This window comes from Neomonachus schauinslandi, chromosome 5 (assembly GCF_002201575.2).
Source record: "Neomonachus schauinslandi chromosome 5, ASM220157v2, whole genome shotgun sequence".
In the NCBI taxonomy this organism is placed as follows: Eukaryota; Metazoa; Chordata; class Mammalia; order Carnivora; family Phocidae; genus Neomonachus; species Neomonachus schauinslandi.
The window spans coordinates 65,175,288-65,315,214 of record NC_058407.1 but is presented as its reverse complement, the minus strand read 5'-3'; the positions used below and the strand labels follow the sequence as shown (position 1 = coordinate 65,315,214).

At 51.8% G+C, this 139,927-nt stretch overlaps 5 protein-coding genes across 9 annotated transcripts in view; 1 reads left to right on the top strand and 4 right to left on the bottom strand.

The window, feature by feature from the left end:
* RPAP3 (RNA polymerase II associated protein 3) overlaps window positions 1-31,536 on the bottom strand; it is a 39,619-nt gene extending 8,083 nt beyond the window's left edge. The window contains exons 1-12 of one of the 2 annotated variants that reach the window (XM_021704800.2): window positions 31,463-31,536; window positions 28,645-28,828; window positions 27,502-27,642; window positions 24,711-24,833; window positions 23,570-23,697; window positions 13,157-13,278; window positions 12,358-12,428; window positions 11,070-11,195; window positions 9,977-10,104; window positions 7,136-7,257; window positions 4,939-5,009; window positions 4,719-4,820 (exon numbers count right to left, since the gene is read on the bottom strand). In XM_021704800.2, the coding sequence (XP_021560475.1) occupies window positions 4,719-4,820; window positions 4,939-5,009; window positions 7,136-7,257; window positions 9,977-10,104; window positions 11,070-11,195; window positions 12,358-12,428; window positions 13,157-13,278; window positions 23,570-23,697; window positions 24,711-24,833; window positions 27,502-27,642; window positions 28,645-28,797 (1,287 nt within the window). In that variant the 5' untranslated portion in view covers window positions 28,798-28,828; window positions 31,463-31,536. The remainder of the gene's footprint in view (window positions 1-4,718; window positions 4,821-4,938; window positions 5,010-7,135; window positions 7,258-9,976; window positions 10,105-11,069; window positions 11,196-12,357; window positions 12,429-13,156; window positions 13,279-23,569; window positions 23,698-24,710; window positions 24,834-27,501; window positions 27,643-28,644; window positions 28,829-31,462) is intronic. The other variant, XM_044914871.1, reaches the window with a different exon arrangement.
* Window positions 31,537-37,261: 5,725 nt separating this feature from the next.
* On the bottom strand, window positions 37,262-54,099 carry ENDOU (endonuclease, poly(U) specific). 4 transcript variants are annotated; one of them, XM_021704833.2, is made up of 10 exons: window positions 53,939-54,099; window positions 49,062-49,184; window positions 46,724-46,795; window positions 46,116-46,250; window positions 45,485-45,656; window positions 44,878-45,077; window positions 42,524-42,637; window positions 41,779-41,885; window positions 40,876-41,018; window positions 37,262-40,185 (listed from the first exon to the last, which is right to left on the bottom strand). In XM_021704833.2, the coding sequence occupies exons 1-10, from the start codon at window positions 53,991-53,993 to the stop codon at window positions 40,065-40,067; spliced, it is 1,242 nt and encodes a 413-aa protein (XP_021560508.2). In that variant the 5' UTR covers window positions 53,994-54,099; the 3' UTR covers window positions 37,262-40,064. The 4 variants fall into 4 exon arrangements, with proteins under 4 accessions (XP_021560508.2, XP_044771367.1, XP_044771368.1 ...); XM_044915432.1 differs by having other exon boundaries at window positions 46,724-46,789; XM_044915433.1 differs by lacking the exon at window positions 49,062-49,184 and having other exon boundaries at window positions 46,724-46,789.
* An 11,757-nt stretch (window positions 54,100-65,856) lies between these two features.
* RAPGEF3 (Rap guanine nucleotide exchange factor 3) lies at window positions 65,857-86,827 on the bottom strand. The gene is given in 28 exon segments (XM_021704761.1): window positions 65,857-66,272; window positions 67,047-67,118; window positions 67,194-67,248; window positions 67,635-67,699; window positions 68,263-68,299; window positions 68,301-68,351; window positions 69,283-69,333; window positions 69,436-69,526; window positions 69,797-69,978; window positions 70,068-70,193; window positions 70,662-70,759; window positions 72,694-72,840; window positions 73,174-73,255; window positions 75,582-75,621; window positions 76,451-76,533; window positions 76,618-76,768; window positions 76,976-77,054; window positions 77,346-77,434; window positions 77,705-77,817; window positions 78,351-78,497; window positions 78,692-78,768; window positions 78,887-78,947; window positions 79,300-79,384; window positions 79,912-80,080; window positions 80,233-80,354; window positions 80,546-80,652; window positions 80,738-80,791; window positions 86,523-86,827. Coding segments are annotated over 28 exon segments (2,646 nt in total). The 5' UTR covers window positions 86,616-86,827; the 3' UTR covers window positions 65,857-66,153.
* Window positions 86,828-100,772: 13,945 nt separating this feature from the next.
* SLC48A1 (solute carrier family 48 member 1) lies at window positions 100,773-108,610 on the top strand. The gene is made up of 3 exons (XM_021704875.2): window positions 100,773-101,027; window positions 106,654-106,821; window positions 107,411-108,610. The coding sequence occupies exons 1-3, from the start codon at window positions 100,892-100,894 to the stop codon at window positions 107,545-107,547; spliced, it is 441 nt and encodes a 146-aa protein (XP_021560550.2). The 5' UTR covers window positions 100,773-100,891; the 3' UTR covers window positions 107,548-108,610.
* A 1,017-nt stretch (window positions 108,611-109,627) lies between these two features.
* HDAC7 (histone deacetylase 7) lies at window positions 109,628-129,636 on the bottom strand. Its single transcript, XM_021704876.2, has 24 exons — window positions 129,591-129,636; window positions 126,490-126,674; window positions 126,275-126,365; window positions 125,898-126,009; window positions 125,168-125,283; window positions 124,866-124,991; window positions 124,433-124,524; window positions 123,696-123,876; window positions 123,283-123,479; window positions 122,862-123,035; window positions 121,469-121,688; window positions 119,699-119,832; window positions 119,447-119,567; window positions 119,189-119,238; window positions 117,867-117,974; window positions 116,795-116,850; window positions 116,542-116,629; window positions 115,354-115,473; window positions 115,046-115,143; window positions 113,684-113,802; window positions 112,854-112,987; window positions 112,463-112,547; window positions 111,013-111,151; window positions 109,628-110,881 (listed from the first exon to the last, which is right to left on the bottom strand). Exons 2-24 carry the CDS (start codon window positions 126,625-126,627, stop codon window positions 110,836-110,838), a joined length of 2,745 nt encoding a protein of 914 aa, XP_021560551.1. The 5' UTR covers window positions 126,628-126,674; window positions 129,591-129,636; the 3' UTR covers window positions 109,628-110,835.
* Between the last annotated feature and the right edge of the window lie 10,291 nt (window positions 129,637-139,927).

The window sequence follows — 139,927 nt, the reverse complement described above, 5'->3', positions numbered from 1 at the left end:
CTACTTTCCCCAGGGGTCTGGCTGTCTCACAAATATGGACTGAGAAGGAAATTAATATTCATTTCACCTAAAACTGCCTTAGCATTAATGGATATCATTTCCCTTGATCGAAACTAATCTGTGAGTTATCCTCAAAGAGAAAAAGTAAGGATTACACAGGGATTAAGTAACTTGCCCAAGATTTCAAAGTTTATAAAGTGAGGCTCAAATCAACTCTTAAAAACATTACGCCAAACTGCATCTTCTATCTTTTAAATAACGCCCACGTTTTTATTATGAAGACCTATTACAAAAATAAACAGCAATTTTCCCCCTTGCTGCTAAGATACTGATTTTGTTTGTTTGGGATCATTTACAGAATGGTTTACCCCAGATCTTTCCTTTCACAGAGGTGTTTTGTTTTAAGATCTTGCCACAGAAGACTTAAATACATGTTGCATTTTCAAACTATTAACATAAGTTGATTTTTTTTTTTTTAAAGATTTTATTTATTTATTTGACAGAGAGACACAGCGAGAGAGAGAACACAAGCAGGGGCAGTCGGAGAGGGAGAAGCAGGCTTCCCACTGAGCAGGCAGCCCGATGCGGGGCTCGATCCCAGGACCCTGGGATCATGACCTGAGCCGAAGGCAGACGCTTAACGACTGAGCCACCCAGGCGCCCCAACATAAGTTGATTTTTAAGTGAGGGAGAAGAGAACCCAACAAATGTATAAACGCTCCTTATATACTGGCCATGGGACATCATATATACAGATACTTCATTTACCACATGGCCATGTTCTTATAATTATGGACAACAAAGTCTGACAAAGGCTTTTTTAAACCTTGTGAATTTTTTGTGAAAATGTCTTATAAAGATGCAAAAGTTTAACCATTTTTTAAACCACTTTTCATTAAACATTTAATCACCTTTATTGAAAAGAATAGTAGCACATTAACATAATGTATGAAAATGAATACAATGTACAGAAGCAACTAGATTTATGCCTGGTCATGAAACAAGTATTGTCTCAGAAAATCCAAGAATAAAGTCACAAGAACACGGAGGGGGGGGCCTCTGGCTGGCTCTCAGTAGAGCATGAGACTCCAGATCTCAGGGTCATGAGTTGGAGCCCCCATGTTGGGCATGGAGCCTACTTAATTAAAAAAACAAAAAAACAAAAAGAACATTAGAAAAGCATTTAACTAAGAAATTCTCTTACTAACCTGAAATTTGAACTCGACAAAACAAACTTTTTTTGCCTCACTTTCTTCCTTTGTAAAAGCAAGATAAAAATACCTGCTCTGACTTCCTTATAAAATTGTTAAGAATCTCAAAGCATCCACCATGCATAACAGTTACTTCCAGGAGGCAGGGAGAGGATCATGACCAGTGAGGGGCACACAGGGAGATTTTGGAGACTGAGACCTTTCAATTTTTGACCTAGTTGGTGATTTCATGGGTGTTCACTTTATAATTACTTTTTAAATCTTATTATTTTGTCTTGTGGACGCTTCTGTATATGTTAGGTTAATGTCAGAAATTACCAGTCATATATATATATATATATGAAGTTATAGACAATAACTTTAAAGATTCAGCACAAAACAAATTGCTAAATTCATGCCAGCTACTCTTTCTGTTCTAATATTGCAGGAAAAAAACTGGCTTTGTTGGATTTAATGAAAAATTGTATGGTATACCAAAAACAACGTGCAATGTATATTTTTAAAGACAATTTGCTTACACTAGAGTTTTGCCTTAGGTGATTTTTTTTTTTTTTTTTTTGAAAAGAGGTAGATATGGTACTGAGGGTCTTGCAATGCAAGGGTAAACCTGGCTGAGGACACTGTACCCATCCTCAAGTTTCTCAGGACACCCCTTATGATGGACTGTGTCATTTCCCCCACATGATGGAGCTGGAGAGCAGGGGTCTCCTGCAGAGAGGCAAAGAGGCTGTTTACAGAAAGGCAGACATGCACCACCTCCGTGGATGTGCACTATACAAAGACCACGTGCTGGGTTCTCTGAGCCATGAGGCATGCCTCTAACTTTTGTTCCCGCTGATTTGAGCCCCAAGCTGTCCACAACTGTTTGATGAGTTATGAAAACACCTGAACCAGGGCCCTGTGGTGTCTTCACCAAGTATAGGGGACAGGGCTCCCCCTTATCCTTGCGGATCACCTGAGCATGTGGGAAATCCTCCGCCAGTCAGGGACCTTAGAGTAGGGAAGAGTTTAAGGTGGTGGAGAAATGAGTGGAGGGTTTAATTCTGCACAGTCTATGCAAATGAAAATAAACCTCCATGCCTTCTAGAGCCTTTCTGAGATCCAGAAGCTGGCGCCGCTCCCCTGAGAACAGCAGCTCTGTCTCTACGAAGGGCACAGGGAAGGGCAAGGTAAATGCTGTGGCCATTCTCAGTTGTATCCCTTTTGCGAAACCATCTTACTGCACAGCGCTCTCTCCTGGCCTTACCTCTGTTTTGCGTGTTGGTGAGACGTCTGCGGTGTTACTTATTTTCAAAGTGCAAACTCTTAACCCAAAAGCCTACAGGTCTCTTTTTTTTTTTTTTAGATTTTATTTATTTGACAGAGAGAGACACAGTGAGAGAGGGAACACAAGCAAGGGGGAGTGGGAGAGGGAGAAGCAGGCCCCCCGCAGAGGAGAGAGCCTGATATGGGACTCGATCCCAGGACCCTGGGACCATGACCTGAGCCGAAGGCAGTTGCTTAACAACTGAGCCACCCAGGCGCCCAGCCTACAGGTCTCTTTTCAGCGTGTATCTTGGTTGTGCCTCCAAAAGCCAAAAGTATCTAAACACTGAGGACCTTAGGGCTTTGTGTGTTTCTGGGAGTAACAGGAAGAGGATGACACCACACTCCACACTGAAGCCTCCTGGCCCGGCTGACTCCTTCCAGAGCTCCTCTAGGTGGGATCATTGTTGTTTCCTCCTTTCCTATTGTTAGGCGATTAACCTGTTCAGAATGTCTGCGGTAATCCTCACAACTGGAAAACGTGAAATGCCATCCCTCCAACTTTACATTGTGTGCTTTGTGCAATTCTGAATGGTCTTAGATAAGGTCAGTTTCCTAACTCATCACTGCTCCATCGCTGGTGGTAAATGTGCCACACATAATCCCTCCAGTTGTACCCTGGGTAAGAATATTCTGAATTATGAGAGGTGACATATTTGTAGTAGAAAACGTACACCAGCAATGAAGTCATGAAGAGAGAAAAATCAGTTACTACTGCAGGGCCAGTTCCACACAAAGTCCTTCAGCTGTGTTCATATGAGCAGGTTCTGTTGTGTCCTGAGTCACTGGTTAGGACTCATTCTGCCTCTCATGATAAAGCATGGGAATTTCATACCAGAAATCAAAACACATTTGCATTAATTCTGTTTAGAATTTTTGCCTCCTTCTTCCACAGAACATAATTACTTTGTGTCTCATAGTGTCCTTAGAACTACCTATGAATTGATAAGATAAACATAGCTGAGCTTAGCTGACATTTATAAGGAACATGTTCCTCCCAGAAAACACCATCTCAGTTCCCCTCCAAGACTGCAGGCATCCCCATCTCCCAGAGGTCTCTGAGGCCACTGACAGAACTTCCAGAGAGAAGACCCCTTTGTCAGGGAGGGAAACAAAGGAAGGTGGTCATGGGCTGGCAGGCAGAACTCTTCCACAGGAGTGGAGAATGGGCTTTTTATTCTCACTCATTCTTCCTGTTCTCAATATCCGAAGAACCACCTCCTGCAGCCACGGAGGAGGGACGCAGGGTTATCCTGGACACAGACGCCTGCCTGTCTGGAGTACACGACTTTATTCGTTTGTAATTACTTCCGGTAATCCTCTAGGATGGAACCCCTTGCCGTTCCACACTGCAGACATGGGCAGTGACGTGTGGTGATAGTTATTTAACCTCCTGGCCTCTAGTCCCCCGAGCTGCAGGCGGCACCCAGTTGGAAGGGCCAGAGTTTTCTGGCGCTGATGCTGCCCTCCCTGGGAACCTGGTGATAGGAAAGGTAGCAGGTGCTGATGCCTGCTTTTCTGGGGTTCAGCTGTTGTTGGTATTGGCTCTTTTGTCTGTCATATCAACATAGCTTCCACTTCTGCTCTGCAAGTCAGTATGGCGACAAGAAGATCCTCTTCCTTACCAGGACCATCCTGCCCGTGCTACTCCACGGGCCCCCCTTTATCACTATCCATGGGCTATGAGCCACCTCCACCTCCTGCACCTCAGCGGCCCCAGGGACCACATGCACCACCCCCACCTGCATCAGCTGATAAATGATGTGAGCAGTGTGAGATGACTTGTAAAGCACGTTCATCTTTTGTTGTTGTTGAGATTAAGTGCTAATTTTAGATCTAACCCCATATGAGATGCAAGGCTATTATTATAATAAAATCATAATCCCAAATAAAAATGGTACTAGAAATTAAAAAATACTTAATTATTATAAAATGTAAAACTACCTAAAATTCCTTTAATATCAGAAAATATGTCAAAATATTTAAATTTATAGTGCTAAATTAAATCACTGAAAAAGTTTTCCCAGAATTCTAAACAGCTGAATTTTCCCCATTTTTATTATGTCAATAATTATCCTAAGAGTGCTTTTTAAAGATTCTAAGAGGAGTTTATTAACTCAACAGTTTGCTTCCAACTCTTATTAATACAACACTGATATTTAAAAAGGAAGGAAAAAAATGAAAGAAAAGTGCTTCACTTACAGTTGACCCAAGATGAGATGGATTATCAATAGGTTTTATCACATTTTGCCTTTGTGTAGAATCGAGAAAAACGTCATCCCAGTGTCCTTTCTCAATTAAATCCTTGAAAATAAATTTGTAAGCATGACTACCAAAATACATTCTCAAGTTAATTATGTAATAGATAATGTGTTTCTGTTTTAGAAAATAAGACCATATTTTGGTGAAAAGATTACATTACCTTTTTAATTTTGGAAAGTTCAGTTACTGCTTGCTTATTCCCAGGTTCCAAAAGTAAAACAGTTTCAAAATCTAAAGTGAATTTTTAAGAAACAGAATAAATTAGTGAAAATATTTACAGAGTTCAAGCCATGATACATTTAGTTAATAACCCATGTTTCTCTCTAGAAACTTTACTCAGGACGCTAGGAAACAGGTGAGCAATAATAAGAGCTAAACATCGACTAAGTGCTCCTCTAGTTACTTTATGTGAATTCTCGTGTCACCCTCATTACAATCCCACTTTCCAGATGTTACAACTGAGGCCTAGAGGTCATCTAACTTACCAAAGCTCATACTGTTAAAAAATGACAGGGTTACTCACCAAATGTAAGACAGAATCTAAGAGAATTCCATATAATGGAATATTATTCAGCCTTAAACCTTGAAGACATTATGCTAAGTTAAAGAAGCCAAACACAAAAGGACAAATACTGCATGATTCTACTTATATGGGTTACACCTACAATAGTCAAATTGAGACAGAAAGTACAGTGGTGGTTACCGGGGGCTGGAGAAGGGGGGAATGGGGAGTTCTTGTTAATGGGTAGATTTTCAGGATTGGATGATGAAAAAGTTCTGAAGATGTATGGTGGTGATGGTCGCACAACAGTGTGAATGTACTTAATGCCACTGAAATGTACACTTAAAAAATGGTTAAGATGGGGGCGCCTGGGTGGCTCAGTCGGTTAAGCAGCTGCCTTCGGCTCAGGTCATGATCTCAGGGTCCTGGGATCAAGCCCCACATGGGGCTCCCTGCTGAGCAGGGACTCTGCTTCTCCCTCTCCTCCCCACTTGTGCTCTCTCTCGCTATCTGTCCCTCTCTCTCAAATAAAGAAATAAAATCTTTAAAAAAAAAAAAAAAAGGTTAAGATGGCAAATTTTTATGTTATGTATATTTTACTATTTTTTTAAATGCATGAGCTTCAGCTGAAGCCAGGCTTAGAGAGAAACTGTCAGATTTAAATGTACATATCAGAAAAGGAGGAAGGCTTAAAATCAATTATCTAAGTATTGATGTCAAGATATCAGAAAAACATCAAATTAAACCTAAACAAAATTGGGGCGCTTGGGGGCTCAGGTCATGATCCTGGGATCCTGGGATCAAGCCCTTGTTGGGCTCCCTGCTCAGCGGGGAGTCTGCTTCTTCCTCTCCCTCTGCCCCCCACCCCCACTCATGCGCATGCGCGCGCGCTCTCTCTCTCAAATAAATAAAATCTTTTTTTTTTTAAGATTTTATTTATTTATTTTGACAGAGAGAGAGAGAGAGACAGTGAGAGAGGGAACACAAGCAGCGGGAGAGGGAGAAGCAGGCTTCCTGCTGAGCAGGGAGCCCGATGCGGGGCTCGATCCCAGGACCCAGGGATCATGACCTAAACCAAAGGCAGACGTTTAACAATTGAGCCACCCAATAAAATCTTTAAAACAAAATAAACCTCAACAAAATTGAAGGAAAGGAATAAAGAGCAGAAATAAATGAAACAGAAAACATCCACAATAAAACCAAGCTGGTTCTTCAAAAAGACTAATAGAACAAAACTTAAAAGATAGATCCTGGAAAAATAAAATAACTAGTAGCAACACTGCTACTAGTTATTTATAAAAAGGAGCATCACTGCAGATCTCACGTTATCCTCTAACCTTTAACGGCTGATTCCCTTTCTTTTTATTTTTGCCTTTTCCTTCTCACCTATAATTCAAATTATTCATTAACTTTGATTGGCAATTAGCCAGGTCAGAGTGTACACTATTAAAGTAAAAGATAATCTGGTCGGGCGCCTGGGTGGCTCAGTTGGTTAAGCGACTGCCTTCGGCTCAGGTCATGATCCTGGAGTCCCAGGATCAAGTCCTGCATTGGGCTCCCTGCTCGGCAGGGAGTCTGCTTCTCCCTCTGACCCTCCCCCCTCTCATGTGCTTGCTCTCTCTCAAATAAATAAATAAAATCTTTAAAAAAAAAAAAAAAAAAGATAATCTGGTCCAATATGGAAGTTGCATTCCTTCAAATCTGCAAACTATTCACGATCTGAACTGTGAAAGAAAATTTACTTCTCTAAGTTCTGTATCCTTGAACAACAGAAAAGCTACATAAATCTCTGCGTCTGTAACTTAAGAGTCTCATAAGGACAAGTGAGTGATAGCTGTTTTAAAAATAGTCGTACCTTGTTTGGCCTCATTTAACTTTCCCAAAAATGTTCTTGCCGTTCCTCTTCTGGCAAAAGCTTTAGAGTATGAGCCATCTAATAAAATAGCTTGTGTGCAGTCTTTTTCGGCTTCTTCATATCTATTTAATATGACAAAATTACCAACTGGAAAATGCAGCTTATAGATAAACTTCACATAAACGGAGTTTCTAACGTAAAACGCAGGCATATTATTTTAATTAAAAACTCCCAAATCTGTCTTTGAGGGGAAAGACTTTTTTTTTTTTTTAATTGTTCACTCTCACCAAATCTTGGAAACATCTAGGAAGGAGTGAAAAGGTACGAGGTTAAAAGAAAGTCAGGAAGAGTGTGCTGGAAGAATGTAAGAAATGATGGCAAAATACAAGCAGAGCAGACAAAAGAATACCACGTGCTGGCAGCCCACTTCCCCCTCAACTTTCAAAACACACAGGTACTACACTGACAATTAAAACTGGCATTAATTTTCTAATATTTACCCACCTAAGGATCACCTAAGGTATACATCACCTAAGGAAAACCAACCTACGCAAAACTTAGGACTCGTTATATGTGTGATGGCATATCATCTAACGTTTTCATAAATTCTACTCAACCATGCAACCAGCCATCAATTCAGTCAGACTGGGTAGTGCTCTAAAAAACAAAGTTAAAGAGAGCTAAAAAAAACAAAACAAAACAAAAACCAAACAAAAAAACTGAAGACCCTCCTATATGTCAAAATGACATTAATGAATTACTGTAAATTTATTTGGCATGATAATGGTATTACAGTTATGTACAAAAGATCCTTTAGGGATAAGATGTCATCATGTCCTAATTTGCTTTGTAACAATTCAGATGGGAAAAAAGCTAACTAAATATAATGACAAATGTATGGCTTGTTAAAACTAGATGATTTGGTACATGGGATTTATTATATTACTTTCATGAAAGCCATAAAAGTTTCATAATAAAAAATTCCAAAAAAAGAGACTCTCCCGTAATTACATTCTCCCCAAAGCCTAAAATGAATGCCATTCTACCCTCAAAACAAGACCTCATAAGAACAAATCAAAATTTCTAATGAAACACCTTTTAATTCTTTAATTCACTTTTCAATGAAATTATGTCTGTCTGTACAAGTGTGTGTGCCCACGCCCCACTAACAGATTTTCTATTTTGCTGATTGTATCATTCTCTCATTCCAGACACATGCATGCCCTCCTCCCCCCGCCCCAGTTTTCAGGGTAAAGTACTTTAAGGAGCACAAAGTCAAGGGCTTGCCTGACTCTCCAGCCTTATCTCTACCACTGTACCCTGTGTAACAGCCATAATATGGGCCACTTGCCCTTTCCAGAAGTTACATCAACTTTTCCACTCTTGTGCCTTTAAGCCTATACTGGGATACTCAACCTGTTTTTCACCTCACTTACTCTAACCAAAATAATGTATCTCTATTGTGTCTGTTAGTTTAAATGAGAATAAATATACAAACAAAATTTACTCCTGTGACAGGAGTTCCTAACCTGAGGGCCTTTGAGAGATCTGAAAAGTTGGATGGGAAAAATATTACTCCTTATTTTCACTAACTCTTAAATGGGATTTGGCTTTTCTATTATAACTGCAGACAAGAAAACCACAGTAGCAAAATCAATAGCTAGGACTTCGCCCCAATAAATATCATTGATATTTTCATATCACATTACAACTGTTACAGATATCTCAAAATATTATTTATGTTCACCACTATTTCAGAATTATAGTAGTAATTAAACCTGCTATTTGTTTGTATGTGATCACAGCATCCCGGTCTATAAATGCTCCTAGGACCTAACTGGCCAACTATTAGGCAACTAACTCTGCCCCTAGTAGTCATTCAGATACCAAAGAGCAAAGTCATAGGTCACCACACTGGTAACATAATCATCTGTGTTACTTTTCTTACTTCCTATCCACACTTATTAGTTCATCAGTATGTGGAAGAAGATGTCACAGATCAGCCCAAATTTAAATTTTTATATTATGTCTTCAAAGCAAATTTTTAGCTTTAAATCTACCTGTATTTTAAATGTAGCTTCTCATTTTGTTGTGTCAATAAAAAAGTATATATACCACTGTGTCACAAATTGTAGTATCTTAAAAACTATATTTCAATATAATTGGCTGCCTCTGTAGTCCCAAATGTATAATTATGCATTCAAAGATATCCTGAGAAAGGTTCCCCATGCAGCCAAATGAGTCCACGGCACCAAAAAAAGTTCAGAATCCCTATTCTAAGTATTCAGGGTTTTTTCTTAAATTCTGTCACTAGTATATAAAATATTATTACAAGAGATGTAAAGAACTGTGAGACAGTTTCTGCGAGCAGATATATCCAGCTGATTGTTCAACTTGGAACCCTTGAGTGCATCCAGAAACAGCTGTTAGTATATCACAGGAACAAGTCTTAGCTGTATATATAATCAATCAGCCGATCTCAATGGCAACAATTCTCTTTTGTTATGTATGGATGTGCATATATAAAACACTGCCAGATAAGAATTTGCCCAAAAGGTTCTGAGGTTAAAAATAATTTTTAAATCACTAATTCAGAGTAACATGCATTAAACAATTAATGAAATGTTAAATTGTGTAATGCCACACTATTACAAGTGGGAAAATAATAACAAGAGCTAACATTTACTGAATATGTACTGATACACACTCAGTTTCTCTCTCATTTAAATTTAATGCTCATGAGTAAATAAATTATATTTTAATTTATTATTTATCTAACATGTCAATTTATGGTAAATTTCATTTTCATCCTGAAAAGCATTAAATAGAACCAATACTTACTTCTGAATCCTCAGATAGGCCATCGCTCTGTTACCTGGAAGAAGGGCATTAGTGCCATCTGCTGCTATCCCCCGAGTATAGCATTCAATTGCTCTTTCGTATTTCCCCTCTTTGAAAAATCCATTCCCCTATCATTTTGGAGAGAAGTATAAAGAAGAATGACAAAATACGCAAAAAATTAGCTGAATTCAAATCTTAAGTAAACACTACAAGAATACTCATCAACACTGTATCAGTAATTAAAGTATATTTTAATGTTAAAAATTTAGTCCATGATACATGTTCTAGAATCTGTTAGTTTAGGTTGTTTTTTGTAATGGCATTATTCTCTTTTCAGTACTAAAAAGAAAAAAATGTATACTACTATACTACTTTGCACCATTAATCATTATTCTACTAATTAAATATTACACAAAGCTTAAATCTAAAAACATACTTCAATAAATAGAGGCCCAAATATTATACTCCTTAGTTGTATTGGAAGCTGTACAATAGAATTTCATTAACTCAAATAATTTTTGTGAAAGAACAGAGTACCAGAATTGTACAACTCATTCTTTGGTAATACTAACATGCCTAAACACAGGATAAATCAAACCATATTGGAATGTGTACCAGATTTCACTGTAATATTTATTTATAATCAGTCAGGTTTATCACAATCAATATCATTCCATAAGTATTTATCATTCCATAAGTATTTTTCCAAGAAAAGCTACAAATATGTTAAACTAAATCTCAACTCAGGATTTCTAAAGGAATTTTGACCAGAAAACAGTCCAGTGTGAATTAATGAAAAAAAATTCTATGTAAGAATGAATTGTAACTTATTTCTACATTAAATTTATAACCATCTATATGTAAATATGTTAAAATCCTCAAAAGTAACTTCTTCCCTAAAATATACTATTTTTTTAAATTATGTATTAAATCATCAATTACTCAAATTTTGAATTAGTAACCTCCAGGGGTTTTTTAGTATAATTTTCAGTTCCTACTGAAGAATCTTAGTATTAGAGAAGACAGAAAGAGACACAAGAAATGAAGAGTAAACTCAGCAAAACATATATGTGTTGAAATCCCTCTGGATTACCAGATCTTTCTCTGAAATGGCCTGCTGCTTATTCTTTTGCTCTTCAATTTGTTTTTTCTCTCCTTCAGTTGATTTAATCATTGTATCAGCTCCCTTTGGATATGAATTTTCTTTGGATGTTAAAGCCTAGGAGACACAGTAGTCAGCTAAAATAAAACAAGTAACGCAAGATACACATACATTTGACTTTAAAATACTAAATCATTCAAATGTATTAGAATTTCTGTCACATTTCAAATTAATATTGAAATAATAGTTTTTACGCTAATCAAAGTCTAATTCAAATTAAAAAACAAAATAGTGGATTTAATATACATCTTATTCCAATTAAAATAAGCCATATCCACTAATGGTAGTTGTTCATTTATTTATTCAAGAAATATTTATTGAATTTTTACACAGGCCAGGCACCATTCTAGTAACTATTTTCAAAAATAAACAGATAATTAAGACCACATCACCAAATTTCTCATATTTAATATTGAGTCATTACTTAATCTCAGACAAAATACAAAAATATGTAACATAATTCACCATTATAAGCGAGTTGATAAATTTATCAGCAGATTATGTGCAGTAAGTAATGGCAATATTTAAAAGCAGATCTTCCCCAAACATTGTCACTTTTTTCTCAAAGTTTCAACAGATGGCACAATACTTGTAACTGATTCAACAGCAACATGAAAGGAATATGTAACATCATTTGACAGCAAATTTTATAGCTAAGTAACAACTTTTTCTCACTGTTAAGTAATTAGTATTGCTTTTGCTAAAATATAAACTATGAGGATGGAGCAACTTAAAATTACAAAATCAAACTTACTTACTTTTACTTACAAAAGTAAAAGTTTGGTACAGAAATCAAAGCACAAGCCAAAAAAGAAAAATCAGTGGGATAAAGAGAAATAATTCTATCATCTGGGAAAAAATAAAGCAGCAGGAGTTCACAGACCTCAGATGACTTTTTTTTAAGACTTTAAGTAATCTCTACACCCAACGTGGGGCTCGAACTCACAACCCCAAGATCAAGAGTTGCATGTTCTACTGACTGAGCCAGCCACGTGCCCCTCAGATGACTTTTTTAAGATGATGACTCCTAAGGATCTTTAAATACCATTCATTCTACTTCCTCTGGCTTGCAAATCTGTTTAATAAAACTATACAGTACAAAGAACTAAAATTAGAAAAAATCTGTATTAAGTAATCTACAGTACAAAGACTATGCAAAAACTTTTACTTCATCAAATAAAGGTAAGTAATGCACTTAATTTAAGTAACTATGATTTACCTGATTAATTTTCCTGAGTTCATTCGTTGCTTCGAAGTTATTTGGTTCCAGTTCTAATACTTGTTCATAATCTGGGTAAGCGAGAAGATTAATATTTAAAAGATAGGATATTTTAAAAATTCTGTAAAACAATAATCATTTGCTACCTGTGACAAACAGGCAAGTGTCCTGCAGCAAAATTAAGAGAAATAAGAAATACTAACCAACAGCAGGCTACTGGACTTTCTCCATTCTCCCCCAGGACAAACAAAACCCTGACAGGATCCCACAACAAATCATGTTCTTCCACCAGCCCCAGGAAGGATACTTGCTATCATTAAGTTGTACATCATAAAACCAAGAAGCAGCAGAATCCCAGATTATCAACTTTATTTAGATTTTATAATTTACAGTACACAAACCTATTTTAGAGAACAATAAAAGGCTTAGATTTTACAAATTAAGAAAAACGTGTTAAGAACTTTATGTACAGTGCCTCTGCCTCAAATTATCCAACAAGGTGTTTTAATCCCTATTTTACAGGCAAGAAACTGAAAATCATAGGAGATCCTTCCATAACCTTCCCTTTGGTCACACAGCTAATACACGGTGGAGTAAGAATTTGAACCAAAGTGAAACTGGTGGCAAATAATGCATTCTTTCCCAAAGTATCAAGATACTTTTAAATAGCAAAAGTGAGCTTTATTAAAATACAGAAAGCTCTCTGAAGGTGAGAACGGTGATTGTCTAGTATTCTTTGTAAAGCATCTGTCAAATTAAACAAAGAATTTTTTAGATACTAGGGCCTGGAAAATAATACCTTTTTTGGCATCCTCTAATTTTTGCAAAGCAAATCGAGCAGCACCTCGTCTTGCATAAGCCTTTGTATAACTTCTATTCAAGGCAATTGCTAAATTACAATCAGACTCAGCAACAGCAAATCTGCAATTTAAAAAAATTAAGGTTAATAAAATTCATGTGTTAAACCAAAACTTCAAAATTTGTTTCTGAAACCCCCAAGAAGGGGATTTAGTTCCCAAAGGTGTGTTACCCACCTTCTTTTATTTACTTAAGGCTACTGAAAAACAGTAATTCGTGATGGTGAGATGTAAGTAATGTTCCCTTTAAAGCAAGGAACGAGAATGTCCACTATCACTGCTTTTTGTCATCATTGTACTAGAGGTCCTGACTAATGCAGTTTCATAAGGAAGAAAAACAGATAAAAAGACTGGAAAGGAAGGAATAACACTGACATTCTCAGATGATATGATGGTCTACCTAAAAAACTCAAAACCATCTAGAGACACTGTTAGAAATAGTGAAAGTTTGCCAGGTGGCTGCTTTACTAGAGATAAGCAACAAAAACAGAAATAAATCTAACAGAAGATATTTAAAGACCCATACACAGAAAATTTGAAGACCGTCTTCAAAAACATTAAAGACTTAAGTGGAGATACAGCATATTCATGATCTATAATAAGTCACAAAACGTAGCAATATAATTCTCCCCAAACTGAGCTCTGAATCCAAAGCAATTGTAATCAAAACCCCAACATAATTTTTCAAGGAATTTGACAAGATGATTCCAATATTTACACTGATAAGCAAAAGTCCAAGAATACCCAAGACATTCCTAAAAAATAAGGTAAAAAAACATGCCCAGTGTCAAATATCAAGACTTGTAATTATAATGCTATAGCAATTAAAGATAGTATGGAATGGGCAGAGGGATAAGCAACAGATCAATTGGAGAACAGAGTGATAAAAAAGAGATCAGCGCAAACTTGATATAGAACAATGGTGGCATTGCAAATCCATGGGAAAAGCATGGATATTCAATAAATAAGACTGGGGGGCCCCTGGGTGGCTCTGTCGTTAAGCATCTGCCTTTAGCTCAGGTCATGATCCCAGGATCCTGGGACCCCTGCTTGTGCTTTCTCTGTCTCTCTGTCTCTGACAAATAAATAAATAAAATCTTTTTTTTTTAAAGAAAAAAAAGGTATTTCTTGAATGTTAAAATTTTTAACTGTTAAATTATTATTTGGAAATATAAATTATATGGGTATCTGAGTTTTTACTATTTAAATGACATATTTAAGTCTTTGAAACTTATTAATATCTTGACAAATTACAATATTTACATTTTGTAATATACCTACAATTTAGTATGTGTAAGTTATGGAAAATAATTTTAAATAAACCCACATGCACCCACCATGCACTTAGGAAGTAGAACATTACTATTATTTTTGAAGCTACCTTGATACTCCTTTCCATATCCTGACCCTTGCTTCTCTCCCAGTTAGCCACTGTTTTAAGTTGCATATTATTCTTTTGGTTTAAAAAAATTCATCGTATATGTATATATTCCTATGTAGTATATTGTATGACTGCTTATTTTTGAGCTTTAGGAGTGTATTATACTGAATATAATTTTCTATGGCTTGCCTATTTCTCTGAATATTATATTGCTAGGATTTGTTCATGTTTTGCATGTAGCTGTAGATCTTTCATTTTCACTGTTATATGTAATTCTTTTCTAGGAATATACTATTCTGTATCCATTCTCCTGTTGGCTGGATTGTTGGTCTCCTTTCTTTCTTTCCTTCCTTTCCTTCCCCTTCTCCCCCTCCCCTCCTTTCTCCTAGGGACTCCCACCCTTCTTCTCTTCCTTATTTAAGGCAGTGATGGGGCGCCTGGGTGGCTCAGTCATTAAGCATCTGCCTTCGGCTCAGGTCATGGTCCCACGGTCCTGGGATCGAGCCCCACATCGGGCTCCATGCACGGCGGGAAGCCTGCTTCTCCCTCTCCCACTCCCCCTGCTTGTGTTCCCTCTCTCGCTGTGTCTCTGTCAAATAAATAAATAAAATCTATTTAAAAAAAAAAAAAGAAATGAGCTGTAAGAATTTACAGTTGAAAAGAAATGTAGTATGTGTTTAATCTTTCACAGATACTTTATTATGAAAGATTTTTTTAGTCAAATTTCTTTTATTAAGATAAGTTTTCTAGAGCAGTTTTAGGCTCATAGCAGTACTGAGGGGAAGGTACAGATATTTCTCATCTGTATACTCCCTGCCTCCACACATGCATAGTTACCATTATCAATATCCCACATGAGTGGTACATTTGTACAAGGGATGGACCCATACTGGCACATCATTATCACCCAAAGTCCATAGCTTACATTACAGTTTATTCTTGGTGTTGGATATTCTATGGGTTTGAGAAAGTATAAAATGGCATGTATCTATCATTACATTATTATAGAATGTTTTCATTGCCCTAAAAATCTGTCTATTCATTCCTCCACCACCCTCAACCCCTGACAACCACTCATCTTTTTACTGTCTCCACCATTTTGCCTTTTCCAGAATATCATAGAGTTGAAATCATGAAATCATACAGTATATAGATTTTTCAGATTAGCTTCCTTCACACAGATATATGCATCTAAGGGGGGAGCTAAGATGGCGGCACACTAGGAGGACCCCAGGCTTGCCTCATCCCTCCAACTCAGCTAGATAAATATCAAATCATTCTGAATAGCCAAGAAATCGACCTGAGGACTGAAAGAACAAACTATACAACTAGAGGGAGAGAAGAGGCCACATCGAGGAAGGTAGGAGGTGTAGAGATGTGGTTTGGGTGCTATGGAGCGGAGGGAGTCCTGATGGAGGAGAAAGGTCAGAGTAGAGTACTCGGGGATATGCACAAAGAGAGCACGACCCCAAAGCCACTGGCTTCGAAAACGAGAGGAGCTGATTTTCATGAGTTTTTGCAGCCAGCTGGGCTCAAAGCCTGGAGTTTTAGAGGTCGGGCTTGGCTGGGATAGAGCCCTGAGGGCGCTGCCCTACTCCTAGAAAGAAGACAGGCAAACTACCGGGGGCAGAAGGTACGATCTGAGGTTCACCTATGGCACATGGGGAGAGACCGTTTGTGCTTCTTGGAGCGCATACGAGAGGTGGCATTCACAGAGACGTCTCTCAAGGGACAAAAGAGCCAAGAGGCACCATTTTCCCCCTCCCCCAACCCTCAGCAGAGGCACAGAGACCCCTGCTGAGGGCGGCTAACCCGGACACTGGCTTGGCCGGCTTGGCTCCAAATCCCACGCCCCTGCGCTGACTACCCTTCTTGGTCAAAGCTGCATTCATCCCAGTGCAGCGAGACCCTCCCCCAGAAGACCAGCGCAGGCCCTTGCCACAGCATGTCCCTAAAGTTTGGAGTTTTAAAAGTCAGCAAGCTTGGCTGGGACAGAACGCAAAGTGCACTGCACTGCTCCAGGCAGGCGAGCAACCTGGAGACAGACAGCGGGAAAAGAGCGATCTGAAAAACGCCTGGCAAACTGTCTGCTCTTCTGGAAGTGCTTCCCTGAGAGCAGCAAGTACGGAGACCCCACTCCGGGGAAAAAGGAGCCATTTTCCTCCCCCGCACCCGGCCCCCCTTAGCATAAACCAACTTCAGTAAACAGCACAGCACCAATACTGGCTGCCTAACCTGCTTAACCCAAGCCCCAGCCCCCCGCGCTCCACCGGTACAGCTGCTCTCAGGCAAGCGTGCCCAAGTCCCAGCGCGGCAGACCCCATCCCCAGAAGACCAGCAGAAACCGCCACACGCACGTCTCCTGACCAGAGAGTTCCACAAGGCTTCAGTTCTAGTGGAAGTAGTAGCAGCAGGTCTCACTGAACAAGCAGACCAGAGCACACCTAATTAAAACTCACCACACTGTGGCCAAGGCTCAAACGCTGCCCACGGCAGGCAAGGAGAGCCCCTGCAGACGACTGACCTGAGGGACAGAGCAGCCGAACCACAGCAGCACAGTGCGCGCGGCACACACCAGACACTCCCCGAGCGCCCCGCCCTGGACACGATCTGACCTCTTCTCCATAAAGCCATTACTCTCAGGAGCAAGAAACAAAACAGGCTTTTCTAACACACGGAACACAGTGACTTAGACAAAATGCCAACACAGAGGAATTCATCCCAAAAGAGAATAAGAAAAGGTCATGGCCAGAGATTTCATTGAAAAAGATATATAAGTATCATGCCTGATGTAGAATATAAAGCAACAATCAAGGATACTTGCTGGGCTTGAGAAAAGTATAGAAGACATCAGGGAGACCCTTACCACAGAGATAAAAGAGTTAAAAAACAATCAGAATGAAAAATGCAATAACTGAGATTCGAAACAGACTGGATGTAATGACCCCAAAGATGGAAGAAGCAGAGGAACAAATAAGTGATACAGAAGAGAGAATAATGGAAAATAATGAAGCTGAACAAAAGAAAGAAAAATTATGGATCACAAGAATAGACTTAGGGAACTCAGTGACTCCATCACACATAATAACATTCGTATCATAGGAGTCCCAGATGAAGAAAAGAGAGAAAAGGAGGCAGAAGATTTGAGTAAATAATCACTGAAAACTTCCCTAATCTGGGGAAGGAAACAGACATCTGAATCCAGGAGGCACAGAGAACTCCCATCAAAATCAACAGAAACAGGCCAACACCAAGACATACTGTAGTTAAATTTGCAAAATATAGTGAGAAAGAAAAAATCCTAAAAGCAGCAAGACAAAAGCAGTCCCTAACTTACAAGGGAAGACCCGTAAGGCTAGCTGGAGATCTGTCCACAAAAACTTGGCAAGCCAGAAGGGAGTGGAATGATATATTCAACATGCTGAATGGGAAAAATATGCAGCCAAGAACATTCTATACAGCAAGGCTGTCATTCAAAATAGGAGAGATTAAAGAGCTTCCCAAACAAAAACTAAAGGAGTTCATGAGCACTAAACCAGCCCTGCAAGAGATATTAAAGGGGGCTCTTTGAGTGGGAAGGAAAAACCAAAAGTGACAAAGACTAAAAAGGAACAGAGAAAATCTCCAGAAACAACAAAAGAACAAGTAATACAATGACACTAAATTCATATCTATCAATAATTACTCTGAATGTAAATGGACTAAATGCTCCAATCAAAAGACATAAGGGTGTCAGAATGGATTAAAAAAACAGACCCGGGGCGCCTGGGTGGCTCAGTCGTTAAGCGTCTGCCTTCGGCTCAGGTCATGATTCCAGGGTCCTGGGATCGAGCCCCGCATCGGGCTCCCTGCTCGGCCAGGAGCCTGCTTCTCCCTCTCCCGCTCCCCCTGCTTGTGTTCCCCTCTCTCGCTGTGTCTCTCTCTGTCAAATAAATAAAATCTTTAAAAAAAAAAAAAAAAAAAAAACAGACCCATCTATATGCTGCTTACAAGAGATTCCTTTTAGACCTAAAGACACCTGCAGATTGAAAGTGAGGGGATGGAGAACCATCCATCATGCAAATGGAAGTCAAAAGAAAGCTGGAGTAGCAATACTTATATCGGACAAACTAGATTTTACACCAAAGACTGTAACAAGAGATGAAAAAGGGCACTATATCATAATAAAGTGGACTAACCAACAAGGAGATCTAACAATTGTAAATATTGATGGCCCCAACGTGGGAGCACCCAAATATATAAAATAATTAATAACATAAAGGAACTCAATAATAACACAATGACAGGAGGGGACTTTAACACCCCACTTACAGCAATGGACAGATCACCTAAGCAGAAAATCAACAAGGAAACAATGGCTTTTGAATGACACACTGGACCAGATGGACTTAACAGATATATGGAAAACATTTCATCCTAAAGCAGCAGAATACACATTATTTTCAAGGGCACATGGGACATTCTCCAGAACAGATCACATACTAGATCACAAATCAGGCCTCAACAAGTACAAAAAGACTGAGATCATACCATGCATAATTTCTGACCACAACACTATGGAACTTGAAGTCAACCACAAGAAAACATTTGGAAGGAGCACAAATACATGGAGGTTATAAACAACATCCTACTAAAGAATAAATGGATCAACCAGGAAATCACAGAAGAAATAAGAAAATACATGGAAACAAATGAAAATGAAAACATGACGGTCCAAAAGCTTTGGGATACAGTAAAAGCGGTCCTAAGAGAGAATTATACAGCAATACAGGCCCATCTTAAAAAGCAAGAAAAATCTCAAATATATAACCTAACCTTACACCTAGAAGGAGCTAGAAAAAGAACAACAAAGCTTAAAGCCAGCAGAAGAAGGGAAATAATAAAGATTAGAGCAGGAATAAATGATACAGAAATAAGAGTAACAAAAAACAGAACTGATGATCAATGAAACCAAGAGCTGGTTCTTTGAAAGAATTAATAAAATTGATAAACCCCTAGCCAGACTTACCAAAAAGAAAAGAGAAAGGACCCAAATAAATAAAATCACAAATGAGAGAGGAGACATTAACAACCAAGACCACAGAAATACAATTATAAGAGAATATTATGAAAAATTATATGCCAACAAATTTCCCAGGAACATATAAACTAACAAATGAAACAGGAAGAAACAAAAAATTTGAACAGACTGATAACCAGCAAAGAAACTGAATCAGTAATCAAAAATCTGCCAGAAAGCAAAAGTCCAGGACCAGATGGCTTCCCAGGGGAATTCTACCAAACACTTAAAGAATTAATACCTACTCTTCTCAAATTGTTCCAAAAAATAGAAATGGAAGGAAAACTTCCAAATTCAGTCTATGAAGCCAGCATTACCCTGATTCCAAAACCAGAGTCGACTAAAAAAGAGAACTACAAGCCAATAACCCTGAAGAACATGGATGCAAAAATTCTCAACAAAATACTAGCAAATCAAATCTAACAGTATATTAAAAGAATCACTCATCATGATCAAATGGGATTTATTCCTGGGCTGAAGGGTGATTCAATATTTGCAAATCAATCAACGTGATAACACCACAATAAAAGAAAGGATAAGAACCATATGATCCTCTCAACAGATGCAGAAAAAACATCTAACAAAATACAACATCCATTCATGATAAAACCCCTCAACAAAGTAGGAATAGGAGGAATATACCTCAACATTACAAAGGCCATACATGAAAAACCCACAACTAATACCATGCTCAATGGGGGAAAACTGAGAGCTTTTCCTCTACAGTCAGGAACAAGACAGGGATATTCACTCTCACCAGTTATTTAACATAGTATTAGTAGTCCTAGCCTCAACAATCGAGACAACAAAAAGAAATAAAAGGCATCCAAATCAGCAAGGAAGAAGTCAAACATTCACTTTTGCAGATGACATGATATTCTATATAGAAAACCTAAAAGACCACCAAAAATTGCTAGAATTGATACACAAATTCAGTAAAGTCACAGGATACAAAATCAATGTACAGAATACTGTTGCATTTCTATACACCAATAATGAAGCAGCAGAAAGAGAAATCAAGAAATTAACTGCACTTACAATTGCACCAAAAACCGTAAGATACCTAGCAATAAACCTAACCAAAGAGGTGAAAGATCTGTACTCTGAAAACTGTAGAACACTTACGAAAGAAATTGAAGAGGACACAAAGAAAGTGAAAAACATTCCATGCTCATGGATTAGAAAAACAAATACTGTTAAAATGTCTATACTACCCAAAGCAATCCACACATTTAATGCAATCCCTTAATAAGATCAAAATACCATCAGCATTTTTCACAGAGCTAAAACAATCCTAAAATCTGTGTGGAACCACAGAAGACCACGAACAGCCAAAGCAATGTTGAAAAAGAAAAGCAAAGCTAGAGGCATCACAATTCCAGACTGCAAACTATATTTCAAAGCTATAGTCATCAAGACAGTATGGTACTGGCATAAAAACAGACACACAGATCAATGGGACAGAACAGAAAACCCAGAAATGGATCCACAATTCTATGGTCAATTAATCTCTGACAAAGCAGGAAAGAATATGCAACAGAGAAAGACAGTCTCTTCAACAAATGGTGTTGGGAAAACTGGACAGTAACATGCAAAAATAAATGAAACTGGACCATTCTCTCAGACCATACACAAAAATAAAATCAAAATGGATGAAAGACCTAAATGTGACACAGGAAACCATCAAATTTCTAGAGAACACACGCAGTAACCTCTTTCACATTGGCTGTAGCAACTTCTTACTAGATACATCTCCGATGTCAAGGGAAACAAAAGCAAAAGTAAACTATAGGGACTGCATCAAAATAAAAAGCTTCTGCACAGCGAAGGAAACCATCAACAAAACTAAAAGGCAACCCACAAAATGGGAGAAGATATTTGCAAATGACCTATCTGATAAAGGGTTAGTATCCAAAATCTATAAAGAACCTAACAAAATCACCACCGAAAAAAACAAATAATCCAGTTAAGAAATGGGCATGAGTTAACATCTCTCCAAAGAAGACAAATGGCCAAAAGACACATGACAAGATGCTCAACATCACTCGTCGGGGAAATACAAATCAAAATGAGATACCACCTCACACCTGTCAGAATAGCTAAAATTAACAACACAGGAAATAACAGGTGTTGGTGAGGATGGGCAGAAAAGGGAACCCTCTTATTCTGTTGGTGGGAATGCAAGCTGGTGGATCTACTCTGGAAAACACTATGGAGGTTCCTCAAAAAGTTAACAATAGAACCACCCTACATTCCAGCAATTACACTACTAGGTATTTACCTAAAGGATACAAAAATACTGATTCAAAGGGGTACATGCGCCCCGATGCTAAAAGCAGCATTATCAACAATAGCCAAATTATGGAAAGAGCCCAAAAGTCCATCACTGATAAAAGGGTAAAGAAGATGTGGTATGTATTAAATGGAATATTACTCAGCCATCAAAAGAATGCAATCTTGCCATTTGCAGTGATGTGGGTGGAGCTAGAGTGTACTATGCTAAACAAAATCAGTCAGAGAAAGACAAATACCATAGGATTTCACTCATATGTGCAATTTAAGAAACAAAACAAATGAACATGGGGGGGAAAAAAAGGAAAGACAAACCAAGCAGCAGTCCCTTAACTATAGACACAAACTGAGGTTTACTGGAGGAGAGGTGGGTGGGGGGATGGGTTAAGTAGGTGATGGGTATTAAGGAGAGCACTTGTGGTAAACACTGAGTGTTACATGTAAGCAATGAATCACTAAATTCTACACCTGAAACTAATATTACACTGTATGTTAACTGGAATTTAAATAAAAATTTGGAGGAAAAAAATGAAGATCCCATCTCCATTTTCAAGGAAAGAAGAAAGTTATCTTTTTATGATGTATGATTCCCAAATGCTAGTCTGCAGGTAAGTGCCAGAATTTGGGACAAGTTTTTACCACGTCATGATGAAAACTGGGAAAAGACAGGCCATACAGTAAATTCTTATAAGGCCAAATTATTTCATTTAAAACTGTTCTGGGGCGCCTGGGTGGCTCAGTTGTTAAGTGTCTGCCTTCGGCTCACGTCATGATCCCAGGGCCCTGGGATCGAACCCCACATCAGGTTCCCTGCTTGGCAGGAAGCCTGCTTCTCCCTCCCCCACTCCCCCTGCTTGTGCTCCTGCTCTTGCTATTTCTCTATCAAATAAATAAAATCTTTAAAAAATAAATAAATAAATAAATAAATAAAAGACTGTTGGTAAGATTATGTCCTTAATACTGCCAAATAGTCTTTTGTTCAAGAAATTATAATGACAGCAAATGACTGTATGTTTGTTTTACTAGGCTTAGTTATGAGAATAAAAAGTCAGTAACACTAAAAAAAGAGAGAGAAAAAATATGCATCTAAGGTTCCTCCATGACTTTTCATGGCTTAATAACTCATGCCTTTTTATCGCTGAATATTATGTCATTGCCTGGACGTATGAAAGATTTTTTTAAAAAATCAGGCTCCAAAGGGAAACAAAAGCGAAAATGAACTTTTGGGACTTCATCAAGATAAAAAGCTTCTGCACAGCAAAGGAAACAGTCAACAAAACAAAGAGGCAACCCACGGAATGGGAGAAGATATTTGCAAATGACACTACAAAGGGCTGATATCCAAGATCTATAAAGAGCTTCTCAAACTCAACACCCAAAAAACAAATAATCAAGTCAAAAAATGGGCAGAAGACATGAACAGACACTTCTCAAAAGAAGACATACAAATGGCTAACAGACACATGAAAAAATGTTCATCATCATTAGCCATCAGGGAAATTCAAATCAAAACCACACTGAGATACCACCACTAATGACGTACTGTATGGTGACTAACATAAAAAAAAAAATCAGCCTCCATACACATATAAAATAGTCACACACATTATGGGAATCCCTTACTTTTTCAACCTAAAGTATGCTGATGCTCTGTTTGTTGGCAACACCGGATTATATGGATCAGCATCCATGCCTTTGGTGTAGCATTCAATTGCTTCATCATATTTTCCTTGTTTGAAGTATTTATTGCCCTGAAAAAGCATATGAGTCAGATATATACTGGCAGAGAATTGCAGAACCATTTTCTTTCAATATTATGCATCTTTTTCTAACTCATTAGCTCTGTGTTCAAGGTTAACAGGAAAGAAAACAAAATTAAGCAAAATGGTCTTTCAACAAATGCTGAAATTCACTAGATAGTCATTGTATGAGCACAAGCCAAAAAAGCCTTGGTAGAAAAACGAGTTAACATACGTAGAATTAGGTACTTTTGATTGACAATACCCACAGAAATGTAACAAAAGAAAGACATCAAGATGAAGTTTAATCTGAAAAGAGTTCCACCTTTTTGAAAAGCAATATAGTTAGTTTTATAATGAGGCTTTCTGAAGAGGGATGTTTAACATTCCAAAAAGTAACCAGAGATGACCTGTGATATGGAAGGGTGGAATTTAATGTTCATGTCAAGATTCACACTCTGATTTTAAGTTACTTTAGTCTACTACAAAAAACCCTAAAAGGAGTCTCTGTACAGTCCATGCATTTTACATATAAAAATTCATTTAATATTCATAACAACCCATTAAGGTTTAGTAATAATATTAATCTTATTTTTACAGTTAAGAAAACTGAGGTACAGGGACGCCTGGGTGGCTCATTCGTTTAAGTGTCTGCCTTCAGCTCAGGTCATGATCCCAGGGTCCTGGGATCGAGTCCCGCATCGGGCTCCCTGCTCCACGGGGAGCCTGCTTCTCCCTCTGCCTCTGTCTCTCTCTCTGTCTCTCATGAATAAATAAATAAAATCTTTAAAAAAAGAAAACTGAGGTACAGGTAATTAAAGAACTTGTCACAGGATCTGAACCCGTACAATCTGGCTTCAGACATAAACTCCTAACCAACAAGCTATACTGCCTCTTGATATGGATACGTTAAAGTCTGAACACCCCCCTGCCCAAAACTACACTGAAGAAATACTGGGATCCACATGATTTTCTACATATCCTGCTTGCATGAAGGAAACTAATGCTAACCTAAAGAAAAATACCTTTTCTTTTAGAGCAAGAGCCTTTTGTGAATCTACATGAATCCCATCTTCTTCTGACTCTGATTCTTGAGACACAGAATCATGGATACTCTCTTCTTTATCAAGCTCATCAAGGATACTGTCCTGAAATTATAAGTAGAACAGTGCTCATAATTACATGACCATTAAAATAAAGAAGACATTAAAAAAAAAAAGTACACTCAACTTAGGTTGTAATAATCTAAGGGCCTGAAGGCCTAAGGTTGCTTTCAATCCAAATAACCTCTCATTGTTAGGATTCTCTCCAGAGAAAAATGTACCCCTGTTTAGAAAACCAAGAGCCAAACCACTTAAAAAGAATCTAGCTCTGAACTCATTAAATAAGCTAAGTCAATAGAGTCTACAAATCACCCCTAAATCACAAAACTATTAGTAGTGAGGTATTTATGGCTTGACATAAGGCAAGTTTGGAAATAACCCCAAACTAATGTAATAAATAACTAACAACCAAGGAAGGGTTTTTACTAAATGCCTTTTTTCTTCCTTATTCTCAAAACATGAAAAACTGCCTGCAAAGCACATTAACTCCTAATCCTCACAAAAACGTATGAGGTAAGTATGATTCCCCATGTTTTTTACTGGAAGGAATGAATCAAGACACAGAGGTTTGTTAACTCAAGATCACCTGGCTAATGAGTGGCCAAGTCAGGATTTGAATCGAGGCAAATCTGCCTGCTCTGAAGCGCTCTCAATGACTATGTTATAGTCTCAGTGAATTCCAAAAATACAGCCGACCCTACCAAAGAAAATACATAATATACTAGTCCAACAATTCCTATTCCAATCACACATTCCTTTCATGGTAATAAATTATCTCATAAACCTCATCAGGATTTTTTAATCATATTTATCATATATGATAAAAGAATGGTTTTTAGTAAGAGATTTTAAAACCAGTAAGCGTTAAAGAGTTCATTAAAGCTCATTTAAACAAAAATTTTAATTATATAAAATCTTTTTTGCATTTAATATCATACTATTTTATGTCAAAAAGCCCCAAATCATTGACAAATTAAAAAATAAAATAAAATCTATGCTTAGTTTCACTGAATGAACATTAAAAGATAGACTAAAACTCAGCTACGTGTTTTAGCATGAAGATTCTACAAATACCACCAGCCTACCAACATTAAAGAGCCAAGATTATCCAACGCTGCTATGCTTGCAAGTGGAGACCACCACCAGCAGCAGAACACTAAAGCAGCTGCTCAGATCTCAACTAGAGTGGAACGGTAAGTAAACACCTACATCTTGTATAGATACCCTAAATTGACGTCAAGCAATGCAGTACATCATGATGGCATCGGCCACACAAAGCATGAGTTCAATCAGTATCTGCTGAATGAATAAATGACCGTACAGAAAGCACCTCTCTCAGAAATGATCTGAGGATGATGGCTTTCAGGAAAAAGCAGTATAAGAAGATACCACCTTATGAAAAGGAAAAAGCTATATAATGAGGGATAAGATCACAAAAAATGAAAGTAGACTATATAATACTAAGCAGAGAAAATATCATGTTCAGAAAGCATCATTTCCCACAGCAATAAATCCAAGACCTAAAATTATACTTTCCCTACATCAGGACAATACTGAAGCAGATGGCAAACTATTTAATTGGTAGTGCCAGCTCTATCTTCAGTCAACTGGCCTTGGTTTCATTAAGAAAAATACAAGTAATTTGGAAAACTATTGAGCCGTGTCTTCTAAAACTAAATGTATATATAAAGTATGACCTGCAAATTCCCTCCCAGGTGCTTAGATCCATAAAAAGACACATACAAGAACATTCATAGCAGGCTTGTTCATAATAGCCCCAAACTGGAAACAACCCAAATGTATGTCAATAGGAGAATGGATATACAAATTGTGATATATTCACACAATGGAATTCTGATCAGCAAGGAAAAAAATTACTGTTACTGATAATATGGATCAATCTCAGACAATGCTAGCAAACAAAGCCAAACACAAAAGAGTGTACACTGTATGATACATTTATATGAAATTCCAAAACTGGCAAAACGGATCTATAATATTAAAGATCACAATAGTGGCTACCTCTGGGAGGTAATCAACTGAAAAGGAAGGCTTCTGGGATGCTGAAAAGGTCTTGTATCTTGATGTGGATGGTGGTTTTTCAGGTATATACAGGAGCAAAAATTCAGGAAGCTGTACATTTAAGATGTTTGCACTTTACTGTATGTATAACCTCAAATAAAAATGTTAAATAGAAAAGAGCCAATAAAATAATAAATCTAAAAATCAGCAGAGTGGTTATTTATGGGGGTAGAGGGAAGAAAAGAAGATGGGATGGGGATGCAGTATTTTTGAATTCTAAATGGTGGTTACCTAAATCTATGTGATATATATATATACATTGTACCATATCGATTTCCTGTTTTTGATACTGTACTATAATTAAGGAATTACTGGGGTAAACTGGGTGGGGAGTACGCTGGACCGCTACGTACTATTTTTGCAAAAAAAAAAAAAGAAAGAAAAAATAGAAAAAAAGAAAAGAATCCTGGCTGTTTTAGCCACTACTCACTGAAAGCGGGCTGCAGGAGAAAAAATAATCTAGTTAATTGAAAAGAATTGTAATTAAAGTTGGATTCACATAAAATAATCTATAAGTGAAAGACACAAGGGTAAGATACTTTACATTATTTTTCATTTAACCCATTACTCTTAGCTAACTCCAAGACAATCTTATTCAAATACTAAGAAGCATATAAGTAGATTAACTTACCACATCAAGTTTTGCCCATGCCTCATAATCATAAGATTTTATCCTGTTTTTTGTGTTTTCATCTTTGGTTTTTTTAGAAGACTCTTTAGGTTTGCCTTTCTTCTTTTTCCTAAAATTCCCATTTCGAATAGGAGGTAAATTCTAGGGATGGGAAAAAATAAACACATGATGTTTGAGCACTGCTCTATTACTTTTTTGTATAACTACCAATGTTTAAAATTCTCACTAAATTATATTTTCAAGTAAGAAGTACTTTTAGGGCGCCTGGGCAGCTCAGTTGTTAAGCGTCTGCCTTCGGCTCAAGTCATGATCCCAGGGTCCTGGGATCGAGCCCCACATCAGGCTCCCCGCTCCGCGGGAAGCCTGCTTCTCCCTCTCCCATTCCCCCTGCTTGTGTTCCCTCTCTTGCTGTGTCTCTCTCTTTCAATTAAATAAATAAAATCTTTAAAAAAAAAAAAAAAGTACTTTTTATTTTTTAAGTGCTTAAAAATACCAATTTGCCATCTTCACTTGTAACAATTCATGCTTGAAAAGTTTAATTCATTCTTTGACAAATGCTGAAAACTGTTTAGTCACAAGGAAAGTATTATCTAGAAATTTTAATTATACATTTAATTTGCAATCCTAAATTCACACTTCAAAACTGCCTGATCTTCAGCCTTACTACAATGAATTAGCAGTAGTACAACAGCAAACTGAACTGCCTGCACATCATTAGTATGAAAAAGTTATCCATATTTAAATGCACAGTCTTAAGAAAAACGTTTGGTTGAACCTACATAAGTAATCTGTATTTTATGCCAATACTATATGTTAAGATATTATTAAATACATAATTATATATGATCTGTATTATACATATATACACACACACACACCCCTAAACATCGAAAATGCTATTCATTTACCTTAAGAATTATCACATGGTCTTCCTTTCCCTAACTATTGGCTAAGCCTTAAAATGTCTTAATAGAGTTAATATAAGTACTACAAAGATTTAAAAAGCAGAATTTTTCAAAATGTTGACAGGTAGCAAATCACTTCAATTTCAGTATTTTCACAAAACATTTTAAAAGGCTGTGCTTTATTTTAAATTAAATAGTTTTGCTGGATGCTAAAGTAGGATTTAATTAAGAAATTTACCTCTTCAGGAACACCATTCTGTCTTCTTAGTTCCATATCCTTCTGTTTAATATCCTTTTCCCAGTTTTCTAAATCCCTCATAAAGTCCTGTAATTCTTCTGCATTTTGTTTCACTTGTAGTTGTAATTCAATTGCTTTATTTGTCGAAGTCATTATGTCCTGCAGAGTTTTGACCAACCAATTTCTGACAAGAATTAAACAGATTTGGTTTGTTTTTGAAGCATAGCTATCAATGAGTTTTTACCACTTCATAAATGGCAAAAATACACACACAGAGGAGAGCCTAAAGTATGCTGAAGAAAGAAAACATCAATATATTATTTTTTAAATGAATCAATGTTTGCTGAATGAAATGAAAAACAGACAAGTCTGGGCATCACTGCAATGCATTATGAATAAAAGGCAATGAGGGGGAAATCACTGAAATTAGCAAGTACCCCTTGGTAGCAGACTCTGCTCGTCTCCCATTTATAAATTAATCCTAATTATCTCCTTTACTCCTTTTCAAAATTTATTGAACTTCTGCTATGTGACAGGTCCTATAAAAACAAGGAAGACAAGGTCCCAGGTCTAATGGAGAAGGAAACAAAATAATCAAGTATCGAGAGCCACAAAATATTATGCTGGCAGGGTCTTTGAACCTTGGAGTTATTGACATTTTGGGACAGATATCTCTTTGTGGTAGAAGGTCTGTCCTATGCATTGTAAAATGGCGGGCAACATCCCTGGCCTCTTCCAACTACAGAGCAGTATTCTCCCTCCCCTCCAGACTGTGACAATCAAAAATGTCTCCAAACATTGTCAAATATCACCTAGACGGCATAATAATTCCTGGTTGAGAACTGTGCTAGAGGCACATACAGATGCTGTGGGACTGACCGCAAAGGACAGGCATAAATCAGATGGTGGGTAGGGTGGTGGGTTCAAGGAGAGTCCCCAGAGGTGCTATAACTAGCCACATTTCAAAGAGGCCAGCCAAAATGATTAACCATGGAGGAGCGGGCAAGCAGACCAAAGGACTAAGAAAGAGAATGATGGAAGAGAAGGCTGAGGTGGCTATGGGACAGATCTCAAAATGCCAGGCCATGAGGTCTGAAAGCTATGAAAGTATCGTGGAGGTAAAATAAAAAGTACCTGATGACTGATTCAACTGAGGAGCTGGGAGCAGAGAAGGACCTAACCAGTGTCTTAGATTTCCGGTTTGGTAGCCTGGTGAAATTAGCAGTGCCATGTGAGTCAGGATCACAATTTTAAAAGGAAAAGAGGGGGGGCACCTGGCTGGCTCAGTCGGTGGAACGTGCCACTCTTGATTTTGGGGTTATGAGTTCGAGCCCCACGATGGGTGTAGAGATGACTTAAAAAAATTTTTTTTTAATCTTAAAAAAGGAAAGGAAAAGACATTTCAGGATTGGAGGACAAGAAGAAAAACAAATATTTCAGCTTGGGATATGCTGAATCGGGTGCTTATGGGACATGAGGATGACATATCCAGTAGGTAGTATAAGTTTATAAATTTGAGTGTCACTAGCTTAAAGGTGGAAGTTACAATCACGAATTTGGACCTGCTTAATCACTGTGACTACTGGGTTGGGTGGGCAGGGGGTGGAGCCTGCAAAACACTACTATTTAGGGAACAAGCTGAGGAGGAGATACCAATATAGGAAAAACTAGGGAGCAACATCTAGAGAGCTGGGAGGAAAACTTGGAGAGTACTGTCACAGGAGAGAATTTTCAAGAAAGAGTTCAAGGTGACAGAGGTTGGCAGTGCCTAAAGACACAAAGGTGGCATAAGGGGAAAGAACGTGCATTGTATTTAGTCATATAAAGATTTATTGAGAGTTTCAATGAGATTTAAGGAAAGGATAGAAATAAAATGAGCTGCTGAGTAAATGAGATTATATGGGGATTAGCGTAATTCTGTCTTTAATAACCTAAGACTGCTCACGAGTATAGTCTGGTAGAAGACGACGAAGAGAATCAAGGTAAAAGAAATCTAGGAAAAAGGATGAGAGATGGGGCAAAGTCCGCAAAAGGGTGGGAGGGGATTCAACGCTTAAGAGGAGTGGGGGAGTAGCATGGGAGACAGAGCAGATTAGAAAAATCATTTTTCTAATGGTTGCAAATGCAGATAGGTCTTCTGACCCCTAGCCTGGCCTTGTAACCTAAACTAAGTTTAACCTTTTTTTCAGGCAGCGCCCAAGTTTGATCACATACGTATATCTCGTTTTTAAAAAACGAAACCAGTATAGTGCTTTGCTGGGGGCTCAAAAATAGGAATAAAAGCGCAGCAAGCCACTGCGATGCTGCAAAAGGTCGAAACCCTTTTCCATTTCACTCATCACCTCCGCTGCTCCCGCAGATACAACTGCTCCCACGGAACCTGCGACGGGGCTGGAGTCCGAGCAGGGAACCAGAAATTTCCAATGCTGGGGGCTATCGCTTTCACACTCAGTATCCCGGCGAACACAGCACACCCACGCCGAGAGGGGGCGGGCCCCCCCCGCAGTTCTCCAGGGAGGGTGGATCTGCTATCGGATCACCGCAAATCGGCCCAACACCCCGGGAAGCCGGGGTGGAGGGACAGTCGGCAGAGCAGATCTTCCACACCCGGGGACGCAGGGCGAGCCCCTTCCGGAACGCTCGCCCGGGACGCCGCTACCCTGGACACCACCGCGCCGCCGCGCCCTCGCCGCCCGCCCTCACGCCTTCCTGCCCTCCGCCTCCCCCGGGACCCACGGCCGCACGCCCTCTTTGCGCCAGACCACTCCCAAAGCCTCGTCGGCTACTGCAACCGGCGATAAACGTAAAACCGGCTCACCTCGCTAGGCCGTTACTGCCCACAGGGCCGCTACCCCAGGCCCGCAGCGTCTCACGCCGGGCCCCACCTTCCCGAGCTTTCCCACAAGTCCCCGCGTGCCCTCGCCCCGCCCCCTGGCGTCCGGGCGGAGCGTGCGCAGAAGGGCAGGTACGGTGTGCCTCTCTTCTCAGGGTAGAGTTAGAGAATTGACAGGTTTGTTAAAGCCAAATCTGAAGCCTTGCCTGCTTCCAGTATGACTGAAATTCGCGGGAGATAACGCCAAAACTGTAGAGTCATCCTGACTCGTTCTGATTCCCAAAATAATAACGCCTTGAGTATTAACCTGGAATCCCCTCAAAACAATTTTAGCCCGAATATTTGCCTTGCAGGTATCAATAGGTCACGACCTTTGTAAGCATGATAATCATCTGAGAAATTTACTGTTTCGAACAGACTGTGTCGTCTTGTAACTCTGACAATTGTGCAGGGTTTTGTTTTGTTTTGTTTTTCCTTTAAGTACTTGTATTTGGCAAACCAGTTCTTCAGTCTGACTCTTTTCACCTTTGCAAGTAAACTCTCCTTTTCTAAGTGTATCTACATCTGAGTCTTTCTTGGACGTGTGTCAGTGTTAAAGTCTGTCTTTAGATGTGCCCTGGCTTACAAAGAAGAAAGAATGTGAAGCTTTTAATACTTCTTGCTTCTGCTTACCATATGAGTAAGCTGTCTTTCATTTTCATGACAACTCTAAAATTGTAAAACAAAAATAATGTCAACAGTCCACAAAAATAAACAAAAGCAAACAAAACTGTCAGTTTGAAACAACTCAATGATCTCAAACATTAGCCCCAAAATCCAGTTCAGTGACTCTCAGTCTTGGCTGAACTTTGGGATCATCCATGTAGCATTGAAAAATCAAGGGGGGGAGGGCGCCTGGGTGGCTCAGTCAGTTATGCCTCCCGCTCTTGTTTTTGGCTTAGGTCATGATCTTGGGGTCCTGGGATGGAGCCCCAGTTAGGCTCCATGCTCAGCAGGGAGTCTACTTAGGATTTCTCTCTCCCTCTGCCCCTCCCTCTTGCATGCTTTCTCTCTCCAAAATAAATAAATCTTTAAAAAAATACTGATGTCTAGGTTTTGTCTGGATGTACCACCGATTATCCATTCACCTACTGAAGAGCATCTTGTTTGCTTCCAAATTTTGACAATTATGAATGCAGCTGCTATAAATATTCACATGGGTGTTATTGTGTAGACAGAAGTTTTCAAACCCTTTGCGTAGATATCAGAAGAGTAATTGCTGGATCATATGGTAAGAGTATATTTTTGTTTTGTTTTGTTTTGTTTTAGAGAGAGAGAGAGCACGTGCAAATGCATGCGAGCAGGAGGGGGAGGAGGGAAGAGAGAGAAACTTAAGCAGGCTCCATGCCCAGCACAGAGCCCAACACAGGGCTTGATCTCACCACCCTGAGATCATGATCAGAGCCAGAATCAAGAGTCAGACGCTTAACTGAATGAGCCACCCAGGCGCCCCAAGAATATGTTTTGTTTTGTGAGAAAATGCCAAAGTGTCTTCCAATGTAACTCCATTTTGCATTCCCACCAGCAATAAGTGAGAATTCCTGTCGCTTCACATCTCCACCAGCATTTGGTGTTGTCAGTGTTCCAGATTTTGGCCATCTAATAGGTATATAGTAGTATCTCGTTGTTTTAATTTATTTATTTCCCTGATAAAATATGATGTGGAGCATCTTTTCATATTCCTTTTTGCTATCTGTATATCTTCTCTGGTGAGGTGTTTGTTATGGTCCCATTTTTTAAATTGAGCTGTTTTCTCATTGTTGAGTTTTAAGAGTTCTTTGTATATTTTAGGTAACAGTCCTTTATCAGGTGTGTATTTTGCAAATATTTTCTCCTAGTCTGTGACTTATCCACTAATTCTCTTGATGTTGTTTTTCACAGAGCAGACGTTTTTAATTTTAATGAAGTATAACTTATCAACTTTTCTTTCATGGATCATGTCTTTGGTGTTGTATCTAAAAAGGCATCACTCAATCCCAGGAGGATCATGACCTGAGCTGGAGGCAGATGCTTAACCGACTGAGCCACCCAGCGTCCCAACACCACACTGTCTTGATTACTGTAACTGTATAGTAAGTCTTGAAGTCAGGTACCATAGTCCTTCAACTTTGTTCTTCTCCAATATTGTATTGGCTCTTCTGGGTCTTTTACCTCTCCGTATAAAATTTAGAAATGGTTTGTTGACATCTATAAAATAACCTTCTGGAGTTTTGATTGGGATTGAGTTGGGAAGAATTGACATCTTGACAATATTGGGTCTTCCTATCTGTGAACATGGAATATCTCTCCATTTACTTATTTTTACATCTTATGAGAATTTTTTAGTTTTCTTCATAAAGATCTTGTGTATATTTTGTTAGGTTTATACTTAAGTATTTCATTTTGGGGGGTGCTAATATGAATGGTATTATGTTTTTTCATTTCAAATTCCACTTATTCATTGCTGGTATATAGGAAAGAAACTAACTTTTTATATATTAACCTTGTATCCTTTCTATAATTGCTTGTTACTTCCAAGAGATTTTTTTTGTTGATTCTTACAGATTTTCTACATAGATGATCATGTCATCTGTGAATAAAGATGTATTTCCCAATATGTGTAACTTTTATTTCCTTTTCTTGCCATATTGCATTAGCAAGGACTTCCAGTTCGATGTTGAAAAAGAGTAGTGAGAGGGGACATTTTTGCCTGGTACCTGATTTTAGTGGGAAACCTTCAAGTTTCTCAGTATTAAGTATAATGTTAGCTGTAAATTTTTTGCAGATTTTATCAAGTTGAGAAAGTTTCCTTCTATTCCTACTTTACTGAGAATTTTTATTATGAATGGGTGTTGGATTTTGTCAAATGCTTTTTCCGCATCTATTGATATGATCATGCAATTTTTCATTTTTAGTCTGTTGATGTGCTAGATTACATTAATTGATTTTGAATGTTAAACCAGCTTTGCATACCTGGAATAAATCCCACTTGGCTGTGGTATACAATTCTTTTTATACTTTTTTGGGTTCTATTTACTAATGTTTTGTTGAGGATTTTTACGTCTATGTTCATGAGATATATTGGCCTGTAGTTTTCCTTTCTTATAATGCCTTTGTCTGGTTTTGGTATTAGCGTAATGCTGACCTCATAGAATGAGTGAGGAAGCATTCCCTCTTTTTATATCCTCTGCAAGAGATGGTAGAAAATTGGCTAAATTTCTTCCTAACCTATTTGATAGAATTTACCAGGGAGGGTGCCTGGGTGGCTCAGTTGGTTAAGCGACTGCCTTCGGCTCAGGTCATGATCCTGGAGTCCCAGGATCGAGTCCCACATCGGGCTCCCTGCTCGGCGGGGAGTCTGCTTCTCCCTCTGACCCTCCCCCCTCTCATGTGTTCTCTCTCATTCTCTCTCTCTCAAATAAATAAATAAAATCTTTAAAAAAAAAAAAAAAAAAAAAAGAATTTACCAGGGAACCCATCTGGGCCTGATGCTTTCTCTTTTAGAAGGTTATTAATATTATTTATTTATTTAATGGATATAGGCCTATTCAGACCATCTACTTCCTCTTGCATCTTTCAAGGAATTCATTCATTTCATCTAGGTTATTAAATTTATGAGCATAGAGTTGTTCATAATATTCCTTTATTATCCTTTTAACTTCCATAGAGTCTGCAGTGTTGTTCTTCTCTCATTTTGATGTTAGTAATTTGTGTCCTCTCCTTTTTTCTTAGTTAGCCTGGCTAGAGGCTTATCAACTTTATTGATCTTTTCAAAGAACTAGCTTTTAGTTTCATTGATTTTCTCTATTGATTTTGTTTTCAATCTCTTTGATTTCTGCTCTAATTCTTATTATTTCTTTTCTTCTACTTTTTATTTTTCTCTGCCTTTTCTAGCTTCCTAAGGTAGAAACTTAGGTGATTGATTTTAGATCTCTCTCCTTCTCTAATATATGTATTCAATGCTATAAATTTTCCTCTAAGCATTATATCTCACAAATTTTGATAAGTTGTATTTTCATTTTCATTTAGTTCAAAATATATTAAAATTTGTCTTGAAATTTTTTTTCCTTTGCTCATGTTATTTAGAAGTGTGTTGTTTAATGTCCATGTATTTTATGGTTTTCCAGTTATCTTTTGTTATCAATGTCTAGTTTCATTCCCGAAATTGTGAGTTGAGAGCAGACATTGTAGTATTCTATTCTTTTGAATTTATTAAGTGGTATTTTGTGGCCTGAAATGTGGTCTACCTTGGTGAATGATCCATATGACTTTGAGAAAAATGTACATCCATTCTATGGATGAAATAGTCTATAGATGGCAATTATATTCAGCTGATTGATGGTGTGGCTGAGTTTAGCTGTATTCTTCCTGATTTCCTGCCTACCAGATCTGCCTGTTTCTGAGAAAAGGATATTGGCATCTCCAACTATGATAGTGGACTCATCTATGTCTTCTTTCTGTTTTATCAGTTTTTGCCTCATGCAGTTTCATGCTGTGCTGTTAGATGCATACACCTTAAGAATTGTTACATCTTCTTGGAGAGTTGACCCATTTAACATTATGTAATGCCCTTCTTTTTCCCTGATAACTTTCCTTACTTTGAAGTCTGGGCTGTATGAAATTAACATAGCTGTGCCTGCTTTCTTTTGATTGGTGTTAACATGGTGTATTTTTCTCTATCCATTTACTTTTCATCTATGTGTGTCTTCATATTTAAAGTGGGTTTCTCGTAGACAATATATAATTGGTTCTTGGTTTCAATCCACTATAACAGTCTCTTTTTTATTTGTTGCATTTAGACCAGTGACATTCAAAGTAACTACGGATATAGTTGAATTAATATCTGCCATAAGCATTACTGTTTTCTATTTGTTGTCCTAAGTCTTTGTTCCTATTTTTGTCTTCCATTCCTTTTCTGGCTTTTATGCTTTTAATTGAGGATTTCATATAATTTCATTTTTTCTCCTTTCTTAGCAAATCCATTATACTTTTTACTTTTTTTAATCATTGTCCTAGAGTTTGCAATATACATTTACAACATCAATCCATGTCCACTTTCAAATAACACTATACCACATCATGGGTAATGTGAGTACCTTATAATAACAAAATAATCCTAATTCCTTCCTCTCATCCCTTGTACCTGCTATTCATTTCACTCATATATGAGGATAAATATATATATACGTCCATAATACATATATGTATACAAGTATACATAAATATATGTGTATATGTATGCGTAATACATATAATTGAACACATTATTGCTGTTGTTATTTTAAACAAACTGTTGTCTCTTAGATCAATTAGGAATAAGAAAATAAAAGTTTTTATTTTACCTTTACTTTTTACTTCTTTGATACTCTCTTTTTTTCTTTATGTATATCTGAGTTTCTGATCTCTGTTATTTTCCTTCTCTCCAAAAACTTCTTTGAAAATTTCTTGCACGGCAGGTCTACTGGCAACAAATTCTCTGGATTTTTGTTTATTTGAGAAAGTCTTTATTTCTCCTTAGCCTTTTGAAGGATAATTTCGCAGGGTACAGAATTCTAGGTTGGTGGTTTTTTTTGTCTCAACTTGTTTTTAAAGATTTTATTTATTTATTTAAAGGGAGGGAGAGTGTACATGAGCAGGGGGAGGGGGCAGAGGGAGAGGAGAATCTCAAGCAGACTATGTGCTGAGTGCAAAGGCTGATGCAGGGCTCAATCTCATGACCCCAAGATCATGACCTGAGCTGAAATCAAGAGTTGGAAACTCAACTGACTGAGCCACCCAGGTGCCCTCTTTCAACATTTTAAATATTTCATGCCATTCTCTTCTTGCTTGCATGGTTTCTTAGGAGAAGTCAGATGTATTTCTTATCTTAGCTCCTCTGTAGGTAAGATTTTTTTTCCTCTGGCTTCTTTCACAATTATTCTTTATCTTTGATTTTCTGTAATTTGAAAATGATGTGTCAAAATATAGTGGTTTTTTGATATTCATTCTGCTTGGTGTTTTCTGAACTTCCTGGATCTCTGGTTTGATATCTGACATTTAATTTGGGGAAATTCTCAGTCATTATTGTTTAAAATATTTCTTCTGTTCCTTTCTCCCTTTTTTCTCCTTCTGGCATTCTCATTATGTGTATATTACACCTTTTGTAGTTGTCCCACAGTCCTTGGCTATTCTGTTTTGGTTGTTTGTTGGTCTTTATTCTCTTTGCTTTTTGGTTTTTGAGGATTCTATTGAGATATCCTCAAACTCAGAGATTCTCTCCTCAAATGTGTCCAATCTGCTAATAAGCCCATCAAAGGTATTCTTCATTTCTGTTACAGTGTTTTCATCTCTAGCATTTCTTTTTGGTTCTTTCTTAGGATTTCCATCTCTCTGTTTACATCGCCCCTCAGTTCTTGCATGCTATCTACTTTATTCATTATAGCCCTTAGCATATTAATCATAGTTACTTTAAATTCCCTATCTGAAAACTACATCATCCCTGCCATGTCTGTTTCTGATGTTTGCTCTAGCTCTTCAAATTATGTTATTTTACCTTTTGATATGCTTTGTAATTTTTTCTTGATTGCCAGGCATGGTAAATCAGCCTTTGGTAATGTGGGGGGCGGTGGAGGGAAGCATTCTACGGTCTTATGATTGTGTCTCAGTCTTTTAGTGAGCCTGTGCCTCTGGATTGTGAACTTCACAAGTGTTTCTCAGGTTTTTGCTCCCTTTGTGTGAAAGAGGATGGCTAACATGGGTGGAGTTGGGTATTTCCCTTCCCCAGGTCAGTTAGGCTCTGATAATAGTCTAGCAGGTTAGCCAACAGCTAACAAGTTTCCCCCAAGGGCAGGCTTTGTTAGCAAGGACAGAGTTCTTTGGCTATTTCAAAATGGTTCCACTTCTCCTCCCTGTGCCAGTAACCCAGCAGGGTTTCTCTCTGGTACGCACCATGGGAACCTGGTGGAGCTCCTGGAGATAAATCTCACAATCCTGTGGCATCCCCCTATGCCTGGCTCCCCTGGAGTTTTGAACTCAGAATAGTCTGCACCACCTCTCCTTCAGGCAATTCACCTACTGCAGTTCAGATTTTCCTATCCTGGCACTGGTTTCTGCAATGGTTTGCTGCATGAGAGTCTCTGCTCCAGTATGCTTGTCTTTCCAAGCTTATTCCAATCTGTATTTGCCTGACTTTCCAATCTTGAGGGCACTGGTTTGCCTCTGTCCTCTCCTCTCTCGCAGATCCAAAAAGACTTGTTGATTTTTCAGTCTGTTCAGTTTTTCACTTGTTGTTAGGATGGAATAGTGACGTCTAAGCTCCTTATATGTGGAACCAAAAGTCATAAGTACCCTCCTTCTACACTTCACATTACAAATCAACCAGGAATAATTCTCTTCCCCTCTTGGCTAGAGAGACTTGATGAGTCCTCAGGGACTTCGAGTTACCACATTCTCCACACCATCCTGAAGAGACACTGAAGCCAGCAACATCACTCTCAGCTCCAGGGAAAAGGCAGGGAGGGAGACGGACAGTTGAGGGGGGTCATATACAAAAAGAAGATAGATTTCAAGTTTTCTTAATGACTTTAATTGGAGACTCAAACCCTGTAAACCATAGTTCAAGCCTAGTTCTGTGGGACAGTGTCTGGTTCTCCCTGAGGTCATGGGAGGAGAAATGCATAATTGAGGTTGGAACATGGAGCCCCTGTCTTTAATTCCAGAGTAATTCCAGCAAATTATGGCTGCTGGATAAGCCTTAAAATAATTGTTAATGTCACCAAGCTATAAGTTCCTTTCTTCAGATGCAAAATCTTCCTCCTATTTGGGGAAGTCTTTCGCAAACTATGTGGGATCAAAATACACCTCTGTACCTGCACTAAACATCTACAAGTAGAAAGCTTCTTAATGCAGTCACTGAACTGGCTGCAAAAACACTCAGGCCTAGAGAAGTTCACTCCCTCCCAAGCTCACTCACTGTGCTAACCCACTATCCCCTCCATCAAGCATCAGAGTTCTCCCAGACCCTGTTCTGAGAGGATAGAACCCTAGAAAAGACCAAATACCCACTGCTTGATTTCCATGACCAGAGTCCTTTGAGGCCCCAACATAGGGCTGAACTACAGTTTGCAAAGCTGTGTATGATAACAGCCATTATAGTAACCTTGAATTTTTATCTGCTGTTCTTCTTAAGAACAATTGAAAACACCTTCACAGTAATGATATCATCAGGTTTGCCCTCTCACCGACTCCAAAAAGAAGAAAGGGGGCAAACCCCTTCCCTTTACATTAAAAGGAAACATGAGGCCTGGAGAGGTCAAGGACTTGTCTATGGTTTCACCTCCCATCAGGGCAAAGGGCTACAGAGGGCTCCCATCTTCTCTGTCTGGACTCTATTTGCAAAATGCTGGAGCACAAAGATTTGACTGTTTCTCTGCATTTTTCTTATTTGTGTCTTTTCTCTCTTAACCATAAGGGCATTTCTAGACTTGGTAACCCCTCCCAGTCTCCTCCAGCCCCCTGCAGCCCAGAGCAGATAGCCCCTGAGTCCTGCAGGAATTCTCACTGCCCTCATGCTCCTATCTGGCTCCAAGCTCTATCGGGTGGAAGACACCACGTATGCTGTGGCGATGTATTTCTTGCCATTTCCATAGGTGGACTTGTCCCAGGGATAGGTCTGGATGGCCAGGGGATATCCGCCCAGGCTTAACTGGCACCTGTGGGGAAAGATGGCCAAGTCATAGGAGCCCACCACATCTCTCCATGCCCATCCCCTGACTGGGAAGATCAAGCCCAACCCATGCAGAAGGGCTCCGCCCTGACTTCAACAACCCCCAGGAGAACTGCCACAGCTTTCTTCAGACATTGCCTCCCACTCCCCATGCACAGGCAGCCCTTCAAAATTGTGCCTTAGTTTCTATCTTCTTAAAGAACCCTGCTCCTCATATTTCCCAGGACAGTATTCTAAAATCTCAGATTCTAGAGCTGAACCCCCAGAAATTAAATGTCTGCTTAGGGTTTCAGAAGTAGTAGGACCCAAAGTCCTCAGATGTTAGAAGAGATGAAGCCCAGTGGTTTCAAGCTATACTCTCTGGGGCTTCAGGTTTCCCCCTAGCAGCCTTGGGGACCAAATAGAGAGGGTTGGAGCACCAGGGCAACTCCATTCCTAACTGTTTTACATATGAAGGTTCTGTGTAAGATTTCACATGGTGGTTCTGCTGCTAAGATAAAGTTTGGCAACCACCAGTCTTATCTAACAACCTCATTGCCCAAGTGAGAAAACTGAGGTGCAGAAGAGTGATTTGTCCAAGCCATTAAGTTGCAGAATCCAGCTCTCCTGATTGTCCTGGCTGAGGAGAGCCTGTGGCCCCAGCCTGCTCCCCAGGCCTGGCTGGCCCAGTACTTACACTTTGCCTGGCCTAGCAATGAAGCACAGGGAGTAGAGCGCAAACTCAAATTCAGGGCTGCTCCCAATGAAAGCTGAGCCCACTTCCTTATAGTAGCCGTCCCAGTTGAACTGCATGGCTAACACGTCAGGGTAAGAATCCCACTGTGGAGAGTAGCAAAGGGGGCCTGGTGAATACCATGAGCAGAGTCTGACAGAGAGGTGGTACATGGTTAGCAGTCAGCCAGGGTTTGCTGATGGCCCGTTAGGGGCCTGTGCGAGTTTTCTGGGGAGGCTGGATTCTTTACATGGACCAAGGAAACAGTCTGCCCTGCTAAGGTGTCTGAGCCCTACTTGGACCCTCTGTCTGGAGCTGCCAGTGTGCGTCTCCCAGAGATGCCAGAGCCCACATTCCTGTGACTGCCACCAGGGCCGCGGGGGCCATGACTGTTTCTTGTGGCCATCACACGTGGAGGAGGACAATTTATTGTCCCCAAATTATTTCCTGGCACAGGGCAGCAAAGGTTTCTTTTTTTTAAAATGTAAGGAGTTGAACTCAGGCTAGCCAGGCTGAAACTTCCAGCCAAGGCCACATTCTAAGGAAATTTGGGCAGGGGGTCATTACACACCTTTGAGACTTGTCTTCCCCTCTGAGGATCCTCGCCTGCCCCCAGCCTCCCATCCAGGGATAGTGCTCTCTGCCTCCTGCCCTCTGCAGCTCTGGAGCCTTCACTGTTTGGAAGGGAATCTCAGGGTCCTGGCTGCCTATCCAGCAGATCAGGAAGTCATCTTCACCATCCCCACTGGGCGGCCAATGAGAGTCAGGGTGAGAGGCAAGTCTGGCTGCTGGGAGTGCAGAGTGAGGGCAGGAGGTCTGCGTACTAATAAGCTTCTCCAGCCCACGAGGTCAGCACTCAGTACTCACGGGGCCGTCATAGACGTGACTGTAATAGTCAAGCAGGCCCTCCTTCTCTTGCATATAGAAGCGGATCCAGTTATGGAAGCCGGTGACCTTGCCTTTTTTTATTTCACCTATAATGAAGAGTTCAAGGTGGGTGATCTGGGCCTCCCCTCCAACCCCTTTTGCCCCTCCCATGCCAAGGCTGTCCCCCTTCTTGAGACTTTGGCTTGTAGAATGCACACCTGCTTATCCCCTTGCCCTGACTCCCCAGCATCCCACACATCCCTTAACTCTCACCCAGGAAAGCCCTCCCCACCCCCTTTCAGCTTAAGCCCTTGGGAGAATTCCTCCTCCTGGTTGGCCCCGGGTGACCAATCTGGGATATTCCTCTCAGCCATTTCTCCAGTAGCAAGCCAAACTTGGTAGGAGCTTTATGGGGTGGAACAGTGGGCAGAAAGACCTTGGCCCTCTTGGAAAGCAGAGAACCATTCAGAAGTAGACAGCCCTGCCCCCAAACACACCTCCTTCCTATGTGTGCCCTTTGGGAGCCCCAGTATCTGGTCTCCTTTCCCCTTTAAATACTCCAGAAGACACTGTTCCTCAAAAACAGCTCCTCGGACCCCTCCGTCTTGGCTTGGGAGTGGACATTGTCCGTCCCTGAGAGCTGGCTCGACTGCTGATTCATCAGTGCCTGATGCTGCCCTACTCCTGAGGGAAGCCGTCTCTCTTCATTCCTCCAACTCTTTCTTTCCAAGCAGAATGATCCCACCTGAGAAGACGTGTTCAAAGCCACTTGAGTCCTCCTCTTCATTGCCTCTTAAATAGAGCCCAAACCACATGTTCTTCAAGTCACTGACAAACTCTTGTTCCGAGCTGTAGCGGTCTGTGGGGAGGAACACAGAGCACCTAAGAGAGGGGAAGGCGGAACCAGGTCCTGGCAAGCAGGGAAGGGCCACCTGCTCCAGCACATCAAGAAACACAGTGGTTCAACCAACAAACGTGTTCAGCTGTCCATTCAGTAACTATCCACAGTGCACCTGTTCTGTGCCTAGCCAGGTCTACAGGCTGAGGATTCAGCAGGGAATAGCAAGGACAAGATCGCTGCTTTCATAGTTTCCATTCCAGTGGAAAAGACAAATAATAAACAATATGATCAGAAAGACCTCTCTGAGAAGGTACCACTAATCAGAGACATGAAGGATAAGGAGTCAACCACACAAAATCTGGGGAAAGATTCTTCCATGTGGTGGGAACAGCAGGTGCAAGGTTCTAAGGCGACCTGGGCTTCGTGTTTAAAGAGCTAAGGAAAAGTCAGTGTGGCTGGAGCATAGTGAGCGCACGGGGCAGTGGGCGGACAGGAGGTCCAAGAGGTAGGCAGCGGCCAGGCCTCACAAGCCATGGCAAGAAAGTTGGGGGTCAGTCAAGAAGTAAAAATACAAAAATATTTTAGATTTACTGTCTATGTTCTATGTGCCCCAACTGTTCTAAGTGCTTTCAGTCCTCACATTGAATCTTCACATAAGGTCGATACTAATTATCCCCAATTTAGAAATGAGGAAATTGAGGCAGACCAAGGTTATGTAACTCACACAAGATCACACAGTTAATAAGAGGTAGAAACGGCACTCGAGCCCGCGCGATCATTACACATGTCTCTTAACGACTTTATAGCTTCTTAGAGGTGAGAGAGCCACCGAAGGGTTTGAAGCAGGGGAATTATGTGAGAGCTTTGTTCTTAAAGGCTCACCCTGGCTGTGTATATAAAAAAGTCAGTGGGGTGTAGGAGCCGCAGAGAGACCAGTTTTGAGGCTAACACTCTGTCCAGGTCAGAAGCAGTGGTGGCAGCCATGGGAGGGGGGGTGAGAAGCGGTCAGATCAGGGATAGATTTTGAAGGAGGATGTGACAGACGTTACTGATCGAGGAGTGGAGGTGGGGAGCCATGAGGTAAAGAGAAGAATTGAATATAACTCCTGGGGTTTGGGCCTGAGTAATGGGATGGACTATGGTGTCATCGATGGGATGGGGAAGACTGAGGAAGGAGGAAGGGGTGGGAATCATGAGTTCTCTTCACACTAAGTTCCGAGTAGATGCCATGAGAGAGCCACGTGAGATGTTAGGCAGCTGGGGCAGGTGCAGCGTCGGCCATGTGGGATGTGAGCTAGAACTTGAAGGACAGTCTGGATTTGGACAGGGAGAGAGGTGAGGACAGGAGAAGTAATGGAACAGCCCGGCCTCAGTATCGGGTCCCTGGGTCCCAGACCCGGCTCCGCTCGGGACTTCCCTGGTCTCAGACCAGTCAGCCAGCCTGGCTGGCTTCTGTCGGGAAAGCTGGAGGGCGGGCCGGACTCCCAAGACTCTCGCTTATGTTTGCGGCAGAGGACCGCCAGGGGGCGGTGCGGGATCGCGCCCTCTTCACAGGGGCGGCCTGTCCCCCCGCTTTACCCAAAAACCGCCGGTGACTCACTCGTAAGGGAAGGCAGGCAGACGGAAGGCAGCCGCTCTGGGCAGAGGGGAGACCTGGACAAGAGCTGCCCAGGGGGCCCAGCCCAGCGGCCTGGAGTTCCGTGGAGGAATCTGCGGGACACGAAAGAAACACAACCCCTTGCCAAGAACTCCTGCGGCTCAAACCTTTTTTGGTCTCATTCAGATGTATCCCTATCTGGAGCCATGCTAGCCAGAACCCCTCCCGGGAGAAGTTCTGGGTGCTTTTCTGTTGCTGTTTCCCCATCAAAAACGTGGAGTGAGCCACGCATCCTTCCTGGAGCTGGAGCAGGAGAGAGGAGAATCAGGGACCCTCGGCGCCTCCGCGATCCGCTGAAGTGGGGCTGCGCGGGGTGACTCCGCGTCTTGCAGGGAGCCTGAGACTGGAGCAGTGAGTGCGGGGATGCGCGGCGGCCCAGAGCAAATCCGAGGAGAGCTGACTTCCGAGCCACACCAAGGCGGCTTCCGCTGCTTAGGCCCGTGGTCTCTCCGGGGCTCCTCTGTGGCCCCCTCGGAAGTCCGCTGGCCACCGCACACACACCCCCGCCCCACTCGCTTCACCTCCCCACCCTGGAGCCCCAGGCCTGCCAGGCCCTCGTGTCCTCAGCCCTGCCCCGTGGGGCTTGGGGAGGCTCACTCACTCTGGTGACGGAGGAAGCCATAGAGCTCCTTCAGGACCGCGGTCTTCATGACCTCTCTGAGGAAGGCGTCCTGCTCGGCCAGCTGCTGCGCACTGAAGTGCTCCCCGCGGCCCGTGGCCCGCTGGTAGTTGTTGAGGAGGCTGATGAAGGCCGCGTAGGTCGGCTTGGAGAACAGCTTCTCGTTGACATACGTGAAGAGCCTGGGGGAGGCGGAGGGAGGCCCGAGAGAGGCCTGAACATGGAGCAGAACCCGCACCCCCACCCCCGCAGGGGCGGCCAGACCCGGCGGGGCAGGCCTGCGAAGGTGCGGGGCCGGAGCAGAGTGGGGCCGTCAGCCCCTCCGGAAGGGTGTGCCTGAGGCGGCTCTTTTCTCCCGCTGCAGCGCTTGGAAGGTCGGTTCTCTTCGCAGCCCGTCAACCACAGAAACCCTCCCTGCTGCACACCCACAGTCCCTCAAGCTGTCTTTGTCTCCGGAGACCTACTTTGTTCTCTCCCTTCGATCCTGCCTGCCCTGAGGAGAAAAGGGCTGAGGCGTGGAAGGAAGCGAAGCCAGCCGGGGGTGGGAGCCGGTGCGGGGCACTGCGCAGGAAGAGTGAAGGGGACTCACGGCTCTGGGCAGCGGTCCACGTGGTCTCTGGTCTCCGAGGGCGAGATGCGGTTTTGGCTGTTGAGAATGATGTCTTCCTTCTGGGCTTTGTTGATGTCCGCCCTGTAGATCTTCTCAGAGACGCTCTGTAGCTCCTCCTTGGTTATGGCGTCCCTGCTGTAGGAGAAGCCCTCTGGGAGGGATGGGGAGGGGGCTCTCAGCCCAAGGAAGGCCCCGGGGGGGAGGGAGCAGTCTGTGGGCCCCCTCCCCTAGGCACCTTCCAGAAGCCAGCAGCCAGGGAAAGAGGCGGCAGTCCATCACCCTAATGGTTGGACGGCAGGGCCCTCGGGGCCTCAAGGCTACTTAAAATCGGCAGGTGGCCTCCCTGCAGAATGTCCACACACTCCTTTGCAAAGGTTCTCAAACTTGGGTGCCCCCCAGAATCACCTGGAGGGCTTGTGAAAACAGGTCTGGGGGCCCCGCCCCCCGAGTTCCTGATTCAGTGGGTCTGGGGGGAAGCCCTAGAGTCTCCCTTTCTAATACAGCCCCAGAAGGTCCTGACGCTGCAGGTCCAGGGAGCGCACCCGCAGGACTATTGCTCTGGAGAGTTCCTCGGTCCCTGGGGCCGCGCCAAAGGGAGCAGGAGACTGACCGTGGCCACACAGGCTCTCGAAGTCCTTGCAGCAGTTCCCAAACTCTGGGAAGCGGGCATTGCAGTGACACGGCTGGTGCCTGTCGAAGGCCTCGTGGCAGCGGTCCCGGCAGGAGCTGGGTGCCGAGTACAGGTCTGAGAGGACAGGGAGGGGTGTGTGTGTCCTGGACAGACCCCTAGAGGTCGCTTCGGGCCGGCCGCCGGGTTCTCTCAACACCCCCACCCCCACCACCCCAGCCTCGCCCTCCGCACTCCTAGTGAAGATCTCCAGGGAAGGAAAACAAACAGGCTGAACTGGTACACACCCTCCACGGTCAGGAAGCCCTTTCTGAGAGGCCAAACTCTACTTTCTGGCCTGTTGTTTTTATAATCTTCCCACCCTAAAAATAAAATCTCTTCCACTTCCCTCCATAGGCCTCAGACTCCCTTTCCTGCGTACACGCCAGGCTGCCGAGGCCAGCCCCTCGTACCACCTCCGGGTGTTGGGTTTGGGGTCCGCCTGGCTCAGGCCTGTGCCTGCTGCCACTGGGTTGGCTGCCTCCTCCTTGTCACCTCCCATGTCCCTCCTCCTTTAGCCTGCAGGCCCCCCTTTAGAAAGACAGACTCACTGCTCGCTGGGGCCTCCAACATCTCTTCCTCCAGCCCCAGGAATGGCTCTGGCTCTTCGGGGTCCTCTTGCACTGTAGGTCAGAGAAGTAGAGTCACCAGCCCCCCCCAACCCCCTCACCCCCGAGGGCTCCCTTCCCCTTATGTCCGATTCTCAGTTCCCCCAGCCTCCGGGACAAGCAGTGCGGTGGAAGAAAATACAAAACAGGGGCTAAGGCACAATGAACAAGGAGACAAACTGAAAATGGAAGACAGAAGGGGACAGGTGGCTGAAAACTGTTACAAAAAGTGCAAAGAATTTCCCCAGGTGACAACTCTCCTTGCCACTTGAGCATTCTGGTACTCAGTGTGCTCACCTTACAAAGAGGAGGGGAGGCAGGAAGGGGTGCCTTCTGGATTGAAAACCCTGGTTGGGGTATAACTTTTCTTTAACGCGCTTTGATAGATGGACAGGCTTGCCCTTCTCCAAATGACAAGGCCCTCACTTAGGAACATCCCTTACCTATAATAACTCCCAGTCACGGTCAAGGGTGAACTCCACCCAGGCCCTCTGGGACTAAGAACTGTTTCCTGAGATACCAACTTCCCTTCTTTCTTTACAACACTTGGCAATGGCCACAGAGATGGGGGGAGGGCGTGTTCAGAAAAGCACGTTCATATTGCTGCCCCGTTCCCTTGGCCTGCAGGCTGTGTGACTGGAGCCTGGGCTGGGGGCAGAGCAGTGTGGGCAGAGTGGGGATGGGGAGGAAGAGGAAGGATGCTCCTGGGGACACTGAGCTCCTTTCTCACACGCAGTGGGGTAATTTCCCCCAAAGAAGCAAAACGATTACAAAGTGATTCAGAATCCATTAGTGAGTTTGCTGGATAGTGTTGTCTTATTACCATCAGAACCACAGGGCAGGTGATTCATTCAGCAACACACATCTTCTGATCACTTACTTGGTGCCAGGCTGTGCTCTAAGTGCTGACAATCCACAAGGTCCTTAACTCCTCAAATGTTATGCTAAAGAGACTTTCAAGGGCTGATTTAGAGTCTCAAGCATCATCCATATTTTTTTCTGTGGGAAAAGGATTCTGAGGTGCAAATCAGAGACTTGGAGATGGACTGGCTCCTAAGCTAAGTATTTTCTGTGCTGTGAATGCCAGCCCGATGGTCCAAGGTAAACAGGCTCTCCTGTGTCTGCTGAATAGGGCACAAGGCAAGAGAAAGGTGCAGGCTCTGATTCTGGCACTGAGCTCTGGACCCGGGTCTCCCTCCCTGGGCTTGATCAGCAGAACTTCTGCTGGTATAGATGGTGTTTTCATGTAAATTGAAGGAGGGTTCCTTCTGGGTGGAAGCAACCCAGTGGGCACATGGCTGGGTCAGCATATACCACCTTTGGGAAAATTAGGAAAAGGTACTTCTTTCTCTCAGCAGACACAACTCTTCACCAAGGCTCATGGGTTAGCAAGAAGGATATGGACTCTGTTTTGGTCAACTTGCCTTCTCAGCCAGGTGCCCCTGTGCAGTGCACAACCTGCACAACTGTATGCCATGGTCTTGCTAGCCATTCCCTACCATGGCTTTAGTGATCATGTTTTCCAAACTGAGAGTCGGGGCACCTGGTTTGACAGTGAACTTAATAAGGCTTCATGTCACAAAGCAGAAGACCATTTATCTGGCGGTCTAAAACACTGGAAGCATCCAAACAGGGAGATTATTCAAAACAATTTGTTCAAGTGATTCCTTTAAAACTATGTTGTTAGAGTAGCAGAGAAACGATTGGCTTCTGAGAGCAGTGCATGTCCCATTTAGTCACTGGACAGGGAATGATAGATTGAAAATGCTGCAGCCGCTCGGTCCACTCATTATCGGAAGAATGGTGTGAATCACGACAGTCACTGTGACGCCGTGCAGGCTTCCTGGTGGCACGCAAGTTGGAAAGTTCTACTCCCTTTTTACACTTTTGCAATGTAAAGTGTTGAATTACAATTGGTAATGGGACTCATGTTGTATTAATGTTTGTTACCATTCTGCTATTTTTGGAATTACTTGAACTTTCAAAACATTGTTAATCCTGATAGTTCAGATAGATATTCCAGGTAAACAACCTATTTTCTTTGAAGTTGGGGTTTTATATTGGGGACATCCTAGAATACCTGGGACAAGTAGTGGCCAAATCCCTGACCTTTGCGCTGCCCCTCAGTGTCCTCATCCCGGCCCCTGGAGTCTTGTCATCCATCTCGAACTCAGCTCTGAACTGCTGGACACCCGAGCCAGCGTCCCTTCAGGCAGTCTGGGCGTGGACATGGCCTGGCCCGCTGTGCCTTTCAGACCCTTCACCCCACAAGAAGCCTCACCAGTACACAGGTGCTCATAGTCTTCACAGCAGTCCCCATGCCGGGGACACTGGCGGTCACACTGGCAGGCAGCATCCCGGTTAAATTTCTCATTACAGCGAGATGCACAGGACTCCAATTTTCCTACGGGCAATAAAGGTCACAAACTCAGCTCTGTGAGGATCCTATTCTCCTCATCAAGGTGCACCCTGCAGTAAGGTTTGCGGACGGGGGCACGGGCCCCACCTAGCAGGGAAGATCATTGCTATCTGCAAGGGAGAAATACATGCGCAACCTCTCACGCACCAGCAGAAGCCTCATCCCCACCACCCACCACCCACCCTATGTTGCAGGGCTCATTATATAGATGAGGATCACAGACTCGAATGCCGAGTGAGGCTAGACCTCTAACAGAAGCAAGTAAAGAAGCAAGGAGGCAGTAGGAATTGGTGGGGACCGTGACAAACTTGGAAGTGATGCTCGGCCTGAAATTGGCAGCCGCTATCAGCTCCAGCCACTTCTGCCATGTTGGGATGCAGGCTCAGTGTTGCCAGAGCCTCTAGTTTTTCAAGAGAAGCCTTTATTTTTATGTGAAGTTTTCCAATTTTTAAAAAATTCAGGCAGACCAACGGAAGAGGTCTGTAGGCTGGTCGTGACCCACAGGCCACCGTTCACCTGTCACGTAGATCAAGGTGAGTCACTGCTGCCCCAGTGATCCCACCTGCCCTCTCCCCTCTGACACCCCCTTCCTCTCATCCTGTCCCTTTTATGTCTTCTGCTGCTTTGTTCTTTGCTCCCCTTCACCTGGTCTCCCCTGCATCCTGTTTCCCCCAGGTCCCATCTTTCTGTTTCTTCTAGTCTTTGGAATGCGTTTGAATTAGTTTATGCTCCGGTGGGGGAAGAGGAGAGTATGGGTGCAAATTGGATTCTGGAATAGGATCCGTTGTGTAACCACAGACCACATCCCTTACTCCAGCCACATGGCTTGCAGAAGCAAATTTTTGGTCACAAGGGGCATAGACAAAAAATTTTGAAAGAAATGGTACAAACCCACTACCACTCCTAAAAACACAACCCCCGCCATGCCCACCCCAGCAAAGACAGTGTCAGGAGATATCTTTGGTGACAGCTGGCTTCAGGGACCCTTTCCTTCCACTTTGAGCTTTAAGGGTAATTACAGAGTCTTTGTTTCCACTTGAGGTTCCTGAGGTTTGGATTTCGCGAATGCTGGGTTTAGGGGCCAGGCTGTGGGCGACGGAGGATGTCAAGATCAGAGTCAGTGTTGCCATTAGCATCGAATTTGTATGAACGCAGAAACTGAAACCTAATTTGGGCCAGAGTTAGGGTTAGTTAGGTTTAGATTAAGAGCTATGGTTGGCAGGGGCGCCCGAGTGGCTCAGTTGTTAAGCATCTGCCTTTGGCTCAGGTCCTGATCCCAGGGTCCCAGGATCGAGCCCTGCATCGGGCTCCCTGCTCAGCGGGAGCCTCCTTCTCTCTGTCCCTTTCCCCACCCCCTGCTTGTGCTCTCTCTCTCTCTCAAATAAATAAATGAAATCTTTTTAAAAAAAAGAGCTTTGGTTGGGATTTGGACTTGAGTTAAATTTGTTGATAAAGTAACAATTTTGTATTGCTGTTTGGCTGAGGAATGAGGAGATAGGTTTAACACCACTTCAGGGTTGAAGAGTGTGTCAGGATTAGGAGAAGAGAAATTATCCCACTTTCGCCTTCGATTAGATTTGGGGTTTGGTTCTGGTGGTGATTCCACACAGGTACAGTATCTCAATTTAAGCCTGGATTGGGTGGGAGGTGAATATTAAGGATATGGGTTTAGTTACTGTTTGGATCCTGGGCTTAGGGTTTATACGGTGTTCATGTGGGTGGCATAGCAAAGAGCTTGAGAACCTGGACTCTGGGGCCAAAACTGCATAGGGCTGGAATTCTGGTTCTGCTGCTTTCAAGCTATAAGGTCTTGGGCAAGTTATTTGACCTTCTGTGCCTCGGTTTCCTTATCTGTGAAAGTGGCATGACAATGGAGTCCATCTCATAGAATATTTATAAGAATTCAATGAGTTGATATTTGCAAAGCACTTAGTACAGCGCATGATACATAGTAGCAACATGTGCTGCTTAGATAAATAAACAGTGATAGGGTCCATGCCCAGCTCCAATGTGGCAAGCGCTCAGACTGGCTGGAGCAGTCTTCCCTGTGGACATACTTCATCTAGCTGACTGCCTCCCTGGGTTTCAGCTGGGCTGTCCCTTGGACTGGGCTGTCAGTGCATTTATGCTGCTGGCAGGTTCCCAGCTGACGTCATTGCTGTGAGCCTGTATTCTTTACATTAAAGAGGTGTCAGGTCAAGGTTAACCAGGTCCCGAGGCAGCCTCAAGTTGTGTCCAGGGCCTCCCACGCGGCCAGGGAGGCAGGCCTTTGATCCAGCGGATTGTCCTTAAAAAACAACCAGGCCCAAGGCCGCTTGTCCTTTCAGGGGAACTCCTCCTGAATCTTAAATGATGCTCCCTTGGAACCTGAATGCAAAGACCTTAAGGAGAAATTTTTAGGCCATGAGGAAGGCTCGGTCAGCTGCCTGCAAGGTCAGCCTGGCAGAACACCCAGAATCCAAAGGGAGAAAATTCAGACAAATCAAGGCAATGTTCACAATGGGCCAGATCAGCAGAGTCCCAGGAAAGAACTCACTTCATTCCAGTAGCTGGCACAGGTTGAGAAGGGCTCCGAGTGAATAGTCAGCTCTCTGGAACTCAGGAGAGCACCCCCCACGGCCCTGGCTAAGTGGACTTTTTCATCTCTGTTCAAGAACTTTGTCCCCAGTAAGAGCCCCCTTCCAGGGGTTCCCTGTAAACTTGGTCTGCTTCAAGAAGACCTTGGGATTTGAGGGTGGAGGGGAGAGGTAGGAGGGACTTTTCCTCATAGGCGCCTCGCTGTGCTGTCCTGGGGACACTCAGCAGACGAGTCACCCCGGCTCCCTACTCTGGTGTCCCCACCCTGTGCCTGCGAGCCACACAGGGCTTGGTGTGAGCCTTGCTCACGGGCCAGGTGTTGAGTCACTGCTTCAGCAACCATCTGCCCCTTGGCCTCTGCCTCATCTCTCTGAGCCTCTGCCTTCTTCATTTTGGCCTTGCCTATCTCAGACTCAGGGTTTCCCTCTATTCCCCTTGAAAAGCTTAGGGCCTCCCCTGTCTCATGAGATGCTGAATTTCTCTGCACTCTCCAAGACTTCAATATGCCAGAAGGCCCACTCCTTATCCATGCTGCCCACCAAGAGAGCCTGGTCCCAAACCTGGGTGTCTCTATTACACCAGCACTCAGCCACTCTGAGGGTCAGGGCATCATCCTACATCCGTGCCTGTTCAGGAGCCCCAGATGCTGTTTCCCTGGAGACCTAGTCAACCAAGAAGATTCATTTCCAGGACCAGCTTCCTGCCCCAGTTCACCCAAAACAACCAGGGTCCTAAGACTGGCCATGACTCCTCCATATGATCCATAGTCTTGCATCTAAGTTCTGAGATGTTGGAACTAGGATGGACAATGGCCGAGCCTCCTCCCACCCACCTTAGGAAAGAAGGAGGCATTGCCCACTGGACCTGCAACTCCCCATCCATCCCACAGCCAGGCTAGATCACCCCCCGCCCAGGCGCAAGGGCTTCACATGCACTTCTGAAGGTACTGTTGCCTCTGTCCTCGGGCATGGCTGCCCAGAGACCCAGTGTCTCAAGTCGTTCTCTCCTGAGAGTGGGATGTGCCAACCCAGCGGCCGCTGGCTCACACTAAGCTAGAAGTTCTCATGCCCTCCCCATTGGCTGTCCACCCCCCAGGGCCCCGACAGAGTTGACTCCCAGCTGCTCAGCAGCAGGTGCCAGAATAGAGGTCCCCGGTCCCTCCCAGCCTTTTCCTCCAAAGGTCTTCCATTTGGGAATCCCATTACGGGTCTCCGTATACATAACCTGGCTAGAAATGAGGAAGTTTCTCCCAGGAATATGTATAAACATAATCGTAACCAAAACCCCAGCTCGCTGAGATTTCACACCACGTAAGGTGCTTTTTATACATTATCTTAATTCGTCCTTACAACAGTCCTATTTGGGAACAACCTGGGTTGGGTGGGGTGGGTATCAAGCTCTGATTCTTTCTCCTCTGGGCAGAGGAGGGTTCTCCCCACTCCCCTCAGCTCAGCCCCCTTCCTTAGCACTCGTTCCTCCACACCTATTAACCAACTACCAATGAACACCTCAGCATCAGCATTTTGCATGGCTACTGCTGTCCTTCTGCAGGCCCCATCCCCTGCGCCCCTAGTAACTGTAGGCCAGGACCCTTCTCTGTGCTCTAGTTCCTCAAAAACTGGGTCGAAGGCCCGTTCCTCTGACCACTTGTACAGCTTAGAGAGTACACAGCCTACCTCTTGGCCAGGGGCTTTTCCAGTTTCCCCCTGAGCCTGCCCATCTCCTGAGGCTTTTACCCAGAGCAAGGTCGCACCCCCAACAACCTCACCCACCCACAGGCAGTGGAGGGAGTGACCAAGGGCAGCCAGGCCACTCGAACCGAGCAGGCCACAGCCCCAGCTTTATATCATACAACAGTCCTGCAGACAAACCATGGTGAAATCAAAAGTCAGGTTGGACTAAGGGATGTCTGGGTCTCATCTTCCAAGGACTCAGGAAGGGGCTTCCATGACATTAGTTCATCAGCCCTGCAGCCCCCTTCACACAGTCCCCTCCACCCCAGAGACAACTCCTATACTCTGACAGGGATAGGTCTAAGGTGCCCCTTGGCTTTAGGACAGAGCTGACCCTCCCTTGTCCCACTCTGCTCACCCTCTACCAAGTTCCCTAACTCTCTGCTTCTTTACGTAGGACCCTTTCACCCCCACCAGATGATGACTTACCAGCCCAGGCCAGGCTGCAGAGTATGGCCACTATCAGGGGCACACAGGCCCTCATGGTGCCCAGTTGGAAGCCAAAAGGGGATTGGCTGTTGGACTTTCACTAGAGTCAAGGTGACTGTCACAGCTCTCAAATGAGCCTTATTGCCCAGGATGATCCTTTTAAAGACATCAGAACTTGTGGATCTGGTACCTCCAGATCCTTCCAGGAAGAAAAAGGGGAGGGAGGGACCCTAGATGGATAGGACGTGGAGAGGGGGTGGGGCCCTACAGCTGTTTGAAGCCAGGTGGAAGGTGACTAAGCAGGCAGGTAATTCCAGATGTTTAGAACAGGTAATACTAGCTGTAGCCAGAAAATAGGTCATGTAAGTAGGCACAGCAAGATAGGCCTGGTTTGGGGGGTTCTCTGTCCCAAGTGGGAGCACCAATGGGCTTGTCTCTGGGTGATGCCCTCCAAACACCCACCTACCAGCAAACCACTGTTCTGACCTTCCAAGGAGCTACAGGCTGGCTTCATCTTTGAGTTCCTGGTGCTAATATGAGGGACATAGTAAAGCGATCATTCCAGATTTGACCAGCAGTGAAGTGCTCAAGCAAGTGTTAGGGTCAGTGCAAGGAGAGATATAGGAGGTGTGGGTCAGAAACAAGGGCTGCTCTTATGAGCATCAAACCACACATAGCTAAAGCACCCCAGAAATAGTATGCAAACAGTCTCTAACTTACTGAGTCAGCGTCTCAGCTTTTCATGGTTCAGGTTCTCACAGGTTCCAGCTTTACGAGGTCAGCGGTGGGCGAGAGGCCTTAGAGACAGCCAGAGGACATACCCTTGCTCATCTGGGGGCCCAGAAGCCCACTCCCTTAATCCCCTACTTACACTCGTTTTCCCGAGGACCCTCCCCAGGGAGGTGAGGCTTCTTGGCACTCCTTCCTCCCCAGGTCCGAGAGCAGAAGTGCAGCAACGTGGAGCTGCCAAGTTCCCCCTCCTATTAAAGGTAAAATCTGCTAAGTAAATTGCCCTTTCCAGAAAGAGTGCTGCATGGAGATTCTGCCCTCTCAATAAAAGAAAACTCCCATATAAAAAGGCAAAATTGATGAACCATTGAGACCACTCCATAGTGATTTTTTTCCAGGGGTAAAGTAGGGGGGCCTGTCCTCCTCAGCCGGTGTGCTTGAAGTGTGGGATGCTTCCTCTCTCTGACCTCAGTTTCCCCATCTCCAAAATTATGGGCTTGAACCTGACAATCCCTGCCAAGTTCATTCCGGGGCTTCCCGCCAAGCCCAGGGTGAGCCGCCACAGTGGGTTGGGAAGAATGCCCCCGCCTCGCTATGCAGAGATGAGACCCCACGTAGGGCTCCGGAGTGCCCAGGACAGCCTCGAGGAAGCCACCTTGCAAGAGACTCACAGCAGAAGCACAGCCGCAGCGTCAGCCTGGCCCTTCCGCGGAGGAGGGAGGCTGGTTGAAGGAGTAGGAGCAGAAAGGCTGCTTGGCCTGCTCCAGTGGCCAAGTCCAAGCGGAGAGCGGGCTGCGACCACGGCCAGAGGGAGCCCGCAGCCTCTGGGGGGCTGGCGGCCCATGCCCGGATCTCGGACTCTGGTTAGCTTAGGGGCTAAAGGAGACGGTCACTGGCTGGGCCAGGAGAACAACGCCTCAGAATTTGGGGTGGACGGTGCCTTCCAAGGGCCCTGCTGGGGGGACCCCACTGAGGCCGAAGGTGTGGAGTCCGTCTGGCCGAGTTGACCCTACTGTCCGGCCAAGCAGCCTGTGGGGTGGAGCTTCTGGGCAGGCGCGCCTCCCTCCGTCGGGGGAATTTTAGGTCAGGAGCAAGGCTGTGGTCTCAATGGTTCATCAATTTTGCCTTTTTATATGGGAGTCTTCTTTTATTGAGAGAGATGGGGGACGGTTGACACTTACCCCATAGAGCCAGAGGGCACATCTGAGGATCCAGGTCTTTCTGACTGTGTCCTCCAACAAGAACCACAATGCCAACTTTAAGGACAACCACCAACACTGACTGAGCATGTGCTGGGGTGTCACACGCCAAGAACCTCCTATGCATTCTCTCCTTCACTCCCACTACAACCCTTAATAGTACTATTGTTATCCTCATTCACAGAGGAGGAAACTGAGGCACAGAAAGGTTGGCAGGCACACCCAGGGGCACATCAGTAAGTTATGCGGCAGGACTTCCAACCAGACGCTGTCCTGATGGGCACTGATGCCACGTTGTCCCACAGAATTCATCAACAACCACTTAATCACGTCTGGGTTACCAGGCAAAGTGGTCTGCGCTCAGATTCCGTGGAATTAAAGGGACCTCAGCGGTCACCTGGCTCCACTTCTCATATGAAATTGCAAGCCCGGCACGATCCTAGGAGGCTGTCCTGCCTCCACTTGAATGCCTCCATGCCTCTCAGAGCTGCTCATCCCCACTTCCCAGATCTGATTCCCAAAGCCCAGGACTGCATAACCCAAGACGTGCTGACATGGAGGAAAGTAGATAGGACAGTAGGAAACAATCCAGCGAGCCAATGTGTGAACACACCTCTGTACACTCCTGCAAAGATGCCTCATAGATAAATTAGCTGCACATAGGCGTTTATAGAGATAAATGCAGGCTGGCCTGGTCTGGACAGAAAACTCTGCTGCTCCTCTTTCCAAGTTTTCCCCCAGTTAGGTTTTCACATGGACTTTCCACCCTTGATTAAAAGCTGTTCCCAGGGAGCCAGCCAGCAAGGTAGGAGTCCCGGGAGGCTGAGTCCTGGAGACTTGGGGCTGGGAGGGGGTGGTGACAGGTGCATGGCAGATGGCATTCCCATGACGAGAACACCCAACAGAGATGCCTCCTCCGATCAGGAAGTGAGGACAGGGTGCAGCTGTGGAGGGTGAGGGCACGTGGGCAAGGATCCAGGAGGCGGTCAGGCCATGAGCAGTGTGGAGAATGGGAATTCTGTGAGCAAATATTTACTAGTAAGCCTGGTGCTCTGCTGTTATTGGACTGGCAGGATTCAGGCCAGGCTGGAAAACAGTTCTTAGAACCTATTGGTGTCTCGTGGGACAGAGGACAGAGAAGCCTCAGCATTACACGGCTGTTTGAAGTAGATCCCATATATCTCTGAGCTACCAGGGTGGTGGGGGGGTCTGTCAGGACCCACAGGCTCTGGGAGAGACTGGCCCAGGGGACATACGCCGAGGCCAGCCTACCCACTAGCCTTGTCCTCTGTGAAACCAAGGCTGAGTCACTTCAGCACCAGACCAGAACTGGACGGGCTCAGCACAGGGGAGGCCTAGAGTCCCCTCCTAAGGGGGACTGAAGATGCTAGACCTCCAGGCTCCGTCCCACCGTGGCCCAGAATTGCCCCAGGATAGAGACCCGGGACAGTCGCCCACAACTAGTCACTTGTGACCCACCTCAGTCTGCGGTTCCCTCTTGCTGAACGTGTTTCAGAATGGGTCCACCAGTGGTTTTCTTTCACATTGGTTTGTATGTTGTGTTCCACAGTTGGGTTTCCAGGCATTTCTTTTTATGTTTGTGGGCAGCCCTGATATTCAACGTTGCACTCACCCCCCGCCCTGTGGATGCACGAGTCACGCGTGCCACCAAGGCCACTCACCAAAATCCCGGGCTGCGCTTCTGGTTCTGCTGGCCAAACCCCAGGCTGGTCCTCTGCCTGCAATGCCCTCCCCTGGACTGTCCATCTCTGACTCACCTCCAGGCCCAGGGCAAACCCACCCTTCCAAGAAGCCTGACTTCAGCCCTCCAGCCAGAGGAATCGCTCCTGCCTATGGACTCAGTTCTTGATATTTGTCCTGGGCGCCTTTGACATATCACAGCACTTCTGGTGTGTGTTTGCCAACGTGGTGTCGGTTAACCCCTGCACTGCCATTTAATTTTTCATCCATACAGGCTGTTTCTTCACCTCTGCTTCCTGGGTCCCCTCTACTGTCTTGTATTGTCATTGAAGGTGTTAAATAACCGTCAACATGTAAAGGGACCAAGAATGAATGAATGAGCAAACTGAGCCTTCCAGCCCCGCTCGTTATGAAGGCTCGAGGGAAGATGACGAGCCAAACAGAGAGAGCAGACGGGGCCCTCTTTGAGATTTGGAGGCTTCCGAGGGGGGCTTATGGGCAGTGGGTGGAAACGGGGTCTAGGCATTCATTGTATAGTTATGCTTTCGTAGCGAACACACCGTCTGTGGCAACACTGCAGGTTTGTTTGGAACTAACGGAAATGTAGGGGCATCTAACCCCCCCCAAGGCACCCCCTTGGCACCACCACTGCCAGAGGCAGCCAAGGCAGGGATCAGACAGGACCCAGGATTCCAGCAGCTTCTGAATCCACAATGTAACAGATAACTCAACCTAATCCCGCCTTTTAGGATCCCAAAGTAACCACCTGCCTAGATTTTTTTGCCAGCTCTGCTAATGTTTGGTTTACACTGCCTAATAGAGTTTATAAAGTAAAATTTCTGTCTCATGTCCTCAAGCCCCAGTAGTTTCAGGGAGGGTCTGGAGGCACAGCCGGGAACAAAGGGAAGCGGATGAGACAGGCAGCCAGAGATAAGGAGCTTCAGAGAGACAGCAAGGGAGTGAGCAAGGGCAAGGTCAGGAGGGGGGTGGGGAGCAGCCAAGCAGGAGCCGGGCCCCGGGCACCAGGCACCTCGCCACCTCTTGGCCCCGGAGTGTCAGCACAGGCTCTGTCCTCCCAAAGACGACAGAGGAACTGGCAGGAGCGCGTCCTACCCAGGGTGTGGAGATCTACCATCTTTCAAAACTGTCCTAATTAGTGTCTAAGGTAGCTGTGTCACGGCCAATTTCCCCCTTTCTCAGCATTTGTTCATCTGCCTGACTGCTAAGCAAAATGGATGCGAGGACGAGGAGCGCAGCCTCCAAAGGCGGAGGGAAACGATGGGCAGAGCACATTGAAAGCTGTGCTTGGGGGAGCAGAACCCAGTGCTGAGACTACTGGTTCTAGAGCCAAGCTGCCTGGGTTCGAATCCCAATTCGGCCCCTCACCAGCTATACAACCCTGGGCAGGTTTCCTGACCTCTCTGTGCCTCAGTTTCCCCCCAGAGCTGTAAAAATAGAGCAAGTAAGAGTACCTGACAAGGCTCTTGGGCAGATTGAATGAGTTAATACCCACAAAGCTCTTAGAACAGTGCCTGGCACATAACAAGACCAGAATAGTGTGTGTTTAAAAAAAAAAACAGGGCCAGCCAAGGCAATCTTGAGAAAGACCAAAGCCGGAGGTACCACACTTCCAGATTCCAAGATATACTACAAAGCTGTGGTAATCAAAACAGTATGGTCCTGGCACAAAAACAGACACATAGATCAATGGAACAGAATAGAGAGCCCAGAAATCTATGGTCAATTAATCTATGACAAAGAAGGCAAGAATATACAATGGGGAAAAGTCTCTTCAATAAATGGTATTGGGAAAAACTAGACAACTACATGCAAAAGAATGAAACTGGACCACTTTCTTACACCATACACAAAAATAAGTTCATAATGGATTAAGGACCTAAATGTGAGACCTGAAACCACAAAATTCTTAGAAGAAAACATAGGCAGTAATCTCTTTGACATCAGCCATAGGAACACTTTTCCAGATATCTTTCTTTTGGCAAGGGACACAAAAGCAAAATTAAACTGTTGGGACCAAACCAAAATAAAAAGTTTTGCACAGCAAAGGAGACCATTGGAGAAGATATTTGCAAATGATATGTCTGATAAAGGGTTAATATCCAAACTATATAAAGAACTTCTACAACTCGACACCATAAAAACAAATAATCCAATTAAAAAATGGGCAGAGCCTGACTAGACATACTTCCAAAGAAGACATAAGAATGGCCAACAGACACATGAAAAGATGCTCAGCATCACTCATCATCAGGGAAATGCATATTGAAACCACAGTGAGGGGCGCCTGTTTGGCTGTCAGTTGAGCATCTGCCTTTGGCTCAGGTCATGATTCCAGGGTCCTGGAATCGAGCCCCGCATCGGGCTCCCTGCTCCTCAGGAAGCCTGCTTCTCCCTCTCCCACTCCCCCTGCTTGTGTTCCCTCTCTTGCTGTCTCTCTCTCTGTCAAATAAATAAATAAAATCTTAAAAAAAGAAAAAAAGAAACCGTAGTGAGATATCACCTCACACCTGTCAGAATGGCTAGACTCAAAAGGACAAGAAATAACAAGTGTTGGTGAAGATTGTGGAGAAAAAGGAACCTTAATACACTGTTGGTAGGAATGCAGTCTGGTTGCAGCCACTATGGAAAACAGCATGGAGGGTCTTCATAATTTTTAAAATAGAATTACCACATGCTCTAGTAACTCCACTACTGGGTTCCTACCCAAAGAAAACAAAAACTAACTCAAAAAGATATATTTACCCCTGTGCTTATTGCAACATTATTTATAATAGTCAACATATGGAAGCAAGTGTCCGTCGATAGATGAATGGATAAAGAAAGAAGAAGCACTATATATGTATAGTTATATATATATATATGTTTCAAGTTATATATATATATATCAGGCTGTTACTCAGCCACAAAAAAAGGAATGCAATCTTGCCATTTGCAACAACATGGATGGATCTAGAGGGTATAATGCTAAGTGAAATAAGTCAGACAGAGAAAGACAAATACCATATGATTTCACTCATGTGTGGAATTTAAGAAACAAAACAAACAAACAAAGAAAAAAGAGACAAACAAAAAAACAGACTCTTAAATACAGAGAACAAACTGATGGTTACCAGAGGGGAGGTGGGTGGGGGAAAGGGGGGGATGGGGGATGGGGATTAAAGAGTACACTTACTGTGATGAGCACTGAGTAATGTATAGGATTGCTGAATCATTGAAACTAATATAACACTGTGCGCTTGAAACTAATATAACACTGTACATTAATTATACTTCAATTAAAAAAGAAGCAGAGCCACAAAAGACCTAATTTGGATAAGATGGTTAGGGAAACCTCTGTGAAAAAATGACATTTAAGACAGACATGAAGCATGAGAAAGTGGCAGTTTCTCTAAACTCTTCATAATGTGATTCCTTTTTATAATTCCAAAACCAAATTTTATTTTAAGACTATGATGTGCTTTTGAGTATGTTCAAGCATTTCACTTTTGAGTATTTCCCAGTTTGGGGGGATGACTCTCAGTAGGTCACACTGTCTAGCTCACATGGTTTGGTTGCCAAAGGGGACCACTTATTTTCTGGGGGCGGGGCCACAGCCTAGAGGACTAAGCTTGATCTGGGGAGAGCTAGGAGCTTCAATGGGGAACAAAACTCCCCTAGCGCATTGCCTCGGGCCCTTCCTCTCCTATCTCTGGCCATTGGGATGAGGATCCTGACCATTAGACCATTAGAATCTTCCAAGTTACCTATCTACATAACAGGGGCCTCATACAGACAACTAGAATTCAGGGAGGCTGCAGGTGGTAATATTTAGGGGTAGGGGACTCTCTGAAAATCCTTCTAATAAAATGGCTTGCAGCTGACATCCCTCCCTCGGGCGGTCCTGGCCGGAGGCCACCCCTGGGAAAATGCTCAGAGAGTCTGCAGCTTTATGACCAAGAGAGGTCGGTGCCCCCTCATCTCTTTGGTTGACTTGAGAGGCCTACACCAAGACACTGAGAGTGGGAAAACATCCCAAACCCTTCTAGTCAAAATCCCTGTTTATAAATAAGGAAACCGAGAGAGAGGAAGACACCTGCCCGAGGCTGAGGCCACGTGGCTGCTGAGGCCCAGGCTCCTCTGGCTCCCCACACTGCCCCTCGCAGAGGCCCCCCTGATGCACACCTGCACGCCTCCAGCTCTGAGTGACAAGGCGCTTTTCTGGGAGGCAGGTTTAGCTGAAAATGCCTTGCCCTCATGACCCCACCTCATGACTCTCCACCCCTCTGCTGGCTACAGTCCCCGCAGCACCAGGAAAGCCTGCGTTCTCCTCCGCTCAGCAACCCAGAGACGGCTCTGGCTGCCCACAACTCACACCCCAGTAAGAAACCTGAGACCCTGAGTTCTCCCCAAGGGCCAAGAACATGTGGGGCAGAGTCAGACGAGGTCCTAAGGGTAGGGCTCCTTCACCCAGGGTCCATGCGGGTCAAAGTCTAAACAGACTCGAGAACTTGAATCCCACACTTTCCCATAAAAAGTGGATCTGGGCTCTGAGCCCAGCCTTCCTCTTCCTCTGGGAGTCCCTGGGCTGATCTTGCCATTTGCAACAACCGTTGCACCGTTCCACCTACCACCAGCAGCAGCCCTGCTGGCCCCAGCAAGGCCCCCTGCTCCAGGAAGGCCCCAGGCATGACCCAGAAGATGCTCTCAAAGCACAGCTGAGTCAGACTCATCTTCTCAGAGGATCTGCTTTCATCATCACTGGGAGGTACAATAGTCGCTCATCACAGAGTCTGTAAGCCCCTTCGTCCTCAGGTGCCCTGCCCAGCCCGGCTGCAGGAGGGCGAGGCTTGGGGCTTGGAGAGTCCAGAATCTCAGACAGGGGTGCCTGACCCTGACCCAAGGCCCCGGCAGCTGTGTGAGAAGCCTCGCACTCCTGTATGCGGCAGGGTACAAGGATACATTTTGGAAATGCGTTTACATTCTGGCCTATCAGTCCACGGAAAGGAAGGAGGAGCCAACTGCCGGGTCAGAGTCTGCCCCAGCCGCCAGGCACCAGCCGCCAGCCATGCTAGCTGTCTGATCCTCAGGATCCTCGGGGGCTTGTACCCGTGCTAAGTGGAGAGCAGCCCCAACGCCAGGAGGCAGAGCGATGCCTAAATGCTTGGGGGCGAGTAGTGAGACCCCGTGGCCCTGGGCATCCACTCCTCCCTGGACTTGCGCTCTGCGGCACCCTCTCCGTCTAACAGCCTTGCTCCGGTCTGTCTGCGGGGCGGGGCGCTCTGCAGGACCACCCTCGGCAGGACCACCTGTCTCATTCACAGAGCCCCTACTACATGAGATTTCAAGAATGAAGTGAGGGAGGGAGGGATGTGCATGCCTGGGCCTATTCCTCTAAGAGAAGAAAATGCTGGGGTTCAGGGAGATTGCATCTGGAGCGCCAGGGGCATGAGGCAAGGGCAGGGGTGAGCAAAGTTCCATGGCTCGGGTCCAGCGGATACACACCCAGGCTCCTCACCAGTCCACCTGCTTATTAGCCAGCTATGTGACCCCAGGCAAATCATTTTGTGCCTCAGTGTGACTGTAAAATGGGGGTAAAAGGATGTGCCCTACTCTCAGTATAAAAATAAGAGAGGTTTTCCCCCCTCTCATGCTCTCTGTCTCTCATTCTCTCTGTCTCAAAAAAAAAAAAAAAATAGAGGTTAAAGAATACTGGAAAAGATGAAAACTAGTCACATCTAAGTCTATCAGCATGATAAATACTATGAATAACAGCAATATTAAAAAGATTAATCTTTGCAGCTTGGGAAGCTTAGCAGCCAGAGGCCCAGGGCTCGTGGAGAGAGAGGGGGGCTGGCTCCCAGGGAGAACAGCTGGGGCAGCCAGGGGTCAGACAGTCAGGCTCCCAGACTGCCCTACCCTTTCACGGGATCCTGCTCAGCCTGCTGGAGAGGCGTGTACCCCACAATTAGCGTCCTGGACTTCCCGGGGAAGCCAAGGAGAAGGGGTAAGGGAGTAGTGGGTGTATGTGTGTATCTGAGAGGAGGAATTATCTGCTCCACTCTGTTCTCCCTCATGGGGCACAGGTGCACACACACACACACACACACACACACTTTCTTCCCTGCTTTACCTCCTTTTAGGTAAGAGATTTTTTTAAGGCCTCTTATACTTCCTTCTCTCAGCAGTCCCATGAGTTCTTTCTCCCATCATGGCTGTCCTGAAGCTGGGACACTAACTGGGAGTCCCCTACATGCAGCCCGGGTTGCTAGGACATGACACGGGAAGATGCCTCCCACCTACCCCATGCCTCGGCAGTCAGGGAGACAAAAGATGACGTGGCCCTCAGAGCAAGAAGCCACCATGACCTAGAGCCTTTCCCTCCTCCATGGTGACCCAGCCCAGTCAGCAGCATCTCCAGCACCCAGTCTGCATCCTCCTGCCCATCCTGGGCACTGTTTTCCTGGCCAAGCCTCTCTCAACAGGCTCAAAAGGTGTACCCCAGAGATTAAGGGAGCTGGGAAGTTGCAGGGCAGTCCAGGGCAGAAGGAGATTTGTATGCTGCCAAAGTTCCTTCAGGACATAGGTGTGACCACAGAGAAGAAAAATGGAAATGCTGATGGAGGACACTGGCCCTGACCACACTTGGCTTCCGTTCTGTTGTTGGAAGCCTTGTCTCACTCTGGAGTCTGAAAGGATGGTGAAGGGCTGTGGCCGGCAGGCTGGTCTGGCCTTGGCCAAAACCCCATCAGACAATGGGTTTAGGATGGAAGAGAGCCCCTGGGAGTCCTGACTCACCAAGACTTGGGCCTCATGTCATGATTGCTCAGCTCTGGAAGCTTCTGTGCCCCGTGGTCCTGCATCTCCACCCACAGGCAAAGGAACCGGCTTGGTTACCCTGTCGTCTGCTCTACCCAGGCTCTCCCTGGAGGAGTGGGCTCTGCCCAACTTCACTCAAGGCGTTGCTGCCCACCCACGGCGTCAGGCCGAGGACAGTGGACTGCCAAGGCTGTCTCTGTGGCTCTGGAGGCAGAACTACAGTTTGACTTGTTTGTCACTAAGGGCTGAACTGAGATCATCATACCCATTTTACAGATGGAGAAATGGAGGCAGGGAACTGTTCCTTAACTTGCTGGGATTCTCCCAGAAACCTGAGGTATAATCCCAGCTGTGCTGCTTCCTGCGAAAGGCTCTAACCCTCTCCAGAAGCAGTTTGTATGTGTGTCCCTGACCACAGGGATAAGAGGTCTGGCAGGGCAGGGGTGAGGGCAGGTGGACTTGAGCCAGTACGGGACCACACCAGCTGCCTCCTCAGCCTCCAGGTATGGGCCCTGCCACTCAACGCCTACTCTGGGGTCATCCCCAAGGCCAAGAGGTCCCTCTCCAGGCCAGACAGTGTACCTCCCCCTACCAGGTTCAGGGCCATAGGAAGCCGAGAGAGGAGGGAGCCCCCTGCGTGGGAGGGGAGTGCTGAAGGGGCGGGGGAGGGAGGACAGAACGCTGACAGAGCTGGCTGGCACCAGTCTCAAGAAAGTGGATTTCCTGGGAGCCTGCCAGGCCTCAGAAAGGGATGGGCTCCCCTCAGAAGCCTCCGCCTCAGTGTTCTTTCTATTACTGGCCACTTGTCCTCGGAGGCCTCGGTTCCTGAGAGGACCACCCACCAGGCTGAGGCGTGCTGCAGCCAGGAGGGGGTGGGTGGAAGGAGCTAGTTGCAGCTGGCTGGAACAGTGCTCTCAGACCACAGCGGGCAGCCGAGGGTGACCCCCACTGGCCACTGACAGGGGCTCCAGGCTCCGGCGGCTGCCGAGGCCAGGGGCGTAGGTCTGGACGGCAGTGACAGCCGTCTTAGTGCTCCGCCTGGGACCCAGAGACCCCGTGCAGCAGTGGGACTGCTTGTCAGCCTCCCTGCGTCCACCCTCGACACAACACCCCCTCCCCAGCTCTTGGGGTTGGGACGGTCTCGGCCTTCACTGACACACCCCAACAGGGCTGGCCTCGGAACACAGCATCCCTGGTCACTGATGTGCACGGAAGGGCTCCTCAGGGACCAGCCCTCCGCCTCACACAGCCGCGGCCACACCGACTGTTCATCACCGGTTCCCGTGCTCATGCTCGGGGAAGAGAAGCCCCACTGCTCCTCCCCACCCCCACCCCCACCCCCCGCCCCAGGCCGCCAGCCCTGCCCCGGCCACACACCCGCCACATGGATGTGACCTGCTCCCTCTGTCCACTGTGAAACCGCCTGGAGATGGCCAGACAACAAAGCCACAGAGGCACAGAACCTGGGGGAAAAACCCGGTGTGGAGAGCTCTCTATTGAACACAGAGTCCCAGCGCCTGCCCTGCTCTCCCGCCCGCTCCAGGGCCTCTCTGTCCCCCATTCCTTGGCCTTGGGCCCCGGCTCATTCCACTCGAGGTCCTCCTCGGGCGCCCGTCATCACGGGGGACGGCCGCCGCCACGCTGCCCGCTCCAGGGCCGTGAGTCCAGTCCGCGGAGAGCCCTGCCCAGCTGCGGCCGGCCTGGGGGCCTCTTGGCCCGGGCGTGCCCTGGCTTTCCTGCCCGGAAGTGCCTGCTCCAGCCCCAGCCGCCTCACGGCTCCAGCTCCCGGGAGAGGCGGGAGAGCTCCCGCTGGTTGTTGATGACCTTCAGCTGCTGGACATAAGCCCAGGTGCTGGCCGGACTGCGGGTGCCCAGGGACTGCTCGGAGCCTGCGGGGGAGGGGGGGCAGGACAGGGGTCAGGGGGGGCAGCCCTGCCACTCTGTAGAGCCCATCCCTTCCCCGTCCAGGAGCAAATCAGCCTTGCCGCCCTCCACCCCCTACCCTGCCACTTCCCACAGCCGAGCTAGAAGACTGTCTAGCCCTCCAGTCTGGAGAAGTGTGGTGAAGAGCTCAGACTCTGAAAAACAGGTCCCCAAGATTACATACTGCATAATACCCCTTTTTACTAAATTCAAAAACAACTACAACTCAAGAATTTTGTTGTCATAATACGCGTATGAAGCGTGTTAAAGCTGTAGGTGTATGTATATAAGTCCATATAAATATATCTACATCAATATATTATAGCGGCCCAGGAGGAGGGAAGAGTGAGTGGGGAGAGGAGGCTCTTGTCAATGTGCCCCTACTTGGCTTGGGTCCAGCGGTGTTCGGTAGATTATCACCATCGGTACATACGTAAAACAAAGGGCCGATGGTGACAGCGTCGGCTGAAGCGTGGACTACGATTAATCCGCTTCATGCGACTGAAGGCCAATTAAACAAAATCAGGCCTGGAGTAAGAGTGCCTGGGTCCCAGCTCTGTCATCTGTCCCAGCCTTCCACAGTTACTTCAGGGTTCAAGCCTGCTTGTGTGTCTTTAAGCTGGGAGAACATCCTAGCTTCCTCAGAGAGGTGTCGTGAAGAGGCCACAGCATCCTGTATGCAGGTGGCGGAAAACGCCAGCCGTGGCTGTGCTGTCGGCCCCCAGCCCTGCCCGACTTACACGTGGATGTCCTCGTGGCCTGGCTGTCCTCGTGGAGGTGGGATACGCGGCTTCTGAGCGGCGACAGCGGCACTGGGCGGGGCGAGAGGCGGGAGTCAGAGCCTGGAAGGGGGGTGGGGGGGCTCCTGGGGGGGGGGGGCCTCTCACCGTTGCTGTGGCTTCGGCAGCGGTGCAGCATCCGCACAGCTCTGGCCAGCATTCTCTGTGGGCAAAGTAAGGACAGAAGAGCAGGCCTGAGGGGCAGGACCCTGGCGTGGCCCGTGGGGCAGCTGGGAAGCAAGCCCCCTTGGAGTGGGGGCGCTCCTAGGGACTAGACGGGGCCGTGTCTGCTTTGCCCCACACGCCCGGGGGGGACCAGGTGGCGGGAGAAAGAACAGAGATCAGGGAGGGCTTAGGGCTCAGCCTGCCGGGTGAGATAATGAAGGCTGTCTTCCCCAGCACGCAAGGGAGTGACTACTTTAAAAGAAGTATTCATATTTGTATTATTAATAACAACTTTCGGTCATCTCCCGCCCCCACTCGCTTGCAAGGACACAGTCGTATCTCTAACCCACTCTAGGGGCAGACGCCCACTCTCCTTGAACTCACCATCTTCTCAAAGTTGATGAGATTCTCTACCAGTGTGTGGTTTCCTTCATGGATGAAGGTCATGTCTGCAGAGAGATGGGTTGTTTTTTTTTTTTTAAGATTTTATTTATTTATTTGACAGAGAGAGACACAGCGAGAGAGGGAACACAAGCAGGGGGAGTGGGAGAGGGAGAAGCAGGCTCCCCACAGAGCAGGGAGCCCGATGCGGGACTCGATCCCAGGACCCTGGGATCATGACCTGAGCTGAGGGCAGTCGCTTAACCAACAGAGCCACCCAGGCGCCCAGAGAGATGGGTTTTGCTTAAAGGTCCCCAAACTCCTTCCCTTCCTGCAGCCCAGGAAAGGCGAAGGGCCAATAATGGGAGCCTTGGGCCTGTCCCAGCCCCACACTACCCTCTTCCTCTGGCTCCCCTCTGACCTCCCGGAGCAATTTCCTTCTATCTCTTAGGCCTCATATCAGAGGCCATCTGATGTCACCAGCACTTGCGTCAACACTGCTTCTAGCCTGTGAATTCATAATTCGTCTTTGTGTCCCCCAAGGCATTGGCACCCCAAGGGTCAGATGGACATACGGACAGACGCAGGAACGGATGGGTGGAGGCAGGAAGGTAAGCACTGGTCCAATTACCTTTGAGAAGAAGAGGCATGAAGGGGATGATGGGGGGGGGAGAGCTTGGTGAGGAGCAGTCGATAGACTCGGTGGTTCCATGAGGGGTCCTGAGAGGGAAGAAGCCTCAGTGAGGGAGGGACATGACCCACCACGCACCACGACACAACCAAACACCATCTGCTCGGAGCTCAGCTTCCTCTGGGCCCCAGGTCTCCCTGAGGCGGGCTCCGCAGCAGGCGGGAGGGGACCTGAAGCACGGCCAGACCGGCCATCTGCGCATACGGCTTCCTGGCCTCTGGTTAACCCCCCAAGCACACTTCAGGGGCCCTGAGGTTTCATAGAAACCACTCCCCCCGCCCTTCTGTCTCTGTCCCTGTTCTTGTTTCTGTCTGTTTTTCCCTTTCTAGTAGGTAAATTCCTTCGAACCTCCTGAGCCCACAAGGTAGATTTTTTTCTCAAGAGCTCAGAGCCAGGCTGATAAAAACACCCTTGTGTGAGTTCTCTCCTGAACACTCTCAAAACCTCTTAACCACCCCTCCCCAACAATTCCTGGCAGGGGGTGGGAGGGGAAGCCAGCTCCTCAGCTTTTCCCTCATCTGTGGCCTCCTCTAGCGTCCTCCAGCATCTCCTGAGGGGCCACTGACAGGCCCTGGCACACTGTGGGCCTGGCGCCAGGACTTGCTTCCTGGACCTGAGGCAGGTCAGCTGGAGACCCATGTTCCCCGGATGTTCACCTGGTGCTTCGGAGCCCAAGGCCAGACACCGCATGTGCCCTGTCCTGGTTTTCACACAGGACGTCACAGCCACAGCCAAGGCTCCCCCACCCCCCCCCCCCCCCTACCGCATATAAGACGCTGGGCACCCCCCTCATACCGCTAACACTCCACGCCTCGCCAGCTCCCCAAACCTACAGCCCAGAGGGAATCCCACTCTGGCCCAGGGCTGGAAACCCTGGAAGTGGCCAGAGACAGGTAGAGAGGCTGCTGGGAAGCCCAGAATCGGGGTTTCTGGAAGGAGGAGCCAAGGCCCAGCACTCACCAGCAACCTCTCGAGGGCCGAGTACAGCTTCCGGACTTTGTGGGGCAGCCGCTGTGAAGCAGAGGCAGATGGAGCTCTCACTGCTCTGGGATGGGAGCCCCATCCCCAACCAGCACTCCCAGCATGGGCACGGGCCATCCAGATCACACCTACCTCCCACGTGTGGGCCAGGCGGCTGATGGCCGAGTTGCTGAGGCCAAACATGATGGCAAAGAAGGAATTGAGATTTTTTTGCTCCTTGAGGCTATGAGTGGAAGACCCAGAGGATCTCAGGGGAAACAGCCACACCCTCAGAGTTCCTACCCAGACAACAGCCGGCCTGGGGCCCAGGATCAGGTCCAGCCAGCGCTGCCTCTGTGGGGGCTGGGCGAGATGGGGTGGGGAGGCAGAGACTCTAGGAGACCCAGGGAAGCAAGGGGAAGGCAGATTTGGCAACATACTGACCAGGGACGGGGACATGAGATAGGCGGCCTCGGGACTCTGCCACACACCCACCCAGCCCATAGGCACTCACTGGGCAGCCAGCTTGATGAACTTCCTGAGCAGCTGGGCCCGCAGGCTCGGCACGGGGCAGAGACACAGCTCCGTGGCCACCCAGTACTGGAGCTCGTTGAAGCGGCGCATGAAACGCTCCAGGTTGGCAGTGGTGACGTCCCGCAGATGCTGGGGGCCCAGCACGTAGTGGATCAGCTCCACCTGGGGAGGGGGCAGCAGGAGAGATGAGCCCACACCAGGCGGGGTGTCCCTGCCATCAGCGCTCCTCCCCTCAGCTCTGCTCCCTGCACCTGGTGGATACTGTTGAAGAGGCTCCAGTCGTGGTCCGTCAGCTGGCCCGCCAGGTCCTTGGCACTCACCAGGTCCAGCCCCTCAGCGGAGCCCACAGTGGGCCCCAGCTGCTCGGGGTGTGGGGTCTGTAGGTGCAAGAGAGCTCAGGAGGGGTACCTGAGGAATCCAGGGGGCAGGTGCAGGGTAGGAGGAGAGAGTTTGGGGCAGAGACTCCATGCCCATGGTCCAAGGCACGTCGGGGAGGATAAGGGTGCTACCAGGAGTAGGCCTCTGAAGGGTAAGGCTTCCCAAGGAGTTGTCTATCCTCCTGCCAGCTCCCCAGTGCTGAGACCCCCTCCTTGTAGGGCTCCTGTCTCCTGGGGAACCCCCAATGAGGGGAGGTCTTCTTTCTCCTTGAGAGCTCTCAACCAGCTCTCTCCCTTCCCCAGCATCTGGTACCTTCCATCAGTTGAGGCCCACTCCTTCCACTTCACCCTTAAGACCCAGCGGCAGTCAGAGCCAGGCCCTCCTCTCTCCTCTCTGTGACCCTCCCCTGCACCCACCTCTGCCACCCCCAAAACACAGCTCCTCCCTGGCCCCCTGCCTGTTCCTACCAGTTCATGCACTTCCTGTGGGTTGACAACAAAGAGCCGCTCGTTGAGCCCCAGGGATGTGGCCACACCACGGGCCTCTGGCTGCAGGCCAACGGCATCTGCAAAGAGAGCAGAGGCTGGGGGGGGGGCGGGGGGCAGTGGTGGGCAGAGAGGGAGGCCAGAGAGCTACCGAGGGCAGGGTCGAGGCCCCAGTCGGGAGGTCCCTTCTCCCAGGAGCCGGGCTGGAGTCCTGGGCAGGTGCACTGAATGCACAGGCGTCTGCGCTCCCCACATCCACACTGCCCAGGTTAGCGCGCCGAGGAAGACGAGAAAGGATGGTTAGAGACAATACTCGGGCAACGGCGGAGACTCTCTGAGTCTCCTTCTTTGTCAGATGGAGACAGCAAGACCAACCCCAACTACTCGCAAGTCTAACAAGTTAATTTATGGAAGCAGTGGCAATAAGTAGACGATGCATGTAACGGCCCTTTGAAAACTGGGAAGTGCCCCACACGGGGCTTAGTGTTGATTTTCATCAGCAACTACCGACCGAGACTGTGTTCTTAGTCATGTGTGAATCCCTACTCTCTAGACCAGTAGCCTCCAAAGCAAGACCATCCTATGTCCAAAAACTATCAGCTCTTCTTCTATTTATTTTTCTCATCTGTTTCTGCTTGTTTACTTTGTGGGTAGCTTTAGAATTATATAATGTTAGTGTGGGAGTATATGTATATGACTTCCAAGCAAGTATACACATAACAGGGGGTTTGTAGTAAAAATATTGGTTACTGACATGGGAGATGATCTAAACAATGGGAAGGAAGGTCAGTACTCTCAACAGTTCCTGTCCGGTAGCAGAGTCTCTGGTCCTGGGGCAGCTGCAACTCTCTGGGTGGCCACCAGGGGGCGGTGCTTCCCAGAGCAGAGCACAGGACCACGTGACTGCAACCCGTCTCCCCACTTCCTGAAGGAGAAGGGTTTGCTTTTCTGGCCTCCACTCCTTGTCATTATTCCCTGGGTGCCCCTAATTCCTGTCTACCCTAGGCTCCAGCTGTCAGCCCCGGGCTGCGTCCTTCACAGAGAATGAAAAGTGGTTTCTGATGGCCCAAGTTCCCTGAAAGCAGGTCTAAATAATTCTCATGCTGCCATGTTCTGAGCACTAACTTTGTGCAAGCCCCATGCTAAGTGTTTTATATATGTGATCTCTTTTATGGCCACAGCAGTCCTGTGCGATGGGTACAGTGTTAGTGCTCATGCGACCGATGAGGAATCGGAGGCTCAGCAAGGTTAAGCACTCTGCTCAGATCAGGATCACACAGCTCGTCAGCAGTGGGTCCTGGGATCCCAACCCAGGTTAGGGGATCCTGTGGATGCTCTTAACCACCAAGCTTCTTATCTTACCTGCCATGGTGCCTCCAGCTCCTAACACAATCCTGGCCCATAGCTGACTCTCAAACATGTTTGCCAACTGACAAAATGAATGAAGACTACCTAAATTCAAAAGCCAGACACTCTCATTTACTGTATGAACTCGGGACAATTGCCTCATCCCCTTGAGTTTCAGTTTCCCTGAATGAAAATAGGATGAAAGTACCTATCTCATAAGGTGGTTACCAGGACTCAATGAATAGATGAGGATGATAATAATAAAACTAATGTACAAAGTGCTGTGCCAGGCACCGTTCTAAACCCTAAAATAGATACGCCCATTTCAATCCTCACAGTTCCTCTGCAAGGTCGGCACTCTTACCAGCCCCACTGAACAGATGCTGAAAAGAGCACAGAGAGATCAAGTCTCCTGCCCAAGGACACACAGACCGGTAGCTAAAGGGCTGGGCTCAACTGCCGACGGCAGGCTCCAGAGCTCATGCTCTCAAGCACTACATGCAAAGCACTTTGGAGAGACATAATAAACCGCCCTTAAATGCTAGCCATCATTAACACTGATGAAGACGATCAAAACGCTGATCTTAATTCGAGGGGTGGGATCTGGGCACAGACTGAGGGGCCCCCTCCCTCGGAGCCACCCCCCCTCCCCAGAGACACAACTCACGGCCTGTAGAGTTGACCTTCACCAGCACCTGCCCCTTGGTCCAGCCATCCTCCTGGGCCAAGGCTGCCATCACCTCTCTCACGGAGGCCGTCACCGGCAGCTTCAGGGTCAGCACCGAGTGGTCGGGCCGGCAAATGTCATAGGGGACTGCGGAGGAAGACCAGGCCGAGCTGTAGGAAGGGGCTTCTTGGTCCCCCCAGCCAGAAGTGAGCATGCAGCAAGCGCAGCAGTGGGAGGGGCCCGAGGAGGCAGGAGGGGTGGTGATGGGAAGCCTGCGTGGACCTGCTGCCCAGAGTGGGGGGGAGGTCGTGAGCTGGGGAGGGAGGGAGGGAGGCGCAGGGTGGGGGGGGCACACCCCGTCTGGCAGCCTGGAACAGAGACCCCGAGGAGTCCGTCGCGCCCTCCTCGGCCAAGCATACTAAGGTCAAGGATGACGACCTCAGGCTGCAGCCTCTGCCCTGGCTGGCCCGGACCACCAACCTTTGTCCCCAACTCGAATGGCACAGTTGCTGCTGGGGAGGGGCTGGTCCTGGCCCGGGAGCCAAACAGGCACGTTCCTGGCCTGAGAGGGAGAGAAAGTAAGGCCCCGGAGGCACAGGGGAGAGTGCACAGAGCCACGCAGAGGCCTCTGTCCCTGGGAGCGCGGGGCCCACATGGCGCACACACCACCAGCGGGCTCTGCTTGCTGCGTGGACCTGAGCCGGGGAAGGCGTCAGACACCAAGTCTCCCCGAGGTGAGACAAGCCAGTGCCCCTGTGAGTGCATGTCACCCCCTTTGCCAAATAGGCCCAGAGCTGTCCTAATATGAACACACCTCAGCCGTTGGCCCTGGTTTTGTCTTCCTTTTCCTCCTCTGGCTACCACTTGCTATTGGCCATTTGCTGCGCGCTAGGCTCAGTACAGGCTTATTCTAAGTATCTAAATAGTCACAATAGCCCTTCAGGGCTGACGGGGCAGCCTTGCCGGGCAAAGGCCTCCATAATACAACTCCTCTGCCCACTCCCAGATCTGAATGGGGCCGATCCTCCGAGTTCAGACCCCAGCCAGAGGCCTTCTCTACTCCATGTCTCAGAGCTCTCCCCAGACATCCGCACAGCCTCACACCACCTGCATGCGGAAGTTGCAGCATCGCCCTCTCTTCCAAGCACCTCTGGGATCCTTCCATATCTGGGCTCCATCCCCCCAGACTCAACACCTCCCTCAGACCCCCTCATCCTGCCTCCCAGCTGTTCTCCTGGGCTTGGCTCCCGCCTCTCCCCGCCCCCTGCCCCCCCCATTTCCGCAAAGCTTATCACCTTGTTCTGGGGGTTCCTCTGAGCCCCTCCTCCCAGCCCAAGCCAACCCCCAGTTCCACTTGCCCAGTTGTCTCCCCCCATCATGTGCTACAATGGCCGGACTATTCTCTACTGTCAGTCCTCGGGTGCCTCCAGCTCCCCCCTTCCAGTCTGCCTGACCAGAGCCAGATTAAGCTTCCTAATGCAGCTTCAAGGCCATCATTGTCTGCTGGATAAAGCACGGGGTCCTTAGCTGACCTCCTCAAAACACACATTCAACCTTGTCCACCCATGGCCCCGACATCTCCAAGGAATTGCACTGTTCAGAGGACAAAGCCCAAACCCCTCAACGTGGCACACAGGGCTCTACGTGCTGTGGGCCCGGCCTGCCTCCCCAGCCCCCTCTGGTGGCTCCCTCTCACACTCCCTCTGCAGGGTCCCGCACAGGTGGACTCCCTGCCCTGCCGAACCTCACTGTGGGCCTCTTCCCGACCCTCCCACCCTGCAGCTCTCAGCTCTTGCGGTCACTCTCCCTGATCCTGACCCCGAGTCGGCCCTTCCCTTCGCTGTTTTCAGAGACTCCTGCTTTTGCCATTATGCATCAGGACGCCGTGCAGTCTGTCTGTGAGCCCCACAAGGCCCGGGGTGGCTGGCCCCCGCCACTGCGGCATCAGCGCCTAGCAGAGTGCCGGGCACATGAGGGCGATTCCATACTAGATCCTGAGCGTCCGCCGCGAGCCGCAGGTGCCGGCCCCTCACTCTGGAAGCCAGTACTCTAGCGGGCTGGGGCAGGCGCTAACAGGATAAACAAAACAACCCCACAGGGCCTGAGGCTTTGACGACGGTCATAGAAGACACCTTGTCAGGCGAGGGCGGTGAGGGGTGCTCTGGATAGGGAGATGGGAAGGGGGCCTCTCTGAGGACCCAACATTTTGGCTGAGATCAGAAAGATAAGGATTTGAATGGGCAAAGAGCCAGAGAAAGAAAGTTCCAGGCCCTGAGGTGAAAATAAGCTTTGCCTATAGAAGAGAAGGAGCCTGTGAGAGTCTCTAGCAGGGAGGGGGTGGGGAGGGGACACAGGCCACTGGGCACAGAGAGCCTGGTGTTTATTCCCAGTGCAGCACTGCCCACAACCAGCCCCATCCTACCGTTCCAGCCCTTTCTCCCACCCTTCCTCGAGAAATCTCGGTTCCAGCCACACGTTCTCAGCCCCCTTTGCTCCCTGTGGGCCCCTGCCAGGAATGGTACCAGCCACCTCTGACTCCCAGGAACCCCTGGGCTTCAGAGGCTGCCTTCAGGCACCATCCCATCCCCCCAACCCCCGGGGAACTGCTAACTGGCTCCGCGAACATGGAATACCTCCCAGATGCAATAGAAGCCCCTTGGGGTGAGGTAGGGATGGAGGGGTGACCCTAGACCTCTGTGTCTCCCCACTAGGCCTGGCCCCCACGTCACACCCAGCCCCTGCTCTGTGAACACCTATCCCAGCCCCAGGGGTGTGTCTGTGCATGGGGATCCTTTCCAGGCTGAGCCCCTGGGGTGGGGGCTGAAGGAGGGGCAGAGGGAAGAAGCTGGGGCCAGACAGAGAGGAGAAGAGCTGGTCTGCGCAGGCACCTTCATCTGAGGAGATGCATTCCCACAGCCATTTTCCAACCTGGGGAGCAAGCGAGAAGGGCAGTGAGATGCGGTGAGCCAGGGACCCCTTCGGGCAGGACGGGGCAGGGGGTGGGGGGTGGGGGGCCTGGCTCTGGATTCCATCTACCCTCAGCAGAGGCTCAGAGCTTTGCAGACTTGCTAAATACCAGCTAGAGGGGGCAAAGCCGGGGCTCGAAACTCAGCCCCTGCCTTCTGGGATTTCCGCAGGCCAGCAGGGGGAAGGAAAGAGAGTTCCAGGAAGTAATGTGCCCCAGGTGTCAGGCTGGGCAGGTGAGCTCTCCCTGAACCTCACCTGGCCCCATGGGAATGTCTGGGAAGGCCAAGAGAAGCTCTAGGGAATTCACCGGGCTGGGCCAGCAGGACAGGGCACCGAGGATGCTCGGAGTAAGTATGTGCAGAATGGAGAGAGTGGGAACGGCAGGTGCGCTCGGGAGAAGGACATGTGAATGCCTGTGTGGCGCAAGACAGTGCGTGAGCGTGGTGCGAGGGGGAACAGCAAGGGGACTGCTAAGAACAGGACTAGACAAATGAGCAGCCACAGCCAACACTCGCATAGCTCACAGCGCCTGCAAGGCATGGCTCTGTGCTCAGAAGGCGCCGTGACACCCCATGCTCGCGAGATGGGTGCTCTCCCGGTGCTGGGGACGAGAGCCCGGAGCCCGGGGGGCGGGGGGGGGGGGCGTGCCCAGAGCAGCACGGCCATAGGCGGTGCAGCCTGGATTTCCAGCGCGTGTTTGTGTTGGTGTCCAGCGTGGGTGCGGTGTTCTCCGTCCCCAGTGCACCGCCCGCCATGCATGTGACAAGTGAACGTGGAGCCCAAGCATCACCTGTGGTGCCGCCGCCTCTCCGGCCACTGCTCCCGCAGCAGGAGGCAAAGCCGGGCGTCTCTGCTCACCAGGTCTGAGAGTTTCTGGGAGGAGCCAGGATTCATTGACCCAGAGGTAGCTGCACCCCTCCCGGCAGCCCGGTCCAGCCCTGCCTCACTCCCAGGTACCTGGAGAAAGCTGGTGGCCACGGGGTCCGTGTGGAGCATGGGGCCATAGAGGGCCACCCACTGGCTGACCAGCCGCAGGATCTGCTGCCTCTTGTTGCAAATGTAGGTGCTGTGCTCCTGCTCACTGCCCCCTGAAGGCTCCGCATGGAAGGTGGGCGCCAGTCAAGGGAACCACAGCCGCCAAGCGGGCCACCCACCACACCTCAGGCAAAGGAGGGGCAAGGCTGCCCGGGGCCCGCTGACAGGCTGGCCTCGGCACGAGGCTGGTACTTCGGAGGGTTCAGCGCAACCCTGCTCTGAGAGACCCCTTCTCCCTGTTCCATACAACCTCCTCGTCCCCCTGGGTCTGGAAGGATATTGGTGCAGGAGGGCAGCACAGAGCTGGGCACTGGGCATGAAGACACTGTAGGTCAGGAGGAAGTCACTGAGGAAGGTCTCTGTAGGGCAGGGACAGGGGAACAGGAGGAAGCCTCAGAGGTCAAGTCTGCCGAGCACAGATGTCTGCGTGGCTGGAGTTCCCTTCTCCCAGTCCTGTGGTGGGCAGTGTCCCAGCAAGGCCCAGGTCCTGTGACGGCACTCCCCACCCAAGCCAAGGGCACAGGAATGAGGACTTCCTGCTGGCCCAGCCCAGCACCCAGTGACGTCACACTCAGGGTGCCTGGCCCTCTCCCAGACTACGCTGACCACCCAATGAGTCACACAGCAGGCAGGGTATCTCTTGTCCCTACCTGTTGGGTCGTGAGCACTGGAGTCAGGTCGCATGGCCTCCAACAGCAGTTCTAGAATCTTCTCTGGGGTGCCAGACATCACTGTATACCTAGCAGAAACAGCCAATCCATAGCCCTTCCCCCATCTGGACAGACAGCAGGAATCACATCACCCTTCCCTATTTGCCAGCTCTGTCCCACCTCAGGAGTGGAGGGAAGCTCGCTCTGGGGGTGCATCTGATCCCCGGAAGCCCCTTCCCCCCACCCCGGGAGGCCAGTGAGCAGGGGTAAGACATGCGGGAAGGGAGTAAAGCCCGGGAAACGGAAGGAGAAAAGGTGGGCAAGAGGGAAAGTGTGCAGGAGTGTGGCAGGTGTGTTACCGGTTCCTGCCTGGGGTTGGGGGGCGAGAAGGGCCAGCGCCCTGAGAGGCTCTCTCCAGCACCAACACCACTTTGCCATGTTCTTCTAGCCTCATGGTCTTTGCTTCCACATCCTGGAGAACAAGCCACAACCTGTGCTCAGTACACACCACGGGTCCTTTCCCCCTTTCCAGGGCATCTCCCTCCACCTCCATGCCAAACCCTGGGCCCCACAAGGCACCCACAAGGACATTCAGCCCTTCTCCCACCCCATTCAATGCCCGTGACCTGCCCTACTCCCAGTCCTGCCCATCATGCAGCCTGAGCCCCGCTCCTCCACCCATCCCTCCCCCACCTCCTTCTGTGGCTCCCACTCTCCATTACTCTGCCTCCCCTCACACCCTAGTCTCCCCCGACCCTTCTGTAACCCTCCACCCCCATGGTCTCCCACACTGAGCTGGGGTTCTCCAGTTTCACTGAACCTCCTCAGTGTGCTAGAGACGTCCCCACATGCCCACGCCCCAGCCATCACCTCCAAGCTTCTCCAGCTCCTACCTCGCCATGATCCTTATAGACCCTCTCTGGTCCCTGCCGCTTACCCCCTGCCACTTCTCCAGAGAAGGATCCTGGCCATGTCCCCGGCCCTCCCCACCCCCAGTAACGGCACCTTGATGATACGGTTGAAGTCCTGCTTGTCCACGCGGAGGAAATGACAGTTGTCTTCTCGTAGGATGATGGTGGCTGCCCGGGGTGCGTCATTCACCAGCGCCAACTGTCCAAAGTCATCTCCCTCGTGCAGTGTGGTCACCAGCCCCTGCAGCCAGGTCTCAGTCATAGCCCAGCCAGGCCCCCCAACCCTCGTCAGAACAGATCCATGGCGGGAGAGCCCCTGGGCAGGAGGAGACCTGGGGGATTGGCAATCTTGGGTCCATCGAGGTCCTGCCCACGAGGGCTTGGACCAGGGAAGCGGGTACCACCGAGAGGGCCGGGGAGAGAGGGAGAACTCACCTTGCCATGGGTCACCACGTTGACAGACCCCTTCCAGATGATGTACCATGAGGTGCCCTTGTCTCCCTGGCTGAACACTGAGAGAAGTGCCGATCAGACACCTGGGGTCACCTGCACTTCTCTGTGGCCTCTGCCGCGTCCAGACCCCTGGCGCCCGGCGTCCTGCCCCCCCCCCACACCCCCCGTCTGACTTACACACGGTCCCTGCTTTGCTGTGTGGTTCAAAGAGCAGAACAGCCGCTAATTCCCGCTTCACCTGTGAGGCGGGGAGCAGAGGGTCAGTGGGGCGAGTCCGGGGTAAGAGGGGCCAGGCTAGCGGGGAGGTTAGGTCCAAGGACACAAACGCCCGGGGGGGGGGGGGGCGCGCGGGGGCGGGGTGAGCTCAGCGGCCGGGGATTCAGCAGGAGACGCCCGGGGAGGAAATGTGCTGGGGCGGGGGTGGGGGGGAGGGAGAAGGATTTTTGGACAAGGATGCTGGGAACCAGAGATGGACATTTCCAAGCCAGAGGCCGAAGCGGGGGGAAGCATCTTCTGGCCCAGCAGTTGGGGCCTCAGAGGTTCACAGGGAGAGGAGGTCCTGGGGAAGGGGTGGAGGCGGGCGGACTGACCGAGTTGGAGAGGTGGGCCACAGCCTTGATGTGTAGCAACTCCTCAAAGATGAGGTCCAGCTCCTCATCTGTGCGCTGACCCGGGCTGCGGGCACAGTGCACTTTGGGCCTGAGGGCACGGGAGCCACGCCGCCCGCCACGCTGGGGCCTGGGGCTAGCCGGCCTCAGCAGTGATGGTGACCGGTAATGGGCCAGCCACTACCGTGTGCACACCGCGTGCCGGCCTGAGGCCCAGGGCTTCGCACGTGTTATTTCAACCTGCCCTCGTGACCACCCCATGATGTGGGCATGGCTGTCCTCCTTTGACAGAAGAGGAAGCTGGCATGGAGAGGCCCAAGGCCACCCAGGGAGTCACCTGGAACTGGACCCTGAACCCAGACCTGCCCGCCTGCCCCCTCCCAGCCACCGCTGCACCTGAGCGCGCAGGGTCTTCGTAAGCCCTGTGCCTTCCACCCACAGTTACAAAGGAAGAAACCGGTTCAGAGGTGGGGAAGGGGGCTCCAGAGCACACAGCGAGAAGAAAGGGAACCTCTCAGAGATGAAACTGAGAGACTACAGAGTCTGAGAGCCGTGCGAGGCCTGGGATTGCGGGCTGCAGGGCTCCCGACTCACGGCTTTCGGAGTGCCACGGTGAGCAGGGCATCAGGCCCCCGCTGGGAGAGCAGGGCCACAGCCTCGACCAGCTCCTCCTCCAGCTCGTGGATGCCCACGGTCTCTGGCTCCGGCCCAGGGAAACGGTAGAATTGGGTGTCTCGGTCCTGGAAGGTCCAGTCGTGTTTCACTGCAGGGCAGAGGCCCGGGTGTGAGGGAGGCGACAAACCGAGGCCGTGTGGGTACGAGGCCCCCGCCGTAATGCCCACCGACACCTCGCCCCCAGATGCCTGCTCCCCAGGACTGCCAGGCCCGGGGGCCCCACCCTGGGCTCGGGCTCACCATGGCAAAGGGCACCTTCATCCAGCAGCACCTGGCAGATTCCCACGGCTTGGCTCCGGGAATGGACCCCAAGGCCCAGGGCCAAGATGCCATCCACCAGCTCCCGGCCGGAGCAGCATTGCCTACGGGGGGGTAAGGGGACAGGGAAGAAGAGGGAGAATTAAAAGGCAGGAGGGTGGAGGGCAGAAGGGGGACCTTTGGGTCAGAACGGTGCCTTTCTAGGCTACCAGCAGGGCGAGCCCAGAGGCCTGAAGGAGAGCAAAAGGGAGAGAAGATGGGGGTGGGCAAGGAGGCAGCCCAGGCCTCCACTCACCGATAGAGCCGAAGGTGGTACTTCCGGTCTCGGATAAGGGTCGGGCAGGTGGCCAGGAGTTGCCGATGCAGCTGCTTCCCAGCCCTGAGCACCCGCTCCGTGGAGGCCTAGGACAGGGAGCGTCCCAGCGGGCTCAGGCCCCGAACCCCTGGCTTGCTGTCCCCTCCCAGCTCCACCCCTCCTGGCTGGTACCTGCTCCAGGCTCACGCTGAAATCCAGGGACTCCTCACTGTCAGTGAGTGGCGTCTAAGGGCAGGGGGGAGGGTCTGCACGTTAGTGCCAGCTCTTGGACCTCGGCCCTCCCCCTTTCCCTCACCTCTTGCCCAGTCCCCAGCTCCAAACACATACACTTAGCTACTCGGTCAACAAATAAACTAATGCTCCCCGAGCACCCCTTTGCGCCAGGCATCCACCTCTTCCCACCCTATCACCAGGCCCTTGTCTTCCTTCTAGACACGAGCACTGCACCCCAACAGATGAGATCCCCATTCTGCTTACTCAGGGCCCACGTGTGCCCAGGCCCCCAGGTAAACCACACCTGTGTAGGGAAGAGAGCTGAAAGAGCATGAGGATGGGAGGTAAGAAAGGCCCATGTCGTGCCAGGAAATGAGCATCTTTGCTCCCGGCCTGGGGTCACAAAGCCTAATCCCGAGCCGGGGTTCATCCCCAGCCACAAGACCTGGGGACTCCTGGATTCAAATCCCTATTCCTTCATTTACTAGCAGTGTGACCCTAAATATATGGTTTAACTTCTCCCTGTCTCAGTTTCCTTGTCTGTAAAATCTATAAAACACTCATAATACCAATACAGAGGCTTTGGGAAGGGTTCTGTGAATTAATGTGTATTGAATGTTTAAAGCACAGCTTAGCACAGAGCTGTATGTACATGTTAGCTATTATTACTCATCAGTGAAGCAGAGGGCGGGCTGCCTGCTGGAAAGCCCCTGTGCTCTCTGAGATGCTGCTGCTAGCCCATAACCCTGCAAGAGTGAGTAAGTCTTGACAGCACCCAGGACTGGCTCTGGAAGACAGGATTTATGTAGAAACCCTGGTTAACAAGGCTGCCAGGCCCTTGGTATCAACTGAGCCATCCAGGACCCCAGGGCCTGTATGTCCCGGGATGTTGGCCAAAACAGCCCCTTACGACCCTTCTTTCTCTGCCACCTGGGATTTGTGGACATCTGTGGACAGCATGCCCGACCCTCCATGAGCCCTCCCAAAGGCAGAGTACTTTACGGTTTACAAAGCATGTCTCGCTCCATGATTTCCTCTGATCCTAGACAGAAGAGGACCAGATGGAAAGTAGGCGGAGCAGGGATTGTCTGTCTTCTCTGACTTAGGAAACAGAAGTCTTGGGGTGAAGAGCTCGTGTAACTCAGTCACACGTACATGGGATAACCAGACAGCTGTGCATAAACTCCAGAAGTGCTCACATTCTTGGTCTCACCCCACCCACCGCACCTGCCTGGTTCCTGCCCCCCTCTCACTAGCTCTCTCCTGCTTGCCCAGCTGCACTCAGGGCCCTGAAAAGGACCTGGCTGGGGAGCTGGGGTGCAAGCAGGCCCGGGGCCAGAACCCCCTCCCCTGGTCCTGGCATCTTCCCCCTGTGTGCCAGGCAGAGGCCTGAGGTCGGGCACGCACAGGCGCCTGGCCCGGGGCTGGGCGGAAGTCGCTAGGTGTCCCTAGGGTATCCCTGCCCGGGTCAAGGGGCCCAGCCTGGTGCCAGACACAGAGCCCTGGAGACTTAGCAACAGGAAATGAGGAGGAGGAGGAGGAGGAGGAGGAGCCGGGGAAGGAGGAAGGGCAGGAATGCTATCCAGCCAGCCCCCTGTGTCGGAACAAACAGTGCCGAGTGCTATCGACTTGTTGTTGTTCATGTCAAAACGCCCAGGTGGCCCCGTCCCTGCCCCAATTCTCCCTGGTGCCCACGACCCAGGCTCCAGCCTATGCTCCCTTCCTGGTATTATTCCGACCCTGGGGGGCACATCAGGAGGGTTGGTGCCCGCTTCTGTGGCCAGGCTGGGCACAGCCCAGATCCTAGATCCCCAGGCCTTGGTGAAACCGTTTCCTGCCCTGCCCCCGGGAATAAGCACGAGGGTCAGGGGAAGGGGGCTCTGGCCCGTCAGAGCTGAGGAAGGTTCCTGAAGGCATCCCTCTCCATCTGCCAAGGAAAACGGGAGCCCAGAGAGATGAAGTAACTGACCCAGAGTCACACAACTACTCAGAAATTCTAGAGCCTACTGAGTAACCAGCGCTGGCCCTGGAAGGAGGTGTTTGTCTCCTACCTCGCAGCTGGAGAGAAGGAGGCTCAGAGGTTATATGACCTGTCCTGAGAGTTGGTGAAGAGGGGCACCGGGATTCACGCTGTGCCTGCCCGATTCCAAAACACAAGTCCTTAACCACGAGGCACTAGGGCCTCCCAGGCACCTCCATGGCCTCGTGTTTCCCCCACCTTGTGCTCTGGACGGATGAATTTTGCCCTCAGGAATGTTCCATGGGTAAGTAAGTTTGGAAAACATTGCGTTAAACAAAGTTGCACGGGTTTGTTATCATAGTCCCTCTGGGTCCCTACCATGTGCATGTGCACTGGGAATGTCCTAGGATGGGGGCGAGGGTGCTAGTCAGGAGATCTGGTCAAGGTCGGGGGCTCCCGATCCAGATGCGCAGGTCAAATCTCAGCTCCCCATTACCAGCCAGTTGGGTGACCTTGGCTGCTTATTAACCTCCATGTGCTTCAGTTTCCTCATCTGTAAAATGGGGTTCATGATAATAGTACCTATCTTATAAGGTAATTATGAGGGTCAAATGAGTTAATAACATAAAGCACTCGAAGCGATGCTTGGCTTGTGGTAACCACTCAGTAAATGTTAAGTAACTTTGATTAAACTTCATTATTTTATGATGGGTGCCCATTACCCGGACATAATGCAAAAAATGTTGTACCTTCGCTAAACCTGTCCCTCATCTGATAACCCTGAGTGTCACCCTAGGGGTTCTCAGTTGGAAAGAAGTGGCTGGTATGGGGGGGTGAAGGCCCTTGCCCACTGCGTCCCCTCCTGCCCAGACAGGAAGGACTCAGGGTAGAAGAGGAGGTGGTAGCTAGCTTCCCTGGCACCAGCGCCATAAGCCTGCCCCACCCTCCCTCCCTGTCACTCGGTGTCAGAGCCACACTGGAGGGGCCGGCACTGAGCCAGACAGCCTCGTGGGGACCTGTCAGACCAGTTCCCTTAGGCCATGGCTGGGGTCCCGGGCCGGGGCGGGGTGTGTTGGGAGAGGGGGGGGACGCAGGGGGGGGGGGGATGCTTTGGGGGGGGGGGGGGGGGGCGTCACTGTTACCATCTGCAGCAAAAGAAAGTACACCATGAGCTCGGCCTCTACATAGCCAGATCACCTGGGACAGAAGCCTCACTTTGTCTCTTAGCAGATGTGTAACCCTGGACCTGTCACTTAGCCCCCCCTACCTCTGTTTTCTCATCTATAAAATGAGATGATGACATTAGTATCTATCTCACAGGGCTATTGTCAGATGATTGGTATGTTAAAAGTAAAGCTCTTATAATAGTGCCTGGGACTGGGGCACCTGGGTGACTCGGTCGGTTAAGCGTCTGCCTTCGGCTCAGGTCATGATCCCAGAGTCCTGGGATCGAGCCCCGCATCAGGCTCCCTGCTCAGCGGGGAGCCTGCTTCTCCCTCTGCCTCTCCCCCTGGCTTATGCTCTCTCTCAAATAAATAAATAAAATCTTAAAAAATAATAGTGTCTGGGACCTAAGTTTTAGACAACTATCAGCTACTACCATTGTTTGGACAGGTTGGATGAAAGCATGTTTTCTGAGTTAGAGAATAGAGCCACCTCCCCCAAAACAATCTCTCAAAGGGAAGCTTCTCTGAGCTTGTAAGAACCACCAGAGGTATCCTGATCTTGCCCTTGCCCCTGGATAAATTGATTCTTCTCTGGCTTCCAGACATCAGACAAGATCTCCTCTCTCTCTCGCATTTTCCAAAGGAGCTGTTCTTCCATCCCATTCCAGGGTCACTTTTGCCATAGTTGGTAAATCTTTTCTCTATCTAACCTCGGGCCGTCCTGCTGGAACTTGCTTTCATTTTCTCTTGTCCTGATCTAGTCGCAACAGAAGGGCCCTCTTGAGGCCTCAGGAGATTGATGGGTTCCCCCTGGTTTTCTAAGAGGCTGTCGTGGCCTAAATAACTGTCCACACTGTCCTCCTAGCCTCCACCCCTTTACAACATCCACCCTTTACCCCATGTGTATACACTCCCCGCCAGCCCCTCGTTCCCTCAGGTGAGCGGTGCAACTTCCCGGGTACCCAGAGCCTCTTAACCAGCTGCAGTGGGCTGAAACCAACCCCCCCCCGCCCCCGCGACTCCCCAGAGGTGGTCATCGGGAGAGGGTGTGGCCCCTGCCCCTAGCCCTAAAAATCTAAGTTCCCTTTAATTACCCATTCCCACCTACCCCCACACACAACTGGCTGGGCGGGGTGGGGGGGGCAGGGGGGCTGTGTTTCAGTGACTTTCAGCCCATTTCCACTCCAGCAACCCTTACGCCACTCTTCTGGCCTCCCCCCACACCCCAGCTCTTCAATTCTGGGGGCCGGAGGAGTCAGGAGACAGCCTGGCGGCCTCTTCCACTCCCCCGCCAAGTCTTTGGGTCCCAGGGGATCCTCCAGTGACCTCATTGTCCCGGCACCTGCCCTTTCCCCCACTCCCCACCTTGCCTCTACAAGCTGGGAAGGGGACAGGAAATACACAAGTAATTATAGTCTGAGAGGGAAGGAGGGAGGGAGGGTTCCAGCCCACAGGCTCCAAGCAGTAGCTCCTGCCAGTGAGCTGGAGGGGTGGGGGAGATGGCTTGGCCCAGAAGGGGCCGGCTCCCCTGCTCCCTCCGGAGCCCCATCTTGAGCAGGACCCAGGCCCAAGTGGCCCCTGATCAGGAAGACCCAGGGAGGGAGGGAGGGGTTGGGGGAGAGCTAGGGACTGACACCTAGATTATCCTCTCAACTCTGATTGTGGGGAGGCCCCCATCACCTCAGCAGACCTCGTTTTTCTCACTCAGCCTCATATTCTGATAAATATAAATGGCAGTTGGGCAAGAGGTAGGAGGAAAGAGGCAGAAGGTGGTGGTCCTCCTACTCAAAGGGACTTGCTGATAAGAGACATAGGTGACAAGCTCTCCCAATTCTGTCACCTGCTCCTGCTTTCCCTCTACCCCTTTGCCCAAGTACCCTCCTGGCACCCCCCACCCCCTGCCAACGCTATCCCCATGGCCCACAGAATAGACACACGCTGAATCTCAGGGGAAGGAACTCTGAAGTCTGGGTGGTCGGAGAGAGCTTCTCTGCTGATCTGGATCCTGTCCCCCACCCCGCACCCCACCCCTCTTCCCCCTCCTGCCCTCTCCTTTATTCTCACAGCTCCAGGAGGTTCCTCACTGGCAAAGGGAGACTCCAGCGCCAGGCTCCAAACTTCTCAAAATCCTCCCCTGAGCCCCCCAGAGCCAGATGCCAAGCAGCGTTCACATGACCACCTCACCCCAAGATCAAGAAGAATTGGCGCAGTTCAGTGGCTCGCTAAAGGAGAATGTTGCCACGGTGATAGATCCAGAACAGCAACCAAGCTTGCCTCACCCTCCACCTTGACCTGGCCCCCAGTATTTCACACATGCCTCCCACCACCACCTGGAGGACACACAAGCACTTAACAGGGCGCACAAAGGTGACAGATCTGTGACAAATCCCTTTCCCCTTCCCCCACGCCAGCATGGGCAGATGTGAGTACCACACGCACACAGACACACGCGGTGCGGCTGTGTGTGCCACCCACACATCCAGCAGCCAAGCTGCTCGACCCACTGTGCAGCCCAGCAGTTTTCCCTGCGCCCCCAGCAGCGTACTCCGTCTCCCAGTCTAGGCCCTCCTCCGGTCCCGGTGGCTGGCCCTAGCCAGGGCAGCTGATGGGCACTCACCCAGCGGAGCCCCTGGATGCGGCCGGGGCGTTGGTGCTCAAGCAGCAGCTGGTAAGAGCAGCTTCGGGGCCGGTGCATCCTCTTCAGCACCATGTTGAGCAGGGTCCCCTCCGGCACCACGTCCGGGAGGCCTCGCACCTGTGCCGCTCCTAGAGCTGGGCTGCCATCCACGGCCAGGCCCACCCGCCAGGGGCTCTCACCTGGCCAGCCCACCTGTGACGCAGGGAGGAAGGCAGAGAGCCATGGGGCTGGGGCTGGGGCTGGGGCAGCTGGACCAGGGCACAACCGCCCCAGGCAGAACCACTTCCTTTGAGTCCTCTGGACTGGTCAGGCGGAGGTGCTGCAACCCTGCCAGGAGCCGGGGGAGGGACAGGAAGACCTTCACTGGGGCCTGCCGGTCTGGCGCACTTCGGGGTCTCCAGCTGGTGGACCGGAGATCGGGCCTTTCTTCCCGGTCTCCTTTGGACTTCTGCCCCACCCCACTGCCCATGTCCCTGAAGGGATCTCTGCCACCTCCCAGTGTGAGGCTGTGGACTCACTGAAACCCCCAGAAATGCAGCTCCAGCTCAAACCCCTCTTCTCCCCTTCTCCTTCACCCCTGACCAGCCCTCTCTCTCCCACCCAAACACCCCACCCACCATGTCATCTTCCTCTCCTGCTCCTGCCGGCCCTGACCCCACCTTACCCACCTTCATGTTCCTTCGCAAACGTGCACAGCCCTGCAGGCTCGAGCAAAAGGCTGGGGCGGGGGAGACCCTCCGCGAGACCCCGACTGCTCCCGGAGGGGTGTGGGCTGGAAGCCCCAGGCGAAGTGACCAGGGTAATTCCTAGCTGGACCCGCTGCCAGGGCTAAGCGTTGGGTGGAGAGGCTTCTTTTGGGTGGGTAGAGGGCAGGGGGCGTGGGGGGGAGTTCCCCCCCCCCCAGCGGCAAGGAGCCCCAGGCCTCCGCCTCCGTCCCAGGCGAATGAGCCAGCTGGCACCGGGCGCCGAAGCGAGGCTGCCGCTGGCACTGGTCCGGGCGGGAGCTGTCACACCCCCTGCGCTCCCCGCCCCCTTCCCCTCCCCGGGACGGGCTGAGAGGGCGAAGAGGAGGCGCCCGGCCGGACGGTGGGGGAGGGCGCAGGGAAGGGGGCGGGCTTGAGCAGGGGGTGGAGTCCGGACTCGGGGGTAGCAGGGCGGGCGCCAGCCCGAGGCCTGAGAAGCCCCAGGGGGCAGGAGCGGGCCGGCTTTGTGTGCCAGGGCCGCGGCGGCCGGGGTGTCGGGGTAGGGGTGGTGAGTGGCGGCACCGGCCGCCACGTGGCCGGGAGGAGAAATGCAAACAAGGAAACCGGGGGAAGGGGGAGGGGGGGTGAGTCATTGCGGCCCCACCCGGGAGGGAAATCCGGGCTGGGGCCGCTTCCCGGCCGGGGGCGTCCTGCCTCCTGCTTCGGTTCAGGGTCTCGAACAGCCCGGGGGAGGGACTGGGCTACTTTCCCGTGGGGAATCCCGCTGCGGAGCCTCCCCTCCCCGCCCCCGCCGGACACACACACACGGGCGCGGGTGGGGAAATTGAGGCTGGGGAAGAAAGACTGCTCTCCAGAAGGGATGGGGGCCGGAGTTGGGGCGGAGCTGCGGAAGAGAGGGGGGTTTCTAGAACCACGCCCCCAGCGCGCTCCCTGGCTGCCGGGCGGCTGGCGGCAGAGCCTCGGGATTCCAGAGTCCTCTGCAGGCTCTGTACCAAAGGCCGGTCGCTTTCCTGGGCTTCAGTTCCCCGCTCCGCGCAGAAGGCCCAGAGCCGCCCTCCTCGCCCCACTCCTGCTTCGGAGAGGGTGGAGAGACAGCGGCTCCTCACCGCCACACCCTCAGCGCCCAGTAATTGGTCAGGACAGGGATGAGGGTTTGGAAAGGAGTCGCACGCCCCGCCCCCCGGCTTTCTAGGACTCACTTTTTTTGGCCCAGTCTCGGTCCCTTTCCCTTTGCTGCTGAGCCTGCCTGAATTGGGGAAGACACTAAGCATCCTGCCAGCTTTGGGACGCTGAGCCTCCATGTCCCACCGATGATTATTTTCTCGGAGACAGTTTTTAATGGTGATTAAAATCTCAGTTTTAATGTGTATTTAAAAATCCACCCAGGAGCTTATCAAAATGAAAGTTTTATCCTCCCCACTCCCCCAAAATTCAGATTCAGTTCTATTGGCATGTAACGGAAAATCTGTGTTTTGAGCAAATACACAAGGTTATCTGCTGGGTTCACATTTTGAGAAATGCCCCTTCAGGGAAGGAGGGGAGCCTGAGAATAAATTTGGCCCCAGGCCCAAACCCACCCACCCACGTTCTGGGAATTTGGAAGAAGCGAGAACAGCTTAGTTGTTGGCAGAAAAGAATAACAGGCTAGGGGCACAAGGGTGCATGCAGAAGAGAGTTGAGGGGAGTTAAGGCTTTAGGTTGCTGGGGCTAGTGACCTGATCTAGAAGGTCTTACAGAGGAGTTTCAAGGGACAGGCAGTGGGGTCAGAAAGAGGTTCCCCATTTCGTCTTTATACCTGCCCTTATTCGGGCAGGTGGAAAAGGAGCTGGCAAATGAAGCAGGACATCTGCATACCTGCAGACTTCTCAGCAAGCCACGAGAGCCTGTACGTGCCTGGCACTGTTCCAAGTGCTTCACGTATGTAATCTCTGCCGCTCGTTACCCTGTGAAGCCGCACTACCCTTATTCCCACTTTATATGCATGGGGAAACTGAGGCCCCGAGGTATTAAGTGACTGGCCAAGGTCACATAGCTAGCAAATGATGAGCTGGGGCTTCAACCCAGGTTGCCAGGCTCCACTTAACCCCCATGCTGTACTGCATTGTGTATCCATCATATTCATTCTCCTAATCTGGACTCTATGCCTAAAGGAGAAAGCTATGGAAAGGGAAATTGAGCCTGTGTGCAGGGGTTGGGGTGGGGGGTGCGAGGGTCCAAAAAAAAGCCGTTCAAATCGGTGCAAATGGAAGTGTCTCAGACCCACTTTCCCCCCACCTATGTTCTCCCTCAACACTACTCTTTCCTTTTCTCGGGGCTCTTTCTCATTCCCCCTCTCCTGGGAGACAGAGAAAATGGCTGGGGTGATTGCCTGTTCCCTGGCAGCCAGGGCATTGGACCTCCCACTGGTCTCGTTCTCATTACTGGCAGGCAAAGCCTCCTGCCTCCCCCCCCCGACCCCCCCACTTCCCAGGCAGATGATGGGCCTGGATTTTTCCGTCTTGGGATTCCTGAGTGAGGGCTGCTTCGTAGAATTGCCACTCAACAGATGTTTAATCAAGGCTGAGGCCTGCAGGTGGTGGAGGACAAGGGGAGTGTGTCTGAGGAAGACATCCCAAAGACAGATGGTGAGGCATCTCCAGAACAATCATGCTCTGCCCCAGTGCAACCTTCACCCTCCCCTGACTGTCATTAGATGCCTGGAGATGTGTTAGGACCGATAAATAATAACAAGAGTTACCCTGCCTCAGGCCCTGCTCTTGATTCATTACATACATGCATGTTTTTAATCATTACAGCAATCCTATAAGATAGGTCTAATTGTCATCCCATTTCACAGATGAGGAAGTTGAGACACAAGAAGGTTAGATGGCCTACCCAAGGTCCCCTAACTAGGAAGACGTAGAGCAGTGGGTTCTACCCAAGCCGTCAGGAGTCCTGTGTGCTTTTCCATTCTGCAATCCTGCCTCTCAAATACATCAACAGTTCCCATGAAGGGGAAAACGCCCTTATCCAGAGTCATTTCCCCCACAGCTGGATGCACAGGCTCCAGAGGGAAGGGAAGGGTGAGGCAGATGATGGAAGCTGAAGGGCAGGGCCCCTTGACGCAGTCTCCCCATACAAGGAACTCTCCGCCAACCCTGCCCATTCCCTTCAGGCAGATGGCAGGGGACTGCAGAGGCCCCCAAAGAATAATGGAGGAGGGTGCATGGGTAAGGAGAGGCCTCTCTGCCGAGCTGTCCACTCAGAGCCCACAGCTTCCTGGATCCTCACAGGTGCCTCACAGGCGGGGGGGTGGGGGGTGGTTGTCTGGACTCCCTCCTCCTGCCCTGCCTCTCCCCGCCACCCTGCCTGCTCCCTGCTCCAGGAGCCCCACCCCCACCCCCACTGCCTAAGCCCCCAACTAGATTCTTCCGTGTCTCCTCCCACATCCAATCAGCCATGCCACCAGCTCTGGCCCAGTCGACAGAGGAATAATCTGTTACATTCAGCCCTTACGCCTGCTGCAACTGCTCTGGCCCCAGGCTGGCCTCTTCCAGCACTTACTATGCGCAGGGTGCTAGATCACTTCATGGACTTCATCTGAGAGAACACTCTCCGCTTGCAAGTGAGGACACTGAGGCACAGAGAGGTGAAGTAAGCTGCCCGCGGCCCCACAGTGGAGTTTGGTAGAGCCAGACCCAGGCAGCTGGACTGCAGAGCGCACACTCCACCACTCTTGGGGACTGCCTCCCCATTGCTGCTCTCAGCCTCGCCCTCCTCGCCCCCTCACTCTATCCTGTGCCCTGCTGCACAATCCTCAGGTCATTCCGCCGCATATACCGAGCCCCGGCAGCGCTGTTCTCAACTAGGAACCTAGAACTGAGCAGACCCGGGCTGCACGGGCACAGGGCCAAGTGGAATTTTCTTTATCTCCTTAACACACCCATCTGGTCAGGCCTCCCTGCCCAGCACAGTGTCTGATGTAGAGCTTAGCGGTGGAAATGAAATGAGTGGGAACTGTGGGAGACCAGCTGGTGCCCACTAAGGGCTGTACCCCAGGGCCAGGGGAGGGAGAGGGGCTGCTTTTCCAGCTCCCCGTGGTCCAGCTTCCGAGGCATCTGGTTCCATCTCCCTCCCTCCTCGCTGCTTCCCTGCCACCTACTCTGTTCTCCCGTCCTGTGCTAAGACTTTGCTCACAGGCTCAGCTCTGTCGTCTGAGATTGGTTGGTGGGATGCACGGTGGGAGGTTAGAGGAAGGTTTAACTAATGGGCCTACGGGACTGCAGGAAAGGGCCGGCCTGGAGACCAGAGGTTGGAAGGGCTCTGCCTGGGAGCCCCAGCCTGCTGCAGCCTCCCTCAGCATCCCTGGGATTCTCCCTGGGCCGGGGCCAATTGACAAGGGAGAGGAACTTGAGCCCAGTACCCTCATGGGGGCTCTGCCTCCTGGCCCTGGAAGGTTTCAAGTCCTCCCGTACTTGCCCAGGTACCTTGCCCTGAGGGTGGTTCCAGTTCAGTTCCCGGCTCCCCTCCCTGCCCATTCCTGGGGTGGGGGGCAGAGACAGGGAGCCGAAATGCTAATGAGCACCGAGTCAAACTTTCTCAGGACGAGCAGGTCCCAGGCAGGCGCTCAGGGGCCACTTTAACAGCAGTGGCAGGAGGAGAAGAGCAACGGGCTCCTGCCTTCTCCAGGTGGGGGAGGTCAGCCAGCTGGGAGGGAAGGCTGGACAGGGCTGGGGGCCGGTGGGGATCTGACCCCATACTTTCCGGGAGGCATATTCTCCTGGCTGGTGCTCAAGCTAGTCATGTGCGAAAGGGGCAAGGAAACAATCACTGAGCTGGCCCGTGGTGGTGACAGTGGTGGCTGGAGGGCGGTGGTGGCTGGAGGGCGAGGAGAGGCCGGGAGAGCAGGAGGGAAGGCAGGGGCAGGTCTGGAGCTGTGTGGGAGGGAACAGGCCTGCCTAGCAGGCAAATGTGCTCTTCTATGAATGTGCATAAATAAGGAGCTGCTTTTGTTTCTCAAGGGCTCTGTGTGTGTGTGTGTGTATATGTGTGTTTGTGCGCTCGTGTGTGTGTGTGTGTGTGTGTGTGTGTGTGTATCCCAAATACCCAGGAGACTCTGCATCTGACCTTGAGTGATCAGTGCTGGGAAGTGGCAGCTCCAGGCCAGTTGCAGCCACTGTCCGTCAGGCTCGGAGCGCCTCTCCTTCTCCCTCACTCCTGCAGCTCTGTCGGAACTTCCAGCCTACACTTGCCTTTACCCCACGCACACCACTCCTAGCCTTTCCCTGAGGCTCATCACCCCCACCCCCTCCTCCCCCTTGCCTTCTCCCAACATTCCCGGCCTTCCCAGAAGCCCAGTCTCAAGTGCTCCAATCTCCCGGCCCATCCTAGGCCCATGGCCTTTGTTCAGGACTCAGACTCTGCACCCACATGACCCTCATGTTTTAGACCCCTGGCAGGAGCAGCTGCAGGAGCCCGAGGGAGGGCTCCTAGGAGGGCTCCGGCCCTGCTCATGAGATGCCCCGTTCTCTGCTCATGAGATGCCCCATTCTCTCTGGACCTAGAGCACCGGCTGAGAAGGGACAAGGGTGTGTAATCAGGCAAGCAGGCCAGGGAGAGAAGCCCCTTCCTAGCCTCAAAGCAGACCTCAACCTGCCCCCAAATCCCAGTCAGGAAGTGTTGGGGCCAGAGAAGAAGCTGAAGAGTCCAAAGACTTCCTGGCACCAGAACCACTGCCCATTTCCTCTCTCCTGAGAGGACCTGGGAACAGCCCAGAGGAGATTACAGAGATGGAGTCCAGAAAGGAAAACAGACAAGAGAGGGGTCTGCAGTTCTGACTGAGAGAGACAGCCGTAGGTCACTCCCTCCACTCCCAGTATCAGTCTGTACCTCCAGGACAGGGAGACAGCACCAGCTGTTCAGACCTCCACCCCAGGCCTGGGCCTCAGGAAGTCCTTCCTGCCCTTGGCCTTGGTGCCTCCTCCTTTAGAGGCCTCACCTCCGGAGAAATGGAGAGTTACCTCCACTTAAACACGATGCAGGGGCAGGTAGAGAGGCCACCTCAGCTTTTCTGTTCTCATTCCACAAAGGCCTACTGGGGCCACACACCTGGCACTCACCGCAGCCAACATTAAATCACTTCCTAGTTATGGTCAGTGATTCCTCCTTCGAGAGAAGGTGAGCTCCGAAGACCTGGCTCTGCGCGGCCAAGGCTGCATGCCCCACCCAGTCAGGGCCTTGTGCACAGAAGGTCCTCAAGGGAGGTTTCTTGAGTTCAGCAGGTAAATGACCTTCCCCCTCTCCTGCTGGGTCCTTTTCACCTCCCTCGTGGCTCCCCCACATCTGCCTTCCTTCCTGGTACCTTTCCACCCACTCTTGACCACTCCTCACCCTGCGGCAGGCCATCTCTAGACCACCCCTCCCTCCTCCAGGAAGCACCCTCAGATGCGGCCACTCTCCAGGCCACTTTTCTTGGGTCCCATGCTCTCCCATGCTCTGGACCAAGCACAGGTGACGGCCTTATTTCTAGTCTCTTTATCTCACCCAGTGTCCCTGCAGCTGGGCTAGGGCAGGACCCACATGTATCGATTAAACCTCTGTGATGACTTTCTCATTCAATCAATCCAATCACCAAACTCAAACAACAGGACAAGCTGTGCACCTCCCTGAGCCAGGCTTTGTCCTGCAGGAAACATCAGCAGCCTCCCCTCCTGCCCTCAGCCCCGCTGGTCTCTCACTCCCCACAGCTCCGGAGTAAGTCCACCTCCACGTGGAGGTGAAGAGCAGTCTCTCTCTCCCTCCCCCCGCTCCTTCCCTCCCTCCCTGCCTCCCTCTTCATCCAACAGCAAGCCCACAGGGAAAGGGAAAGAGAGTTGGAGTAGGTACCTGTGATCGAGGGTTCTGGTCGGAAGATGGAGGTCACCAGGACACCCCAGGAGAGGCAAGCAGGCCTGGGCCCCACGCTGCCCTCCCAAACAGTACTGAGGCTGTGATCACACACACACACACACACACACACACACTCCCCGCCTCCCCACCTGCTGCCTCTGGCTTTGCCTCCGATGATGCTCGCTTAGCACTTCTCACCCTGCATCCTGCCCACTCTGTGGACTTCTAGGCTGCCAGTGGGCAGGCAGAGGAAGTGGGGTCTCAGTGAAAAGGCAGACTCTGAGCAGTTTCACTCTCACCCTAAGAAGCAAAGACATCCCCTTCTGGGGGCAGAAGGCAGCCACAGCCCCGGGGAGGAGCCCAGGGGGGCAGGGGGGTGAAGTGACCCCCAGGGAGCCCTCAACTCAGGATGTTTTTCTACAACCTGGACAGCTGGGACGCTTATGATGGGGCCAGATCCTCCCTTCAGTGAAGCACCTGCTCCCCCTCTTAGAACAGTCCTTTCTGCTCTGGTCTATCAGTCTGGCCTCAGGAGGAAGACGAAGCTGCAGGAGGTGGGACTGGAGTGAGGGGGTGATCTTATTCAGGGTCCTCGGCCTCGAACTCCACAAGAGCTGGGGGTGGGCGAGGGGGCCATGCGATGTCTGGGGAGAATCTTGTGGAACTCACCACCTAAATTCAAGCACAGGAGATTTTTCGCCCAACCTCGGAAAGCTGGGCCTAGAGGCACAAGGTTGGAGAAGGCTGCCCCCTAGAGCTAGGATCAAAGAATTCTTTATGGACAGCCAGCCATTGTTATACTTAGTGTACAAACTTTTATTGAGTTCCTCCCTATGCACCTGGCCTTAGACTAGGTACTGGCAATGAGGAAGCAATCAAGACAGGCAATAGCGTGACTATCACGGTTTGCCCTAGACTAAGGGATTTCCTGGGATGTGGGACTTCTAGTGGTAAAACCAGGACAGTCCTGGGCAAACCAAGAGGAGTCGGACCCTATCACATAAAGCCCCTGCCCTCATGGAGGTTATATTCCGAAGGGATAGGAGAAGTGGGCGCTAAAGGTAAACAAACACAATTTCACATAGTGATAGGTGCCATGAAAACATAAAACCGGGTGGCAGATCGTGCTTGAGATAGGGAGGACAGCCTTGCCTCTCTGAGGAAGTAGAGTCTGAGCTGATGAACGCTGAGGAGGAATTACTCTTCTAGGCACTCAGAGAAGAGATTTCCAGGCCCGAAGTCCAAAATCCCTGGGACAGGAACAAGTGTGGCACGTTCGAGAAACAGAAAGAAGGCCCGTGCGCCGGAATTGGAATGAATGGCCAGGTAGCTGGAGCCGGCAAGGCCCCAGTCAGTTTACTCCACGAGAGATGGGAAGCTCACGAAGGGATTAAGCAGGAGAGTACCATATTCTGCTTGTTATCTTTAAAAGACGGTGCCAGCCGTTGGCTGGAGAATGGACTGGAAGGGAAGGGATGAGCAGAGGAAGACCAGTTTGGAGACCCTTGCCAGTGGGCAGGGGCTGGACGAGGGTGGTGACAGGGAGAAGGAGAAGAAGGACAGGGCAGACCCCACTGTACTTGCTAATGAATTGGATGTGGGGAGGAAGGAAAGCGAGGACTCCGAAATGACGCTGGGGTTTGGGGCTGGAGCCACAGTAAACAAGGACATGCCCCAGAAGGCATGCGAGATCCCTCTGTGTGGGGAGTAAGGAGCAGAGAGGAGGAAGCCCTGGCAAGTCCAATAAACTCAGGCAACCCGAGTATAGCTCAGTGGGGTTATCCTTGATGCAGCGCTGTGGGGGGAGAGATGTGTCTGGAATGTTCCTGCTTTGGGGGAGTGAGGATGGAATGTCTTGGGAGGCAAGATGCCTGCAGGTGGGAGTTAGAGCATGTCTTAATATTGGTGGGGCCCAATTTAAAAGTGACTCCTAAGGGATTGATAGTTCAGACGGGTTAGCCACATGGGATATGTTTACATGACCTGAAATGGGATGAGGGATGGTGTCTTAGGGTAATCAGGTGAGCTGTAACAAACAACCTGCAAATCTCAGTGGTTTAGCACAACAAAGGTGTGTTTTTCATTCACGTTACAGTTGCATGAGGACAGAGTGAGAGGTTTTGTTCCATTCATTCATTCAGGGGTCCCAAGCTCCTTCCATCATGTGGTGCCGCCATCTTCAACGTGTGGCCTCCCAAATTATGACAGAACGGAAATAGGGAATTGAGGGTGCACGGAAGATTTGCGTGGGTCCAGCCTGGAAACGGCACGCATTGCTTCCGCTTTGATTCCGTTGTTCAGAACTCAATTCCATAGCATCAGTTTCACTGCAAGGACACTGGGAAGGGTTCCAAGTTCAAATTTAGTGGGTGATGTGCCAGAAGAGTCCCTAATGGTGAGCATTAGTGAGCAGGGAGAGTGGCTATCTGTCTTGTTGGAGGGAGCGGGCAGCGGTGTCTGGTCTTGGGTTGGGATGGGAGTGTGCTCTCTGAAAGCACCTTGGAAAGGAAGCTAACGTGGGAAGACGTGTAAGTGTGGACACACTCATGTGCTTTGCAGAACACAACAGAATCCTTTCATTCTTTCCCATTGTCATGGCCTTTCTCCAGATAAGACCTTAATTATCCCACACCTTACCACTGAAATAGTCTCGTGACTGCTTTCTCTTCTACAATTTTCTTTTCCCGTTGAATCTAACCTGGACATCACAGTCTCAATAATCTTCCTAAGACATGGCTTATGTCCTGCTACTCCTATTCAATGAGGACAATAGCAACAATCTTAAGAACAGCGAAAATAACTTGTTGAATTACTGTGTTGAGGGCTCTGACTGCAGTCTATCGATATATCTCAATTGTTGTAACAAGCCTACTAAGCATCATCACCCTCCCCATTACACGAGCAGAGCAACAGGACTCCCGAGAGCTTCCTGGGCTATCACAGTAGCCGCTAGCCACCTGTGGCTATTTAAATTAAAATTAAAAACAATTAAACACTCAGCTCCTCAGTCACACTAGCCACAGACCAAGTATTCAGTAGCCACATGTGTGTAGTAGCTACCATTTTGAAGAGCAGAGACATAGAGTATTTTCTTGGCAGAAAGTTAGAAAGTTCTGTTGAGTTATGGGAACCTGCCTAGGGTCACACTGTAAGTGGTGACCCCATCTGAGTATAAAATCTTTCAACAGCTCCATATTACCTCTACAATCAAGAGTAAGGTTCAGGGGCCCCTGGGTGGCTCAGTCTGTCTTGGCTCAGGTCATGATCCCGGGGTCCTGGAATAGAGCCACGCATTGGGCTCCCTGCTCCTCAGGAAGCCTGCTTCTCCCTCTGTCTCCCCCCCCCCCCCCCCCCCCCCCCCCTCCTCCCCCGCACCCCCCCTCCCCCTCTGTCCCCCCCCCCCCACCCCAACTCTGACTTGTGCTCTCTCACGCGCTCTCTCTCTCTCAAATAAATAAAATCTTAAAAGAAGGTTCAGCCTGCTTTTAACCTTTCTGTACGACCTGGGCCAGCTACAGTTAGATAATTTTTTCTCATTAATTTCTTGTACGATCTCATACTTCAGAGTGACACATTTGCTCACTACTCTCCAACGCTCCCACTATGTCTACTCAGAATATTTTCACCCTCCTCGTTTCTGTCTGCCCAGATAATGAATTCCTAAATGACCTTTAAGGTTCAAATAGCTTCAATATCTGTCGAATCAGTTCCCACTTTTCCCTTCTCACTCTTTCAGCCGGAACCACCTTTCAGCTTCCCCTCATCTCTTGCCAGGGCCTCTGTACTGCACTGCTACAGCTAAACATACTTACTGAGCACCTACTATGTGCTAGGCACTCTTCTAAGCACCGACTCCTCGTCACAACACTGGAAGAAGATATCCCTGCTGTCCCCATTTTGCAGATGAGGTCACTAAGGCACAGCGAGGGGAAGGACTTGTCCGAATGAGCTCTCCGCTTCTAGTCTTTGCACAGGCAGCTGGTCCTCATGCTGTTACCCTGGCCACATTTCTAGAACACGGAGCTCTTACTTCCCTCCCCTTAGCAGAGCACAAAGGCCCTTTATGTTCAGAATATTTCTAACTTCAAAACCCACCACTCCACCCACAGACCACAAACTATTTACAGTTTCCCCAAATCTGCCATGTTATTTCTTCCCTCCGGGCCGCACACATGCTGTTCCCACCGCCTGGAGTGTTACCCAGCCAGCCAGGGCTGAAGCCATCCGTGGCAGTGTACTCTGGACCATGGGGCTCACTCTCTTCTCTGACCGCATCACTGGCTCCCAGAGAAGGGCTGAGTGCTGAGCTTACCACATGAAAATCACTTCTTATTAAAAAATACACTTCCGGGGCACGTGGGTGGCTCAGTCGGTTAAGCGTCTGCCTTCAGCTCAGGTCATGATCCCAGGGTCCTGGGATCCAGCCCTGTGTCAGGCTCCCTGCTCAGCGGGGAGCCTGCTTCTCCCTCTCCCTCTGCCTTTAGCTCCCCCTGTTTGTGCTTTCTCTCTCTCTGTCAAATAAATAAATAAAATCTCTAAAAAAATAAAAAATACACTTCCAAGATTCAAATTTAATAAGCCATGGATGGATGGGAGTCTGTTTTTTTGTTTGTTTTGTTTTTGTTTTTGTTTTTGTCTTGATTGAGCTTTTATTTATTTTTTTATTATGTTATGTTAATCACCATACATTACATCATTAGTTTTTGGTGTAATGTTCCATGATTCATTGTTTGCGTATAACACCCAGTGCTCCATGCAGTACGTGCCCTCTTTAATTTTTTAAGAAGCTCCCAGACTATTCTGAAGTGAGGCAAGTGTGGTTTACACTGGTTTATATCACTCCCTGGGCAATTCATCATGTCCTGCCTGGACTTTAATGACGATCACCTTTATCATTATTTAATGCTTACCTCATTCACTGCCTTTACCTATTCAACAATGTTCATTAAGGGGCTACTAGGTGCCAGGCACTTTTCTAGGTGTTCATGTGAATGAAAGTGGCACAGTCCTTATTCATAGAGTTAACATTCTGGAAGGTTGTGGTAGGCAGAATAATGCCTCCCTAAGATGTCCACGTTCTAATCTCCAAAATTTGTGAATATGTTACTTTACGTGGCAAAGGAGATTTTGCTGATGTGATTAAGGTAAGGAAGTGGAAAAATTAGCTTGGATTATCCAGGTTCTTTTTTTTTTTAAGATTTTATTTGTTTGTTTATTTATTTATTTATTTATTTATTTATTTGAGAGAAAGAGGGCACTTAGGCGGGAGGGGCAGGGAGAGAGGATCTCAAGCACAGAGCCGCATTCAGGGCTTAATCTCAAGACCCTGACCTGAGATCACGACCTAAGCCGAAACCAAGAGTCGGACGCTTAACTGACTGAGCCACCCAGGTGCCCCAGATTATCCAGGTTCTTGGTCACAGTGTCCTTATGAGGGAAGAGGGAGGCAGCAGAGTCATCAGTGGACATGTGACAACAGTAGCAGAGATCAGAGTAATGTGATTGTTAGCTTTGAAGATGAAGGGAGAGGGCCATGAGTCAAGGAATGTGGGTGGTTATAGAAGCTGGAAAAGGCAAGGAAGCAGATTCTCCCCTCCAGCCTCCAGAAGCAGGGCAGGCCTGCCATCGCCTTGATTTTAGCCCAGTGAGACCCACTGTTGGACTCCTGACCTGCACCACTGCAGGAGAATAAGTATTTGTTGCTTTAAGCCGTTAGATTTGTGGTGATTTGTTATAGCAGCAAAAGGAAACTAACAGGCAGGGGCACCGGAGTGGGTGAAGCATCTGCCTTTGGCTCAGGTCATGACCCCGGGGTTCTGGGATCCAGCCCAGCATCAGGCTCCCTGCTCAGCTGGACTCGCTTCTCCTTCTCTCTTCTCTCTCTCTCTGTCAAATAAATAAATCAATCTTTTTTTTTTTTTTTAAAGGAAACTAATAGGGATACTGGCTACTTATTTTGTGCAGGGATGTGATGGGCCTCCCCAACTAGCTTATCTGTGCTTGAGGGCTCTGAGTTATGTTTGGTTTTCCCTCCCAGCTCCCAGGAGGAAGCCGGGCTCACAGTGGAAGCTCAACATACTCCTGCTATAGATTCTGAGAGTCGGGGTGATGTTTGGTAGGGATTTGGGGTGGAGGGGTGAAGCTTACGGAGATGAAAGGAAAGGAAAGCTGTCAGCGTGGGTGAAGTGTTTGAGGTTATGAGGTGATGGTCACAGCGCCTGGGTTCTCAAACCTTGCTGTGAAGAATCTTCTGAGATGCGCATAACGTCTGGGGGAGGGCATCTGGTTGATAGGGACAGGGTGGAGGGAATCTATTCACTGTGTACTTGCATGTTTCTCAATTTTTATATCTTAATTTTAAACGAGAAATTTAAATTTTAAGCGAGAATTTTATTCAGAGAGAAAAATGTTAAAGTCTTGGCCCCAGCTGGCTTGTGTACCTGTAGATTTCCGGGCCCCGCCCAGCCCCGAATATCCCGGCAGGGTAATGAGGATGAGCCCCGGAACGTGCCTTTTTTTTTTTACCAGGCACCCCCAAACGCCCCGGCGGCCCCACGCCCTCACTTGGCGAAGCTCCCGCCGCGCAGCGCGGTTCCGGGCGCGGGCGGCCTCCGGCCGGGGAGGGCGCTGTGCCGGAGGCGCGGGGGGCGGGCCGGGGGCGGAGCGCGGGGCGGCCGGCGGCTCCCGGCTCCCGGCTCCCGGCTCGCCGCCCCGGCCCCGGCCCTGCACCTGTGACTGTCGCGGCGCTCGCCCTCCCCGCCCGGCGCCCGCAGCCCCATGGCCCCGTCCCGCCTGCAGCTCGGCCTCCGCGCCTCCTACTCCGGCCTCAGCTCTGCGGCCGGCTTCTGCATCTTCCTCGTCTGGACCGTGGTGTACAGACAGCCGGGGACGGCAGCCATGGGGGGGCTCGCAGGTACCCCGGGGCGCGCGGGGGCGGGGGGTGAGGGGGACGCGGGGTCCCGGCTGCGGGCGCGCGGCGGCGGGAGGCGCTGTCGGCTGCTCCGGGAGGCTCCTCGAGGGCGGCGCTTCCCCGGGGACCCGGGCGGGGGAGGCTGTTTACCCAAAACCGTCCGTGGGCAGCGCAGGCCCCGCGCGGGCCCCGGCGCCTGCGGGAGCCCATGCCCCCCCCCCCCCGCCGCCTCTCCCGTTGGCACCCGCCTGCCGCGCCGCCGGCCCAGCCGCCCGGTGACAGCGTCCTCGCTGCGCGCCCGCTTGCCTGCCACCCTTCGCTCGGCCCCCCAACCGCACGCGCGCTTCTGCCCAGGGACCTCCGCTCCTCAAGCGCCCCTTCCCTGGGGGCTGGGTGAGGCAGAGGAGGAGTAAGTGGAAAGGAGAGCGGGGGGGGGGGGGGCCCCGGGGAAGCCGTCTCCTCCCGCCAGGGCGGACCTCACCCCCAGCGGAGTCCTCAGCCGAGCCCCGGGGGACCGCGCTAGGGATCTGACGGAAACTGGACATTTTCTTCCCACCCCGTCGGTGTCTCTTTGCCACCCCTCCGCTGTGGCTCCTCTGCCAAGGTCTGCAGAAGCCTGTGCTGGGTGCCTTTTCTGTGCTTTAAAGAGCAGAGGGGAGCCAAGTGCTAGAGGGCGAGCGTCAGGGTGCCGCTGGAGGCGGGATCCGCACCAATGCTGTGTCTTCCCTGTGCACCTGCGGACACCCGATGAACCTCTCTGTGCTGTAGCATTGGTGTGAAGACAAAACATATTCTTCCTAGTCACTAACATTTTTTTCTAATACTTTCTGTGTGTCAGTCACCGTGTTAAGCAGCGTTTCCATCATCGTTTCATCTCTACATTAGTCCTGTGCAGTGGGCATTTTTATTGTGTCCATTTCGCAGATAAGGCTTGAACTGAGACTTAGAGTAAATAAGTAGCTTGCCCAGGGTTACACAGCTACACGAAACAGTGTGTGGAAAAAGAACTTTGGGGAAAAAATACATGCAAGGATATTACTTTTACATATGGTGATCACATTCCATTCCTAAAATCCTCTGCCCGAGAGAACCCTAAATGTACTCACTGAAAGTAACTAGTTTTGTTACATTGAAAGTAACTTAGTCATTGCCACCAAGCCTACTGAGTGCCATCCCTGGGTAGAGAAGGAACGGGGTGTGGGGTTTCTGCCTTAATCGAGGGGCATACAGAGCCATAGCCTGAGCAAGGCCAAACAGAGCCCTCGGGGGGGGGGGTCCCCTGGCTAGGATGCTCTCATGCCTGCCTAGATGCCCCCCCCACCTGTGGGTTCCTGTCCTCCCTGGAGGCAGCCAGCCCAGCATCGCTCAGTTCTCTACAGACCCCTGGCTCCCCCTCTGCACCCCCACCAGCTGCTCTGTTCCTCAAGGTTCTCTCCTTGCAGTTTTGTGTGTTTGTTCCTGGGAAGGAGGTGTCTTCAGGCCTGTGGCTGAGTGACACCTGGGGTGAAGGGACTGGTCGTGTGGAGGACGGAGGGGGGTCCATCCCTGGGATCTGAGCTGGTGTTGTTAGAGTCTGGTCCTGGGGAGCTGAGCCTGGTGAAGCTGAGCTGAGCCGATGCCTCCTGGGCCTCAATTTCCTCATCTGTAAGGAGTGGGAGGAGATACCACTGAAAGGGGTGATCTTGGACACCCCCTCCCGGTTGGCAGTAGGACAGCTTAGAAGGCTCCATAGCGTTCATCCCACAGTCTTAGGACGCCGTGGAAAAGGCACCGTACCTCGGGCTCCAGGGAGTGTGGGCTTTCCCTCTGACCCAAACCCTGCCCTCTCTCCCTCCCTGAATGCTTCCCTCAGGCTCCGAGGCAGGCCAGCTGTGGAGTCGCCTGCAGGGAGGGGTGCAAGGGCAGCAAGCAGCTGGAGCAGGGCCTGGCGCCTCCCTGACAGTCTGGCCTCGCAGACAACCAGGAGGTGGCAATGGACGGGCAAAGCCGCTAGGTAGTGGTGGTACCAGGGGCGGGCGGGCGGAGGGCTGGCCAGGTCAGAGCCACCAGCCCTCTCCACCCCGAGTGTGTTCTGAGAAAGTCTGTAGCCAGTCAGCCTCCTTCCTTTTTTGGGGGTGAAGCATCAGCAGATTTACTGACTTGTGAGCACCCCACTTCTGACTCAGCATTTTCCAGCCCAGAAACTGCTGAATCACCAGAGGGCAGCCCCAGCATGCTCCTTCTCCCCTGCATACCAGGCAGGGGCTGATGGGGGTGCTGGTTTCTGAGGCAGGGCTAGCCCCCAGGGGCCCCTGGGCCCAGCGGGAAGCCTGTTCATGGGCGGAGACCCACTGTCTCCCATCCTGATGGGTGTCTAGGAAGAAGCGGCCTGGAGGAAAGCCGTTGCAGAGAAAATGGTTTTGCTGGGGGAATCCTGGGGAAACAGAGACTCTTGTTCCGGGTCTAGTAGACCAAGAAAAGGTGAAAAGAATGGAAAAGTTGCCCCAGGAGTCTAAATGGCTCTGTGTTCTTCCCACCTGAGCTGGGAGGGAGAGGAGCCCTGGGGCTCGGGCCTGGCTTTTCCCCAGGGCTGGTGTAGAGGGCAGGGGTGCACTGGCCCAGCGTCCCACTTGTCTGAATTTCTCTGTGGGCTCCTCTGGCCTCCTCCCGGCTCCTCACCTCCAACCCAGACCCTGGTGATACTCTCACTGACCAACTCCGACCCTTCCTTGCCCTTGGTCTGTCAGCTGCAAGGCCCCAGTGGAGCAGGGGCTCTGCTCATTGAAGTGGTGGGGCAGGGTGGGGGGGTGGTGAGCACGCAGCCGGGTGGGCCTGGGGAACTGACCATCCTGCCCTGAATTGTACAGACCAGGCTTCCTAGAGTCCAGAGTGTCCTCAGGAAGAGAGCAAAGCTGAGGGACAATTGCTTCCTGCTTGAGGTGTGGGAGGGGACCAGTCGGGGCTCCTGCTCATTCACTGACCACCTTGGGGGAGCTCCCTGTTCCAAGGACAGCGGTGGGAGCCCGGGTGGGTGGGAATGGGCCTGCTTCCAGAAGTGGCTTGTTTTATCTGGAGGCAAGGCCTGTGCGCAGCGGGAAGTGAGAGGTGGTTAAGGTTTGCCTGCTTATTAACAAAGAACTAGTACATGGGACACCCAAAATGGCCATCTTCCTTTTCGGTACGTGGGTGTATGGCGGGGGGGCGGGGAGCTGTCTGGGGGCACTCCTGCAGCCCAGTGGACTAAAACATGGCATTTCCACAGGCCCCTATTTCAGCATTTCCTAACCCAGAAATTGCTGAGTCACAGAGGAATTACTCTGACCTCCTTATTTTCTCCTAAGCTGGCTCCAGGGTCTTTGAGTGGTGAAGGATCTTAGAGCTCATCTCCTCCAGCCCCCCCATGGCGTACTGAGGAGACAGAGGGCAGGTGGAGCTGTCCCAGACAAATGCCCATCTGACCGTTCCTTGGATGCACTCAGTAACAATATGCCTTCTTCCTAAGGACCTACACGGCATCCCCAGACGAACACTTAGGGTGCATGTGAGAGGTTTGGGAAATGCCTCTGGCACGTGCTGCAGATCGTGTGAGATGTCAGCGGAAAAGCCATGAGATTATCATTCTGTCCACCTCTGGCCTGCTCCAGCTTCCTGTCTGGGCGGGCTTGGAGAGACGCTTGTTCTGGTTCACCCTGATCTCAGGGGTGGAGGGACCCACGTTCCAGGCCCCAGAGCCCCGCAGAAGGTTGCGGTGGGGAGGGGCAGAGCTGGGAGAGCGGGGGTCAAACAGGGTGGGACGGGAGGCTGGCAGGGCTGAGCCCTCACTAGGGAGGAACCCTGGGGTGGCCAAGTTTCCAGGCTGGCAGGACCTTTGGGCTCACCCATTTCTGGACGTGGAAACACCAAGGCTCTGCGAGGTCACGGGCAGCACAGCAGTGCCAGGCCCCAGACTTCCTGGCTCCCAGTCCCGTGGCTTTGCGTCCCGTGCCAGGCTGCCCAGAGTTGTGACACCTGCTGAGCTGACAACCAGAGCATAGTTCTGTGACGATGCCCCCCTCCCACCACCGCCGCCACCAGCCTCTTCTCCCCTCCTAACTTAAAAAAAAAAAGAGAGAGAGAAATATCTTGGGCATATAAAAAAGGATAGATGATTTCATGAACTCCCTTATACTTAGCACCCAGCCTAAGAAATAAAAATACCACAGAGCCAGTCAAAGCACGCTGCCGCCCCCAATCTCCCGTCCACTTCCCTTCCTTCTCTCCCTTGCTCAAGATAACCACTCTCCCCAACCACATGCCCGCCCTCCCTAAGCACAGATGCTCCCCTGCGTGTAGTGTGTGCGGCGGCCTGCTGGAAATGTCCCCCGACCCCTAGGACCCAGCAGCCTGTGTCGCCCCCACACACGGACAGAACTCGCAGCCGGCTCTGCCTCTTTCGTCTGTCCTTCCTTGCTGGGACCCTGTGGCCCTGCTCCAGACCCTTACCAGGGGGACTGATAGTTGTTCCACTCCCAGGACTGCGCCGGCAGGCACGGCCTGGCACAGAGGGCACCGACTGTGTTGGCCGAGTGGTAGCTGGCTTCCAGGGCAAGTGCCCGGCCAGGCCTGGAGGGCAGGCCCTGCAGAGGCTGGGGGCGTCTGGCCTGCCCTCTCAGCAAGCTAGCGGGAGTGGCATGGAGTCTGGTCAAGAGCAAGACGGCCACATGGGTGCTGGGTGGTCTTGGGGGGGGTCTCACTGCTGGGCCTCTTCACTCTGCAAGAGCAATCCACAGAGTTCTGAAAGGGCCCCGCCGGCCTAGAGCTCAGCCACAGGCCTCTGAGGGCCAGGTGGAGCTGCGGCAACAGCCCCCCCCCCCACCCCAGGTGGTCGCAGGTCCTGGAAAGCAGCCCAGACTGCAGGATTCCCAAACCTTCCCATATCAGGACCTCTTCACACGCTTGCAAAGTAGTGAAGCCCCAAGGAAATCTTGTGTATGTGGGTTATAGCTCTCGAGCTGTACCATACTAGAAATTAAGACAGAACATTTCAAGCATTTTATTTTTTTAATCTAAAAATATCGATTGTTGTTTATTGTCATCAAATATCCAGTGTCCTAATTTTTCTGCTTGTTTCATAACATTTAAAAAAAATTTTTTAATATTTTTAAAATTTAAATTCAATTAGCATATAATGTATTATTTGTTTCAGGGGTACAGGTCTGTGATTCCTCAGTCTTATAGAATACCCAGTGCTCATTACAAGCATTTTAAAGTAATATTAAAAATAACACTGCGTTAGCATAAATAACATGTTTGTGTAAGAAACAGTCTGTTTTTTAAAACAAAAAAAATGAGGGAAAAGAATGGCATGGTTTCCTATCTTTGCAAATCACTTTAACATCTGGCTTAACAGAAGACAGTAGATTCTCTTATCTGCTTTTGCATCCAAGTCCTGGTGATGCCAGAGGCCTCGTAGCCTCCAGAACATTCCACTCCACAGTAAGAAAGCAATGAAAGTGGAAGGCCAACGTGATCTTAGTATTGCTTTGCAGACAGCCCTGGCCTCAGGGGCCGGAGGGTCCCCGGGGTCCCGGGCTGGAGGCCGGGTGGGGGGGGGCGGGGGGCGCGGAAGGGGGAGGGGCGGCTCCCTCGGCTGACGGGTCTGTCCCGGCAGGTGCGCTGGCGCTGTGGGTGCTGGTCATGCACGTGATGTACATGCAGGATTACTGGAGGACCTGGCTCAAGGGACTGCGTGGCTTCTTCTTCGTGGGCGTCCTCTTCTCAGCAGTGTCCATCGCCGCCTTCTGCACCTTCCTTGTGCTGGCCATCACCAGACACCAGAGTGAGGGCCGGTCAGGCAGGGAAGGGCGGGGGAGGGCCCCTGGGATTCGGATCCTGGCTCCAAAGCTTGTGTCCAAGGAGCTTGGGCAGATCACTTAACCTGCCCGTGCCCGGGCTTTCTCAGTGAGGGGAAAGGAGTCCCCAGCCGCCCCTCGGGTCCGAAGGGTTCAATGAAATGCGTGGGAGATGTTGAGCGGGGTGTGCTCTGCGGGTCCTCAGCCCCGAGTGCTCTTACTGGCCCCACGGGGTTAGTCCTTCCCAGCTCTGGGATGGGAGCGCCCCCTGGTGGCTGCGGCTGGCAAGTAGGCAAAGGCCCTTCCTGCCCCCTAAGGAGTCTAATGCTCAAAGCAAGTTGCAAGTGGCCCAGGGTAAATGTAGAAAGGCAGAGTAGATGATACAGACCTGGGACTGGCCAGCCCTGACCTTCCCTCAGGCCCACGGCCTCCTGCCTGCCAACCCTGAATGCTCTAAAAGTGCTTATCACATTCCACCTCTGCTGGTGGGGAGGGGTGGTCCTGGGCTTGCGGCATGGTGGCTGGGGTCCAGGGTGAAGCCCTCTCAAGTCACCGTGGGGTTCCTCTCCCATGCAGGCCTCACAGACCCCAACAGCTACTACCTCTCCTGCGTCTGGAGCTTCATTTCCTTCAAGTGGGCCTTCCTGCTCAGCCTTTATGCCCACCGCTACCGCGCGGACTTCGCCGACATCAGCATCCTCAGCGATTTCTGACCCAAGGGGTGAGGCTTCTGTACCCTGGGGGTCCTCAGGACCTGGACTCAGCCTCTGAGACACTGGGCAGGCCTGCCACTCCCCCTGGAAACCCTGGATCTGTGGCAGAAGAAACACAGCAAGAGGACTGCGGTCTCCTAGGAAGCTGTCCTGTCCCCTTTGCGGGACACCTGGGTGCGGTGGAAAGGGGTCCTTCCTGCCATGTTGCTCCTTATCGGCCTGGCTGGAGGGCAGCTTTAGACCTTCTCAGATGGATCTATTTTCTTAGCACTCAGTGAGGCATCTTCATAAGCAGGGCCAGGTCAGTGAGTCAAGGGGTAGGGCAGTGAGCCTTGACCTCTGCCTGGGGGCACTCTCCCTCGGGCCAGCCTGAGAACCTGGGAGGTCAGGTCAAGTAAGGGATCTCTACGGGCGACCTCCCAAGCCCGACCCCAACACCCCATCCTGTTGTCCTTTGAGGGTCAGGTAGCTTAACTCCTCAATCCCAAGGATGGCAACACTTGGCTCTCTTTTCCCAAGGCCTGGAGACCTGAGTGGAGAGGTGAGTGTCCCTCTCCCCCCCCAGAGCCGGTCTCCCATGAGTGTGCTAGAGCCAGTCATCTCCTTCACCATACCACACACCGCATACCCCGAAAGAGGGCTCCCTGAGCGAGGCCAGACGAGGTGTCTGGGGAAGGTGCCATGCCCCCAGAAGGGCTCCGGGGAAGGGGGCAGCATGGTGCAGGCTGGAGGGAACCCCGCAGATCTGTATATCCATCACTTCTCACACGCGTCACCCCTGGCCACGAGACGTCCCCCCACTCCCCCGCTCACTGCCCTTTGCCTAGAGCTTTCATCTTTTTTAAATCTCCCTTCTGAAGGACAAAATCTGCTTTTCTGCCTATACATGGGCACAAGGGCTCACTAACTCGGGAGGGAAGGAGCTTTTGTTATGGATTTCTTTTTATGTTAGGTTGCCATTTTGCACGGTCTACCCTTTTCCCACCTGATGTGTCCTGCCCTTCAGCTCTTTTGCCTTATCTGTGTCACTGTCACTTTAGCGGAAATACAGCGGCCCTTTGTATCCCACAGCCTCTGGTGGTTTCTTGTGGGGCGGGAATCTTGCGGGGAGTGGGGGGGGGTGCTGTGGGAGTGGTAAGCGGGATGGGTGGTGGCGGCGGCGGGTCTCGAGGTGTCTCAGGAAGCCATCTCCTTAGCTCACCTTGTGCCCTGGAGGGCAGAGGAGGGATCACTGTCTCAGGGGCTGGAGGCCCTCCCTCTCTGGCCCCTCTTGGCACAGGGGAGCCCAGCAGCCTGGTTCTCAGGCCACGCCGGCCAGGGGGCGGATGCTCAGAGGCACGGCCTCAGCACCACCGCTGGCATGTAGTGTCTGTCACCCACGGGGCCAGACCAGACGGGAGGGGGCTGAACCTGCTCCCCTTCATATTCTCCCAGGCTGAGGGCTTGGGGCCAGGTCTGAGGGGATGAGGCTGCTCCTCCTACTGGCTGGAGAAGCCTGGCTGGCTCAGCTGTAAAGACAGGCGCCGGCAGCCTGGCACCTTCCTCTCTGGTGGTTGGGTGAGCTTGTCCCAGCCTGCTGCCTCATGCACTGTCTCTTCTAGGCTCAGTGTATGTTAGGAAGCCATGGTGCAGTCGAGCGGGAAGGGACCAGAAACAGTGTCTATTTCTGGAGCCTTTAACTGATAAACAGAGGCCCCAGAAGGTGACGTGACTTACCTGAGCTCCCAGCTGGGACTTGAACCCAGGTAGGTCTGATTCACCACTCTCTGGGAATGCTTTCTGGGTCCGCGTATCTCTATCCCCGCCCGCTCAGTGGGCCTTCTGTCTCTGGACCCAGCCCAAAGCTGCTACCTCTTTATTACCCCAAGGTGGGGCGAGTGGGGGCCAGCTAGGGTGTGTGTAGAATGGGTTCTTCCTGCAAGGGAGCTACCCACAGAAGGGCAAGGAGCTAGAGGGGGGCTGGCCCGCAGCCCAGCCTGGTCCCTTTCTTTCCCACATCAAATGAGACGCGTGCTGTGCCGTGTGGCCCGCCGCCCGCCCCCGCACTGCTGTCCGCCGGCGGTTCACCCCGCATCCCCAGAGGCCTTTTCACAGGCACCTTTAAAGCAAATAAAACATTTATTGTTCAGATTTTTTTCCATTTTTTTTTTTTTTACAAAAACATGCATACGTACACAGGGTATGGTGGTCCTGGGGAAGACACACACACACACACACGTGCACACACGTACTCTCTCACACAAACACACATACTCTCTCACACACACACACACACACACACACACACACACACACACCCCAACACTTTCCTTCTTGGCCCCAGGCCCGGACCCCAGAAGCCTTGAAGACTTTGCCAGGGCAGCCTCCCCTCCCCCATGTCTTGTGTCCACTCTCCCACCCCCTTTCCCCTCAGCCAAGCTAGTCCTATGTAGGGCAGGAGTCAGAGCTGGGTGAGGGAGACCCCAGAAAGAGAGAAGGCTCACGGAGGGGGGCAGTGACCGAGGGGCCCCTGGCGGTCATGCCGTGCCGCTGAGGAGAGATGAAGAGTTTGGCACCATTGGCTCAGGAAGCACGGGACTCCCAGAGCACCTGTCTGCTCCACCAGGGCACTGAGATGGCTGACGTAGGGTGGCCTCTGGCGGGGCCAGGGACCAGCTGGGAGGCCTGCTGATGGCTGCTCTCTCGGAAGGAGCTTTGTCTCCCTGCCCAGTGGCGGGGCAGGGTGGGGGTGGGGGAGAAGCTTCCAGAGTCATCTGAGGAAGCCGTCAAGAGGGACGCCCCCTGCCCTCAGGGATGGCAGACCCCTGGCTCCTCCTACCCAGCCCCGACTCCAGTCCAGCCCTCAGAGCCTAGGAAAGACCACCCTGGCTGAGGCCAAGTTCACATTTCTGTGTGGAGCCTGGGGCTGTGTGCAGAGCCCAGGGTCTACAGAGCCAAGAATAGTGGTTATCGGTGGGCCCGACTGAGCTAGTCCTCCTCTGTGCAGTCCTGAGGAATGGGGGCCCAGCCAGGGGCCTGGACCCCAAACGGGTAGACTCTGTTCTTGAGAGAGCCCTACTGAGGCCCACCTGGCTGCCCAGCCTGCCTCCTCTCCGGGTCCTCTTTGGTCCCTATCCTAGACCCAGGGCCCTTCTCAGGCTCCTTGGGGTGACTGCAAGGGGCTGTTCTCTAGCCCCAACTACCTGCCCGAAGGCTCTCTGAAGACCCCGGGAACGGGTACTGTTGCCAGAGGTTAGAAGAGAACCAGGTCCAAAGGGCAGGGTGGGCAGGCAGATCCGTTCTGGAGGCTTAGAGATTCATAGGTTCTTCCTCCTCCACCAGCTGTTCTGAGGGCCTGGGGGAGAGACAAGGGTGGGGGCTGCTGGAGGGCCTCAGGAGGCTGGGGCAGCTGTGCTGGGATCTGGGGTCCTCGGGTTGGGAGGGGCCGAGGGGTGGAGAGGCTGGGGGCCCGGGGGCGGGCGTTACCGCTCTTCAGCCAGGATGCCCACGGAGAGGGATGCCAATGCCGTCACTGCCTCCACTTCTTCTGTGTCGGCCCCGGGCACCCTGGGCGCCCAGGAGTCTGGACAGGAAGCCAGGCGCTGCATGCAGCCCCAGTATTTACCTGGGGCAAGAAGCCGACTCAGGCGGGGTTGGGGAAACGAGCCCCCCCACCCTGCCACACCACGCGTCCTAGACTGATACAAGGCTGGACCTCTCAGGGCGAGGGCCCGACAGCGGCGGGCGTATCCTCAGTTTGGGGTCAGCGTTCTCACCCGCCTCTACCCTCAACATAACACGTCCCCTCACCTGCCCCTCCGCCCCCCGCAGCCCTGCCAGGGTGAGCAGAGCTGATTCACTGTGGCTACTGGGGGGCCCTAGCAGGTGCCCAAGCTATTGGCCCACCCCTGAGCCATTCCCACAGTGTGGGGTTCCTAAGAGCACCAGTGGGGCTCACTCTTCCCTAGATGGGGTCTGCATCTCTGCCCAGCACGTAGGACAGGACAGCGTGGGGGCGGGAAGGACGCAGCACAGAGCTGACTCTGTGTGGCCGTCAGCGGGTCACTCACGGCCCCGGGCTTCCACCGCCCCCGCTAAGCCATGGACATGACCATCCTGCCCATTGTTGTCAGAAATAACGTCCATGGCACACGCCCAGCCCAGAGCCTGGCCCAGCGTGAAGATGCCATACAAAGTACCAGCAGCATCTTTACTGTTATGCACACTTCCTCTACTGGATGTGGGGAAATCTACTTTATTCATTTTTGTATTCCTAGCATTGAACCCCTTGAACACGGGTCTTTACATAAAGTGCTCCATAGATGCTAAGTTGCAGGGGAAAATTTAAAGTGCTTTCCAAATGTAGGGTTATTCCTTTTTTTTTTTTTAAAGTAAGCTCCACGCTGGGCGTAGAGTCCAATGCAGGATTTGAACTCATGACCCTGAGGATCAAAACCTGAGCCAAAATCAACAGTTGGATGCTTAACCCTCTGAGCCACCCAGGCACCCCCAAATGTGGGGTTATTCTAAGACCAGGCCCCAAAGCAGGCAGAGCTCCCAAGATCCCTGTGGACAGGACTGAGGGTCAAGGTAGAACCAGGGCTTTTGGCAAAAGGCCTATTGCTACTAGCCTGGCCCTGGCCTAGGGCTGCGGCTGGGGATGGGAGGCCGTTCTGCCTTGAGGAGGCAGGTGGCCCCCACTGACTGGTGGTCCCCACTGGATCCATCTGGAGGGCTCCGAGAGTACCCATTTGCAGGGAGGGAGGCAGACCCACCATTACCATTGGGGTAATTCATAGGAAGCCTACTCCAGCACAGCGGTGGAGCCCCTTGCCTGGCGGGCACTGGAAGCCATGGGGCCCGGGTTACTGAGGGCAGGAGACCCCTGAGGTTCTCCCAAGTCTGGGGTCAGCAGGTGCCCTCTCTCCGTACTCACTGTGCACCCGGATCACGGCTTCCAAAGAGCGGATGGCGTTGAGGTTGGGTTTCTGTTTCCAGCCCTCTTCTGAGAGAGGATCCACCTGTAAGAGAAAACACCACCTCAGCTCTTAGGGACCCACAGGCCCAGCTCTCTCCCACGCCAAGGGCCCTGGCTTTCCAGGCACAAATATGCATGTGCTCCCAGCTCTGCCTAGGGCTGGAAACACTGGTCTTAGACCTGACCTGGGGAAGGGGTACCCACTCTGTCCCCCTCGTTCTAGGCCTGCCACCCCGGCCCTATCTGTGAGCCCTCTGGGGGCACTCCATCTGCCTGCTTGCTGGGGCCGTCCTCGGGGAGCTGGGCTTCCTGCCCTGTGGATGCATAGACGGGGGGGCGGGCTGCTCACCTTGTTGCCCAGAAGAGCAGCCACACAGGCCTCAGAAGCATCACAGATGGCTGTGAGGTCATGGCCACCTTCCAAGGCCAGCACCACTGCACCTCCCGCCAAGCTCATCAGCTGCTGCGTCATGTACCCAAAACCTAGAAGGTTGGGTGGGGAGGGAGAGGAGAGGCAGGGCTGGAGGGGAGGTGGACCCTCTCTGTGATTTCCCTGCTGGCGTCCTCCTTTATAAATAACAATCCGATGCATACATCTCTCTTTCTTCCAGGCCCTTCACGTGGACCCCCAGGTCAAACCTATTCGTATGCCCCAGTCAAGGCTTGTGGAGCTTGAAGGACTTGCATGAGGCCCACAGCTAGTAAATAGCAGGGCCGGTACTGGAACCCAGGGCTTGGGCTCCAGCCCGTCTTTTCCACTAAGCCACAACATCTTCTCTTTCTGTCCCCCAAGCCCTGGGGCCCAGCAGGCTGAGTGGGCTCCCTCTGTTCTGAGAACATGCTCCTCCCCATCCTCCTCCGGGAGAAGCTGCCAACCCAGCTGGGGATGCACAACTGGGGTGTGCATTGGGAGGGGGGTCCCATGGCTGAGCTTGGCTACCAGACTTCACCCCCGGGTTGTGGCTTAGGCCTCCCATGGTGACGGCCCTGTCATGAGAAAGGGCTCTGGGCAGGACTAGGCGAGGAGGGCCTAGGGAATGCCAGGACCAGCTGTCACACCCCAGTCCTCACTCATGGCCCTGGGCCGGCCATTGCCACCTTCCCTGGGCTTGGGCAGTGCCTCTCCTCCCAGCCTAGCCCTCATTCCCTACATCGCCTCCTGGGCTGGGCCCTCCTTACATTTAGCGGAAACATGGTAGCCACCCAGTGGGGCTGGGTGACCCTCGGCGGCATCAAACCCAGCTGACACCAGGACCAGGTCCGGAGAGAACTCTCGGGCGATGGGCATCACAACCATCCTGTGTGGGTGCCAGAGGCAGGGGCTCAGCACTCCGTGCAGGGCTGCCAGGGCAGAGGCCCCTTCCCACCAGCTTTACTGTGGGTACCCTGCTCTTAGGACTCCAAGACACCCAATCTCCCAGCAGGATAAATGGATCCCTCTGACCTCCTTGACCTGGCTGGCCACCCATATCCCTAGCACACAGCCTGAGGACTCAGCCACCCAGAGCTGAGGCAGGAAGGAGTCAAGGAAGGGGCACCAAAGGGAAAGAAAGAAGAGTGTGCGTGCATGCATGGGTGCTTGTCTGTGTGTGTGTGTGTGTGCGCACGCACTTGTGTGTGTGTGTCCACGTGTGTCTGTGGGGTGCAGTTGGGCAGGACCACGGTGGGGGCAGGTCACTAAGCCTCGGGGGCTGAAACTATTGGTACTCAGCTGTCACCCGCTTTGGACTGAGTTGACCACACCTCACCACCTGCTACCTGAGAGCTGACTCTCTTGAGGTCCTGGGCCACCCAGATCCATTCTCTCATCCTCTGCCCCTGCCGGCCCCCCACAGCTGCCTCCCTCCATCCCTCACCCAACTCTGGCGTCCATTTTGATGTGTTTCAAAGCCCCGGGCTCAGGGCACACAGACACTAGGAAGCCCAGTCCAGGGCTCCTACAGAATTAGCTCTCATGGTGAATATTTCCAGAAAAGTATTTGAGACCTACTTCCAGGGTTCTCTTTTCCCAAACAGAGTATAGGTACCCTGGAATGAAACATATAAGGGCTCCTAAACAGAGCCCAAGCCCCTCTTCTAGAATGCCCTTTCTTAAGCAACTCCCCCAATATGAACATCATCTGCTTTCTTTCTCCACAATTTAAATTTCTTACCTCCTGTGCAAAGCCCACCTCCTCCAGGCAGGCTTCTTTGACTGAATGCGGCAGCTATGCTCACTCCACCCTGCCTATCTTCTGGCACTCAATTCAACACTGGCTCTGGGTAACATGTGCCTTTATAAAGCACCTTTGACTTTTTCATTCTGTGTTTCCTGTCTTCTCATGGGGCCTGGAGGCTCCTAGAGGCCAGTGTAATAGTGTCTTTCCTTTTGTTTGTCTCAGTCTGGAAGGCCCACCCCAGGACTGGCTTATAATGTCCAGTGATTGGATGAGGACGGGCTCCCAAGCCAACCCATCACCTCCAGCCTGGTGCTGTTGGGCTAAGGGGCAGGAAAGAGTGGCCTTGCTGGGCAGACCTCCCCTGGGCCCCCACAGCACTTACCTGAAGGCAGCCAGGTACTCAGGATCCCCCATTGGGGGGTCCAGACCTCCGGCCCAGGCCACGTTGACGTTGAAGCCCTCACCGCTACCAGCTCCCACCTGGGAAACAGGAAGCAAGAGAGACAAGAGGAGAGCAGAGTCCCAGGAGAGGAATCCCAGGACGCCAGGGCTGCGAGACCAGCTCGCCCGGCCTCTTCACTTCCCGATCGAGAAGCGGAGCATCAGAGAGGCTACCCAACCTGCCCTGGATCACACAGCTAGTTGTGATAGAGGCAGAGTCAACGGGGCTGGGAGGGAGCATGTAGTTACCTCATCCACGGCCCCGCTGCCGGGGAAGAAGTTGCCGTCATCATGGCGATGCAGGGAGATGTAGAGGACACTGGGGTCCTGGTAGAAGGTCTGCTGGGTGCCGTTGCCGTGGTGAACATCCTGGGCAGGGAGATGGGCAATGATTAGGGAAGGCCTGAAAGCACACAGCTGGGGGCTGGCGCAGCTCAAAAGGGCTGTGAGCGTCCCTCTTCTGAGGGTCAGGATCCTAGACTGGGAGTAGGGAGACTGGGGTTCTTAGAGCTACACTGCTGGGTGGTCCCAAGTAGTCCACTGGCCCTCTCCGTGTGCACACAGATGTGTGCACAGCCCTGAACCAGGGTGGATATACCACGAGACCCTGAAGGGGAGGAGGCATGCCAAGGGCAAGACATGTACGGCAGAAGAGGGAGGGGTCCGGCCTTACACATGTCAGGAACCTTCGCTACTGCGTCTTGTCCAAGGTGCAGGAGTGATAGGGTGATGGGAAACCAAGCTCAGTTACAGAGGGGCAGGTCCACGAGGCCCGGGGCCACGACTGCTAGGAAGAGCTGTGGCCTGACACTTGGTAAGTCAGAGGACCACACGTGGGCACAAGGGTGGCAAGTTCCTCCACTGTCCTCAACGGCTGCAGAGGCACGTCCATTCACAGCCGCTCATGCAGAGTGTGCAGCTTAGCTGGATGCATGGACTCCAGAGCTAACTGGCCTGCGTTCAAATCGCAGTCTCAGGACTTACTAGATGTGTGGCTATGTGCAAGTTACTTAACCTCTCTGGGCTCACATTCCTCATCTGAAACCAGGTAACAGTCAGGCTCAAAACCCACCACAGGTCAAACCGCAGGGTCTGGATGTGATTAGGGGCACGTTGAGGTGACCTGCTATCACACTGTGACCGTAGGGACAATGCAGCAATTAGGACACCTGCAGAAAGAAGCCCCTGGAGGCCAAAGAGCGCTCAAGTGGCTCCTCCCGCCGAGGGAGTTCGAGATGGCTGAGGCCTTCCCACACGCCATCGCCCCCGGGCCTCCCAGCAGCCCCCCGATGTGGCTCTTATCTTCGCCCACATTTTATACAGAGGGCCCAGGAGGCTCATGCAGAACTCGGACAGGAAGCCAGATCCTCTGATGCCAGGCTCAGGGCTCTTTCCAAGGGGCTCTCAGATCTGAAGGGGCTAGGAACCGGGACCTACCCAGTCCATGATGAGGATCTTGTTGGCCTTGCCCTGTTGTTGAAGCTGCCGGCAGGCGATGGCCACGGAGTTGAAGAAGCAAAAGCCCCTGGGAGGACGAGAGAGAGGCTCTGCCCGCCCATCCCCCCCGGTCTCCACCTCTCCAGCCTCCATCTTCTGCCCCCCCGGCCTGGCCCGGCCCCAGAAGGCTCAGGGGACGGAGGGGGAATGCCGCCCCCATCTCACCCCCGCCCAGGCTTCCCCCCAGCCTTACATGGCTGTGGAATGGTCTGCATGGTGTCCTGGGGGCCGAACCACAGCAAAACCATTCTGGAAACAGAAAGAATGCTTGTCAACCAAGGGGCCAGCACTCGGACCCACAACTCCATGAAGCTGCCCCCAACCCCAGGCTCATCCCTTGAGGAGGGGCCATCAGACAATAGCTGTCAGCAGATCTGCCGGCGGCCAGGCTGGATCTGAGGTGCCCTGGGGCTTGGCCACCAGGCCAGGCCAGGCATCCTCTGCCTTTACACTGGCCGTGAACAAACCCCCCCACCCTGGTGTGTCTGGACTCTTACCACTTTATAACAACAGTTACTGTTTGTCGGGCAGAAGCTACATGCCCGGCACTGTGCCCCAGCACTCTATAAACGCGGGACTTCATCCTGACATCTCTCTGAGGTAAATGTCATCTAATCCTCACAACATCTCCATGAGATAAACAGGATTCTCTCTAGTTCACAGCTGAGGAGAAATCTGAAGCTTGGGCAAGTTAAATAGCTTGTGGGAAGTTGCCCACTTGTCAAAGGGTGAAGCCAGAACGCAAAGCCCAGCGCTGAGCTCTTCATTGCATGCCCTCCCCGCACCAAGGAGGAGCTAGGACACTGAACGTGTGACCACCTTGGGCTATGAGCTCTTCAACAGCTGGGGGTACGGACCTCAGCACGAGCCCCTGGAAGGTGCCCAGCCCAGAGCAAACAAGCACAAGCACCAACCGGGTCTACAAAACCTCGGTATTGCAAAGAACCAATTTGCCAATGGGAAAGGTCCAGAGATGCTCTGCAACTTGTCGGTGGTCACACAGCGGGTCTGTGTGTGAAATGATCCTGAATAATTATGACCCTGGGTCTCTTAGAGACCAGTGGCTTGACTCCCCACCAAACAGCATGAGCGTAAGGTTCGAATCTCAGCTTCGTCCCCAGTGCTCTCGATTTCCCTTCCCTTCCCACCCTGTGGCAGATATCCAAGAGGAGTGAGAGGTCTGGGGCTCTGGGTCTGGCCTTCCCTGCTGCCCCGGTCCTGCCACCCCCTCTGCGGCTTACCCACCTCCCACTCAAAGCTCCTACCTTTAGCTCGCGGGAAGCTACTTTGAAGGCGAGGTCGGTGACGCTGCCGGCGGCCCAGCGGGCTGCATTGGACGAGTGCAGCTCGTTCCAGATGGTATCGGTATCCACCTGTGGGGGCCAGAGTCAGGGCCCGCATCATCCAAGGCCCCCCCAGGAGCCAGGGCCCACTTGGGTGGTGCCCACCCCACGGCCAGGACCCCAGGGGCAGGGAGCTGGGCAGACAGTGCTGCCTCCCCAGTGCCCCACCACCCAAAGGCAAGGCCTCCTGTGTCCCCCAATCCCAGCATGACTTCTCCTTCCCAGCTTCAGTCCACATCACCAGCCCGTATCTGGCCAGCACTCGGCCGGCAGCATCGCGCCTGCCTCCCCGCTCAGAGGAGGGGGCATGGCGTTACCTGGGCGGGACTTGGGGTTTGGACCGGGAGGGGGTTTTAAGCCCCAGCTGACTCTGCTCAGGCCCTGCGGGATGGTCGGAGCTCGAGGGGCCGTCTGCACCACTGTCTTCCACTCAGGGCCCCTAGCCCAGGCTGGGAGGCCCCCCAAACCCAGTCCCTGGGCCTCAAGGCTAGGGAGGGGCCGGGGGGCATGATGGGGAGATGGGGAGGGCGAGGCGGACCAAGAGAGGCGAGGAAGGCAGAGAGAGTCGCAAGAGGCTGGAGAAAGAGAGAGAGAGAGACAGACAGAGAGGGAGAGGAGGGAGGAGAAAACAGAAGCAACAACAGTTGGAAAAATCAGAAAGTGGCAAGAAATGGGAAGTTGTGAACAGGGCGCTGACCGGCTCCCCAACAGCCCCCCAGCTACAGCTCCCACTTCCCTCTGGAACTAGGCCTCCATCCCCTGCCTCCACACTCCTGGCTGGGACACCACCAGAGGAAGCAGGGTGAACTGGGAGGAGGGGAAGCTGGGCCGTGGGAGAGAATTGCCTGGGTCACCAAGGACCCTGGAGGCACCCCCACAGCCCCAGGCCGAGCAGCCCGACTCCGCCTGGAGGCCGGCGTGGAAGGGCGAATCCCGACCACCACCAGGGTCTTACGAAGGGAGATGACCCCCTGCTCTTTGAGCCTCACTCCACATTTACCAAACACCTTCTAAGTGCAAGGCAAAGGGCTCCCCGCTCAGGAGACACTGACGGGTGGAGGACACACCTGTCCACAAGGAGCTTCTAGCCGGCAGAGGAGCATTAGGGGAGAGCCCCTGGCCCAACAGGTCTGGCAGAACCACAAGAACAAGCAGGTAGGGGCTGGGCCTGGGAGAACAGAAGGGAGGCGCTCCAAGAGCCCGTGGCAATGGCTGCTCAAGCCCCCCCCGCCGGGCACACTTACCCCTACCCCACCACAGGGCAGCATCACAAACATCCGCTGTGCCAGGAGCCCTGTGGGGAGAGGCCCAGGGTGTGTGAGCTGCAGCCTCTCAGCTCTGGCCTGCCGAGGGCTGGGGCCGGCTGCCCAGGGCGAGGGGGAAGTGGGCCGCGGCGTGGGGACGCCCAGGACGCTGGGGGAACAGGCTGGGCAGAGCTGGGAACGCAGCGGCTGGGTGAGTCGGGGGAGGTACGGGGATCCCAAGCGCCCCTGGGCCCCTACCTGCCAGCTTCCCGTTGTCCAGTTTGAGGCGGCTGAGCGGGTTGGTGCCATAGAGGAGCACATGCCGCTCCGAGTGCACGGACTGCAGCTCCTCCAGGGAGGCCTTCCGGCCCCGGAGACACTGAGGGAGGGCCCGCAGAGCTCCTCAGCCCCGGCTCACCCCCTCCCTGCCACGACCACCGCCCGCTCGGCCCCTCCCGCCCGTGACCCCTGCCTCCTCGGGTTCCACACGCACCCACGCTGCCGCCTCACCTCACACTGGCCCCGGAGCCCCCGCTCCTGCAGCCGGGACCAGATGCTCTGGATCCGGCCCGCGTGCTCCGGGTGCCTGCTGTTGTCTCCGCAGGAGCACTGGTGCTTCAACATGACCGAGTCATAGACCAGCCCTGCCGAGAGCGGGGCTCAGGGCTCAGGGCTCAGGGCTCAGGGCCCGGCCCGAGGGAGCCCCCACCCGCTGCCCCGCCACGGCTGCAGACGCCCACACCCACGTGGAGCCAGACCTGACAGCCCCCCACCACCACTCACACAGCCCCGCATGCCCCATCCGGCCCCTCAGCCCTTCACGCACGTACACACACACACACACACACACACACACACACACACACACACGTGCCCCAGCCTCTTCCAGCCTCAGGCGCCCCCCCACCCCCGCACACGCCAGCTCGGCCCCAGCCAACACCGTGGCCACAGAGCCCCTGCCTTCCTGCCCCCTGACCCTCCCCACATGGCTCCCTACGGCTACCAAGACCTCAAGAGCCCAGAGCCTGACAAAAGGAGGCGTAATGTCGGGGTCTCACGCTGGATGTCACGACCCAGACAGGCTGCCACAGGGGCGTGAGAGGAGAAAGAATTCCTCCAGAAACCCCCAAGCCAAGAGCTGGGCAGCCCACAGTGACGCTGGGCCACGTGACAAGACAGATGCAGTTTTGGGGAAGTGACTGTTTCGGCCTGACCAGCGGGCCGCCTAGAGGGCCCTGCACGCTGTCAGTGGGTGGGTCAATTTCAGCACGCCTCAGGACATTGGGATCCTCAAAATGCTCACCCCACTTGACCCAGGGATGCCACACTCCTTAAGAGTAGCCCTTGGGAAACAACGCCAGGGATGGGTAAAGATTCATGGACAAGGAAATTCACATGAGGAAAAATGAGTAACCACCTAGCTGCCCAACCAATAAGAAATCTTCAAAAAAAAAAAAAAAATACTGTGATGAAATACTATAAAAATCTCATTTTTGGGCGCCTGGGTGGCTCAGTTGGTTAAGCGACTGCCTTCAGCTCAGGTCATGATCCTGGAGTCCCGGGATCGAGTCCCACATCGGGCTCCCTGCTCGGCAGGGAGTCTGCTTCTCCCTCTGACCCTCCTCCCTCTCATGCTCTCTGTATCTCATTCTCTCTGTCTCAAATAAATAAATAAAATCTTTAAAAAAAAAAAATCTCATTTTTAAACGTTAATTGTATCAGGGTGTATTCATGATACGTTAACAGAATAAGCGGGGCTCAACCCACAACCAGCGTGTGTGTGGTATCTGAATACAGCTGCGGCAAAGATGGCGCCGAGCTAGAACAGCATTTAGGAGAGGTGCCTCGGGCTGGTGGGACACCACCGGTCGGTGATTTTTATTGTGTTCTTACGTTTTTCTGTATTTCTCAAAATTTCTAAAATGCTTTTGAGCTCTTTTTTTTACCAAGAGAGAAACCATAGTAAATATCATTTTTGAAAGGTCTGAACGAGTTGTCAGGAGACCCGGATTCTTAATCTGGCTTGACCATCAGCTTGCTCTTTGACGACAAGCTTGTCACCTTACTTTCCCGAGCCCAGGCCTCCTCATCTGCAAAAGGAAAACAACCACCCGCTCCACCTGCTTTGTGGGATGCCCCGTGTGGATCTGACAAGGCCAAGAAAGTGCTCTGTGGCCTCGAAAAATGTCCCGAGTGACAGCATGACACGACATGGACATGCGCCTGAGCCCCTGTAGGCCCCCAGCCCCTTCTCCTGACCCAGTCTAATGTAGGCCTCACCTGTGGTGAATGGCAGGGTCCTGGCAGGGGTCTCTGAGCTGGGCAGGACACGGGCCTGACTGGCGGGCTCTGGAGTTGGCAGTGAGGCAGGTGCGGCTGGGGACGACTGAGCCCTGGACAGGGGCCGGTGACTGCCCTGGGCCAGGGGAAGCAGCACAGAGTCCCCCATTCCTCCCCGGGGGAGCCGCCCAGCCAGTCGCTGCTGCTCCCAGAGAAACACCTGAGGGACACAGGGGGCCTCAGTCTCCAGGTCTCAGGATTCTGCTCCATCTCCTGCTGCCCAAGGCCTTGGAAACCTCCAGGCAGGCCCCTTTCGGGAGAGATTCCAGGATGCCTCTAGTCCAGCCTCCTGGCAGGGCTCTGGCCTTTGATCTCTGAACCTTCGGCCCCCTGCACCACCCCCAAAGGTCTGCAGCCCAGAATGACCACCCTGTGTCACCACAGCTCCTCGGACCCTTGGGAGTCCAAAGCCAGAACCCAGGTAAGGGGCCTCGGGCCAACTGCCCAAGGACACAGGGACGTGCGTGAGCCACTGCAGGTACGTGGACTGTTGCCACGTGCCGTGGGCTGAGTTGTGTCCCAGCCACTTCCCATTCGTGAAGCCCTAAGCCCCACCCCAGGACCTCAGCATGTGCCCTTATTTGGAGATAGGTAATTACAGCAGTAACCAAGTTGAAATGAGGTCATTAGGGTGAGCCTTAATCTAATATGACTTTTGTCCTTATAAGAAGGGAAAGGTGAGACACAGGCAGGCAGGGGGAAGACGACGTGAGGACCCAGGGAGAAGACAGCCACCTACAGCCGATGACAGAGGCCGGGAGCAGCCCCTTCCCTCACAGCCCTTGGAAAGAACGAACCCTGATGTCGGCCTCCAGGCCTCCAGAACCGTGAGACGACATATTTCTGTCCTCTGAGGGGCCGGGTCTGTGGTACTTGTTCCAGCAGCCCTAGCAAACTAATCCCCCATGGCTTGCTGGACTCAGGCTGTGAGAGCGCCTTGGCTGAAGTGCTCGCGCCTGGCTCTGCCCCGTTTCCGGTCCCAGCCCCCGTTCTGGATGCAGGACAACCGGTCACAGGGCAGATGGGCCAGGGCAGGGACATGCCCAGCTCTGTGAGAGGCCAGCCTCAGCGCCGGACAAGGGACATGGCTTCCTCCCGAGACGGGCAGGCTGCCGGAGTGTGTATGTGTGCGTGCACATGCGTGCATGCATGCACATATGCAAACATGTGTGCATGGCAGGGGGCACGTGTCTGCACCTTGGTGCCGATCTGGTAGGGCAGCCTGGGTCCCAGACTTGTCTCCTGCACTGATGAGCTAGCGCCCTCCCTTCCATCTATGCCAGGCCCCAGAGTCTCCCGACTACCCCTTCCCGGGGACGTGGGCGTGCCGTACCTGCTGGTGCTGATGGAGAGGAGCGGGGCCTCTGGCTTCATGCTGCCCGTGGCTCGACTCCCTGTGTTCCAGGCTGTCATCCCCCACTGGCCCCACTCCCCCACCATCCGTCTCTAGGTCCTCAGCGGAGGGTATCTGCCGCAGTCGGGGCTTCTCACTTGGCTTGGCTGGCCTCTGGGGAAGGGAGATGCCCACTGAGAAGCCATGCCGGGGTGCAGGCTGTGCGGTGGGCCATGGTGGGCTGGGCTGTGTGGCCACTCATCTTGCTGGGACTTGAGCGGCCACGTGGCTCTGGGCCCTCAGGAGCCATATCCTGTCTCTGGCCCTCCAGGTCCCAGCCCTTCCTGAGCCTCCCTTCTTTCAGTCCCCAGGGGCCCAGTGAAGCAACCCCTCATCACCTCCCCTACCCAGTTCCCCTCACCTTGATCAGCTGGACGTGAGGTTTGAGCCGTTCCAGGCGGGGCTGCAGGGGGCCCAGCGGTGGGGGGGCGGTGGCACTTGGGGGCAGGGGCTCTGAGCGGGTCCGGCTTAGTGGCCGGTGGAGGCCTGACCCAGAGAGCCGCTCGGTGGTCAGTAAGGACTGGGCAAAGTGGAAGGGCAGGGGCCCAAGCCCGGGCACTGGAAAGAACGGGGTGGGGGGGGCATAAGGAGGGAACCCAAGGGAGAAACAGAAGGAAGCAAAGGCACGGGATGGCAAGGGGGCATGGGCTCAGCGGGGAGACACGCAGGATGGGGGCGCTGCAGAAGGGGCAGGAAGGAAGGGACCCTTTCCGAGCTTGGCCCTTAGCAGGATGCAGGGACCAGCCCCTCCCCTGGAGAAGCCTTGGAACTCACCAGTCAGCAGAGGGGCGTGAGAAACTGAGGGATCCAAGAGGAGGATGGGCTGTAGTCGAGAGGACAAGGGGCCTCCAGCCTCAGACTCCAGGCCGTGGGGCAGGAAGAGGGGAGCATGGGGGCTCCCCAGGACTGGCCCCCGAGGGCCCAGAGTTGGATGGGCCCTGCGGTCAGCATCAGCCTGGGGAGAGGTAGGGAGAAGTCATGGGGGCGGGGTGGGGGGGGGGGAACAACCCCTCGCCGAGAGAGAGCAGTGTAGGGGTGGGGGGGGGGGGGGGGGGGGGGGGGGGGGCAGGACCGGGGGGGGGGGGGGGGGGGGGGGGAACAACCCCTCGCCGAGAGAGAGCAGTGAAGGTGTTGGGGTGAGGTGGTAGGAGAAGGGAGCGACAGAAGCTGGGGGCTGGCGGCGGGGGGAGGGCGCCTCAGCCACTCACCCTGGCAGGGGCGGGTAGCCCCAGCGTGATTGCGGGCAGCAAGGACACTGTCGGCAAGGCGAACGGGGCCAGAGAGGTCTCCTGCAGCCGCAGCCGCGGGCCCAAGAGCGCCTGCCGTGGGGAGCAGGGCAGGGGTCACCGGTCCCAGACCTCTACCCCTGGGCCTGCCTTCCCCAGAACCCCCAGGAGGCTCGGGTCCGGGCTGCCCAGACCCTGCGGCCCCAGCTCGGTCAGGGCTGCTTGCCGAGAAGAAGGCTGAGCCTCAGAACCGCCCCCAGAGAGCCCGGCCCGGCAAGGTCTTACCTCGGAGCCCAGGACAGGGTTGGGGCCGTGCTCGCTGTCATTAGGGGAACTGCAGCCTGACGCCGGCGTGCTGCTGCTACTCGGGGAGGAGTCTGGGGAGGTGGGGGGGCACGGTCAGTGGCCCAGTGTGACTGGGACAACGGGGCCAGTCCCCCTTCCCCAGGGGGTGGCCTCTGCTTCCCGCTTTCTGCCCAGAAGGGCAGGCAGGCCACCACTCGCTTCCGGTGCCTTTGCACACGTTTTTAAGGTGCCCCTTCTTCTGGGCAGACGGCAGCTTAGCCAACCAAGCAGGGGCTGACTTTCAGCCTCAACTCCGCCCCCTGGCGAGCGTGTAGGACACATCCCGTATAACCGTGCACAGCCGCCCCGTCTGGGTGGGACCCGAGCCAGAGCGACAACACCGGCCACCCCTGCCCACCCTGCGGGCCCTCACCTCCAAGGGTCTCCGTGGGCCGTCGCCGGAGACTGGGCGGGGCGCTCTCCTTTCTGAGCAGTGGATTCTTCCTCCGCTCCAGGGACTTCTTGGGCTTGTAGCGCAGCTTCAGGTTGGGCTCAGAGACTGTGGGAGCACCAGTGTTACGTGGCCCCACACTACCCTCCTCCCTCCCAGTCACCTCTGGGTGAAGGCAAGCGAGGGCAGCGTCCGGGAGAAAAGCACCGCGGGCTGGCCTGCTGCTGCCCCTCCACGCTCCTGACCCTCCCCTGGAGGGTCCCCCACCTGCCCGTCCCACTCACCTGTCTTTCGGAGAGGGAAGTGTTCTGGGGGGTCACTGGGCAGGCTGGGAACAGGAGGCAGAAAGCTGCTGAGCATGGAGCGAGCAGCTCCTTCCGTCTCCAAGGGCTCGAGAGTTCTGTGGAGGAAAGGCCAAGGCGGCTTCAGAGGGGCAGGGATGCCCAGGGGCCCGGCGGCCAAGAGCTCTGCGAGGGCTCTTCCTGAGCACGGGGCCCCAGGACCTGCCAGGGGAGGCAGTCACTGACAGGGCCATGCGTCGTGCGGCTGCCAAGAACAGGGGCCATCTCCAGGTGGCAGCACCGGGCCACTCTCCCTCCCGGGATCTCGGCATAGGAGCCAGGGTCCCAGGACTTGGGTGAGGGCCAGTCACACTGGGGACCCTGTCCCCTGTGGGAGGAAACTCCTCTAGGAAGCAGGATATTTTTGTGCTTAGGGGAAGTCCTAAAGAGAAGAGGGACTCTTGTAGGAAGAAGCAAGCCAGTGTGGTATGTCTGTGCTGGGGTGGGGGAGGGGTGCAGCGAGGAAGGGCTTCAGGTGGGGTAGGGAGTGATAATTAAAGGAGAAAAGGGGGCAGGTGTGTGGCGGGAGGAGAGAGGTTGGGGCAGCATTATGATTAGAGGTGGGGGTACAGGTCTGCTGATGAGCACCCAGGAGGCAGGCGGAGCAAGGACAAGGGCTCGTGGGTTGACGCTTCGGGAGGTGGGGCACGACAAGGACACAAGGGACCGTTACCTGTAGGGAATGCTGGGGCTACCGGGATGGACTGTTCTCTCTAGGGCAGCCTGCTGTTTCTTTAGGATCACCTCCGCCAGTTTCTGCTTGACCGCGCTGCTGGCTACGGCACCTGGCGGGGGGGGGGGCAGGAGTGGGTCGGGGGTGGGTGGGCGGTGGCCTCCCCGGCCCGCAGCCTGCCCACCGCCCTGTCCATACCCACAGCTGGAGGCAAGAGCCAAGCCTGGGGCCCTGCCCCTCCCGCGAAGCCTCCAGACCCCCACCCACATTCACAGGCAGCGCCCGTTGGGCAAGCAGAGGGAGGCGTGGCTCCCGCCCCAGCCCAATGCGCCCCTGCGGGCGGGCCACGGGCCCCCGGTGGGAGGCTCCATCCTTACTCCGCTTGCTCTTGTCCTTATGGAGAAGCTGCCGCAGCTCCTGCTCCTGGGGGCCCGCCTGCGACTGGGGCACTGGCGCGTCCATCGGGAGCTGTGGGCAGGGCCGGCCGCCCAGGAAGGGGCAAGGAGTTGAAGAAGGAGCCGAGGCTCTGGGGAGGCTGAAGGCGGGGGGCTGAGCTCGAGGCCGCCGCGGGTGGGGGGAGCTGGGGCTTTACCCTCATGGACTCTGCTGAGCGCTGCGGCAGGCCCGCGAAGAACAGGTGATGGTGCAGGCGCTGCGGGTGCTGCAGGGCCAACAGCGCGGGCTCTGGCGGGGGCTCCACCGGGGGCCGCTGGCCCACCCGCAGGTCCATGGGCTGGGGCTGAGGGCCTGGCGTGTCTGCACGGGGCCTGGGGTGGCCTGGGGGCGCACAGAGAGGGGGCGCGGTCAGGGCCCCCCTGGCCTGCTGCAGGCTCCCTTGACCACGGCGAAACACTCTGCAGGGGCCTTTCCTCACTTCTGTCACCGTGGTCCCACGAGGTAGGTCTTTCCAGCTCCATTTCACCCGGGCGGGGGGCGGGTCATGGAACCATGCAGGGTTAGTCTACAGAGGCAGTGCCGGAACGGAGCCTCCTGACTCGAGCACTGTCCTTTCCCACTAAACGGTGTTGCCCCTCCAGGGCAGGGGCTGGGAGGATTTAGTGATGAGAAGATTTGGCCAGGATGCCCCCTAATGCACTCAAAGACAGCTATCCGACAGTCCCCTTTGTTCAGCCTCCAGCCCCAGAGGGGCTCTCCCAGTTGCCCCCCTCCCATGCTCTCTCCTAGGCCAGAGGACAAAGAAGCAGCGCCTTGAGCCCACAGCCAGCCCTGGCCCACCACCCTGAGCCTGCACAGCCCTATCCGCAGGGCACCTTCCTCAGCTCACTGGCTCCTATGCCCGTGGGGCCTGCTCCCGGCGCCCTCAGGCCAGCTCTGGGCCTGGCACTGTGAGGACGGCAGGCTCAGCCGCCTCTTCTCAAGTGTCCTCTGCACCCACACCGGGAGTACCTGCCCAGGGCTGTGGGGGCAGGAGCTATTTATAACCGGCCACCAGACCAGGTCCTAGGCCCACACAGTCAGCTGGGCCAGGCTGGACTGAGCAGCCGGAGATGCTCAGGGGCGGGGTGTCTGCAGGGCCGTCATCCTGGAGAAGGGGAAGCCGGTTGGCGGGCGGGGGTGGGGGTGTGCCTAGGACAGAGCACACAATTGGGGAAAGCTTTCTGGAGAGGCCTCCTTCGGCTCAGCCAACAAGGCTCGGCATCCGCCATCAGGGCAGCCAGAGGCTGAGGGGCGCTGGAAGGCACTGTGACAGCAGCAGCCAGGGAGTCAGGGCACGCAGTCTCCAGGCCCGACTCAACCATCACCAACCATTACCTTCGATCTACAGCACACTTGTGGGCATGCCTGCAAAACCCTTTCACCCTGAAGCCCCCATAGGCCCTAGGAGGTGGTTATTGCTATTCCATTATCCCAAATGCGGAAACTGAGGCTCAGGGGAAGGGACCTCTCCAAAGCCACCCAGCGAGAGGCATGGTGAACACGGGTTCTGGTCCTGCCGAGGCCAGTGCTCTGGCTCCATTTTCCCCTGGACTTTCAGGAAGTCAGCACCCCTCGTGGGGGTTTCTCACTGGACAGAGGAAGACAGGCTTGCAGTAGGTTACTGCTAAGGGGCGTCCGCTCTAACGTTCTCTGCCCGTGAGAGACAAGAGGAGCCCAGCAGGGAGGTGCCCACCACGACTGTCCGGATACTAAGAGACCAGAGGGAACAGCTGTGCATCCAGATGTGCCCTGCAGCACGCAAGCACAGCCTCCATGCCCCCACCCGTCTTCAAGCATCCACTCAGGGAACCCAGATTCTCATTCAGCTTGAGTCTCCTGTCAGGAAGGGTCTCAGTCCTCCACATCTGGAGTCCTGGCTTCCTGGGGTGACTCCCCTGATGAGGTAAGAGGGACCTCAGAGAACCCCAGGCAGGCCACAGGGCAAAGGGCTAGCTGCCTCGGCCTCACAGGGACAAGAGGCCCCATCCACCCCCTCTGAGCACAGGGCTGCCCCCTGGTGGTACCGTCCTCACCCCTCAGATTCTACTTTTCCAGATCCTGCCCCTTCTTCCAAGTCCAGCTGGAATCTTCCTTCTTCCCTGCACTCAGCCCACCGCCCCATGTTCCTCCCTCCTCTGGATTCCAGTCACGTTGGTGGTTCTGTGCCCCCCAAGCCCAGTGTGGGCAGGGACAATCGGAGTCCAGCTCCAAGGGCAGGAATTTGGTTGTGTTTTTTTTTTTTTTTACTTCTTACTATCCCAGCACCTAGAATAGTACCTAGCACATGACAAGAACCCAATAAATACTGGTTGAATCAATGAATACACCTCTGTATCTGCCCCCCTAAAATGCCTAGGAAGGTGCCCTGGCCCAGAGATGAGGTTCATCAATATTTCTTTTTGCAATTTCTGTATTTTTTTTTTTTTGGAAATTACATGTCTAGGACTACATGACAACAGGTGTGAATTTAGTGTTTCTTGAATGAAGGGATGAACTCTGTCCGCTGCACCCTCCTTTGGCACTGGTCACCTACTGCATTCTACTCTTGGTGAGTCCTGTCTCCCCAACCTGCCTGTAAACTTTTGGACAACCAGGAGGGAGGCGAGAGGACACCCGGACTTCACTCCCCCCCGCCCTGCGTAACTTGTAGGCATCAGACACCAATAGGCCCTCCGTGGACGCGGGCTAAGGCTGAGGAGGGGCGGCCCTCAGCCACTCCAGCCCCCGCCCCGTGGGCACATCCTAAACCAGAGCAGAGCCGAACGGCAGAGGAGGCAAGGGGCAGTGAGAGGACCCAGGAGAGGGGTCCCTCCCCTCCCACCCGAGTGGCAAGAGGCATCTCTCCACCTGCAAGGGGTGCTGTGCCCACTTTGCGGGGCCAGTGTGAGGACTGAAGCCAACGAACAAGAAGCAGGCGCCCTGCCCAGAGCCTGATGTGAGACAGGGGGCTGAGGATAGACGTTAGCGTCCTACTTGCCTTCCTGCTTCACTGCAGCCAACAAGGACAAGAAGAGCATCCTGCCTTTTCTTTTCCTGTTGTGCTTCGCAGCAGTGGGACCAGCCTAGATCCAGAGTTGCCTCTCCCAGCCCCCTCCTCACCCTACCCTCACCTCAACTTCGCCCCCACCCCCAGAACCCCAACCTCCCAACCCTCCGGTCCATCAGCCAGCTCCCCTGCTTCTCTCGCCCCTCTGATGTCCTCTCCACCCTCATCTTGCACTCCCCACCTCAGGCTCCCTCGGGCCTGACTCTTACCTGTGCCAGGGGGACTGGGGCAGCGGGCACCCGGGCTCACCTGGGTCCCATCTGTAGAGAGAAGAGAGAGGGCATGAAGGGGCTGCAGGGAAGGGGTGGGGAAAGGGTGAGAGGGCCAGGCCAGGTGGGGAGGCCCCACTCTAGCTTGAGCACCCCTAAACCCAGCACCTCCATCAGAAGCTAACCAAAAAGCAAGGATTCCGCCCCATTCCTTCTCTCAAATTCCCATGCTGAATGAGAGCGCTCGCCAGCCCTCTCTTCCTCATCCAACTCGGCCAGTGACTCAGACATCCCGCCCTGCTAGAGCCCAGTCCACAGCAGGCCCAAGGAGGCCCCAGTTCACCCAACGGTGCCTTCAGCCCTCCTGGATGTGCTCCAACACCATCCTCCTAGAGCCCAGGCTCCCATAACCCAAAGGGAAAGAGAACTGGAGGGGAGGCGGCCAGAGGTGGGATAGCATGGCCGATGAGGCTGCCAGGAGGGAGATGGGGAGAAGCGGACCCAGAGAAGCGTAGCTGGGGGCTGCTCAGAGGCTTCCCGGGTGGGAGCAGATAGGAGCAGGTGGCAATGGGAAAGCTTCCACAGCTGGGGAGGGACTGGGTCATGGCCTGAAGGCCAAGTCAGAAATGGTGGGAGCTGTGAAGTAGGTCTGGAGCACACAGCCAAGGCCCCCACAGTAGGAATCCCTTTCCTCCTGCCACCCCAGCCCGGGTCCTGCAACCTCTGCGCCCCCACACACGAGAACCTCGCAGCATTGTTTTTTTGTTTTGTTTTGTTTTGTTTTTTTAACAACCTGAAATAAAAGTCTTTGCTTTTGGAAAGGGTCGCTTCTCTCAGGCTCATAAGCCGAACCCAGAGTACCCCCATCCCGTTCAGAACCCATGAAACCCCATGGTAGGGCCAGAGCTGGGCAGCAACAGAGGCACGAAGTTGCCCAGAGGCCCACTGGGGTAAGGAAAGACAGAGATGAATCTGAGGGCACGTGTCCTAGATGGACCTCTTTCCCTTCTGCTGTCCCAGCTCAGGGCCCAGGGGACAGGAGTCCAGGAGACTGGAAGGCCACGTGGAAGGGGCCCTTGAGGGACACACAAAGATGTCCCCAGGCCAACCTTGGGGCAGAAGGGATATTTTCTGAAGAGCAACTGGTGGGCGCTGCTCTTTTGGGTCTGGGTTGAAGGGGCAGAAGCTGAAGAAAGGCGAACTCCCTGCAGGCAGGCACCGCGGGAGGGGGCAGCTCTAGGCCCAGAGAGCCTCGGGCCGGCTGCCCTCACACACCAGTGCCCCATGCTCCAGCTGCTGACGTTGGGTAGGGAAGGGCGGCCCTACCTCCCCGAAGTCGGAGCAGCCCAGGCCCATGGGCTTCCTCATGAAGCTCACCCCGACCTCCCTCCCACTCCCTGCCCAGAGCACCCACTCTGCGTCTGCCCCCTCAACACTCCACTAATCGTGGTCTCCATGGTGTCATTCGGAAGCTGCACCCGTCTGCACCTACCACCTTGCTGCATGCATGCCAGGCCCATCAGGAAGGAGTGACTCAAAAGCCACGGTGCTCCCCACACCCCCCCCCCCCCCCCCCCCCCCCCGACGTGGCATGAAGATTTCTCAAGCTTTGTGAGCCCCAAGGAACACTGGTGTGGCCGGCAGCATCCCCCCCCCCAGGATGCAGTAACCCCCTCTCTAGGCTCTCTTAGGACCTCCTATTTCTTCTGCTGGTCTCCCAAGAGAGGTTTCTGAACTGGGCTCCCGGATATACTCGCAGAGGCTGAGTCAGGTCTCTGTGTCAGTCCGGGGCCTCCAGCCCCTGCGTAGTGGGAATTCTCCCCTACCTCCCCTCAGCCCCTGCCCGCGGGCTGGTCAGCAGCAATCACGCTTGGGAGCAGAGCCAAGCCTTGCTCCCCTGGTAACCATGGAGTCAGGACACCATGCACTCTCTGGACAGGAGACAAGCAAATGGCCCTGAACTCTGTAGTGTTTGTTACTGAGCCCAAAGGGATGTTTTGTGATGATGATCTATGATAGAAACTCTGTTCGGAAAAGCTGGGAGCAGGCACGCCTGTGTGTGCGCGGGTTGCCAACAGGGGCTGCTTCCAGAAGCAATTCCTGGAAAAAGTTCTGCTTCTCCCCCAGTGCCCTGGCTCTGTTCTGACGGCCTTTGAGCTCAAAAGAGCCCAAAGCAACGAAGGTAAGACCTGTGCAACAGCTCTCCCATGTCCCAGAGAGAGGGGAGGTGTCTAAGGGGACCCAGCTGCTGGCTCAACTAAAACCAGAAAGCGATCATTCTGCAAGCCAGGCTTGGCCATGATCTGGGGGACACTTCTTCTCATTGGCCCCTCTTGGGGTGCTGTTACCACTACCCTGGGACCAGACCAATAAAACCAGGAGTGAATGGACCTGAGGGCCTGAACCGTGCCTAGGCCTGGACCCTTCTCCACATAGCTCCCCGCCAGGGTGGAGAGCTCTCCATTTTGGAATCCTGGCTGCCCCCCTGATTACCTTCAGAAGCCGCCACAGTCAGACTGAAGAGGTGGTTTACTTGGCACCGAGGCACCTGGGCCTACCAAGTTAACTTCCCAAGCCAGCGCACCTGACCTCACACAGAACCAAAGAGCCCCAGAAATACTGCCCCAGTGGGTCTACCGCAGCCCTCAGAAGCCCCCAGAGCAGACACGAAGGCCCCGCGAGCCCCTGTGCAAGCTGGTCTCCCACTCCTACTTGGTGGGCCTGGGCCTCACCTCCCCCACAGATGGGACTTTGCCCCTAGGCAGGCGCAAGGCAGCGGGAAACCTGAGCCCAGACTGCTCACCTGCTCTCCCAGGTGTTTCAGGCCCTTTGTCAGGAAGAGGGCTTCCCTAGGAGCAGAAGCCCCCTGCCCACGCCTCTGATGTCTTTTCTGAGGCTGTCCCCACCTCCCTGATCTCCCAACCAGCTGAAGAGGAGTAGCAGGAAGGCCTGGGCCCCAGCGGGCAAGAGGAAAGAAGGCGACGGCAGGAGGCCAGGTCCCAGGTTCAGAGTTGGCTCCCTCCACACCCCACATTGCGGCTCTAGTTCTGTTTCCCTGACACAAGCAGGACAAAGCTTGACTCTGCATGGGGGCTGGCAGAGAAGATGAAAGCTGGGGCTGAAACGGCTTCAGGAAGATCCAAGAATAAATAAACACGAGAAAGAAAGAACATCACGGTTGCCAGGCCCTCCTGACACAGACTGAGCACTGAGCACCAAGGAGAAGCTCTTCTCGAAGGCATTCCGGTCACAGAATCTGAGAACCTTAGGAGCTGATGGGGCTCGAGAGCCTATTCCGGGCAACCCTCTCACTTCAAGAGGAGGCAAGAGCGAGGGGAAGGGGCTAGGTCATGGTCCCCCAGCAGGGGAGCCACCCGGCCAGGCCAGGGCAGGGGAAAGCCAAGAAAGCAATCCCAAATGCAGACACCCAGTACTCCCATGTGAGGTCACTGCTCCAGGCCTTGAAGACATGGACGTATGAATGAAATCGCTTCTCACTTTCAACAAGCTTCACATACAGCCCACAATTTTTTTTAAAAAATTAAAAAGTAGACGACTTGCAGATACTAAAAAGTTCAGGGTCTCAAAAAGTGTAAGACAAAAACTTTCTCAGTCATCCAACTCCCAAGAACTTCCCTAGAATCAACCCTTTTTCTAATGGTTTCTTATCTCTCCCCCACCTTCCAGAAATTCTCTTGCTCATTATTAATTCTATTGCTCATTATCTTGGCACGAAGCTGCTTATTGCTTCTCCAGATTTCTCCAGAACCCAGGGGGCTGCAAGCTGGCTAGAAACTCCTGCCACCCAGAGTAATGGAAGCGAGGGTCCACAGCAGAGGACGTTGGCTTTGAGGTCAGACGGACGTGGGTTCAAACTCTGGCTCCCCTGGTGACCCACAGGGAGAGCCAGGGACACAGTGTAACCTGGTCAAGCCTTGGCTGCCCCAAGGGGCAAGAATAACATGCACTTGGAAGAGGTCATCTGAGATTAGCAACGCTGTGAGTGAAGCTCCTGGCACACGGTAGGTGCTCCCTCAATAGTCTCCATTACTACCATTTGTCCCTGAACTGGGCTGCGGCTTCCCTTCTGGCATACGCATTTCAGTGTCTGGTCCCAGCTGCGCCCTCTCCTCTTCTGCCCCAGTGCATTTTCTCCCCGATGCATTCCCTGCCCCACCTCTTCCGAATGCACTCCCCTCCCTTTCTCTTCCATCCGAACTTTGGTAAACGAACACTTCACTATGGGCCAGTTGTTCTGCGGGCCTTACATGTGCTAAGTCATCTAACCCTCACCAGAGGAGGCAGTTCCTGTTTTTATCCCCATTACACAGATCTGTAGACTGAGGCCCAGCAGGATTAAATAACTTGTCTGAAGTCCCATAACGTGGGAGTGGCTCGGCTGGGACTTGCGCCAGGCACCTGGGCTCCAGAATCCATGTTCTCAACTAATACCCTCCCCTGCTCCTCCCTGGCGCATCTGCTCCCATAGGCCGGCAGGTAGGGAGCAAATGCAGGACGTGGCTCAGCACAGGGAAAGATGGAAAGAGCACACAGCCCCGCAGAGACCAGTCCCAGCGGCAGACGCCAGGCCTGCTGGAGGTTAGAGAGCAAAAGCTGCTTATTTCATCTCCCGGTTCCCGTGAAGACTGTCCTGAAGAATCACTTATGGACAGCAACTGCTGACTTCGAAGATTCCAAGCAATGATTTCGGACTGCATGTGGGAGCAAGGGGCTGGTGACAGGTTGCGGTCTTGGAAGAGCATCGGCTTTATTCTCCCTGCTCTCCACTGCCTGCTACGTCCCCTCTCTAGAAGCTCCCAAGTCCCTCTGAGACTCTCATTAGAGTCCCAAAGCAAGCTGGGCTGCTCGCAGGCAGAGAGGCCAGCTGCCCTTGGGGCAGAGGCTTGCCTCACAGGTGAGTGGCCTGGGCTACGGCCACCCAGACAAGGGCCCCCTGTCAGCCCAAGTTCACGGGGGGGGGGGGGGGCGACGGGGGGAGCGGCAAGGGGACTGAAGCCCTGCAACTCCCACAGCCTGGATGGGAGGCCACAGGCCAGCCCTCCGCCCCCGCGGTGAGCATGCCCCTTGCCCCTTGCCTGGGGCCCTAGGGCAGCTATTTTTAGCTCTTGACACCTGGGTATTTTGCAGCCGCAGGATGTCCGGTTTGGAGTCTCTTTCTGGGAATCCCACATGCGGCTGTTGTAAACAGCCCCACGCAGCAGTGGCCCGAGCTGGGGGCCGGCACCCCCCCTCTGCTGTTTGAGATGAATCAAACAGGAAGCAGACGTAACCATGGCAGCGGCAGCTCGCGCTCCCTGGGGGTGGGAAAGCGTCCTTCCTGGCTCCTTGCCCCCCCCCCCCCCCCCCGGCCCTGCCCCCCCCTTCGCACCTCTGCGGCCTCTCCTCCTAGCCGGGGACCCGCTGGATGCTGAGGCCCGGGGAGCCGAGCCATCCCGAGTCGTGTGCAGCTGTCGGTGCCTGGGACTGGCGCTCTCAGTGGAGCCTCGCCGTCCTCTGGCAAAGAGAAACGGGCTCCTCCAAGCCCTGCCCACCTCCGGGGGCCTCCCAGACCACCACTCCGTCTTCCCTGCCTGTCCTCGGTAGAGGTGCAAAGGGGCAGGCAGAGCCTCTTGCTCAGGGTGGCTGGCCTCAGAGAGCCTGAATCCACTTCCTGTCACCCACCGGCTTCTCCGGACAGCCAGGTCAGCCCGAGCACCTAGGGAATTCCTGAGCCGGCACATTTCCCCCCCACTCCCAGCCCCCTGGTCAGGCTGCCCTAGGATTTCTCAGGTCCTGAAAGCCCTCAAAGGCTAAGAGCCCACTTACCCTCACTCCCCTGCTCCAGGAGCTCCAATCCCTGAGATAGGAAGTTCACCATGGTATCTAACCACCATCTTTCCTATCATAAGCAAAACATCCTGAGCCGTCAAGATGGGGGCCCCATCTGTAATGTGGGGAGAGGAGGGGAGATTCCGTCAGCTTCTGCCTTTGTCTCTCCCCTCCCCCAGCCCCTGCTGCCCCACTTAGACCAGCTGCTCCCTCTTAGCAGCCAGCCCCAGACAGTCTTTCTCAAGGGCCAGCGCTTGCCCCAACAGGAAGCACAGTCCCCGCCCCAGGGCTGCCTCTCAGAGCCGCTCCTTCTCCCCTCCAAGGTCTCATATCCCTTCCCTCGCACTCCTCCTTGTTCCCTCGGCTGCTGGGCCCCCCTCGGCCAGGTCCTGCCTCCCACATCCCCCATTCCCGCTCGCCCCCCACCCTCTGCCAGCCGCATGAGCCACGAGATGTGCCTCCCCTGGCTCCTTCCACCTGTGCCACCGGGAGGCCACTCAGCCCACTCCAGAGACTTGCCAGGGAGAAGTTCAAGTCATCAGATTAGTACTATTAATAATTAGTATTTATAATTATTAATGAATAAGATTAGTGACGATCCACAACTCTGTACCAAATGCCCACTGTGTGCCTGTTACCGTGCTAAGCATCTCACTCGTACTATCTCACTTGGTCCTCACAAAAACCCTGTCTGGTAGATGCCCCAAGCATCCTTCCTATACAAAGGGAGAAACTGAGGTGTGGAGTTTTTAAGAAGCTTGCGGAGGCCTCACAGCTCATAAGTGGGCTCCTGGGGCCCCAGGACCTAAGCTCATAATCGTGACCCTGGCACACAGGTCCGCCCACCTCCCCAGGTGGTGAGGTGAGGTCACCGAGGGGCCAGAGGACACAGTGGATCCCAGCATCTGAAGGCCTGGGCGTGCCCCCCAAGGGTGGTGTGTTCCCACAGCGTGCTAGTATTCCACTCAGAAAACATCCACGGCAACAAAAATAACAGCAGAGATAGTCATCTCCGCCTGTGTCCTTCACATGCCTTTTGTCTCCAGGAGGCACTCCCAAACCCATCTTCACTTCCTTTTTCATCTTCTGTTTTCCCTGTTTTTTAAACATACATGTTACTATTTCATTGTTTCCTGTAAGCAGCCTCCCGCAGGATATAAGCAAACAAGCGACCCTCCCAGGGCTGCCACAGAGGATCAGATACTGTGTGCAGGCATTCTGGAAACTGTCAAGCACTGGAGAAAATGCAGGTTGCATAACCAGAGCAAGTCACCCATGGAGTGGCTACTTGGGAGTGAGTTCCCTTGGGAAGAGAAGCTCGCGCTCCCTCTCTCTTCACCCATCCCCCCCGCCACCTCTCTCTCCCCGCCCAGGCCTCAGACACACAGGCAGGTCTTGGGCAGGTGGAAGAGATGGAGGCACCCCCCAGTGCAGAACAGAGCACGCTCCTTGAGGGCAGACTCCTGGGGACCAGGACCACAGCCAAAGACCATCAGCCCTTGGACCTGGGGCAGGGGAAGGCAGAGGCCACTGTGGAGACCTGGGCCTGCTCCCAGGCCTGGGGGCATCACAGATAGAGGAGGCCATGAATAGCAATAAGCTATGAATGCTGGCACTCACAGGGCACCACATTAATATTAATGACAGTAAGTACCCAGAGATCCCCATCCCAGTTGTGCCTGGGCATCCCCCTCATTTTGCCTCTTATTTTTGGAAGATGGCAGAGGCCTGCCAGGCAGATTCTCCTGGTGACAGGATTCCCTTCTGCGGCCAGGGTTCTGCGGCTGCCCTTGGGACTTGGTGGGCCAGGGTTTTTCCAGACCACAAATGCAGCCAGGGTGCTCACACAGCCTTCAGGGAACTCAGTAAACAGACGCATGGTCCCGGGTACTGATTTGGACAAACCAGCTGGGAAGGACGATCTCTGGCCAAGTGGGAATTCGATGAGATGAAAATTTACTATTGTGGAAGGTGGCGGACACTGAAAAACCAGCATGTGCAGTGTAATCTCATTTTCGTAAAAACTATAACCTAGAAAGGCATGTCGGGAAACAGGGAGATGCGAAGAGGTTTTGTGGCAGTGGTCTCTGACCGCTGGGAGTGGAATGCTTCTCAGTTTTTGAATTTTTGCTTGTCTGTGTTGTCTGATCATCTACAATGCAAAAGAACTGCCTCTGTAATAATAAAACAGAATACATATGTATATGTACACACACACACACGCACACCACGGATAAAGATGTCACAACGGGCCGTGAAGTCAAGGTTCAGCTTCTGGTTCCCATGAGAACTAGGAGAGCAGGCTTTCGTGGACTCCATGCACCGTATTCTTGGACCTGACAGCCTCTGAGGTTCTGCATTATTTACAACCTCGCATCCCCTGCCTCTCCTGAATCACACAGAGGGCCTAGCACAGGGCTGGGCACCAGGTCAGGACTGACTTAATGAATGCCTGTAGGCTGAATAATGATCATTTCCTGAAAGAAATAAGTCCTGCCTCTTCCAGGGCCACAGTGCTGGGAATACTCACTGCTGACATCACTGACCTTCCCAGCCCTCCTCTGCCTTATGCTCCTCTTAAGAGCTGCCAGGGAAGGGCTAAAATAAAGGTCACCCCAGCAGATGCTGGTAAGGTATCCCACATCAGGCCCATCAGGGCGGCCCCATCCCAGACCCTTCCCCAGTGCCAGCTGGCTGGGAGGCCCCGGGGTCGGCCAGCAGCCTGCCTTGCTGGGGGAGCCCGGGGGGCAGCAGACTTTACAAGAGAGAAGAAAGGGTCCACCCTGTGACTTCTGGCTGCAGACTCCTGCTATCCCAGGCCCTCATGGGTGGAGGAATCTGGAACAGTGAATTTGGCCTGGTTTTGTCTGTGAACTGGGGCTGGGCCCAGTTTCTGTTCTTCACGTCTTCAACAGTCCCTATCCCTGACCTTCAAAAATACGAACAATAACATCGATAATCATGAATATTCTGTGTGCACCGGCTTCATGCCAGGCTTGACGCTGACATTATTTACTTTCATCTTTATAGCAGCTCCATGGGGCTGAAACTGTTATCTTTGTGTTACAGACATGAAGAAACTGAGGCACCAAGAGCCACGTGCCCGAGGTTACACTTAGCTGTCTACAGAGAAATAGGGACTCTGCCAAGGCCATCCCATCCCTCCCTCTGTGTCCTTACTGGAAGGCTCTGATGTCAGGCTTTGCAAGGGGCACAGGAGGGTCCAAAGGTGATAATTAACATCCGTAGGGTGCTTTAGAGTCTCCCCCCCCACCCCCCCACCCCCCCACCCCCGTGTTTGCCTCCGCATCTGAGAAAATTCCCACTTGAAAGACTGGGAAACCAAGACTCAGGGCCCTTCCGCGGCTTCACACAGGGCCACCCGGAATCCAAGCCAGGTCTCTGGCCTCCGAAGGGTACATTTCGTCTCCCCCCCCCCCCCCGCCGATCCTACAGTACCGCTGGCCCAACTCTCGCGACGGCCCTGAAGGCCTGGAAGGTGGGTGCACACCTTCTAGAACCACTGCTACGAGGCTGCGCTCAGCTCCTCGCCCCGGTGGGGGTGGGGGTGCTGTGCCAGCACCTCCTCAGCGTCTCCACCGTGACTCACTCCCGGGACCCAGGGGAAACACAGCCCTGCGCGGCGGGCAAACATTGCCCGCCTCCTGCCCCGCCTCCAGCTCCCCGCCTCCACATTTGCTAACCGAAACCCGGCTGCTGCTATTTTTAACCCTCCAGCTCCCCCTCGCTGGGGGCTCCCCCCTGCACCCCACCCCCACCCCCTGCCCCAACCGGGTGCCACCAGCCTGTCATTCTGAGAGCAGTTCTCGAACCTGAACGCCCCGGCGGTACAGCGGATGCCCGGGCAGCTTTGTGGGGCAAGCAAAACAGGACGGTTACAGCCCAGTTGCCGAATTCCCCCACCCCGGACTCTTTCCGAACCTGCAGCTCCCAGCCGGCCCTGCCTTTCCCAGGCTTCCTGGGAGCTGGAGGGAGGCAGGAATGAGACCTCCTGGGCTGGGAGCGACAGCAGGAGCCAGCGCCGGGCTCCTTGGAACGGGCTCTGCAGGGAGCTGAGCTGTACTCCTGAGCGGGAATGGGGTAGCCCTCACTCTTCCCAGGGCAGAGGCTCTCCCTGCAGGCCCAAGGTCTCTGACCACCAGGGTTTCCAATCCCTGCAGGCAACTTGGGGGAAAAAAGGAAGTGGGAAGGAGGTGGGGTGGGGATGGTGAGTTTAGCCCTGTGCCCTCCTTACTAAAAGTCCCCTCCCCATCCTACTGCAGGGGTTATGGAGGGGCTGGGGTTAAGCTTGGGAGTGGAGTCCAGGGGGCTTGGGCACTGAGCAGCCTAAAGGAGGCCCCGGGTAGAATGCCAGCCGAGGCAGTAGGGGGAGGGGGCAGAAGACGGCTCTTCTCCTATTGGGGGGCTCCTCTGATGCTTCGGTCTCTAAGGAAAGGGTTGCAGCTCCCTGCAGCCTCAGCTCTATGTTCCCCAGGGAACACATTCCC

Coding starts and splice junctions, on each gene's coding strand:
- HDAC7 (XM_021704876.2), bottom strand. CDS start 126,627: ATGGACCTGCGGGTGGGCCAGCGGCCCCCGGTGGAGCCCCCGCCAGAG. Junction 116,851..117,866: donor TAGCTTCCCGCGAGCTAAAG/GTAGGAGCTTTG, acceptor TTCTGTTTCCAG/AATGGTTTTGCTGTGGTTCG. Junction 116,630..116,794: donor GCAGACCATTCCACAGCCAT/GTAAGGCTGGGG, acceptor TCGTCCTCCCAG/GGGCTTTTGCTTCTTCAACT.
- SLC48A1 (XM_021704875.2), top strand. CDS start 100,892: ATGGCCCCGTCCCGCCTGCAGCTCGGCCTCCGCGCCTCCTACTCCGGC. Junction 101,028..106,653: donor AGCCATGGGGGGGCTCGCAG/GTACCCCGGGGC, acceptor CTGTCCCGGCAG/GTGCGCTGGCGCTGTGGGTG. Junction 106,822..107,410: donor GGCCATCACCAGACACCAGA/GTGAGGGCCGGT, acceptor TCTCCCATGCAG/GCCTCACAGACCCCAACAGC.
- ENDOU (XM_021704833.2), bottom strand. CDS start 53,993: ATGAGGGCCTGTGTGCCCCTGATAGTGGCCATACTCTGCAGCCTGGCC. Junction 49,185..53,938: donor CTGCAGCCTGGCCTGGGCTG/GTAAGTCATCAT, acceptor TATTGCCCGTAG/GAAAATTGGAGTCCTGTGCA. Junction 40,186..40,875: donor ATTGCTAGGCCAGGCAAAGT/GTAAGTACTGGG, acceptor CTTTCCCCACAG/GTGCCAGTTAAGCCTGGGCG.